The sequence below is a fragment of the Pyrus communis genome, chromosome 4 (assembly GCF_963583255.1).
Source record: "Pyrus communis chromosome 4, drPyrComm1.1, whole genome shotgun sequence".
In the NCBI taxonomy this organism is placed as follows: Eukaryota; Viridiplantae; Streptophyta; class Magnoliopsida; order Rosales; family Rosaceae; genus Pyrus; species Pyrus communis.
The window spans coordinates 2,744,051-2,880,236 of record NC_084806.1 but is presented as its reverse complement, the minus strand read 5'-3'; the positions used below and the strand labels follow the sequence as shown (position 1 = coordinate 2,880,236).

At 37.3% G+C, this 136,186-nt stretch overlaps 13 protein-coding genes across 20 annotated transcripts in view; 9 read left to right on the top strand and 4 right to left on the bottom strand.

The window, feature by feature from the left end:
* Nucleotides 1-17,185: 17,185 nt before the first annotated feature.
* LOC137732418 (phosphoenolpyruvate carboxylase 4-like) lies at nt 17,186-24,237 on the bottom strand. 2 transcript variants are annotated; one of them, XM_068471727.1, is made up of 20 exons: nt 23,784-24,237; nt 23,373-23,536; nt 22,999-23,122; nt 22,693-22,770; nt 22,549-22,617; nt 22,398-22,476; nt 22,216-22,292; nt 22,006-22,101; nt 21,641-21,782; nt 21,031-21,153; nt 20,696-20,748; nt 20,316-20,558; nt 20,015-20,140; nt 19,796-19,897; nt 19,575-19,721; nt 19,276-19,374; nt 19,011-19,099; nt 18,807-18,933; nt 18,517-18,723; nt 17,186-18,221 (listed from the first exon to the last, which is right to left on the bottom strand). In XM_068471727.1, the coding sequence occupies exons 1-20, from the start codon at nt 23,937-23,939 to the stop codon at nt 17,397-17,399; spliced, it is 3,126 nt and encodes a 1,041-aa protein (XP_068327828.1). In that variant the 5' UTR covers nt 23,940-24,237; the 3' UTR covers nt 17,186-17,396. The 2 variants fall into 2 exon arrangements, with proteins under 2 accessions (XP_068327828.1, XP_068327829.1); XM_068471728.1 differs by lacking the exons at nt 22,999-23,122; nt 23,373-23,536; nt 23,784-24,237 and adding an exon at nt 22,873-22,953.
* Nucleotides 24,238-27,430: 3,193 nt separating this feature from the next.
* On the top strand, nt 27,431-28,215 carry LOC137730614 (geranyl diphosphate phosphohydrolase-like). The gene is made up of 2 exons (XM_068469596.1): nt 27,431-27,587; nt 27,814-28,215. The coding sequence occupies exons 1-2, from the start codon at nt 27,431-27,433 to the stop codon at nt 28,107-28,109; spliced, it is 453 nt and encodes a 150-aa protein (XP_068325697.1). The 3' UTR covers nt 28,110-28,215.
* An 8,320-nt stretch (nt 28,216-36,535) lies between these two features.
* LOC137731296 (geranyl diphosphate phosphohydrolase-like) lies at nt 36,536-37,141 on the top strand. Its single transcript, XM_068470392.1, has 2 exons — nt 36,536-36,680; nt 36,846-37,141. The coding sequence occupies exons 1-2, from the start codon at nt 36,536-36,538 to the stop codon at nt 37,139-37,141; spliced, it is 441 nt and encodes a 146-aa protein (XP_068326493.1).
* A 6,696-nt stretch (nt 37,142-43,837) lies between these two features.
* Nucleotides 43,838-45,013, top strand: LOC137733034 (protein MIZU-KUSSEI 1-like). Its single transcript, XM_068472260.1, has one exon. It carries the CDS (start codon nt 43,960-43,962, stop codon nt 44,755-44,757), a length of 798 nt encoding a protein of 265 aa, XP_068328361.1. The 5' UTR covers nt 43,838-43,959; the 3' UTR covers nt 44,758-45,013.
* A 14,479-nt stretch (nt 45,014-59,492) lies between these two features.
* LOC137730458 (piriformospora indica-insensitive protein 2-like) lies at nt 59,493-61,771 on the bottom strand. Its single transcript, XM_068469447.1, has 2 exons — nt 61,256-61,771; nt 59,493-60,858 (listed from the first exon to the last, which is right to left on the bottom strand). The coding sequence occupies exons 1-2, from the start codon at nt 61,463-61,465 to the stop codon at nt 59,632-59,634; spliced, it is 1,437 nt and encodes a 478-aa protein (XP_068325548.1). The 5' UTR covers nt 61,466-61,771; the 3' UTR covers nt 59,493-59,631.
* A 2,550-nt stretch (nt 61,772-64,321) lies between these two features.
* On the bottom strand, nt 64,322-70,430 carry LOC137731558 (nuclear matrix constituent protein 1-like). 5 transcript variants are annotated; one of them, XM_068470692.1, is made up of 8 exons: nt 70,054-70,430; nt 69,708-69,917; nt 69,372-69,625; nt 68,931-69,201; nt 68,753-68,836; nt 66,153-68,293; nt 64,861-65,065; nt 64,322-64,751 (listed from the first exon to the last, which is right to left on the bottom strand). In XM_068470692.1, exons 1-8 carry the CDS (start codon nt 70,348-70,350, stop codon nt 64,530-64,532), a joined length of 3,684 nt encoding a protein of 1,227 aa, XP_068326793.1. In that variant the 5' UTR covers nt 70,351-70,430; the 3' UTR covers nt 64,322-64,529. The 5 variants fall into 5 exon arrangements, 4 of the variants coding, with proteins under 4 accessions (XP_068326793.1, XP_068326795.1, XP_068326797.1 ...); XR_011068274.1 differs by having other exon boundaries at nt 64,702-64,751; nt 64,861-65,060; XM_068470694.1 differs by lacking the exon at nt 64,322-64,751 and having other exon boundaries at nt 64,905-65,065; nt 66,139-68,293.
* Nucleotides 70,431-71,496: 1,066 nt separating this feature from the next.
* Nucleotides 71,497-76,641, top strand: LOC137731542 (protein decapping 5-like). Of its 2 annotated transcripts, none has more exons than XM_068470668.1 (8): nt 71,497-71,786; nt 72,696-72,796; nt 73,189-73,260; nt 73,435-74,394; nt 74,885-74,980; nt 75,247-75,426; nt 75,548-75,655; nt 75,744-76,641. In XM_068470668.1, exons 1-8 carry the CDS (start codon nt 71,639-71,641, stop codon nt 75,930-75,932), a joined length of 1,854 nt encoding a protein of 617 aa, XP_068326769.1. In that variant the 5' UTR covers nt 71,497-71,638; the 3' UTR covers nt 75,933-76,641. The 2 variants fall into 2 exon arrangements, with proteins under 2 accessions (XP_068326769.1, XP_068326768.1); XM_068470667.1 differs by having other exon boundaries at nt 75,247-75,438.
* A 1,051-nt stretch (nt 76,642-77,692) lies between these two features.
* Nucleotides 77,693-81,694, top strand: LOC137731541 (uncharacterized). The gene is made up of 11 exons (XM_068470666.1): nt 77,693-78,109; nt 78,196-78,282; nt 78,474-78,638; nt 78,751-78,839; nt 79,267-79,355; nt 79,454-79,557; nt 79,648-79,747; nt 79,828-79,903; nt 80,005-80,122; nt 80,526-81,057; nt 81,332-81,694. The coding sequence occupies exons 1-11, from the start codon at nt 77,857-77,859 to the stop codon at nt 81,426-81,428; spliced, it is 1,710 nt and encodes a 569-aa protein (XP_068326767.1). The 5' UTR covers nt 77,693-77,856; the 3' UTR covers nt 81,429-81,694.
* An 891-nt stretch (nt 81,695-82,585) lies between these two features.
* On the top strand, nt 82,586-89,321 carry LOC137731540 (protein CHUP1, chloroplastic-like). 2 transcript variants are annotated; one of them, XM_068470663.1, is made up of 12 exons: nt 82,586-82,722; nt 84,006-84,167; nt 84,261-84,397; nt 84,585-84,844; nt 85,018-85,106; nt 85,276-86,046; nt 86,403-87,770; nt 87,880-88,011; nt 88,191-88,372; nt 88,470-88,581; nt 88,701-88,844; nt 88,990-89,321. In XM_068470663.1, the coding sequence occupies exons 4-12, from the start codon at nt 84,736-84,738 to the stop codon at nt 89,083-89,085; spliced, it is 3,003 nt and encodes a 1,000-aa protein (XP_068326764.1). In that variant the 5' UTR covers nt 82,586-82,722; nt 84,006-84,167; nt 84,261-84,397; nt 84,585-84,735; the 3' UTR covers nt 89,086-89,321. The 2 variants fall into 2 exon arrangements, with proteins under 2 accessions (XP_068326764.1, XP_068326765.1); XM_068470664.1 differs by having other exon boundaries at nt 84,261-84,844.
* An 8,705-nt stretch (nt 89,322-98,026) lies between these two features.
* On the top strand, nt 98,027-101,785 carry LOC137731539 (uncharacterized). The gene is made up of 7 exons (XM_068470662.1): nt 98,027-98,192; nt 98,949-99,011; nt 99,095-99,174; nt 99,868-99,976; nt 100,195-100,354; nt 100,639-100,802; nt 101,165-101,785. Exons 1-7 carry the CDS (start codon nt 98,190-98,192, stop codon nt 101,525-101,527), a joined length of 942 nt encoding a protein of 313 aa, XP_068326763.1. The 5' UTR covers nt 98,027-98,189; the 3' UTR covers nt 101,528-101,785.
* A 4,579-nt stretch (nt 101,786-106,364) lies between these two features.
* Nucleotides 106,365-107,747, bottom strand: LOC137731295 (transcription factor TCP18-like). The gene has a single exon (XM_068470391.1). The coding sequence runs from the start codon at nt 107,745-107,747 to the stop codon at nt 106,365-106,367; it is 1,383 nt and encodes a 460-aa protein (XP_068326492.1).
* Nucleotides 107,748-119,841: 12,094 nt separating this feature from the next.
* On the top strand, nt 119,842-121,598 carry LOC137732211 (aspartyl protease family protein 2). The gene has a single exon (XM_068471510.1). The coding sequence runs from the start codon at nt 120,069-120,071 to the stop codon at nt 121,428-121,430; it is 1,362 nt and encodes a 453-aa protein (XP_068327611.1). The 5' UTR covers nt 119,842-120,068; the 3' UTR covers nt 121,431-121,598.
* A 12,169-nt stretch (nt 121,599-133,767) lies between these two features.
* The window catches only part of LOC137732994 (transcription factor bHLH30-like), a 3,042-nt gene continuing 623 nt past the window's right edge, over nt 133,768-136,186 (top strand). The window contains exons 1-2 of the mRNA XM_068472220.1: nt 133,768-134,538; nt 135,526-136,186. The exon at nt 135,526-136,186 is cut by the window's right edge and continues 623 nt beyond it. Of these exons, the coding sequence (XP_068328321.1) occupies nt 133,972-134,538; nt 135,526-136,014 (1,056 nt within the window). The 5' untranslated portion in view covers nt 133,768-133,971 and the 3' untranslated portion in view covers nt 136,015-136,186. The remainder of the gene's footprint in view (nt 134,539-135,525) is intronic.

Sequence of the window (136,186 nt, the reverse complement as noted above, 5' to 3'; positions counted from 1 at the left end):
GTTCTTCTCAAGAATTAGATATAATTGCAGGCGTACATGGAATCGTGTTAGGAATCTTACTAGGATCATGCATGAATATCGGTCAGTCCATTTTGGAAAGAGAGAGTGAGGAAAGTGAAGGAGAGTGAGGAATTTCTGATGAATATTTCATGAGAAAACATTTACAAGACTCAAACATATATAGAAGGAAGGAGAGAAAAGAAGAAACATGCTTCAAAATCACTCCTTCAATAACTCCTTAAATCACGCTCAATTTATTTATTTACAATAACAAGAAAGGGAAATGTTATTAGCACTTTAAAAATCTCATTCTACACTCCTCACAAGTGTATTTTTCTTTCTAATTATAGAAAGTTTGGAGTGTGAAATGAAATTTTTTGAGTGCTAATAACAATTCCCAACAAGAAAAACATCTTCATCTTCGAGGTCACCATGTGAGAAGGCATTCTTCACATCTATTTGATATAGAGGCCAACAATGGTTAATGGCAACATATAGCAACATTCTCATTGTGTTCACTTTAGCAACTGGTGCAAAATTTTCTTTTTAATCAACTTCATATGTTTGAGTAAAGTCATGAGCCACCAAACGAGCCTTGTGTCTCTCACAGTCCCATCAGAATTGAACTTGGTCTTATATACCCAACGACTGCCCATTGTCTTCTTTCCTTTGAGAATCTTGACAACACTCCATGTGCCTTGTTCATGGAAAGTTTGAAGTTCTTCTGCCATGGCATTCTTCCATACTTCATGAAGGTTTGCCTCTTGAAAACTTTGGAGTTCATGAGTACTATCTAGATTACTAAGAAACGCAGCATGAGATGGTGAGAATTTTTGTAAGTGATGATATCTCTTAGAGGATACTTGGCAGTGTAAGTGACATAATCAACAAGTATGGATGGAGGGTGACGATCTCTTGCAGGATTTCTTCGAATTGTAACCTTAGTTTTGGGCGGTGACTCATGAGCTTGGGATGAAGACTCATGAGGCTCATGATGTGTGTCTGGATCAACAGTCATCTTTTGGTTGCCTTGGGGTGAGGGAGGACTAGGCATAGAAAACAAATCATGTAAGAACTCCCCTGAATCTCACTATCTATGTTCTTGCGAAATAAGGAGTTGTTTATCAAAGCTCACATCCCTTCATATTATGAGTTTTCTAGTAGCTGGATTGTAACACATATATCCCTTTTAGGTGGATGAATAACCCATAAGCACACACTTAGTAGCCCTAGGTCTAGTTTGTCATAATGAGGAGATTGAATGTTGACAAAACATGTGCAATCAAAGACTTTCCAGTGGGATAAATTGATTTTTCGATCCTTCAACACTTCATAGGGTGATTTAAATCCTAGCACTCTACTAGGCAGCCTATTAATGAAATAGGCTGCGATAAGACTTTCTTGTGACTAAAACTTCTTAATGTACATTGAAAGGTGGTTTCTGTATATAGTTCAATTTTCCTTTCCTATTTTCTCACTTCTTTTTTAAGGAGCTTTAATTAAGCTTTTGGACCAATGATTGTCTTAACTTTAATATTGTATTGCTATAGTTCAATTGGTTGAATATTGTAGATGCTTCTCTAGAATGCTATGATCCCCAAGCACTTCTAATTTTTTCTTGTCAAACACAACCAAAGGGCAACATTTCCAGAAGTAATCTCAAACAGACCCTTCATAATAATTTAGATGTTCAAATAAAAAATAGTGATATATAACTACTGAGAACATATTCAGTGAACAATTAAGATTGTAAATTAAATTTAAGAACTTAAACAAATAAATTAACCACACTATGCTTTCTCTCTGCAACTGAAATTATTATGATTAAAATAATCTACAATAAATCTGGTTGCTCAGTAAAATGAAAAGATTTGGGTCATTGAATTTCCTTTTCAGTTCCTATCCCACGTCTCCATGTTTACATTATCGGTGTGAATTCTTATTTCTATGTTTTTCTATAAATAAAACTTGGAATTTTATAGCAAAGATATGGTAGAGATGTACAAAGTGAGGAATTCATTTTCCTTGTGTTCTCCTCTAGCCGTTAGCAACTTAGCATCCCAAGTGTAAACATGGAGACAACAATTAAGTTGATTCTAAGCTATTGTTGGCCGCTTCGCAACAGAAAGTTGTGGCGAAGGAAGCTTGGTTATTGAGTGTGAAGCTGCTAATAGAGTTAACGGAGAATTAACAAAAAATTGTTTTTTTATTTTTTTTTTGGCTTAAATCCTAATGGATTTCATCACAAGAGTTTAATTCAATTTTTTCTACCATGAGGGTTACCTATTACCACGAGGACTATATATCCAATTAGATCTTAAATTAAATAGGAGGTGTGATTATGGAATCTCTTGGTATGCGCTAATTATGATTACTTTAAATTGGAATCCTTGAAGGCCACCGCATGCAATGATAAGCAATTAATCTCAAGAAAAATTGCATGAATGGCACAAAATTATTATCCTTAAATTCCAAAAAATTAATCTTTAAAAGGCATTAAAGTTACTATATACACACCAACACATGCGTGCCACTTTCCATTAGGGAACTTCGTTCTGGCTAGCTCCAGCATAATCCTTTAGTTTATCTTTATACATGCCATGGTCAAGGGTCTGGATTTCGACATTTAGAAGGTGTAGTTAGGCCGAAGTGCATGTGGAATCCTGATCATTCAGTTTAAGTAGATATAACATTAATACAACACATGTCATTAAGTTAAGTAAAATAGGGCCTTAGCAGTAAGCACCGCATATTGGGATTTGACCATTTTAAAAAACTATATATTTTAAATGGCGAAATTGATGGCTGCCCTTAGTCCACCCGGATAGTATTTGATATGTTGTAGCTTTCCAGGCATAACCAAACGAATGTTGCCAGACGCATATCCGCTGTAGACTGTAGAGTTATGGCATCTACAGTTTCTTATCCAAAGCTTTAATCCATGTACATATGCTCAATGCTTAATGGTGCTTTACTTTAATTATTCTCTGTTTACAATTGGTTTAAACGATTAAGAGAGAGAGAGCACACTCAGTACCTATGTCCGTGTATGGTGATGAACTGATGATTGCAGTTGCTTTAGAAATTAGAACACTGCAGTTTATTAATTTTAATGCGAGATAAGAGGTGGCCAGCTGGTGGCCAGTGACAGGTGTTGTTGTGCGTACTTAGTGAAATTAATGGATTAATGCTCACCATAGTGCATCAATTAAATTTTTAATTAGTCAAGCGCACAAAACAAGACAGAAAAATCTCGATCGAACAAGTATATATACCACCATAATCCTTATTTGCATAGCACCATAAACTAAGAATCGATGTTGGATTGAAAGGCAATATAAATTCTGGAAGTTTTCAGCTCCCACTTAGACAAAAAGAAAAGAGGAAGAAATAGTAACAGTAAAATTCAATCAGAACATAGAAGGAAGGATATGTATGTATGTCAGCAAGCATTTTCGTTACCATATGTATTACACCATTGACTCAGGTGGTTTCTGTGGCCCAAGTAGCTAGCAAGGGCCACTGCACTGATTTGGTTTAGATTTTCTTATCAACTGATAGGTAAGCAGGTAAAAATTAATCCACTGCTTATATTGACATAAAGGGCTGTCCCAGATGATGGTAACACGCACTGTCAAGGATGCAGAGGGATATGTTACGAGCCCAGTCTTTTACATTGTTATCTTATCATCTGCATAACACGACAAGTGTTAAGGTTCTGTTTCTCACAAAAATCTCGATGATATAAGAAATGTAACAATTTATTATATATTCATTTTATTCTATCATTTTTTTGATATGAAGTTATTATATTCTTGAACACTGCGGTCATTTGTCACACATGAATTAATGAAAAAAATATAATGGAATTGGTGGCAATCCAACAAATTATATATCGATCATTGTCTGGAATCTAAGATTAAAACAAAAACACACACTGTTTTAATGGGGAGAAGTGGATATTCAAGGTTGACACGGATGTCACTGGCAAAGAATTTGAAGACCAAAAGCCAAATGCACCCCCCACATCAGTGTCAATTCCATACACAACTTGCGTTACGTACGGCAGCATTACCAAGTTGAAAAAACTAGGTTTGAGAATTTAAACATTTTCTTATAATTACAGTATGGTCCCTTTAAATCTTAATTCGATAGGGCTGCAGATTTGTTCAACTTGTAGTCGTTGGCATACCTTCACTCGAAAAAAAAACGTTTTATTTGACTTCTATGGAAGCTTTTCGATCGATCGTCTCAATGATCGAAATGGAAATGGAAATTGGTAGAATTAACCTAGTAGTAGAAAAGGGGTTGATTATTTAGTACTAATGCTGCAGCTTTGAGCAATAATACTGGTGCTCCCGGAATTTTTTTTTTCTTTCTATGTCGTTGAAAATGACTGAAATCCTAGCTAGAACTCTTTAGATTAGCAAGGGCATCCGAGCAAGCTCTGCACTGCATTGGATTTGCGTTATTGAGTGGGAGACATAAGGCAGATGAGCCTTCAGGATTGTACTAAACTAGTCGGTGCATTGATTTAGAACAAATAACTTAAAAGATTGAAGAACGATTGAAAATGCATAAGTCAATTGTAAGATCCAAGCATTGCATATTTATTAAGCTTCGGTGTTCGATTTGGACCCATTGACCCTCCGTGGAAAAGAACCTCGCTAACAAGCCTAGGCGATTTACCTTGATATATGAGCATTTTGGCCGAATTCTGTTGTCTACTATCTGAAATGAGATTTTAAGATATTTTCGGTATCTCTTTATTTCTTTAATTCGTCCTATTTGTACTTGTACAAAGTCTAGCGCTAAGATGCACTATATAAGCGACATTTACGGTGCTAGGGTTGCGACCTCTTGATATTATTCCATCAACAAATTTGATATTTTCTCAATTTTTACTATTAAATTCTAACTTAGGAAATTTTTGTCGTGCATGATTGGTCGCACAAAGCTCGTTACAATTGGGTTTGCTCGCGCAAAGTTTTCGGTTTTTTATTTTTTATTTAATTAAATTAATTTAATATTTTGCATGGCGAAATTAATTGTTTTTGAGATGAGATATTTTGTTGTGCAAGGTATTTTATTTTTGGTTTATTATTTCTCTTATTTTAATTTAATTATAATAATTGTTTGCGCAATGAAATATTTGGTATTGCAAGATTTTTCGAATTTTTACTTTTTTAATTTAATTCTAATTTTTTTAATTTAATAAAACTTACTCAATCCTATTTTCATTTTAAAATTGGATTTGAAAGGGGACAGAAAAGTATGGAATTTAATTGTATCTTTATTTTTTAATTACTTTAATTTAAATTGACATATGAAAAATAAAATTATATATGAAAATAGTGATCAAATTATCAATTAACAAAGTACAATAATAAAATCCTAATACAAGTCTATTGTAGAGGTAGTGGCGGGGGATATGGTCTGATAACATCCTAATCCTTAATTTTCACGGTCAAAGTCTCAACGATTCCCTACAAACAAAACAAATATGTTCAAATAACCAAAAAAACAACATAAAATAATACCAAAAAATCTGCATAATCTCCCCTAAAATTGGCATATCCCAAACTCCATCCCACACCAAACCCAATTAATTAACTCCAAAAACACATATTAATGAAAAAAAATTAAAATTTGGGGAGAAAATACCTTTTGGCAAGATTGAGAGTGAGTGAGAATGCGAGAGAGGAGTGAGAGTGAGAGAGTTAGAGGAGATAGTGAGAGAGAGAGAGAGATGAGAGAGTGAGAGTGAGAGATAGAGAAGAGAGAGATTAAGTGAGAGGAGTGAGTGAGAGAGAGGGTCGGATTTGGGGAGAGGGAAATAGAAGAGAGGTAAGAAAACAGAGAAAGACATTGAGAAAATTGTGTGACACACCCCAACCGAGATCAGGGCGTGCTGGCCGCCACGCGGAGGTGACGTAACCATGTGCACGTGCGGAAGCTAATAAAATAGTAATACAAATAGTACGAATAAATAAAAACTAGCAACATAAAGTAATAAAACAAGTGCTAGTGTAAGTGAGACACAAGTTCAGAGCATAAGCCTACAGCAGACCAAAAGAAAATGGTACGACAATAGTACACCCAAAGGTGACCCTACTCTGGTGATCGTCTGTCAGAAATGTCGGGAAAGCCCTCTGGGAGACCACCGAACCTGCTAGACAACTAGAACCTGGATGGGCACAAAACAAAAGCGTGAGTGGGCAAAAACAAAGCTTTTCGAAAACCATTTAATAAATACTTTCTAACCCCTCGCCGTAAAACCTGTATACTTCCCAGAAAGTAGATATATATACGTATGTATATAGATATGCCAATCATGCTCAAGAATATGCCATGTCGAAGCCTCATAATGAAATGCAAGTGCTCAGGTATAAATCATATCAATAACATATAGTCTGGCAGCCGGAGTCACCTAACGTGACCTGTACGGCTGCATCTAGAGCTCAAATCTCAATCTCAATAGCTAAACCTGCCCACGAGTCGGAACCACCTAAAGTGGTCTGTACGACAGGCCTGGGTGTAAAACATATAAACGCTCTAGTGCTACGATCACGTGAAGGCTGTGCGAATAATCGCAGGTCACCTACGAGTCGGAACCACCTAATGTGGTCTGTACGACAGGACTGTGCACCTAACTTGGATCCAAGCTGAGCGTGTGGTGCGGGAGGTGAACATCACGTGAAGGACTGTGCCCTACTCTGGGCGGGAGCACTAACACCGGGGGTGCAGGTTATGAGCTCTCTAAGCATCTCGAATCGCTACTGAATATAAACATGAATAACACTTACCTGGCACTTACTTGGGCGTCCACAGCACCAAATATGCATATGTATATGTATGCAACTAATAATGTGACTAATGGTGCATAAACAACGATAATAAAATGCATGGCATACGGCAAATAACAATTCAAATCAATTTCTGGGAAAATATAAGTATATAGGTATATACGAAAAACCAAAAGCCCACTAACTGGTATGTGGAAGGGTCGTAGCCCCCCTGCCTCGAGTGACCACGCTCATCCTCGGGAAACGTATCACCTATATGCGAAACAACTACAAAAACGTTAATTTTAAAGCACATAACCAACTTCTCGTAATAACTTCTCATACATTGCTCAAATTGGGCAAATGAATATACCAACGTGCTCTACACAACCTCAGGAACACACCCAAATTTTTAGAAAAAATTTTCACCGCCGCACGTGCTTGGCACGCTGACGGCGTCTACTGACGCCGTAGGGAATATTCCGTCAGTTTTGACAGATTCCGTCAACGGCGTCAGGAATATTCCGTCTCCTTCTCCGGCGAGCCTCCGGCGCCGTCGCCGGCACCGGAAAACTGGAAAATTTTCAAACTTCAATATCTTGTTCGTTTTTCACCCAAATTTGACAAACTTGGTACCAAATTGAAGCTTAGGACTAGAAGAACACAATTATACTACTTTCAAGGGTTAAAAACCACAAAATCTCACCTGTCAAAACAACTCAACTCCGACCAACTTTGAATACAGTGATCCCGACGTCCAATTCCTTCAAACGAACTACTCCGAGCCCCCTTGGGACCTCACCAAGCTACCTACGAGCTTCAAATTTCCTAAAACGTGAGAAATCACGTTTGCATGAATAGTACCCCAAATCGGACTTCGTGGAATCGACGTGAAAACGTTGATATTCTTACCTGAAAATGGTACGGTTGGGCTCCTACAAGCTTCACGAGTTCGAATATGGGTTTAGTTTCTTCGATATGTGGGGGTTTAGTGTGCTTGTGTGTGTGTCCGTACGTTTTCGAAGGAAGAGGAAAAGAATGGGGCTTGGGACAGGTGCAGAGAAACAGGGAGAAAGGTGGTGGTGTGTGGGAAGATGTGTGTGGCTCCAAACATGCCACCCAAACTCAAAAACAACAAATGAACGTAAAGAAATCAAACTGGGGGCAATTTCATCATTTCACACGTACGTTAAAAATGTTTCTGGGACGGGCTGTCACAACCTACCCACCTTATTAGAATTTCGTCCCGAAATTCAAAACAACCAAATAACAACCTCTAGTGGTCAAAGAACAACCGAGGATACAAATCCCTTATTCGATCTTCTGTTTCCCACGTAGCTTCCTCGACTGAATGATTCCTCCACAAAACTTTCACTAACATCACCGTCTTGTTCCTCAGAACTTTTTCCTTCCAATCGATGATCGTCACCGGTTCCTCGTCATAAGTCAAATCTGGATTAATTTCCAACGGTTGAGGAGGTATCACGTGAGACGGATCAGCCACATAATGTCGAAGCATAGACACGTGAAAAACGTTATGCACTCTAGCCAACTCCGGAGGCAACTCCAACCTGTAAGCTACCTCACCAATTCGCTCTGTGACCATGTATGGTCCGATGTACCTGGGACTCAACTTACCCTTCTTTCCAAACCGCACGACACCTCTCCACGGTGAAAGCTTCAGAAATACCCAATCTCCGACCTCATACGTTCTGTTCGTAGCATGCCGATCCGCTAGACTCTTCTGCTTGTCCTGGGCTACTTTCAGGTTAGACTTAATCACCTGAACATTCTGAGTAGTCTCCTCAACAATCTCCGGACCTACTAAGACTTTTTCTCCAACCTCTGACCAACACAACGGTGTGCGACAAGATCTACCATACAATGCCTCAAATGGCGCCATGCCGATACTTGAATGAAAGCTGTTGTTGTAAGCAAATTCCATCAAATCCAACCGCTGGTGCCAAGCATCACCAAACTGTAACACCGAAGCTCGCAACATATCCTCCAAAGTCTGAATGGTTCTCTTTGACTATCCGTCCGTCTGAGGATGATACGCCGTACTGTAAAGTAGTCTCGTGCCCAAAGCTTCCTGAAAAGCCACCCAAAACTTAGATGTAAATCGTGGATCACGATCCGAGACAATACTCACAGGGACACCATGGTACTTCACAATCTTCGAGATAAACAGCTCCGCTAAACGGCCCAAAGAATACTTCTCCCTCACTGGAATAAAATGTGCCAACTTAGTGAGCCGATCAACGATCACCCAAATGCCGTCAAAACCATTATGTGTACGCGGAAGCTTGTACACAAAATCCATAGTGATATTTTCCCATTTCCACTCTGGAACGGGAAGCGGCTGCAACAACCCAAACGGCTTCTTCCTTTTCGCTTTGACCTACTGACAAACAGCACACCTACTCACATACTCAGCTATCTCCCTCTTCATACCCGGCCAATAATAAAATGGACGAATGGTATGATACATTTTAGTAGCTCCTGGATGCATGGCGTAAGCCGAGATATGTGCTTCATCGAAAATTTCTTTCTTCAACTCCAAATTATTAGGCACGAACATTCTACCCTCTTGCATCAACATGCCATCCGAATCACGAACTTTGAGGTCTCTCCTCCTTCCTCGATCTCAAGCTTGCATTAGTTCTTGAGTCTCCCTATCAGCTACCTGAACTTCAAGCACCCGATCAACTAGAATTGGTCTAACTTGGAAATTAGCAAGTAACGCCACTTCTCGATCTTCTGCTTCTAACCTCACTCCTGTAGCACGTAAGTCTGCCAAAAGAGGAATACGACTAGCGTACAACACATTGATACGGCCCTGAGACTTCCTGCTAAGTGCATCAGCCACTACGTTTGCACGACCAGGATGATAATCAATCGTACAGTCGTAATCGCTGAGCAACTCCATCCATCTTCGTTGACGAAGATTAAGCTCCTTCTGAGTAAAAAGATACTGAAGACTCTTGTGATCTGTAAAGATCCTACATTTCTCCCCATAAAGATAGTGTCTCCACAACTTCAACGCAAAGATAATAGCGGCCAACTCCAAATCATGTGTAGGGTAATTCAACTCATGAGGTTTCAACTGTCGTGAAGCATAAGCAATCACCCTACCATGCTGCATCAACATACATCCCAGACCATTCAAGGAAGCATCGCTATAAACCTCGAAATCACCACTATCGTCCGGGAGTGCCAAAACAGGTGCATGAGTGAGACAATGCTTCAACTGCTGGAAACTCTGCTCACACTTATCATCCCACTCAAATTTAACATCTTTCCTCGTTAACCTCGTCAGTGGTACAGCAATCGCAGAGAAATCCTTAACAAATCTCCGATAATACCCCGCCAAACCAAGGAAACTCCTCACCTCAGTGACGGTTCGCGGTTGCTCCCAACTCTCCACAGCTGCGACCTTCTGAGGGTCCACCAGAATACCCTGAGCTGAAATGATGTGCCCCAAAAATGCAACTTGGTCTAACCAAAATTGGCACTTGCTAAACTTAGCATACAATTGGTGTTCCCTCAACCTTTTCAACACCAAAGTAAGATGTCGAACATGCTCCGCTTTAGACTTCAAATACACCAAAATGTCGTCGATGAAAACAATAACAAACCTATCCAAATACGGCTGGAACACCCGGTTCATTAAATCCATAAAAGCAGCTGGTGCATTCGTCAACCCAAATGGCATAACCAGAAACTCGTAATGACCGTAACGAGTCCTGAACGCCGTCTTAGGAACGTCATCCCTACTAATCTTCAGCTGATAATATCCAAATCTCAAATCAATCTTAGAGAATACACAAGCGCCTCGAAGTTGATCAAACAAATCATCGATACGAGGCAATGGATAACGGTTTTTAATCGTCACCCGATTCAATTGCCTGTAATCAATACACAGCCTCAAAGTTCCGTCTTTCTTTCTCACAAACAATACTGGAGCTCCCCACGGTGAAGTACTAGGTTGAATGAAACCCTTATCCACCAATTCTTGTAACTGAACTTTCAATTCCCTTAACTTAGCGGGAGTCATACGATAAGGAGTCAAAGAAATAGGATTAGTACCTGGAAGCAACTCAATAGTGAACTCCACGTCTCGATCTGGGGGTAAACCAGGTAAATCCTCGGGGAAAACATCGGGAAGTGTCTGACTACTCTCACATCCTCAACTCTACCAGGAACGGCCTCATCCAACACCACATGAGCTAAATACCCCTGGCAACCCTTAGACAACAACCTTTTTGCTCGCAAAGCCGAAATAACGCCATGTCTCACCCCACTCTGCTCACCCACAAAAGTAACCACAGGTAGTCCAGGACGGTGAAACGTAACTATTTTCCCGTAACAATCAATATTGGCATGATAGAAATGCAACCAATCTGTGCCCAGAATCACATCAAAGTCAATAATATCCAACGGGATAAGATCAGCTGGCAAAACGACACCCTCAACTATCACTGGACATCCTGGGTACACACGATCTACAATACATCTCTCTCCTCTAGGCATAGCGAACTCTAAATTGTACACTAGAGGTGTGGGGCAAGGTTGCGTTACTTGAGCAAATGTATGAGAAATCACAGAATGTGTAGCTCCACAATCAATTAATATTCTAGCAAAATAACCAAGGATGTTTAACGTACCCATAATCAAATCCGGATTGTTCTGAGCATCATGCAGAGAAATATTATGAATACGCCCCTGGGTCTGCTGTCGTCCGCCGCGACCTCTGCTCGCCTGACCACCGCGACTCTGAGTACCACGCCCCTGACTGGGCTGACCAAACCGTCTCGAAGACCCTGCACTACTAGTAGCAATCTCTCCTGGCTGAAACTGTCCTCCCTGAAACCACTAAGAACCACCTGCAGAAGCTGGAAGATACGGCATATAGCTGCCAGGATACGGAGGATAACCACCCTGAGAATACGGGTCCTGGGGATACTGATACTGTCCCGGGGCATAAGGAACAACATCACCCTGGTAGTGGTAGGCACCACCTCGACCTACCTGTCCATAACTACTCGGACCCTGAATCTGCTGAATTGGTGCAGGTGGTGGCATGAAAGTCAGCTGCGGCTTCTGCTGCTGACTCTGGGGACAATTCGCAGCCCGATGTCCCATCTGCCCACATGTGAAGCAACCACTGCTGCCACGCCTGCACTCACCAAAATGCCGATTATTACATCTGCGGCAAACTAGAGCTCTGCCTCTACCACCATCACCCTGTCTCTGGCCTCGAGCACCACCAGTAAATCTACCTCCACGTCCCTGACCAATGGTGCTGACACCACCGCTCGAAGAGCTAGAACTAGAGCCACCCCTCTTGAAGTTCTGTGTCATACGAGGCCCGAGCGACGCTTGACCTTTACCCTTGTCATCTTTCTTCTGATTACCATCTTTTTCTTCTTCCTCACTCTCGCTCGGCATGTTCTCTGAGTCCTCAATCCTCAACAATATCTCGTAGAAGTCCTGGTAGGTATCACAGTGGGTAGTAGTCGCCATCGAACGCCACTTCTTCTTAGTACCTAGGCGGAAACGACGAAGCATCTCCGCCGGATTACCAACGACGTCTGGATGGTAGCGAGACAGATCAGTGAACCTGCGATAGTACTCATTAGTCGTCATCTTCCCCTGTCTCAGCTCGGTGAACTCCTGCTTCTTACGATCAACATACTCAGGAGGCACAAACCTCCTCTTGAACAACTCTTTGAAAACGTCCCAATCAGTCCTCTCAACTGAAGTCAAGCGACGAAGTTCCTGCTCCCACCAGGCTGCAGACTCCGTACCCAGAAACCATGAGGTCATCTCGACCCACCTCTTAACAGGAAGGTTCCCTTGATTGTGCAACACACGGAAAGTCTTCTCGATGTGCTCTAACCATCGCTCTGCGCCCTCATGACCCTCATTACCTTCGAACTTATCCAATTTCAGATTATACATAGTCTCCAGAGGAGTCTTCTGGGGAGGGCGGATCGCCGACTGAATGGCGGTAGCAATAGCTTCCCCCAACTGAGCAATATCGGGGAAACTAGGCTCATCAGAGCGACGTGGTTCCCGACGAGGCGGCATAATTCTGACAGAAGACACCAAAACCATTAGAATACTCACAAAGACACAGGACTGCCAAACCTAGCCTCTGATACCAAACTGACACACCCCGACCGAGATCAGGGCGTGCTGGCCGCCACGCAGAGTGACGTAACCATGTGCACGTGCGGAAGCTAATAAAATAGTAATACAAATAGTACGAATAAATAAAAACTAGCAACATAAAGTAATAAAACAAGTGCTAGTGTAAGTGAGACACAAGTTCAGAGCATAAGCCTACAGCAGACCAAAAGAAAATGGTACAACAACAGTACACCCAAAGGTGACCCTACTCTGGTGATCGTCTGTCAGAAATGTCGGGAAAGCCCTCTGGGAGACCACCGAACCTGCTAGACAACTAGAACCTGGAGGGGCGCAAAACAAAAGCGTGAGTGGGCAAAAACAAAGCTTTTCGAAAACCATTTAATAAATACTTTCTAACCCCTCGCCGTAAAACCTGTATACTTCCCAGAAAGTAGATATATATACGTATGTATATAGATATGCCAATCATGCTCAAGAATATGCCATGTCGAAGCCTCATAATGAAATGCAAGTGCTCAGGTATAAATCATATCAATAACATATAGTCTGACAGCCGAAGTCACCTAACGTGACCTGTACGGCTGCATCTAGAGCTCAAATCTCAATCTCAATAGCTAAACCTGCCCACGAGTCGGAACCACCTAAAGTGGTCTGTACGACAGGCCTGGGTGTAAAACATATAAACGCTCTAGTGCTACGATCACGTGAAGGCTGTGCGAATAATCGCGGGTCACCTACGAGTCGGAACCACCTAATGTGGTCTGTACGACAGGACTATGCACCTAACTTGGATCCAAGCTGAGCGTGTGGTGCGGGAGGTGAACATCACGTGAAGGACTGTGCCCTACTCTGGGCGGGAGCACTAACACCGGGGGTGCAGGTTATGAGCTCTCTAAGCATCTCGAATCGCTACTGAATATAAACATGAATAACACTTACCTGGCACTTACCTGGGCGTCCACAGCACCAAATATGCATATGTATATGTATGCAACTAATAATGTGACTAATGGTGCATAAACAACGATAATAAAATGCATGGCATACGACAAATAACAATTCAAATCAATTTCTGGGAAAATATAAGTATATAGGTATATACGGAAAACCAAAAGCCCACTCACTGGTATGTGGAAGGGTCGTAGCCCCCCTGCCTCGAGTGACCACGCTCGTCCTCGGGAAACGTATCACCTATATGCGAAACAACTACAAAAACGTTAATTTTAAAGCACATAACCAACTTCTCGTAATAACTTCTCATACATTGCTCAAATTGGGCAAATGAATATACCAACGTGCTCTACACAACCTCAGGAACACACCCAAATTTTTAGAAAAAAATTTCACCGCCGCACGCGCCCCCACGCGCAGGCACGTGCCTGGCACGCTGACGGCGTCAACTGACGCCGTAGGGAATATTCCGTCAGTTTTGACAGATTCCGTCAACGGCGTCAGGAATATTCCGTCAGACTTGACGGAATATTCCGTCTCCTTCTCCGGCGAGCCTCCGGCGCCGTTGCCGGCGCCGGAAAACTGGAAAATTTTCAAACTTCAATATCTCGTTCGTTTGTCACCCAAATTTGACAAACTTGGTACCAAATTGAAGCTTAGGACTAGAGGAACACAATTATACTACTTTCAAGGGTTAAAAACCACAAAATCTCACATGTCAAAACAACTCAACTCCGGCCAACTTCGAATACAGTGATCCCGACGTCCAATTCCTTCAAACGAACTACTTCGAGCCCCCTTGGGACCTCACCAAGCTACCTACGAGCTTCAAATTTCCTAAAACGTGAGAAATCACGTTTGCATGAATAGTACCCCAAATCGGACTTCGTGGAATCGACGTGAAAACGTTGATATTCTTACCTGAAAATGGTACGGTTGGGCTCCTACAAGCTTCACGAGTTCGAATATGGGTTTAGTTTCTTCGATCTGTGGGGGTTTAGTGTGCTTGTGTGTGTGTTCGTACGTTTTCGAAGGAAGAGGAAAGGAATAGGGCTCAGGACAGGTGCAGAGAAACAGGGAGAAAGGTGGTGGTGTGTGAGAAGATGTGTGTGGCTCCAAACATGCCACCCAAACTCAAAAACAACAAATGAACGTAAAGAAATCAAACTGGGGGCAATTTCGTCATTTCACACGTACGTTAAAAATGTTTCTGGGACGGGCTATCACATTGTGGATGTGTTATTTTGGTTTTAAAAACCGTATCACTTTGCGCGATGAAAGATACAAGTTTGCGCGACGAAATATTGGTCACGCAAAGTCTTAAAAAAAAATTTTAAAATAAAATTTCCCATGTCCCATTTTTTGCGCCCGCCCAAATTTTTAGAGTTTTTTGCGCAATGAAGTGTTGGTTGCGCAAAGTTTTGCACGACGAAGGATTTGTCACGCAAAGTCTTAAAATAAATTCAAAAAAAATTCTCGTGTCCCATTTTTGGCGTCCGTCCAAATTTAATGATTTTGCGCGACAAAATATATGTTTGTCGCACAAAATTTAAAAAAAAATTATTTTACATTTTAAAATATAAATAAATTAAAATAAATGGGGTTTAGGCAACAAAATGTTGATTCATCGTGTAAAGAAAATAATTTAGTTTAACAATATAAAATATAAAATATAAAATTAAATAAAAAACAAGTAAATAGGGTTTAGGCGACGAAATATGATATTCGTCAGGCAAAGTTTTAAAAAAAAAATAAAACTTATGAAAATAACTATACTTTAAAATTTATAATATAAAATTAAATAAAAAAATAAAATAAATTGGTTTAGGTGATGAAATATTTGGAATTCATCGCGCAAAGGTTTTTAAAAAATAATTTTTTATTTTTGTAAATACTTTACGCGACGAAGTTTAAAATTGCGTCACGCAAAATAACTTTGAGCGATAATGTTTGTTTCGTCTTGCGCAATGAAGATCAAAATTTCATCACACAAAGTGACTATACGCGACAATGTGTGTTTGCAAGGTTTTTTTTTTACTAGTGAAAGCTGTTTGGTCACCAAAAGTACTGAAATATTGCAAACACTTCACTTTTATCTTTTCAGATGCTAGCTGAGAATTTTAACACCTATAGCTTACTGTTAGAAAAAAAACCCACCAGTAAGCTTAATTTGACGCTACATTCTCATAAGTCGCTGTAGTGATTATGTTCCACATTGGACATGGCTAGCAGCTGGTTTGCGTTGAGTAGCTTCCCAAATGAAGAAATCGTTCTCATCAAAAGAACATGTTCCTCAAATTTCCACCCTATTTTTTCACGATGCAAGATTGCTAGCTAGCACTAGCAGCACCGAAGCAAACTGGAACCTAGCTAGCTTTAATTGAAATATTTTAGTTTGGCCGGTTCGCACGGCACCAGGTGTCTGTGTGATGGACATCTTCAATCATGCAGTTGCACCTAAAATTATTGAATCTTATTGTATGGCGTGGTGAAATTTATCATGGAAGTCAGAATCCAAGAAAGAAATGAAATGACTTCCCACTCAAACAAAAATGCACGATACAAGACAGCCTGGTGCAATGCTGCATAATTGTGGCACTACGAGGGCTTTGAGATCAGTAGTTTAGATTCAAAATTGGGTGTACAGCACTACGATACCGACATCGACATCCAAAAAGAATGAATTTGTGGTTGTTCCAGGAAGCTTCAACTAGATTGTGTTTTTGGAGGTGTTGACTGAACTCGCTCACTTCCACAGCTGCAGCAGGTATGGGTATCTTCTTTAGACAACATTGAGCATCTTGTAAATTAAAAAGAAAAGTTTGTGAAGACGACAAGAGCTTGTGGATTTTGGAAATCAGGTTCTATTTTTAGTGGGAAGTACACAAAATCTACTTTCCAGAGAAGGTTGTAACTCAAGCAAACGTATCTGGCAGGCTGCTTTCTATGTGTTTGTACTGGCCCTTTTGTTTTAGTTATTAAAATCTGATCAGCGGTAACCACAATAACCACAAAAAGACAACATTGCTCCAATGGCTTCCATTAGGAAATTCACTAGGATTTAGCAAAGATTTTGCCCAAGTGGCATCAGATGGCGTGGGGTGAGAATGTTAATAGGGCTTTGGTTCCTATGGCTTCAGTCTCGGACTGGAGTTTGGGGCCTCTAGTTCTCAAGGAAAACTTTCTTTCAGATTTGTTTTTCATGTTTTGCCGTCGGCAATGAGATGATACAAATATGACGGTATGTAGTTACCGTGAGGAACCGAAAAGAAAATATTGTAGGCGTATCCAGGTGCAAATTAAAAGCAATTCTACATTTCACCGTTGTAGTAGTACTATGTGTGTAATACGTCCATGAAACCGACTGATCGATGCATACACCGTTTCTCAGACTTAGCCTCCGAATTACAGCAACCCTTACAAGAAGCAAGACAGGAAACAAAATAAAGCAAATGTGGAAATCCTCAGTAAAATAGTTACATCCAAGAGATTGGATGACTTCACTCAGCCTGTGTTTCTCATCCCTGCGGCGATCCCATTTATTGTTATGAGCAATGCATCTCGAAGTTTATTGTTATCGTCATCGCGTCTCAGTCTCTTGAGTACCTCAACCTGTAACATGTTCATAGGATTGAGAAAGGGGAGCCTGCTTTCAATAAGCTTCCTCAAGCTCCGATTATTCTCGGATAGTTTCTCGTGCCCGCTAACCACCAGTACATACTTCTCTGTAGTCAAGAGCTCCCTTCGCAGCTCAGAACCAAGATGTCGCCTGCTTTCTGAGACAAGGACTTCGTCGTACTGTTTGGCTATATGAGTGTCTGCCTTCCCCAAAACCATCTCTATAAGGTCAAGGGTACACTGAAAGAAGGGCCATTCTTTGTACATAGCTTTCAAGTCGTTGGTGTGTCCCTTCTCGCAAACCCCCCTTAAGCCTGCTCCAACTCCGAGCCATGATGGAAGAACAAATCTGGTCTGGGTCCATGCAAACACCCATGGAATTGCACGAAGATGTCCAATTCCTGTGGAGGTCTTTCTTCTTGTGGGGCGGCTTCCAATGTTGAGGAAGCCAAGCTCAGCCTGGGGTGTAGCCTCATGGAAGTAGTCAAGGAATTCTGGATTTTCGTAGACTACACTCCGGTAGTTCTGACAACTGATTTTTGAGATCTCCTCCATGAGGTTACGCCACTTTTCTTCGCGAGGTGAGAGTGGAGGTTTTATAGTTGCAAGCAGCACAGCTGTCGTGTATATTTCTAGCTGCCTGACAGCAGTTTGTGGCAGCCCAAATTTTGCCTGAACCATCTCTCCTTGCTCAGTTGATCGTAGGGTACCCTAACGATTATGTAAACCATCAGGCATAAGGTTATACAAATTATGGAACCCCAGAAAAAATGTACACCACAGAATCCAACATAGACAGACATGGTCAAGAACACGAAGATATCAAGTTATCGATGTTGTCCAAGTTCCAAACATAAGTAAAAGTGTGAACTGAAGTAACTTTACAGATTGGGATAAGCCTTTGTTTAAAGCAGATCACAATCGAACATCTATCCTTTCAAACATTTTAAAGCTAGAATGTAATCAAGATACAGAAGACTAATGAATGAAAAACAAGAACAATTACCATTACAGAGCCCGGAGGTTGAGATTGAATGGCAAGATATGTAGGACCACCTCCACGACCGATACTTCCCCCTCGCCCATGGAACAGGGTAACCTTAATGCCAAATTCATTGCATGCGGCCACAACATCCTCTTGCGCTTTGTAAAGTTCCCATGCCGCAGTGAAACGCCCAGCATCTTTACCAGAATCCGAATATCCAACCATCACCTGCTCAATATAACTTCGTAAGCTCCACGAGATTCATGGGGCCCTACCAAAGTTTATTCGAAACTGCTTCTTGATATAATTACCTCTTGAAGACCATTGTGGTTCTTGGTTATGTGCTCCCTGTACCAATCAATGGATAATAATTTTCTGATCGCTGAGCCAGCTTCTCTCAAGTCGCTCACAGTTTCAAACAAAGGAACCACCCGCAGCCTATACCAAAACATATGAAATCCAGTTGTGATATTCATTCTATCTAGCAGTATCAACATAGAGGTGTGCAAACTTACGTTCCACCAGGACATGGCCTTCCTAGCCCCCCACTAACAGCAAGTCGTGCATCTTTCTGCAAAAGCTCGACCGCGAGGACATCACTTGCCTGCCAATTTTGAATTGCATGGCAACTGTTGTCAATTCTATCACCCCAAACATATTTATGGAAACACCACTCTTGGAAAGAAAAAAGAAAAAATCTCTTAATTTTAATGTGCACAAGTTCTGCCTTATAGTGCACAACTTCAATTATGAATCCGTTATGGAAGTGGTATGACATACGTTTGACGCCATAGAAATCACATAGGCTCCAAGTGAATCACTCCCCAGCTCAGCAGCAACGCGGAAGGTATCAAGTACTTCCTTAACATCAGGACCAACCTGAAAAGATTTTCACGAGAGAAGACAAGTCTCACAGTGAAGCACGAGTTCAGCAAATTGACTAGTAAAGAGTAAATTAGAGCCTTGATGCTGCTAACACGAAAGTTCAGGTTCGAGGTCTGCATGCCCATTGTTTCGAAGAATACATTCTCATCCCTTGGAATGAAATTTTGAATTGAACTAATTAGGTTAGCTATTACCTCCATGCTTTTTGGGACTAGTGGTCTTTTCCCTTTGAGCTCTTTAGTAAGAAATTCGAGTTTCTTTTCTTCATCCCACTCACTGTACGTACCCATATCCAAATATTTGGTAACAGCATCAAGCGTTTCAGCATGTCTCCCAGATTCCTGCCTCATTTAAATCTTCAGTTAAAATATGTTACCAAAGCAAGACAAAAATTATATGCCCAAATAAAGCACACCTGACGCAAATCGAGCTTCATTAGTACCATCCCAAATGTAGCAACTCTTCGGATCAGATCAGTAAGCCGACCGTCAGCTAGCACCCCAGATCCACATGATTGCTGCCAAAAATGATGGTTGTCGATATTGGATAGAAGTTTGTACAAATGCAGATGTTCTGCGATCGTGTGTGCTCACACAGGTGCATGTAAGAGTAGAGCGTAAAGAAAGAGAATTACCAAAGACTCGTAGCATAGGAGCAGCGGTTCTAAAAGTTGATCTGAAGTGTCATAGCAATCCCAAGGGTCATACTCACAAGGAAGATCTTCAAGGAGAAGCTCCAAACGTCTTTGTGCCTTCATAAGCTGAACCCGCGGAACACATACAAACATTAGTAATGGCCAGAACATATAATGGCCCAATAGTCCATCCTTTTTAATAAAGCCTAAACCAACGGCAGAAGAACATAAATAGGAACTTCTCTGTGCAGCCAACAACTACATACTTGACATAATTGAAAAATGAGTTGATAAACAATACCTTGTCCTTTACATTACCAAGAACCACTCTATAAGGAGCAATTCCAGATCTCTGAGGAGGCCTTGGCTCTAAAAGCTTTTGGAAACTGGACCTTCCAATCTGGGACTCTGCAAACATTTTCCTTTGATTAAGCAGTCGACTTGAATTAGAAGAGGGAGACCCTGAAGATCCATTTGGTATCGTATGCCCGTTGAGAAAGGGACTCTGGGAGGAAGGACTTGACATTGGAGGGTCCTGACCATCCTGTCATAAGAGAGAGATAAAACAAAGAGACTACTTATAGGTAACTACAAGCTCTGATGGAATTTGTAGATGCCAAACCAATTAAGAATCAAAACCAATGCTAGACTCAAATGCCAGCATCATAGAACTTGCTTCACCTGATGTTTCGGCAGGTAATCAGCCCTCATAATTTGAATTCGGGGAATGCATTCTACATAAAGTTGTACATCCAAAAGAATTCAGAAACCATGAATAAAATCAGTCATCAAATACATTACGGAAGGTTAGATGAATGAAGAGAAAAGCAAGAATCACTAGTATGAAGTACAGGTGAGAGGAAATAGTTAGCTTGTTATATTACAGTGGGATTATTTCATAAGCATTGCAATGATGAAGTATTACTTTGGGAATTGATATGGGTTCTCACATGCATGACGTATTGTATGATGCAGAACTAAACAACTGCAGTTTTAAGAGGATAATTAGAGGTCACCTGTGCACGAGGGTTGATCAGCTCTGGCTGGAAGTTGTGATGGAAGGGCCGCACCTTGTTGCTTCGACTGATGTCTACCAAGCCACTGATGCCAATTCTCATGCCGATCCTTGGATGAAGTTTCTGGAGAGAAATTTTGATTGCCATAATAGTTCAAAGTGAATCACAAATATTGTGAACATATATAAAAAAAAAAGAAAATGAATCCTCAAGCATTCCAAACGAGATGACCAGTGGGCAGTACACAATTTCAAATTAGAAGGCTTGGGATAAGCAGGTCAGATTACGTATAGGTTATGCAACATACAGAATATTGTAAACAAAAGAGAAAAGACCACAATTCATCAATTTAGTTACTTTCAAATGAGAAACAATGCGGTCTATCGCTGACATAGTAGAAACTAAAGTAAGCGTTTATTGGCATTATCAATGTCTAGCAACATTTTCACTTCTGCGTGACTATCTAGAGATTTACAATTATCGATCAGAACCTTAAACTAACTCAATCCCACGAAACACTGTTACCCCCTCCCCCCTAAATAAATAAATTATTGACATAAACTGGTAAGCAGTGAATGTATCAATGCAGAAGAACTGCAACATGCCAAACCTTGCTCTAGAATTTCATCTGCCAGCCTCGACAGTCTGTCACTGCAACGGTTCATGGATAGCTCAAATTTGAGGTTATCAAGTTCTCGAACGTAGAGATCAATGGCCATCCACCTAGATAAAAGTGAGACATCTTTTGTGACCTGATACAATAAAAAGAGTGAGCAGATCAGCAGTCGTCCTCCTAAACGAAAAATAACAGAGCACCACACAAACAATTATAAAAGAATGAATTGGGCTACCTTACCAAATTTTCGTAGGAATAACATATTTATTGACAGAATAGACTCTTGTTGATTTCAAAGGAACAAATATTAAAGTAGAGAAAATTTACAAATCAGAAAACATTAGGACCTAGAATATAACCTTTGCTGTTACATTAGGATTTCCATCTCTGTCACCCCCCATCCAAGACCCAAATTTGATTGGTGTGCAAGTTAATGGAAGTGGTTTTCCGGTATGCTGACAAATAAATCAGAGGAAATCTTAGGAGAGAAACTGTAGAAAGACGGAAGACAGTCTATGCATGTAGAAAATAGTAATAAGTTAATAACAGAACATCAATTGAAGATGAACCTTCTTTAAAGCATTGCTAACTCGCCGAAGATAATGAGGTACAGCTTTCCAAAGGGACTGCTCCACAATGTTCAAACCTGCGGTAATCACGTATAAGATTGTTTTGGTTTGATACACACAAGTTTCCAAAGATCCAAAGCATTTGATTATAATTAGATTCAAATATAATTAAACTATTTTACCTGCCCTAGCTTCATCGACCGGTGTAGGTTTATGGCGCCTAAGCTCATCTGTCTGCCATATCGAGGTAATCTCTCTCACCTTCAAAAGAAATTATAAAACTTAAGCCAAGGGGAAAATTTGAAGAAGACAATAAGGCTGGAAAAACAATACCAGATCTTCAATCAGCATTTCTTTGTCTTCGTTACCAATATCAGGCCTGTCCTTGTAGTCTAAAAGATGCTGCGGGAAAAATTAAATCATTCAAAAGAAATGTTCAACATGTGTAAGATTAAGCAAGAACTGCCAACAACTTACAGCAATTCTTATATGCTTGTATTGTAAGGTACGACGATTAATTTGCGTAGGATGTGCAGTAAGAACAATTTCAACCTCCTGCAGCAAGAAAATTTGAGATTGGGAATTAAAAGACGGATAACTCTTAGCTTCTTACCACAGAAACAATTAAAATGCACACACAATGAAGAAGATTAATACATGACTATGCCTTAATTGAACGAGTTCAACGTTCAGTAACCCAATCGAACTATATACGCTCCCCATTTCTCAACCCGGCATACAAGCAAGACAAACAAACTAGAAGCAAAAGAACCAAGAAGGAACCTGCTTGCAAACAGTATTATAAAGCTCATCAGGAGAAACACCACCATGCACAAGCTGATTAAAAATATCGTCGCAAGATTTCGACAGAGATGCCTCATTCGAGTCATTTCGTTGCTTGCGAACCCTGCAAAAAGGAACAAACTTCAATACCAATAACCAGAAAGCTAATAAAATTTAGAAATGCAAGAAATCAAAGCAGTTCTCTTTTCTCCATGTCAACATTCTCTTGTTAGAACCAAATTGAAAGGTCTCATTTTCCCTGTTTTATTTCCAAACAAATACAAAGATACATATACAGAGACATTGCAAAAGCGGGACCTCGAGTGCAAGGGTGAACAAAACAGCGGAGGATTCCGAGAAGGCGAAGAGATTACCTGTGATGGGTTTCGGCGACGCCCATCAAATTGAGGTAATGGCTGAAAGCACGAGCGAGGATCAGAGCCTCCTCCAAGCTCATCTTTGATATTTCTGATGCCAGCTGCTTCTCCAGCACCTCGGCAACGTCCTCTATCCCCGCATTCCTCATAGTACAAGCACTCTGAAAACACACATACTCACACATTATATGTTAGGGGATTTCAGATCATCTTTACCCTCTGTTTGGATGCTAAGATAATCCTGGAAATGCAGGGAAAATTATCAACACACTCTACTCTCATCGCCACCTTTTGTTTTCTTTCCTTTCCTCTGTTTTTCCCGGCAACCAAACAAGGTTTAGGAGATTCCGAAATGCAGTGGGAAGGAAGGGGAGAGAGAGAGAGAGAGAGAGAGAGAGAGTGAATTACCTGAGCGAGGATTCGGGTCCTTTCGACTTTCTCCGTGATTTGGCTTCGGACCTCTCGCTGCAGCACCTCCTGGAGAAGGCTGCCGAGCATTCTGCAGTCGTCTTCAAAGCTCTGGAAGGAGATTTCCTCCGCTATGTCGTCCGTGGTGTCCGTCATTGTTGCAGGGTATGGAGTTCTAGAGAGAGAAGGTGTGGTTGTGTGAGTGTTTCTGTATGTGTTATAGAGAGAGAAAGTGGAAGCGGAAAGGCGTAGGAGGAGGAGGAGGAGCAGGAGGAGGAGAGGAAGATGGTAATGGTGGAAGTAGTAGCGGTGGCAGGAAAGCAGAGAGAGGAAGGGAGACAGTCTCCGCGTACGGATACTCGGGATGATTTTCGGACCCACTTTTACCGAATGGATTGCCAAGGATTGCTCCCAAGTGGCACTCTCCCCGTTCCTTAAGGGCAGCTCTGTGACTCTGACCACCTGATTCGGGCGAATGTTTTTACATTTTTCCAACCATGTATTTACACCGTAATTATTTACGAAAATCGAATTTTAACCTTTATTAAAAGAATGATTAAAACCTATCAAGGTCAAGAAATAAAGTGCGTATCACTCTCTTAATAAAACAATGACGTACCATGTATTGAACAAAATTTGTAAGCATGTAACAATATCATATATTATCGATTGACATCATATAAACACTCACCTATTAGTTTAATTAATTAATCAAAGTCTATTATAATCCATGATTTGTGAACTGTCTAAAAATACATACTCAGTTGAAAATGAATAATCGAACCACTAATGCAACTCAACACTTGCAAAGTTGGAAGGGTTTTTATTTTCATTTTATACATTTTGCTCGAATATTATTGTGAGTGAAAAAAATTGATTAAAAGAAGAGGTGAAGGGGGTAGTCGTGACGTATTGGTTAGAAGGACCTGCTCAATTATTATTTTTCAACGGCCAAAATAACGACGCGATCATCTTATTAGATATTTACTTGTGGGATGCAGACACTTGGCAAGATCTTTCTCGATCGAAGGCGACTGTTTCTGATAACTATTTGGACGGGAGTTGTTTTTTATTCTTTAGCTTAAATGGGGCTGCAGGCCCAACAAGCAAAAAATTGCTTGATCAGGAATGGCCCTTTAGCAGTTGGTTTCTTCAACCACTGGCCAGACTGGAGGAAAGGGGGTTTAACCCAAGTTTACGTACTCCCCATTACTCCTAAACAAAATATTAATTGATTAGAAATGAAATAAATCAGAGAAGACGGTTTCATGTATCCCTTCCATCTGCAAAACCCAGTCGTGTTCATCGTGTATCTCAATAGAATTCAACTTGAATGAAACAGAGCAAAGACAACTCAACAAATCCAATTGCATAAAACCCTAATAAGTTTACAAACCCAATTTCATCCGATCTTTTTTTTTTCTTCAAAATCTATCCAATTCAATTGAGAGGAGATCTTAATTAATACTTAGATGGAAACCGATAACGGAACTACAGTTAGACTAAGGTGGACTATAGCGTAGAGGAAGAGTTTGGAAAATTACAATTTAATACCTATTTCTAGACCTCCTAACTAAGCATTCGGTATGAATTAGACCAACCTACTAATTCCTATTTCTGTCCTCTGTGGAAACTATCTACTTCCATCTGAGTTAGGAAAAACAGATGTAAGTGCAAAGTTTAATGTTACAAACATGTCAATGTTCTATGTTAATTATTGAAAAATGCAAGTGATCCTCTATCACAATGATTGAGATGTGTGTTACTTTTGCATCACGATGTGGATTCAAACTCAGACGGCCTAATTTAACATTTAATCTAACCAATCTATTGTTTTCACAAAAAAAAAAAAAAAATAATAATAATAATAAAATATCGAAAATTGATTTTTGAACACCTTTTTCTTCTTTTTGATCACTGTTCATTGTCGATTCTACGTAGGATGCGTGCCCAGGCTGATCAGATTAGCTATTATTGTGGCAGTTACACTGGTTTGACCACATTTTATCCAACTCCAACTTTCTCGACGCCTTTAAGATATTCATCTTTGGGAAGTTCTGAAAATTTCATATATGCTAGTTGCTCGTCTCATAAATGCACACCCGTGTAATTCCAAACGTGTCTCTGTATTTTTCAAGTTGGGGAGGGGGTTGGGTTTGCTTACCAATCTCAAACATTCCTCAGTCTCCTGACATGATTAGTAAAACCGGCAAATAATCAGGCATAGTATATCAACTATAAGCCAATTCTTAATTATATATAACTTAAAAAATTTCTCCATAAAAATTTATTTGAACCAGAAACTGTTTAGTCATCTATATGTATCAGATAAATGGATGATACTAACATTGTCAATTTGCTTAATACATTGGAATGAGAATTATTAAGATACATGGGTACTATTACGGATTGTACTGTTAAAATACGTTGGTTGCTAGGGATAAACAAGGTGATGCACCTCATGGAGTAAATGTAAGTATTTTCCTAAAATTAACAAGAATTATTTGGAAATTACACGGTGTTAGTTATGAAATTTGTCCAATTTTTTATTTTATCATCAACGAATTGAAATTGCCTATATTATTATTATTGAGAATAAGTATCGAAGAAAAGACCTTGCATGAGTTTATAAGTAAGTTTTGTTACTTCTCATATTGCAAATTGGTTTTATGGTGGAACTCAAAATTCCTTCAATTATGACAGCCCAACACTGATTCGGAGCAGACTCTCTAACATGAGATCTGGATATCATCTTTATTCACGTATACATAGATTAATTAGTTCTTTTTTTGCTAAGAGAATTAAATCCGGCCTGGAGTAATTAGGCCATGGACGGAAAGGATATTTATCCAGCCTGCACCGCCTTCTCCAAAGGCCAAAAGATTGGTTTAGGGAGATTGTCCCACTCATACCAATCCCAACCATCGCACATGTTTGGCTCCATATTCTGGGGCTCTTGATCTTCATCTGCCAACACTGCTATGGTCACAATCTTCATCTAACTACTAACGTGTATAAATTATAAAAAATTTAACTAGAGGAAGGGTTAAGGGTTTAATACAATTTAATAGAAACACATGACATATGGATGTGGTTTAACAAAAGTTTATTGAGCAACAGTTTAGACTTTTTCCTGAGTTCATACTATGCAAGCCAATCATGCAACAACAATAATGCCATTGCAAATAATATTCAGTAGTGCTGATATTGATAACACAAGGACTACAATAATATCTTAGTCTTTTAGAGGTGGAGGTGGAGGTGAAGGTGCCTAGTATGCAATTTAATCTATAACACGATGCCTCCATATCACCATTTAATTTGTTTTTTTGAGTGACATCTAATTTATATATTATTACTAATCTAGCATGTTTTAAATATAAGTTATCATTATTTGTTCATTCATCGATATTCCGTCGGATCTCGTTTTCTACCCAGCTATCAACTCAGATATCATAATATTAAGTAAGACCATGTGGAAAAAGTGTTAAAAAAATAAGTACTGAAATGGCATATAGACGTGGTTTTGGACCAAGTTTTCCTCTTTGGGGTAGTTTGACTGACTCATTTAGCAATGAGCAGTCCACTATAAGTGGAAGGTGAGGCAGGCAGGCTACGACATTCAGTGCAAATTAAGACACAGATATATGGTTGAGCAAACACTAAACATGCCAAACGGGATTGTGGCCCCGAGAGTTGTGGTGGTAGTGTGCCTGTTGAAAGGGAAGAAGGTGCTGTTAGGACGCCGTCGTTCCTCCATTGGCGACTCCAAGTTTTCCCTTCCTAGCGGCCACCTCGAGTTTGGTAAATCATTTTTTTCATTTGAATACCTCCACAACACCACAACAGTATTGTGTCACAGTTTGCATCTGCCACTTGCACAACACGATATGTGTGGTGATAGTATTAGAAATGACTATTTGTTGTATATTGTAGTTTATTCTGTCAATTGTTTGATGTGAATTCGTGTATCTTCAACATCTACTGCTTTAATGTGGGATATTCAATTTTGGTTTATGGTTTTGTGTAGGTGAGAGCTTTGAGGAGTGTGCAGCAAGAGAACTGAAGGAAGAAACTGATTTGGACATCAAGAATATAGAGCTGCTGACTGTCACAAACCATGTGTTCCTCGAGGAAGCGAAGCCGTGCCAGTACGTGGCGATTGTGACCAGAGCAGTGTTGGCAGATGAAGATCAAGAGCCCCAGAATATGGAGCCCAACATGTGCGATGGTTGGGATTGGTATGAGTGGGACAATCTTCCTAAACCACTTTTTTGGCCTTTGGAGAAGGCGGTGCAGGCTGGATTTAATCCCTTCCGTCCATGATCTAATTCCTCCAGGGCGTTTTAATTCTGTTAAAGAGAAAAGAACTAATTAATCTATGTATGCGTGAATAAATATGCTATCCAAATCTCATGTTAGAGAGGCTGCTCCGAATTAGTATTGGGATGTTATTATATAATTGAAGGAAGTTGAGGGTTTTACTGTAAAATCAATTAGTAAGGCCTCGTTTGGTACTAAGGTGATTCTGAAAAAAAACTAGTATAAAAAAAAACTTGGAGCTGTTTTTGTGTTTGGTAAACATTCAGCTTTAGTTTTTTTTCATAGTTTTGGGTGAAAGAAAGCCAAAAACAAGAAGCTGCAAAACTCAGCTTCGAAAAACCGGCTTTTTTTCACATCTGTTTTACATAAAAGTTTACCAAACACTATAATATTGCTTTTTTTTTTTTTTTCAAAAGCACTTTTACAAAAAAGTTTACCAAACACTCTGCTGCTTTATTTCACAGCTATTTATTCTCACAGCACAGTAGAAAGTAGTTTTTTTTCAAAGCACAGTAATACCAAACCAGCCCTAATTAATATGAACGTAGCCCAACTTACTTACAAGCTCACGTAAGGTTCGTTAGACAATTTGTACTGTTGATATTGGTTTCTTGATTAAATGGTAATTAATAATTCTCGAAAGTATGTTTTTACTTAAAGAAAATTGGAATTGATTATGGGGCTTTGGAAAAATTCATTGATGATCAAGAAAAACTGGGATAAATTTTATAATTAGAATAGTGTATTTTCCAAATAATCCTCATTAACTTTAGGAAATGCTTTCATTTCCTCCATGAGGTGCATCACCTGGTTTAACACTCCAACGAAAAATTCGTCATGGAAGCTGTGTATCTTATCAATTCTCATTTAGATGTATTGGGCAGATTGATGATGTTGGTATCAAGTAATTCATGATGAGCTATCCATTCATTTGGTACATATAACTGATTAAACTATTTAGGGTTCAAATGAATTTTTGTAATTTTTTTTAATGATAATGAAGAAAATTAATTGGCTTACCGTTGATACACAAATCCTGATTATTTGGCGGTTTTACTTATCTTGTCAAGAGACTAAGGGATGTTTGAGTTTGGTAAGCAAACCCAACCCCCTCCCCAACTTGAAAAAGACACACACGTTTGGAAGTACAAGGGTGTGATGTGATATGTCATTGCCATGTAATTCAGACGTTGTGAGATGAGCAACTAGCCAATATTGAAATTTTCAGAACTCTCCAAAGATTTGAATATCGTAAAGGCTTCGATAAAGTTTGATTTGGATAAAATGTGGCCAAACTAAAGCTAATGCCACAATAATTTGACTTTATCTGGAACTCATACGATGAAAGCCATCATGCAACAATAATAGCTAATGTTATTAGCCTGGCCATGCATGCATCCTAATTCCTACGTATGTATGTTAAAAAATATATATCTTATAGTTATCGACAATGAACATAATGTGCAAAAAGAAGAAAAAAATGTGTTCAGAATTCATTTTTCAATAATTAATATAGAACATTACATATTTGTAACGTTAAACTTTGCACTTACATCTTTGTTTTTTTCTAGCTCAGATAGTAGCAAGTTTCCAACGAGGGCATAACTAGGTATTTTTTAAGAGTGGGCTAATATTTTTCCTTTCCTGCAAGGGTATATGTTTGTTCTCTTCTTTTCTTTTTGAGTAAATTGTAGCAATGATCCATTAACTTTAACTCAATTGGAGCAATAGTCCATCAACTAAAAATTCCTTATCATTGGTCCCTCAACTCATCAAAACGTGCAGCTATGATCACTCAACTAAAAATTCATTACCATTAGTCTCTTAACTTTAATCCAACTGGAGAAATTGTCCCTCAACTTTAACCCAATTGTAGCAATGGTCATTCCAACATAACTCATTTTAATAAAATTTTGACGAAGTTGATGAAAATGATCATAGCTACACGTTTTAATGAGTTAAGAGACCCCATTTGTAATAATGGTCCTTCCAACATAACTTATTTTGATAAAATTCTGACAAAGTTGATAAAAAGGACCATAGCTACACATTTTGATGAGTTAAGGGACCAATGGTAATGAATTTTTAGTTGAGAGACCATTGCTACAATTTACTCTTTCTTTTTAACAAGAAAGCTTCAATGTGTTAGCCATGGAGGAGGTTGACTAGCTTCCATTTTCGGAGAATTTTGAGTAGAGGGGTAGGCTAATTCCTGCAAAATGGTTAGGGCGTGTAGAACTTAGTATTAACTTCTTAATTTTCCAAACTTCTCCCCAGGCCTATGTACAGTCCGCCTTAGTCTGACTGTAGTTCCGCCTTTGGTTTCGACCTAAGTATTAATTAACTAAGATCTCTTCTCTCAGTCAATCATATCAACCCATTAAATCATATCAACATGATTTCGATATTCAAAAATGTAAACGGTCTTATACTTCTACCTAAAATGCAAAGGAGGATTATCTCAGTCTTAATTTGTGCCCTCCAGAATTGACCCCGATTGGCGCTGGTCCAGTCTTTTGGTTATAGGGGCTGCCCAACTCCAACATGCATGGAGATTTTATTTTATTTATTATTTTTTTTTTTATGCATGAAGACTTGAGGCGTTAACCATTAAATGTCTATTCATGTCCAAGTCCATAGCCCTCCAATTAGTATTTTTCATAAATATACATACGACTTTCTATATTTTTGTTTCATTGACTTAACCGACGTCGAAGATATATTGATAGTTTTACTAAATTTTTTTCTCATTTATATAAATGTAAATATTGTATTTTAATCTCATTTTACTCCAAGTTGAACTTAACTAATGTGAAGGCAAGGACGGAGCTAGGTAAGGGGCTACACTTGGCTCTAGCTTAGGAGAGTTTTATACTCTAATTCATTTGGATAATACTAGGGAGATCAAAATTTTAAACGAAATTTGCAAATCAAATGATATGTCACCAATAAAAAATAAGCACATTAATCAACACTTAATTAATAATCCAATCATCAACATCCACATTATTTGATTTACAAATTTTGATTTAAAAATTTGATATCTCTAACATTTTCCAATTCATTTTATCTCACATAACTTTTCAATTTTTTGACAAATTAATTCAGTTTAGCCACCGCTAGTGTTCACATTGAAAAGCTCAATGCCATTAATAATACAACAAACTCCCTTGATCCGTTTGAGTCCAATGTTATATTTTTCGGTCTTTACCATCATAAGTTGGTCCAATACCGTTATATTTTTTTCCTTTTTGTACAACAATATTATCTTGTTTGGTCATTGGAGTCTTCTCATGGACGGATAACTTATGCAGTATAAATAAATAAAAATATTAGCCCACATTACCAAAAAAAGAAAATTCTGGCTTCATTTTATGTAAAAGATGTGTTGACAACTTTATTAAAGTTTCTCTCATATATACACGCAAATATTTTTTTTAAATAAAAATACTTGCATGTATACAACTCTATTAAAATTTCTCTCATATATACAAGAAAATATCTCAATCGAATAGATATTATTGTAGTCCTTCTGCTATCAATGATTCAATATCACTATACTCTTGCTCAATATTGTTTGGATTGGCATTATTGTTGCATGATTGGTTTGCACAGTATGAACTCAGGAAAAAAGTCAAAACTCTTGCTCAATAAACTTCCGTTAAACCACATCCTTATGTCATGTGTTTCTATTTAACTTGAACTAAACCTTCTCAAATCCTTCATGTGGAAACTATTCACCCCTTCTAAGTTAAACTATTTAAAATATTAATAATTTATACGCATTAGTAGTTAGAATGTTAGTATCCAATTCGAAACAAATCAATAGAAAATAGGTGAAGAGGTATAAGAATTTCACGAAGCACGTATGCAAGCCTTACAGCATGGATCTACTTAATTACATAACATTGCCATTTTAGCTTAGATACTGTCTCAGTTTCTCTGCAAAGATGAAATCCACTCAAAGAGTTGAGAGTACAAATAATGTTTTCCATCAAATGTGTACAAAGACAACAAGTATTATTATTGAGTTTGTGCATCACTATGAGAAAAAGCTAGAAGACATGGGTTTGACAAAGTTGTAAGAAGATTTTCGCTGCAAACAAGGTATGCCTCGTCTCAAAGTAATTAGTGAAATTTTATGTCATGTAGTTGAGGTGTACACCAATAAACTATTCAAGTTCTTTGAAATTGAGTATATGAGTTGTTTGATAGTAAGGTTAAGAGAAGTTAGTAATGAAGGAGTTACTATCTATGAAGCAACCGAAGAAAGTCATAAAAGAGTGAACACAATTGAGTTTATCTCTCATACCTCCATGGTTTCCTGCTCATGTAAAATGATTATAAGAATTTTAAATATAAAAGAATGAGAAAAGATTATATTTAAGACTTGCCACGTGGCGAGTTTTGAGTGGATTGTAGTGTCACTCAACGAAATCCAATGGAAAGCCAAGCCCCACACAAGTTTTTCTCCAATTCATTACTGATTTTTGCTTTACCACATTGTATATAACACTTCTCCACATGTGAATTGACTAAATATGAATGCTAAGCAATATCTAGGGTCACTATTTTCTTTGTCCCTATTTAATCTTAATTACATGGTCTTATTTAATATCATGATATCTGAGTTGATAGCTGGGTAGAAAACGAGATCCGACAGAAAATCTAAGAAACTATATTTAAGACTGCCAGATTAGTAATAATTTATAAATTAGATTTCACTCAAATAACAAATTAAATGGTGATATGGAGGCATGGTGTTATAAATTAAACTGTATACCACACCGGGCTCCTCGTTTACGTTTAAAAGACTAAGGGTTAGTTTGGAAGTATATTTAAAATGAGTAAAAGTATTTTTAGTGGAAATGTTTTTAAAACCAAATGTAAGCACTTTGATGATTCTCTAAAGTGCTTTCAAGTATTTTAAAAATACTTTCAAACTCAAAAATTATTTGCCATGACAATATTGTTGTTGCATTATTGACTTGCATAGTATGAACTCAGGAAAAAGGTCAAAACTGTTGCTCAATAGACTTTTGTTAAACCACATCCATATTTCATTATGTCATGGTCCAAGCTATGACGACGTGTTTGCATTATCATATACAATATTGATATACATGGAACATGTATCACAACAGGGGCAAACTGAAACACCATGTGATAGTGTGTCAAACATGTATTAGAAGTTAATGGTAGATCCTAACCATTAACTTCTAATACATGTATGACACACTATCACGTGGTGTTTCAGTTTACTCGTGTTGTAATACATGTTTTATGTATCAATATTGTATCTGATAATGCAAACTCGTCGTTAAAGCTTGGACCATATCCATAGAAAGGAACAACACATCAGATAAATAGGGAAACTTCATCTTGTTTTCGTTACCAATTTTAGTTTTCAGTTTTCTTAAAAAACTGTGTTACATTTCTTTTCTTTTTTTTTTTCTTTTTTTTTTTTTTTTTTGTAAATTTGATACAAGTAATTGATGATAAAGTTGAACTATCCAGCCCGCCAAGAGGAAATTCAAACATTTCATCTTCCAAACAGTTTCCGCAAGAATCTCTTGACTCCTTCAAAGATGCCGTTTAACCCTAGCTTTTCTATTGTCTGAATTTTGTAAGTTTGTATTGATGTATTTATCACTTGTATTATCAATTTGTTATACAAGAGTTTGTTCTACATCAAAACTCTTCTTTGAATATACGGAAGGAAACTTCACCGAGCAATATGATACTCCATTTTCTATCGAGCAACATCATACTCAATCTTCATTTTCTATCTATTGAACTAGTATTGTTGAGAGTATATCCAACATTGAAATTGGAAACCTTGCATAAGTGCTTCATGAAATTCTTGTACCTCTCCACCGATTTTCAATTGATTTGTTTCGAATTGGATACTTACATTCTAACCATTAATGTGTATATTTTATTAAAATTTTAACTAGTACAGGAAGGGTTCGAGAGTTTAATTCAATTTAAATAGAAACAGGTGACATATGGATGCGATTTAACAAAAGTTTATTGAGCAACAGTTCGACTTTTTTCCTGTGTTCATACTATGCAAGCCACTAATGCAACAACAGTGCCATTGCGTGCTGATATTGATAACAGAAGAACTACAATAATATCTTAGTCTAGAGGTGGAGGTGAGTATATATGTAGTTTAATTTATAACACTATGCCTCCATATATCACCACTTAATTTGTTATTTGAATGAAATCTAATTTCTAAATTAATGCTAATATGACAGTTTCTATTGTTGATATTTGTTCCTTAGCTACTCAAAGATGAGTAAGAACTCCTACTTAAAATTTCTCAAAATTGTTCGTTGTCAATTTATAGAACTTCGTGTTTATAATCAGAACCGTTCATATTATAAATCACCCTATAAAGATCGTATTTGCAAAAAATCAATGAAAAATAAAGTCATTTAGTCATCAAACTATTTAAAAACAAATTAACGGTATTGGTAAAAACATTACGAATAGTCTATATATTTGCTACAATAGATTGACTAAACAACCTTAGTTTTAATTTATTTTTTGCAAAGATGATCTTTACAGTATGATTTATAGTATGAACGGTTCTAATCATAAGCACAAAGCTCTGTGATTAAAACACTAAAAATTTCAAGTAAGAGTTTCTACTCATCTTTGAGTAGCTAAATTTTGTTCTTAAGAAAATGAACTGGCTTATAGTTGATATACAATTCCTGACTATTTGGTGGTTACTGTTCATGTCAGACTGAGGGAAGTTTGAGTTTGGTGAGTAAACCCAACCCCTCCCCAACTTGAAAAATACGCACACGTTTGGAAGTACAACTGTACAAGGGTGTGATATGTCATTGCCATGTAATTCGGAAGTCATGAGATGAGCAACTAGCATATATTGACATTTCTAGCACTTTGCAAAGATTTGAATGTCGTAAAGGCTTCGAGAAAGTTGGAGTTGGAAAAAATGTGGTCAAACCAAAGTTAATGCCACAATAATTTTGACTTTATCTGGAACTCATACGACGAAAGCCATCATGCAACAATAATAGCTAATGTTATTAGCCTGGGCATGCATCCAACGGATATATGTATAAGAGCCGATAGCTACAACATCAATTTATAATTATCAATATTATAAAATATTGTATCAAAAATATGAAGTAACAGAGAATTTATGAAGAATCTCATTTTTAAAAGAGTCCGCACTTCTCAAACTCTTCTCATGACCTAGGGTCCTTCTGAGTAGATAACTACAACATCCATTTATAATTATCAACATTATAAAACGTTGTATAAAAAACAGGAAGTGGCAGAGAATTTATGAAGAGTCTTATTTTTAAAAGAGTCCACACTTCTCAAACTTTTCTCCTGACCTAGGGTCCGTCTGAGTCAATAACTACAACATCCATTTATAATTATCAACATTATAAAACATTGTATAAAAAATATGAAGTAACAGAGAGTTTATCAAGAGTCTTATTTTTAAAAGAGTCCGCACTTCTCAAACTTTTCTCCCAACCTAGGGTCCGTCTTAGTCTGATTGTAGTTCCGTCATTGATCTCCAGCCCATAAGAGTTTTATACTCTAATTCATTTTATCTCATATAACTTTTAGTTTTTTGACAAATTAATTCAGTTTAGCCGTTGCTAGCTCATCCGTGTTGACATTGAAATGTTCAAGCCACTAATCACGCAACAAAATTCCTTGATCCATATGAGTCCAATGTTATAAATATATAATATATTTTACCATCACAATTTGGTCCAATACTGTTAATTTTTCCTTTTGTAGAACAATATTGTCTTGTTTGGTCATTCATTGCAGTCTTCTAATGGAAGTTAACTTATGCAGTAAAAACAAATAAAAATGTTAGCCCACCTGACTAAAAATTCTTGACTCCGCTCTTGTGTAAAAGATATGTTGACAGCTTTATTAAAGTTCCTCTCATTTATCTATATATATATATATATATATATGTCAAAGTTCCTCTCATATATACACGCAAGTATTTTTTGGGATAATTACAGTGCAGTAAGATTGGAGTACCTATCTACGTCTTACGTCATTTACAACATAGATCTACGTAAATAACATTGCTATTTTAGTTCACACGTGAGAAATAAGGACATTTTAAAGGATTATTGTCGAGATAGAAAGTAATAATACAAATGATAATGGTCAAAAACTCAAAGGTAAATGTAACGGTAACGGTCAAGTCAAAAGTCATTGTCGAGATAGAAAATAATAATACAAATGATAATCGCCTGGTGTTTTGAACAAAAAAGTCCATTTTCAAAGTTCAACTTGTTAATTGGCCGGAGAGAGTGGTTGAACATGAGCACTCCGTCTATCTATATATAAGGGTTGGCAGTGAGGCTACATCCACCACAAACTATAACACAAATTAAGTTTGAGATCAAAACATGGTTAACGGAACAATACAGGGAGCGGTGCCGAAAGTGGCAGTGGTGGTGTGTTTGTTGAAAGGGAAGACGGTGATGTTGGGGCGCCGCCGTTCCTCTCTTGGCGACTCCACCTTTTCCTTCCCTGGTGGCCACCTCGAATTCGGTAAATACGTGTTGGATAGGGTTTTATTTTCTTTATCTTAGTTTATCCGTAAATATTTAAGTTACTTAGGCACACAAAATCAAATATCAAATTACAAACGAACCCTCTAATGGATGTACACCCAAACTGACAAGTCCAATTATTTGTATTTTTGTGTTTGCGTAGGAGAGAGCTTTGGGGAGTGTGCTGCAAGAGAAGTGAAGGAAGAAACTGGGCTGGACATCGAGAAGATAGAGGTGCTGAAGGTCACAAACAACATATTCGAAGACAAAGGCAAGCCGTACCACTACGTAGGGATTTATGTGCGAGCAATGTTGGCAAGTCCCGATCAAGAGCCCGAGAATGTGGAGCCAGACATGTGCGATGGTTGGGATTGGTATGAGTGGGATAATCTACCCAAACCACTCTTTCGCCCTTTGCAGAATGCTGTAGATTCCGGATTTAATCCTTTTGATGCATGAGCACTGGTCGTTCTGCATGCATGCATGCATTATAAGTACTTTGTCCCCAAAATTTATACCATTAATTTGATTACCTCAATAAAAATGCTTTCTCATGTTTGAGAATTGAGAATGCTGCAGGTTCTAATTAACTTGCATGTGGTGTTGATATTCGTTTCTCTTAAAATAGTATGGTAAATGATAAAATAATTAGCAAAATTTGGAAATAGATCACACACACATGTATGTGTGTGTGTGTGTATATATATTAATGAATTGGGACCCTAGGTAGTTAACCAAGTCCTTCTATTCTCCAAAGTACTTACATTTTACAGAGAATTTGATTTAGATAAAAAAATATGTGGTTGACCAAACGTAATATTTGCGGCTGTGCCGACGTGTTTAGCCAGGTTTGACTTCTTCCATAAAGTACGAACATGCATGGCAATCATAAGCAAATGGAAAAACAAGTACCGTTGGTATCAGGACCTCATGTTGACGTAGGATGGAAATTTGTCAACTGCAAACAAATATATGGTAAGTTGAAATGGTAATGTTAGAGAGATTATGTTTTTGTACCAATTTTATTACTATATGATTTTTTTTCTTTTTAAATGCTTGTAAGATTTTAAATTACTTTGACTTATCGAGGTGAATTTAAACTTGAGTGCAAAAAAATTATACTCTAGCCAAATAATGATTAGATAGACTAATACCGTAACTACACAATGATTTAATAAGTAATGTGTAAGGCATTTTTTAAAATTTTAAAAAAAAAAAAAAAAAACCCACGCACACACAATTTTGGTCTTATTTAAAAATAAGGGTAAATTACACAGAACTACCTCAACTATTAGGTCATTAACAGTTTTATACCTCGTCTTTAAAAAGTTTCAATGTCATACCGTATCTTCGAATTTGTTGCAATGTCATACTTTTCGTCAGTTGTCTGTCAATTCCTCTGTTAAATGATGACGTGACTTATGACGTAGCACACTTTCTATTAAAAAAACTAATAAAATATTATTAAAAACTACAAAAAAATCATGTAATATTTTTAAATATTAAAATAATAATTAATTAAATAAAAGTTATTTATTTAAAAAAAAAACCCCAAGTTCGTCTTTGCCCCCGCCCCCACCCCCTTCAACCCAGAAAGAAAGAAGGGAAAAAAAAAAAAACCCATCCTCATCTTCCCCAACCCTCCTTTCCTTGCAACCCACCCCTTTCTTCCTCCTCCCGTCTTCCCCTTCCCTCCTCCTCCGTACCCACTACCTGCAACCCAGAAAAATTAAAAAAAAAAAACCATCTTTATCTTCCCCGACCCCACTTTTCCATGCAACCCAAATCCCGTTTTCCGCCGATTCCGCGGGTGGAGAAATTGGGCACGGAGAAAATGGGGGGAATGGGTGTGGATTTAAGGGGTGGGGTGTGTAGAGGAGGGTGCAAGGGTGGGTGCAGAGGAGGAGGGACATGGAAGATGAGAGGGGGAAGAAAGGGGTGGGTTGGGGAAGATGAAGATGATTTTTTTTTGTCTTTTTTTTTTGCTCTTCATTCTTTCTGGGTTGCAGGGGTGGGGGGAAGACGAACTTGGGGTTTTTTGTTTTTTGTTTTTTTTATATAAATAACTTTTCTTTAATTAATTATTATTTTAATATTTAAAAAATATTAAATGATTTTTTTATTTTAGTTTTTAATAATATTTTATTAGTTTTTTAATAGAAAGTGTGACACGTCACAAGCCACGTCAGCATTTAACAGATGAATTGATAGACAACTGACGAAATGTATGACATTGCAACAATTTTGAAAATACGGTATGATATTGAAACTTTTTAAAGACGAGGTATGAAATTGTTAATGATCAATAGTTAAGGTAATTCTGTGTAATTTACCCTAAAAAAAAAAAAATCAAACCACACTCCTCTTTTGCTTGCTGTTGTATTTCCATTTCTTTTTCGGTCGTGTCCGTGTTATTTCCTTTTTCATATATATCCCTGGGTCGTATCCTACTCAAGTCTTTGTTTGTTTGGGCCTTAGGCCTTTTGTAGCCCAAAGCACCAGCCCCATATCCTACCCTAATTTAGAGGAGTCCTCGTAGTACAAGTAAAACCTCTTTCCTTTCCTAGCGAAGTTCAAATCCGAAACCAAGTTGGATTTAGGTCTAACCCCTACAGTAGTAAATTTTTCTTGTAAATTTTTTCTTTCTCTTGTAAATTTTTCTTTCCCCACCGACTGTGATATGGAGGTTGGTGAGCCAGTGCTTCCAAGCTACATCGTATGCAATCACGTACTCCCCAGGCTACCAATTAAGTCACCGATGATCCGCTTTAAGTGCGTATGCAAGTCTTGGTTTTCCCACATCCGAAACCCTTCCTTTGCGACCACTCACTGGAACTTTCACTACGACAACAAAAGAAAACACTACCAACCTCTTCTTCTATAAATGTAGGCCGCTGGCGCGGAAGTACTTCTCCTAAAAGATAGATGAAACAAAGCATGAATCCAGTACCTGTCACCCCACTTGCAGACATTATTCCATATGCTGGATATGTTGGAAAATTAGTTATTATTTTATTATTGTTTATGATTTTCTTGTGGCCAAAGGATATTAGACTTTCTTACCCGTTAAGGATTAGAGTTTTACTTTAGTTTTCACTATATATAGTAGTGCTTGTATTAGTTAATTTCAATAAGTCAGTCAAGATATATCTCTTCGGTTCATGTAGCCTTCTTCGCAATTCCATTTAATAAAGTTTTATATTCAGTTAGTTCGTTTGTTTGTTGCGTACTCTGATATTCAACTAGATACTCTTTCTTTGACGTGAGTATCCACGGCTTGTTCTGCTCTTCTTCTAAGGATGCTGTTATATTTAATCTAAGCACTAGAGAGTGTACTTCCAGTACTGCAACAAGCGTGTACAAGGTTATCGAAGTTGTGTATCATTCCAAGCTCGAAGATAGGTTAATATTAAGTATTTTCACATTGGGCAGGAATCCATCATGCAGGGCAGCCCATTGCACGTTAACCTTGACATTCTAGATATTGCCCGTTTGAGAAAAGTGTGTAGTGCCTCCACGGTGCCATGCATAAGAAGAAAAACATTATAGTGGCGTTTGGTGTTGAAGATGAGAAATTCAGAGTGATCCCCTTGCCAGATCGTTGCATTGGATCTCCTAAATTCCTAATTGCTTTACCGCTAAGGGCGTAGGTGATGTGGGAGGATGTGACGTGTGGCGGTGTACGGAAATAAGCCGTTTGAACAGGAGAGGTTTAGACATGAGAGGTCATTTGAGTTGTGGATTTTGAAGGACTACGACAACCGTGTGTGGGTTAAGGACACTATTCCCTTAGTTATACACTGCGCTGATGATTATGAATGGCACGTTCATGATAAAACCACCTTTGTACTCTACCAGGTATGACTTCTGTTGGATAACATATCAACGGATATTTCGATTTCTTATTTTTCCTCAAACCCTCCCATATATATGCTTCACAAAAAAAACCAGATAGAAGATCATTTGAAGATGTCTCATGTGCTTCTCCAACAAAATTACTTAAAATGACTTTATAAATAAGCACATAATAGTTGCTTCTTCTCGTAAGTGATTTTGATCATCCTATTATCAGTTTTAAACAATACCTTGGTCTTATATTGTGGATTATGATGAAGTTTGTTTTTGTTTGGTTAACAATATTGCATTTCGAGTTCTTCTTGTGTTACCTTTCTCAATGTAACAGAATGTTTTACTTTTAAGTACAGATTGTTTGGACATCCATATATTGTACTATTAAACATATAATTTTTCATAGATTATGCTAATAGCATGATGCCTTTTTTATTTTTTGGGTCAAGTAATAGATTTGTTAGATTATATGTTAAATTAGGAAGCCAACAAGATTCGAATACACGGCGTGATGTAAGGGAATACTCTTATCCACCACTGTAATAGAGAGACACTTGCATAGTATGATGACGAGCTAACAAAAATATTAACTATGTAAGCAGTGGTTATATCTAAAATACTAAATCTGTTATTGTTTAACTTCAAGTTGTTGGTGCGGATCATTGTTAGGTTATCCGTGACAATATTTGGTCGGTCAATTTATAAAATTTCTGTGGATTGGTGGCCTTTAGGATGCTGCCCCAGAGTTCAACCAGTTCTGACCTAAATAATAGACAGTCCAACTTCACATGTTCATGGTGTGTGACAAAATTCTAAGTTGGCCTCTTACCTAGGGATCTTCCAAATTAAAACTATTCAACCAAATTAGGTAGTTGTTAATGATGGTAATAAGTAGCCAATCTAGCATATTGTTTGGCAGAAAGAAGTTTATTGGCTCAATGTGATTAGCCATCATGATTGGATAATTAGGCCTAGTGCTCTAGTGTGAAATAGTATATACTCAAATGTGGACTTCTGTCAAGTTATAGAGAAGGGTATGCTAAGGGGAGGAGGATGGGTATGCTAAGGGGAGGAGGATTCTTTACCCTTCTAATTTCTCTATTCTTTTATATCTTCCTATTTGAACGGTCACGGTTAAGCCACATCAACATTTTATATTGATTTTTTTTGTAGAGATAATAAGACAAAAAGTAATGTGTGAGAGGAGGGGATGGAAGGGAATGTGAATAGAAGGGTAGAGAATCTCCTCCATGCTAAGGGGCTCTCTGAAAGTGAAACTCTTTATAGATTCTTTGTCAACTCATAATTTAACGTCAATTTTCATGCTAATGGTGTAAAACTTTGTATCAAAAATATGAGATGATAAAGAATCCATAAAGATTTCACTTTTAAGAGAATCCTCTTGACATTTCTAAGTTTTAACAAACCCTATAAGATGATGCATAAGAGAGTCCCCCTTATGCATGAGCAATAATGCTTAATGCTTAAAAGAATAATGCTCCTTCAAATTTGAGGATTAACGGAAGGTGAAAGATAATCCAAAATTTGAAGATGGCAAAAAACTAGCAGCTTTTGAATCTAATAAAACTACTGCTTTTGCACAATATTTGCAACTATCAGACCAATCATTTAATTGAACAAGGGATAAACGAAAGGTTAATGTTAAAGAGATCAAATTTGTAAATAAATGATGTGCTATCAATAGAAAATAAGTATGTGAATCAACACTTAAGTAATAATTCAATCATTAATAACCATATCATTTACTTTACAAAAATTGATTTAAAGTTTTAGTCTCCCTTGCAGTATCCTAAACTAAAACAAATTCAGATGCAAACCATAAAAATAAAGGAAAATGGTAGATAACAAATTGGAACAGAGGTCTGCCCTCCCATTTTTATACTCTCTCTCATGCCCTTCTATTTGTGTGGTCACGGTTAAACCACGTTAATATTTTATATTCTTATTACTTTTGTTTTATAATTTATATAAAAAATTAATATAAAATGTTGATGTGAATTAACCGTGACCACACATAATAGAATAGTATGAAAAAAGTATAGAAATGAGAAGCCAAACAATCCACCACCGATTGGAACACTAAAGATTACGGTGGCTAAGGGTGGCTCCTGGGTCCATGTGCAGCTGTGCTGTTGCATTGTTGCTTGTTGTAGGGACGTGAAAGGACTAAAAGGCATGTGGCTTTAATTTATTTACCGTTTCCAATGAGAGTCAGTCAAGCCTCCCTTTCCATGTCTACCCATGCCACGCACGTACATTCACACACCCCTTATTTCATGGGAACAACTTTTGCTGCATAACCTGTTGGATGAATTTCGATTTAACAGAAACGATATGGAACTTTCTAAAAGTGAAATATTTTATAAACTCGTTTTATAAAGTAACAGATAATCTATAGAGAGTTTTCATAGTTGTCTTCGCATTTCTCTCTATTTATTTGTTATACGAATTTTGAAACTTAATTTCATCTAACAATAATTAATAAGGTGATGAGTAAAAATGCACTTGATTTTATGCACAATGTAGGCGTTGTAGAGCATTTGCAGTTTAAAACGTGTGTAGAAACCTTTTTATTTTTTAATATAACAATATACTTTATATATCTAAGTGCTAAATTAAGATCTGCATGTGACAAGTAATGATAATATTTCATAAGAATTGTGCAAATTTGATTGTCAAATAGGTTTAAGACAGCTTAAGCTTGATTCTTGTGACACTAATTTATAAGAATCAAACTCACAAAATTCATAAATCACACTTAAAAACTGAAAATTTTCACATAAAACTCAAATTTTACATTATATTCTCTTAATTTGATATCAAACTTTAAATTTCCAACCCACTCAAACACGAATTAGCACAAGGCTTTGTCTCCTCCGCTTCCCCCATCAAATTAAATAAAAAGAAAACTAATGAAAATGGTTTGAAAATGTTGAGTTTTAAATGATAAAGACAAAATAAATGGTAAAATGAATAGTATTAGGATTGACTTTTTAGTGTAAAAATATGATTTTTCGTTAAAATGAATAGTACCGTGAGTTTTTCGTTAAAACACTCTTAAATCAATCATCTTTTCATCAATTGTCTATTTCCATCCCTCTCCAAATTCACTTTTCACCAGTTCTTCTCTCTCTCTCTCTCTCTCTCTCTCTCTCTCTCTCATATTTCCTTCCAGTTGTAGTAGGTAGGGGCTGCTCACCTTCTTTTTGTCAGGATTTTCTAAAGTTAGCCGAAGATTATGACAAAAGGTGTTAAGAGCAAACAATAAAAACACACACAACACAATCAAAATCTTCCATCTTTTTTACTCTCCTCTTCTCTCCCATCACTCCCTCTGAGTTCTGAGTCAAACCAACCCAATTTATCAGTGTTCCCCTGTTTCTCTACTCTCTTCCAAAACTTCCCAGATGAGGACAATCATGGCAACAAAGACTCCTCACGACTCATCTTTCTCTTTCTCCAGGAGGTACTTCCACTGGAAAAAGAAATCCGAGGACGAGGAGGAAGACGACCAGGGAATACTAAACTTCAGCTACTCACATTTCTCCGAGGAATCATCGGAGAAAGATGATCACGAGGAGCTCAGAATCCCAGTCATCCCGGCAGAAATTGCAGTAATCCCACCAAAGAAACACTCTTTGATGTCTGTCTCTAAGCTCCGCTCAGCTCTCACGGTGTTTGGGAAGAGCCACCGCTCTCACCACCCCGTCCTCGGCCGCAGAGTGATGGGCACTCTGTTCGGCTACCGCCGCGGACATGTTCATTTGGCATTTCAAGACGAACCCAAGTCGCCGCCAGCCTTCCTGATCGAGCTGGCGACGCCGACGAGCGTTCTGGTGCGAGAAATGGCATCTGGGTTGGTGCGGGTGGCGCTGGAGACGGAGAAGAAAGCGGAGAAGAAGGGTTTGAAGTTGCTGGAGGAGCCGCTGTGGAGGACTTACTGCAACGGGAAGAAATGCGGCTTTGCTATGAAGCGGGAGTGCGGCGGTGAGGAGTGGAAGGTGCTGAAAGCTCTGGAGGCAATTTCAATGGGGGCGGGAGTTCTGCCGGCGAGTGACGACGGCGTTGGGGCGGAGGGGGAGCTCATGTACATGAGAGCAAAGTTTGAGAGGGTTGCGGGGTCCAAGGACTCTGAGGCATTTTACATGATGAACCCTGATGGCTCTGGATGTCCTGAGCTTAGCATTTATTTGCTCAGAGTTTAGCTTAATTAATTAGGCTTGATTAATCCATATTCTGCTTAATTATGTGATTGAGTCATGAAAATTTGGAGGTTGGGTGGGTGGTTTTTCTCCATGTATCTCTCTTTTTTGTTCAAATTTTGGAGCTAATTAAGAATGTGGGATTTTATGCTTCAAAATTTTAGGTAGTGTGGGTTTTTGTGTATAGGTGTTTTTTCCTCGTATTTCAACTGGGATGTTGGAAAACGAGATGCTTTATTACTTATGAGAAAGAAGCTTGTGGTCGTTCAAGTTTGAAACTTTTTGTTCTCCAAAATCCAAAACCTAATCTTTGAGAATTTCTTCTAGACAAAATTCATCTAAATTACGAGGCGAAACTTGAATTCAGGTCGAGTTGAAAGCATACTAGCCTATTTGATTAAGTTCGGACACGCTATAATTTGAGTGTTAAAATTTTTTGACAATTGGATCATGTTAATGTTGGAAATCCCATTGCAAATTTGCAGGTTAATTACCACTGTGTAGTCTATTTGTTACGTGAAAGCTCTCTCAATGTGAAGTGATACAAAGGAAAGAGACTTTTGCCGTTTTGGCATGTTTATGCAGCTATGAGAAGACTTTCAAAAAAGTGTTGAGCTTTTACTTTTTACCTCTTTGATAGCGCATGAGGGAGAGATCAGATGATCATGGGATCTTTTTGTAATTATATGAATGGAAAGTTTTCCTTTGCAGTTCGTATCATGAAATCCAGAATAATCATGGGATTTTGAAGCAAAAAAACTAGTTTTGTGATTTAATTTTCACTCGAATTATGCGCATACTTAGTTTCTTTTTATGCACTTTTTCTCTTTATTCGTCTATTAATTCTTTGTTTTATTCAATCATTCGGCTAGAAAAGAAAAAAAAATTGAAAGAATGAGGTAAGTACAAAAATGATGTAGAATAAATGGGGAAATGGATTGAAGACAAAAAAGAGCGAATGAAAACAAAGGTACGTAGTAGAGATTTCAAGATTTAGTGTTTAGGCTCCGGTTTTGACCTATGACATATGTTCGGAAAAAGAATGATGTCTTGGTTCAAACTCACCACTTTGCTGTGAAGTACAAGGAATTTTAGTTATTCGAAGCAATTTAGGCTTCCAAAAACGCATTTAAATTCTGCAATAAAAATTGAACTTTTCGTTTCACGTCTGATTATTGTCATTGTTTGTTTCAAAGACTCCTGAGCCTTTTCAAGGCTAAGTTTATGTCTGTATAAGCGTCGGCTCTCAATGTAAACGACAACTTCCAAATTTCAATCAATAATCTAACTTTTGGGATTTCTCTCAAATTCTATGGGCTCCAAAACCTGTTCTTCAATGACTTACGCTTATAATTCTTATTGGTTTTGTGTTGCGTAAAAAACTCAGTTTATAAGATATAAGTTATCACTAACCATTATAACAAGGAGAGATGGAAAATTACTCCCGAATGCTATTTACAATAACTGCATCAAGGATTATGAACCTAATTAAAAACCAAATGATTGATTAAGTCATTGGATTAAGTTAATTATGTTCACACTCAATGACAATGTGAAGAAGAGTGACCAACTATTCTTTAGTTATTCCATTTTTTAATTGGTTACAATATTAATATAGGTACTAATTAGGTTAACAAACTCTGTCACAGTCCGAGTCTGTCTCTCTATCTCATTGGAAATTTAGAAATAAAAAGGAGAAGGTATTTTTTCAGAGGTTGTTGGTTACAGGCAGGGCAATCAAATTCATCGGGATTGCCCTCGGCCAGCCTAATTGGTTAGGGACTGTTTGGTTGAAACTCAATTATTTCCTAAAGATACTGCTGTTTGTCTCATGCTGAAAAAACTGTCATCTATGTCTTTCACTTTATTGTCACCCTGCATGCCTACTTAGTTCTTGATTTGTGAAGCAGCAGCGGCGTAACCTAAATAAGCTCTTTTCTCTCAGTTTCAACATAGGTAGGTGGCATTTTTCAAATAATATATAGACGTACCAAATGCATCAGTGTTTTAACAATTAGATTGAAATTGTTAAAAAATTTCCATACAAATCTAACTAGACTCATGCATTATTCTTTGTCATATTTACAATGTCGGTGTATGAGATACACAGTTGTTTAAACGGCTAGATTAAGATTATCAAAACCTGTCCTTAGCAATCCAGCTAGACCATGCATTGTCATTTGTCATATCTACAAGTTGTTTTTTTTCATGGAAGAAGAAAAACACAAAAGCGTGTTTCGAATATCTCTGTTGCTACTTCCACAAAGCTAAACCAGATAAACAGACAGATGGGGAGGTAGAAATTATTATTTTTTGGTTTGGAACTTTTGTTTTTAATATGCATGTGCACTTGGTTTTATGTTTTTACTGGTTTTTGTCCAAATCGATAATTTAAACGTCAAAAAGAAAATCGTTGGAATCTCGGACGTTCAAACTTGTCCGCTAATCTTTGTTCCATATTATATCTGGAAGATCGAACCGTTTAGAATTCCCGAAGATTCCCTTAAGATAGTTGAAGCTCGGGAACAAATTTTATTGCATAAAGCCAATGATTAGAGGCATTGAAGGCGTGCAACGCCCTCAACATATTATCAAATTTTAAATAGGTAGGGTGACGCATCGATGTGGCTGCTTCGTTGAGCCGCACCACAAAATCGAGAGCTTCAAGTGGGCAATTTTGGTAAGCAGAATTGGTCATGCAAGATTAATTGAAAGCCGAATTACGGTGCCAAACTGCATGCTAATCTAAAACCCACAAAGGGTGTTGGCGACATTAGTGATGTGGTGGACTTGGACAAATAAAAACCCTCCCAAATCATATGTCGGTTTTGTTGGTCTTTACTAATGAATTTCAATCCATTCGAAATAAGGACTGCGGGCTGCTGAACCAATTCGACCCAAGTTAGAAGTCTGACGGGCCTGCCCCAACCTACTATGTGTGCAGGTTATGGTTGGTGAACCAACCCATTTTTATTTTCGATTGGGTCAAATTTGAGCATGGGTTTCTGAGCTTTAATCTAATGGTCAGTATGTATAATCTGATTAGAACTTTTGTCTCTTATTTATCTTTTAAAATCCATTGCCCTATGTTGTGACAAGTTTAAAGAATGATCACTAAAGCGGTGTATGAACCGACAGTTCGACGCCAAAGCACGAAGCCTAATCTTTATGCATACCTTTAATGATATTAGAATAAATGTTAACCGCAAAATATTGTTGCAGATAATGAATTGAGGAAAAATGCAATAACTAAGTATAAGTATAAGGCACCACAGACAACAACCTATCACACCAGTGAATTAAAATTGTGACCATTTGCCTTTTGTTTTGGCATTTATCAAACGGCACCAGCAGCATGCCATTTATTTTTTAAGAATAGCCAACTTACCCACCTCATTCCCGATTTGCTCTCCCTACATTTGATGAGATAGCAGCTGGCTCCTGCATCTTCAATGGAAGTGTCAAAACTCCAAGACAACATACAAATCGTTTACACCCCAAAATCCCACTACTTTTAGGGAACATACTTGGCTTGGAATCTTACGGAAGTAGTCGTCAGTTTGACGTGTGTTTTGACATTTTTATGTGGTTTTGAATGAGTAATTCATGTCTCAAACTGTAATTTGCGAAAAGAAGTCGGTGTTTGTGATTTCACTTCTATTTGAGCCATCTGCACACACTTGACTTTGTCCTTGTTGATAACAGACACTTGACTTTCGCATTCTCCTTAAACACAATCTTCTCTCTTTTATTTTATTCCTTAGTTTTTAAATGATAAGTAAACAATGAGGTTGGTGTACATGTTTCAAACTTTGATGATCTGCAAGTAAATGATAAATAGTTAACTTTCTCTAATAAAAGCAAATGGTGATGGACTCAAAGCTCGTGCTTGTTGTGTTGAATATTATTCTCAGGCCGAACGCGCATGTATTTCAAGTATTTAAATACATCACATACGTAAGAAATTGAGACCAAATAATTAAAAGAAAAAATTTCCAATAAAAAAACAATGTGTTCATACATCGGGTATATTTCCTGTCTTTCCAAGTGTAGACTTTCCATGCAGCCCCCGGATGATTATAAACTTAATAGACAAAAAATGATGCACTCATTATTCAGATCAAAAGTCGGGGCATGCAGTTGCATTTGTATTAAAAATAAAAATGATATTATACATTGGAGAAATTAATTTCCATCCTTTGTATAAACAGAAACGCCTTGCTGTCCTTAAGCTTGTCGGTGGTATGATAATATCATTATTCATCTGAAGCCCATGTCCTCAAAGTCAAAAGGGGACACTTCATCTTTTAAGACAGTGTGAAATCACAATAACAAGAACAAATTAGAATTATGAATAGAATGAATCGAATCATCATAAAATAGAGACAGAATTTATTTTTAGAATACGAAAAAAAGGTTGGTGGTGAAGAACTCAGAATTGCCTTACCCTCTGTAATCTAAATGATTTTGCTAGTGAATAGGGTTTAGCAATGAAATAAATAGTGTATTGTAAGAGCAGGGACAATCCTTGTATAGTTGTTAGGATGTCTCTCAATCAAGCATATTATTAAATCAGAGATACTCATAGTCACAATTATATATTTTATGTCTTATCATAATAAGTCTTACCAAATAGTGATTACGTAATTGGTTAATCAAAGTTTAGACTATTATTCTAGTCATGTTTGAGTTGCTAGATCACTCGAATATCAAGTCACTTAAATAATAAATTATTCGAAAATCAAATGATCTAATTGACAAGTCATTTATACTCACAGTAACTTTTACATCACATCTCAAAAGAAAAGGGAAAAAAGCATTGAAATTTATACAAATACATGCAAATTTGCACAATATAAAAAGATACTATCAACTGTCCAATGTAACTTTAAATTAATCTGCTTAAACTTTGTGTTTTTTTCCCACTTTAACTTAACTTTCTTGCATTTGAAATGTTATAACCTAATCATGCGTTATTATAAAAAATATTATAGTTAATTTGAGATACGGTTAGAATAACATCTCAAGGAAAGTTCCTCAACTTTTTACGGTCCAACTTGCATGAAACCTCTCCTTTTACTACCATTTTCATTATCATGAGTGTGAATGTCAATGGATTTGAGGCCCTTTTACTTTTCCAACTCTCCAAACTTCCTCGTGGTTAGTATGGAAAGGAAATTAAGAAAAGAAAAAAAATCCGTACAACAAGCCCCATCTGAGGTGGGAAGCCAGGAACCAAATCCCTACGAGTTTATGAATTTTCGCAGCAGATTTTGATATCAATTGCTCCTCAAGAAAACACTGATCATGAAAACCGTCAATGACAATAGTTTTGCTGGAATTTAGTTTCCACATTGAAGTTCTTGAGATTTGGATTTCACATCTAAATTGGAGAATGGTGAGGAATGCACACCTTTCCAAGCTTATTTTGCCAATCACAAATTAAGGAACTAATACTCTTTGATTAATGTTCGCAATACAACGAGAAATTTTTAGTTGTGACGAGAATACAAGTGGTATACCACGTGTTTTAATAGGAGTGGTGAGAAATTTTATTTTTTAAGTTATTAACTTTTTAGCACACATATCTCACTATTTGTATAATGACATATGATGTACCATCTCATATACCGGTCTTATTTATGAATTAAAAATATAAAAACTGTCTCTCGTAATAAGTAAGAATATAATACATACGACAAACGAACATTATTTAAGTTTTGATATGCACTGTGAATTATTGATTATAAACACGAAGTTGCCCAATTCAGTGCCTATTGCTTTCATTAGGCAGGCCAAAAAAATATGTTGGGATACATTTAAGAAGTGGTCTTTAATTTCCATTTAAAGTTCAACAAAGCCTACGCAGCTTCAAGCTCATCATGTCCAAATTAAGCACATTGGTAACCCAGTTTAGGGAACGAAAAGGAAAGCATATCTTGTTTTCCATCAAGATAATCAAATTGGTCTCCAATAATGCACAAGTCATGACATTCCGTACAAGGATTGATTTTATTTTATTTATCTTCTTTTTTATCAAAGACTTCCTCCATTTCGTATATTGTTTAATATATTTTCTTCATTTGATCATGGACCTCATGATCAAGGTGACAAGCATGGAAATGGCTTAAAATATTCTCCTAATTTAAGTGATCAAGTATCGAGAATTATAAGTAATTGCTCATTTTTCACGCTGGATATTTGGTAGGTTTAATAAGCAAAAGTTTGTCGGTATAAAATGGGTTGGTCTACGTAGAATTAGGGTAGTTTTGGTATCATGTTGGGCTATTTAGTAAACCTAACATTTTTCAATTGAAGTTTATGCATCTCTTTGAGGAGAGATTTTTCAGTGTGCTGGAAACACGGCTATTACATTAAGTATAATAATACAATTAATATAAAAAAAATCCAACAAATTGTATTGTTATACTTAGTGTGCCTAACAGTGTTTCAAAAATTTTCTCAAAGACTACGCGCGTGCACAAAATTAAATTTCCACACATTGTAGGCCTTTTTCAAGACCAAACTTTATCAAAATATGAGAAAATGACACCATAAGAAAAGACACTTGAGCTAATATTGAACTCAACATTGCCAATTTGTTATTCCGGATATAAGCCACGGTCTAAACCTCTATTTTATCGGGATAAAATGTAAAATTTGGTGTAAGAGAACATGAACACACTGTCTTCATTAACTAACCGAATATATCTGTTTCATTAACCTTTGATCAATTTTTAATAAAACATGTCATTTGACATATTCCATGAAAATAAAATTCATCTAATGAATGGTGGAAGGCTAAAAAGTGGTGGCCCAATCGAAAAGGCAACTGTGTGGTATGGATTTTTGGGGAACCAATATTATTGGCCATTCTTCTCAATCAACCAAAAGCATGGCGAAGATATATCCAAATGCTGATGCATGATACATCACAAGACGTCAAAACCAGGAAAAAGATGAAACCTACTCACTTCAGAATCTGAGAGATCTAACCGTTAAAACCTCAAAATATAAATACTACGAATCACCGTATAATTTTCCCGGAACTTGTTCCACATAGGATGTGAGTAGTGAATACAATATCAGATCACATCGGAAAAAAAAAAAAGTAGCCGCATTAATATGAAAGGTAATTGCAACTTTCTTTCTATTGAATTGAATATAACATGTCAACAAATAAAGGTTTTTTCTGTACAGTATACTGGGAATTATCACAAAGCTAGAAAGAAAAAAAGAAGAAGAAAAAGAAGAATTTCATCTCTTTCTGATCTGATCCCACCTTTGAGGTTCAAATCCGATTCGGAAAAAACTTTGAAACCCTAATAAATTCAATTCAACAAGAATGATAAAAGCTACAAAAAACAGAGGAAGTGTTTGTAGAAACTTAATTTCTAGGTGTAGAGTCCACCACTGAGTTGTGCCTCTTGGAAGGACCAGAAGGAGGGATGATAGTCCCTTTGGGGAAGTAGCTGAATATCTGACCTTTGTATCGAAAACCTGTCTCGTGTTTTCGGGGATTAAACGTTGTTGTGTGATCCAGATTCATCAAAGCCTTCCCGTCCAGACTCACAACCAGAGTCTTCCCCAGCCTTGTAGCAGTGCAGCACCCCATAAGAAGATTGAGAACGAGAAGAACAACGAACACAGTATTTTTGCACGACAAAAAGTGTTTCGATTTCAAAGAGGAAGTCGAAGCCATTGCGGAGTTTGCAGTGTAGACAACAATCTTTGAATTTTTGATGTAGTTGTGCAGGGTTTAAGGAATGATATGAAATGAAGAAGTTTTATGGATTTTTTTTTTTTTGTTTACTGAGGAGGGAGAGAGGGGGGTTTGGTGTTATATACATACACATCTGCATGGGAAACAGGAAAATGTTTGGCATTTGGCGTTGTAAATGACTAGGAAAGAGAAGGAGGGGAAGGAGGAGTGAAATGCACGCTAATGACTAATGGGATTTTGAATGTCAACTCTTTAGAAAATAATATATTGGCACACAAAGTAAATATTTGGTGCCGGCTTAAGACTTGGCCTTTGGCCTTGATTTTCTTTATTTATGAATTAAAATTGTCAAAGTTTTAAGAGAAATGAAGCAACGGTTCAATACTATTCATATTAACACTGTCCTCGATTTACATATAATCACATGCATAACACAACATATGTATAGTTTTATCAGGTCGCAATGAGGCTTGTAATCATTCACAATGTATTGTATTTTACTTTGTCAATTTTATGATGTAGGACTTTTTACGTTCTTCAACAAAAATTTGGTCCACTTTGCTTGGATATGCAGAATAAGTGAGAAGAATAAAGGAAACTTTAAGAAAAAGCTTCTGGTACTGTTCACTTTAATGAAAATTATATTTTTACATTAAAAAGTCAATCATGGTACTATTCACTTTACTCTTTATTTTGTCCTTATCATTAAAATTTAAAGTTTTCAAATCATTTTTATTAGTTTTCCTAAAAATAAATGTGTTGTGGTGCACTTGCTTAAGCCGCGGTTTGGTCAAGGCTGTTTGTTTGTGTGTTGTAGCTTCTCAGCTCTGAACCAAATTAAGATAATAGTAGCTTTGGGCTGCTTTAAATAATGGAATTCCTTTCCATTTTTCTAATTTTTGGGAACAGAAAGTTATCTTGTCTCACACGCAGCTAAAAATGGACTTCAGAGACGGCAAGTTAGCATACCAGTAGTATCTGTACAAGATGATCAACTTATATAATTAAATTAAGTTATTAACCTCCATGTTGGACCTCTAATTAATCACTTGATCACATTTTCTACAGAATTAATGAAACAAACCTTAAGTTTATGACGACTTAATTATTTAACGTACGTAGATGGTATAGTCTAGTCCAAGTCCCTCAGCTTTGGTGTATACGTATAGTTCATCATTTAATTATGATTGTAATGTCCATAATTATGGCTTAAATTATTATCAGGCATTTCTAATAACATTTATGAAAATTCTTTTACAGAACGATGAGTCATGAGGATGAGATGATCTGTTGCGTGCGAAAGTCTGATAAGGAAAAAGACTTTAATGGGTCCACTAACTTCTTTGTTTAATTTTCATGCGTATGACTTTTGATGGACACCTGTTTTTGCTACGTGATCTCATTTGTGAGTTGTGATATCAGTACATGCGTTAATAAAGAAAATGATTGAGATATATGCTTTCTTATGAACTCGACTCTTGTTTTTATTGTTGATATGATCGTTGATAAGTTGATAAAATATGTAGATAAAACTTTAAGTCTATAATATCAAAGTATTTTAATGTATAATCGATACAAATTTGACATTACTAATACGTAATTCCGTCGTTAATTTACATATATTTCATACGCATGTGCGTATACATTTTGAAAATAGATTCAATAATATATACCCAAGGGATGTGTTTTGAAATAAAAATCCAAGTAGTACACCTTAATTGACTGATAATGTTATATCTAGCTGAGTATTATTTTCAAGAAATAATGTAAGACTCATGGACTACTGATGTAAACAAGTCAGGTAAATGGGTTGAAATCACTCAGTCAGACTTGGCAAGGAGAGTTTGCGTGTTGAACGCGTGACAAATGCCATCTCGGTTGGACCGGTTGGTACTTGGTACTTGGTAGTGCAATTTAAGATTAATGAAAAAAATTCCATGTCAAACGTCAATGTGATGTGCAAGCTGCTGCTGCTGCATGTATAAATTAGCATTTTAATTAGCCAGTGTTTAGCCACCGCATTAGGATTAAGGTTTAATTAAATCCAAAATCAAAGAAAAATTAGACAAATGGAAAACAATGTAACATATATAGTTATATACCTTACCTGTTGAGACCGACATGCGGAGCAAGTAGACGCAACTGCAGGCCAAAACCGGGGCGGGGATTATGGCAACTGGGTTTTGTTGACAATTGACAATAATATTCAGAGTCATCGAATAAATAGCGTAAGTTTTGTTGCAAAACCCTTACGTTGCCAAAATTCTGAAGTCGAAGAAGATTCATACTAGTTCAAATTAGGGTTTTGGGGACCAGTCGTACCAGTGGAAATGGGCGTGAAACATACCATTTGGTGATGGCTCTTCCCATGTGACAGATTGTGGCACCAATAAATTGGTTGCGTGCATAGTGACCAGAGATTTAAAAAAAAAAAAAAAAAAAAACCCCAAATCCTATGGCCATCAATGTGGTAGTTCGCTCATTGATACATAATATTACAAATGCATTCACGCGTATATTTATCTATGTTACTATAACCTAATTCCATGATATATTGATCATGTCGTCTACAAATATTTTATAACAAATGAATTAGTAACATTACATGACAGTTTGATAATGAAAATATTCCTACTCTTGGTCTTAATTGGATGCATGCATGTTTAATAATTAGGAGGTATTCTATTTCTGCTAATTATTCGTTTAAAACATGTTATGAGTCAATGATCCAAAAATTAGGTTTGCTTTTTTGTTTCCCGTAGAAGTTTCATTTCTCACTAAAACTGAAAAAATAAAATAAAAAAAGAGCTACCCACGGGGGGTTTCACTTTTTCTAATATGGAAAATCATTAGTCACAAATCAATTAGAAATATGGTGGCAAGTAGCTAGAGTATATTTGCCATTTTGTTTATGGTATTAACGTTGCTAGTCAATTACTAGCTACAGACTGAGAGGAACACCACCACCAGTACCACCAGTACTCATACACATCATGATCATATGAGTTTATTATGAAGGGACTTTGTTTGGCTTTCTTTCTTTCCTTTTTTCTATCCTTTAGAAAAGGGACTTTGAGGTTTGGATTAATGCGATTCTCCGCACTAAAACAAGCAAACAAATGCATATGGGAAGTGTGGTCCTTTAGAACTTTATTTTGATGACGATGGATTAAAAATGAGAGCTATTATTAATACTCTAAAAAAATGATCGTGCAACTTAAGTACGTAGAAATATAAGAAACAATATGCTCATCATAGGAGTGGAGAAAAGCTTTAATTTTGAAGTATTAATAAAAGCTCTCAGCTCAACATATAAACTTCTATCATATATCTCACATATCGTACATATAGTAGCGTTCAAACCTTAACCAATTATAATAAGTTAAAACGACTTTAGCTACTTGTTTGAAAACCTCTTGTTAATTCGAGACTAAACCCTACTATCCTATCGCGTAATGCTGGTCTAAATCAGTGTTCCAATATAGTTATGCGGCAGAAAAGAGCATTTTCAGCTGGCCTGGTGGTGGTATGTGGCGGAAATATGATAACAACAGTCGTGTTAATCTTTATGTGTGAATCACGGGTTTGTATTGTTGTTTAGAATGCCACGACTCACAATGTCACATCTCCCAACTTTTGCTAATAATTTACATCAGCCTCAAATTTGGACCTGGCATTACTGCGGCAACTCACAACAAACTAAATGGATAAAATTGGGCTGAATGCATAGTGAAGCCCAACAAGGCCCAACAGAAAAGAGTCTTAAAAAGCTTTTTGTCTTCCCCAGTAGTGCACTGTTGAGTGGTTGACGGTATAATTTTCCAGTTCTGCATCAAACAGAGTTTCAGTACTTCAGAGATTGACCAAAACCCAAAACCCTATACTCTTAACACTAAACCTAAACCCTAAATTCTGTTATATTTATTATAAGACATACCTAATAAAATTAACGAATTTCAGATTACCGTCACGTTCCTAAGAATCGTTGCACGAATCACGAACAAGAGCGTAAAGAAAGATTCTATTGCATCTAGTACAGCTAGATTACCTATGTACCTTGTGCCAGTGCACAATGATCAAACAACCGTAGTTATTAGTAGCCTCCTAATTCTAGGGCAAATTGATACCCTAGAGGCTAAACTAAGAGAGAACGAGATTAATGAAAGTGCGGAGATATTTTCCTCTCAACTGCGAGTTAAGAGAATTGTTTCTCTTGATGTGTAAAGACGAAAATGACTTACCATCATATGCAACATTTTCTTCGTATGCTATTATATTATTGAATCAAAACGCTACTATGTGATTAGAAGTGCAAGAGTCAACAATATACAATGCATTGTTCTACCAAAACACGAAACCATTACATGACTAGCAACTGCCAATCAGTCACCACATTATCTAAGTTAAGGTGCAAAAGGAAAGTGTGGCTCCTTTAATAATATTTAATATTTCCAATTGGAAACATAGCCTTTTAAGGGGCTTGTATGATGATAAGGAATCAAAACTTTATGGAAAGCCACATCAATAGGCTTTAATAACATCGACGTTTTACCTAATCACACTCACATTTCCTCATATTTTGTCTCTTCGGTTGAATGAATCAAATAAGATACAATGAAAATAAACGATGAAAATAGTGTCGGAGAAAAGTACGGGAGCGTAAACATCACTCCGCTGCCATGTAATCTTTTGCAGTTAGAATACTTTGGCTACATGACATGTTAACTGAACCATATGAACTCTTGTATATAAATGGTGATCTTGTTTAACAAAAATACATTCAATTCTTGCGGCAAAAGCATCAGAAAAGCATTACGTAGTATTAGGGCAAACAGAAGAAAGAGGAATTGAAGAAAGCTGAGGTTCCACCATAACATCAATTGGTTTTATGGTGAAACTTCAATTTTCTCCATGGTATCAGAGCAGACTGGTCTACGTGTGAAGCCCAACAGTCACACATGCTCAACATCACTCTGTTTGTGTTGTCCCCATAACATCAATTGGTTTTATGGTGGAACTCCAATTTTCTCCATGGTATCAGAGCAGATTGGTCCACGTGTGAAGCCCAACAGCCATACATGCTCCACATCACTCCGTTTGTGTTGTCCATGTGTTAGGCTTGAAAATTCGTCATGCGTGAGTGAACATGTGAGAATGTGAGGACAAAGTCCCACATTGGTGAGGGACCAAACCTGCAAGGGCTTATAAGAGGTTGGATTTGTCACATCCCCCGCCTGGGCCCCTACCACATCTCGGGCTCGACTCCATGGTAGCACGATATTGTCCGTTTTGGGTCCCGACCACGCCCTCATGGTTTTGTTTCTTGGAACTCAGACAAGAACTTCCCAGTGGGTCACCCATCCTGAGATTGCTCTCGCGCGAACTCGCTTAACTTCAGAGTACCTACGGAACCTGAAGCCAGTGAGCTCCCAAAAGGCCTCGTGCTAGGTAAAGATGAGAATATACATATAAGGCTTACAAGATTCACTCCCCTGGACGATGTGGGATGTTACAATCCACCCCTTTTAGGGGCCCGACGTCCTCGTCGGCACAATTCCGGCTAGGGATTGGCTCTGATACCAAATTGTCACATCTCGCCCCGGGCCCCCACCACATCCTGGGCTTGACTCTATTATAGCACGATATTGTCCATTTTGGGCCCCTACCACACCCTCACAGTTTTGTTTTTGGGAACTCACAACTTCCCAGTGGGTCACCCATCCTGGGATTGCTCTCGCGCAAACTCGCTTAACTTCGAAGTTCCTACGGAACCCGAAGCCAATGAGCTCCCAAAAGGCCTCGTGCTAGGTAGAGATGAGAATATACATATAAGGCTTATAGGATCCACTCCCCTGGACGATGTGGGATGTTACAGGGTTACTCCCCATATTGTGAAGAAAGTTGGGGTTTTACTATAAAACCAATTGGCAATATGGAGAGTAGTCTAACCTCTTACAAGCAAATTCAAATTCTATCATTTATCAAATGTGAGATTGATACTTTCAACTGTGATAACAACATTTGAAACAACAAGATTCTTACCTATCAAATGTCGTATATGCTCGCAAATGAGAGATATTCTTAGCTATCAGAAGTTGTATACGCTCACAAACGAGAGATAAACTCAAGGGTGTATACAATGACTTGGAATCATGCAAACCACATCTTTTCCCAAACGGAATATTCAGAAGCCAATCAATCAAACCCAAGAAAATTAAAGAAACTGACACAGGTCCTAGAACAGAGACACTCCTCCACATTGGTGGACACAGCATTTACCTTCAATTGGATCTGGAATTGTATTTAGGGGTCCAACCTAATCATCCTTCATACTAGTCTTCTTTAAAACACGAGCTCCACCTAGCAATAGTGACCCAAATTTCACTTTCAATGTATTAAAGTCAAGCCATTATTTGCAGCTTTTTTCCCTTTGAAAAAAGCAATAAAAGGATCGCACTCTTACCCAAATTCCATTGAAGTCACTTCCCACTGCTTGCAAAAATTCCCAGCATTTATACTTAGTTGGGGTTGCTCTGTTTAGCAAGAAACCCAAATGAATTTTGCTAGCTGTACATTGGTTTGTAAAGCAACTGCCCAAACCTATGTTCTTATTTTCTATGGTACCATTATTATACATGTCACATGTGCAGCAGAGTTGCGGTCCACTTCGTATGTAAAAGATGACCACAATTCAGTTTGGATTAGTTTCACCACCAAATCACGACCAAATCTACTAACTATTAAGCAAAACGGTTGGTTCGGTCAAAAAATACACATTTTTATGTTAAAATCAAGTCAAACCCGTCAGAGTGGTTTGATTCGATTGGTTTAGTGTCTATCCCCAAGTTTGGCCGATTTTTTGACCAGATTTACTAACAGTGAAGCAATGCGGTTTGCTTTGTTTCAAGATTAAACATTTCAATATTAAAAGCAAACCAAACCACTTAGAGTGGTCTGATTCGGTCGGCTTTGTGTCCACCCCTAAATTTGATTGATTGAGAAAAGGAAAGCATATATATTGAGTTGATTCATGTTAAGAGGCAAAAGAAGGCAAAAGAAAGCATAACAAAGTAAGCAATAACATTCTAAGTTACAATTGCTTCTAACTAGAGAAGTTATGTTGTAAGGTTCTAAAACGAAGGGATCTTTAGGGATCAAGTCAATAACAGAAACATCAGTAATTGCAGAAATCCACTAAGCCACCAGAACCCATCAATGCCGAAGCTTGAAATTCCCAAAGAAGTAGCGTAATGTGAATTCTCATTCAAAATCTCATCACCCAACTCTGTTTTTGAATTGGGTTTGTCAACCAATGTGACCTCCTCCTCCCCCTGCTGACATGGCCTCACCCCAAATGGGACATGGCCTGCTGGCACCATTCCACTGACGTAACAGAGATTAGGGTTGTTCCAAGCTCCAAAACGACTCCCCATTTTGTGATAAAACGACTCAGAGAATTTAAGCTCCCCTGTGAGGTTGTTGCCATGGAGGTAGAGTGCACTGAGGCAGGGCAAAGTTGCAATCTTTGGCAAGAGGTTGCCCGTGAGCTTGTTTTCACTCAGACCCAAAAATCTCAATTTTTTTAGGTTTGAAATTGAATCCGGAATCTCACCAATTAGACCTAATCCAGAGAGGTCTAAAATTACCAATCTCTCCATGTTTTGCCACTCTAGGGTTTTCATGTCTCCACCAATTGGGTTTTTGGACAAGACCAACTCTTCCAAGGAATGCATTTCTTCAAGTGATTTGGTCAACCCACCTGAGAAATTGTTGCTCCTGAGGTCCAATAAAGTCAACATCTTTAGATTACCAAACCCCAAAGGTAGCTGCCCTTCCAGTTGATTGCTGCTCAAGTCAAGCTTCAGGAGTGAAGTCAAACTTCCAATGGTGATTGGCAAAGGCCCGGATAGTGAGTTCCTACTTAAATCAAGGATTAACAGCTGATTCAATCCACCAAACCCACCGGGGATTTGGCCCGTAAACCAGTTTCCGGCTAGAACTAGCCGCTTCAATCGGACTAATTCACCGATATTTGTTGGTATTCCACCACTTAATCCATTCTCTACTAGCACTAATGATTGGAGCTTTCTGAGGCTGCCAAAGGTTGCAGGAATTTGTCCAGTGAGGCCCGGATTCGATCGAAACTCTAGCGATTCTAAGCTGCCAGCAAGGTTCCACCAGTTTTCTGAGGGGATTGGAACTGGATGTTTGTGGGGTGAGAGGAAGCAATTGAAAATGGATAGGGATTTTAGGTGCTTCAAATCAAACAGTTGTGGTCTAAATTTTGCACTTGGGGAACAATTTAGGGAGTTGTCAAGAACAGGTCCAATATTCATAGAGGTCACATACCAAACCCCATCATACAAATCACAAGACACCCCCTGCAGTAGAAATTGAAAAACTCGTATCAAACGCTAGAAAGGTTACAACTTTTGACCTATTACGAACACGCAAAATGTTAACTCACTGAACCCTAACATAAAAAATACACATCGACTTCAAAGGAAAAACCCGTGTAAATAATTGGGACTTGTTCAAGAGTCTTTCTACTATACTATACATTGTTATTTAAGTGACTCGGATTCACCCGTTAAATTTCTCGAAACTCTAGTGATTCTAAGCTGCCAGCAAGGGTTAAGCACAACATTGGCATTTAACCTCTTGTCGAGTACAAGTAAAAACCAAAAAGGAATATAAAGTTGGTAACTTTGGATTTAAGCAATGTTGCAGAGAGACAGTACAGAAAGTGGTGGGTGTAAAAAAAGAAAAGAAAAGTACCTGTATAGGAGTCCACCCACAAGGATCCGGATAGAGGTCTGAACCATTCCACCATTTACCCACAAAGCCTTGTACTGCAGAGTACAGAGCTTCCTGCTCTGTTTTCTCCATCGGAGCTACGCCTTCATCTGCTTCCTCAGAACTCCAAACACCCACAGAGAACAGAAAGATTACCGAAATCACAAGACTGATGGGAGTAAAACCCTTCATGGATTTGAAGTAAAAGTCAATAAATTCAGAGGGGAATTTGATTAGGACAGAGTTAAAAAAAAGGAGTTGAGAGATGGAGTTTATGGGAAGAAGAAAACCATGAGAAACTGACCCAAAAGAGAAATGGATTTAGGAAGCAGAAACTACAATCATGGATGTGATATTCATGAGAAATATCGACATGGGTCCCTTGTATATATATCTATATATATATGTTCATATGAGGCAAATCACGAGTGGTTTGGGGCCCAAGCAGAATTTGAGAAAGATCCAAACGTGTTAGAAGGAAAAAGGGAAGAAGAGAAGAGGAAAAATACAGAAGCAGAAGCAAGAAAGCTGAGCTCTCTGGTCTACTTGTTACGCTTATGGAAAAGCTAAGAAAATATATAGAGCAGACAGAGAGACGGAGAGAGAGAGAGAGGTTCAAAAGCACAGTTCTCGAAGAGCAACAAAGAAATAACAATTATTATTAAGATCAGAATAGAGTAGTAACTATAAGGACTAGAGGGTGAAGGCGAAAGGATTCGGCGCTGCTTTCAATCTCCTAACAGTCTTATCAAACTTTTAATTTATTATTATTGATTATCATTCTCAGTTAATTTGAACGACATTCTAATATGATGTAAATAAAATTACAAAAAATCGGGTTTAAACTTGAGTTTAGAGAGAGAACACTAGTTTAGTCAGCTTGATGCACTTTTAAGTCTGCTCGAATAATTTAGCTACAGGACTAAATTTGCATTGATTTTACGTATGTGGGTGAGACGCTCGTTTTATTGTCTTTAAATTCGAAGTTATGTCTAGTCAAAACAAAAGTAGTTGCCTTGTATCATCATTATGTTCATTAAAAATGGTTACTTTAGTCAGTTAAAAGGCTCTGGTAGTTGGAGGTGGGTTGTTAAGATTGTGAGATTAGTTATGGTAAAGGGATAAGGATTTCTAGGGTTTTGCAGGATTTGGGGCAGAGGGAATAGGGGACCATTGTCCATGCAAAAACAGAGAGAGAGAGAGAGAGAGAGAAGAGGGGGTGCATGCAAGTACATGCAAGACAAAAAGATGTGTTTTTATCTCTCAATGCTGCCTTCTTCTCTACGTTGGGGGCCTTGGGGCTTTTCTGCTTTTGGGTTTTTAAGTGCTTTCTGAAACATGGAGAGGAACAAGACAAAAACTGCATTGAATCTCCAAAAAAAAAAAAAAAAAAAGGACTGTATGGCTCCAGACGGGTTTGAGAAATATGCTTCAAGTTCACTGTTATGGTGTATCTTGGAATTGAACCATAGTTACCAAATACCAATTGTTCCGCCTATTCCTTTCTTCATGACCAAGAGCAATAAAACAACATCCTTCCTTTGTTTGAAAGATGTAATTATACACAAAATATGAGAAAAATGAAACTGTAATGAAATTTCAAACTAAACAGACATTGTTACACTTATTAACTTTCTAGTATAGCAGTTGATAATTGATTTAAAATACCGTCAATGCTCAGTATTTTCCATACCAAAATAGAAATTAATTTGACTTTCCTTCATGGAATTATACGAAATCAATTTGTATGGACATTTTTGTGTTTTTAGGGGAGAAGGATTTTTATTGTGAGTTTTGTTAAAAGTTTACTCTCTCGTATAATGGAGATTAATGGTTGAGTGACATTTTGGTTCTTTACATTGAGCGACGGCTAGAAGTGTATTTTTAGCAAGGAAAAGCACTCATGTTTAAGTTGATAGAAAACTGGATTATCTTTCGAATAAGTCATAACTCCAAGACTTATAAGGATCTGATTGTATCAAATCTCAATAATTGAAATGATCACTTTTCATACTTTTACCTATTTTGATAACATTATAATGAGACGTTTGTGGGATAAAACTCGTCATAGACAATTGGTGTTTGTATTTTACGTGTTTCGTGAATCATGAATGATAATAGTATCATTAAATTTTGACATATGTTTTGTCTAACAATAAAAAAAGGAATATTTTACATGATTTTTTCTTTTTGCAAACTTTTTATAAATTCGCCATTGAATACAACTACAGTGGCATCGCATGTTTAAATTGTCCTCATACTACTAAACATATACCTGTCAACATAACCGAATTTGGACAACTCCTAGCTCACCATTCTCATTTGCCCTAAAAAAATGAGCGTAGTAGCGTTTTAAGATTCATAGCCGACTTTACTTAATAGGATAAAACTTGATTATTGTTGTTAGTTGCTTATGGCCTTAATTTTTGTGGACAGGATTAAGGCCATCATTGAATCTACAGTCTAATAATTAAGTAGGGAAGATAATAAAAGACAGGACAAAGTAATGGTCCAATCCAACCTTCCAAGATGTTCTCTCTCTCTCTCTCTCTCTCTCTCTCTCTAATAAGGTTGGGAAGAAAGTTATGTCCACAGGATGAAGGAAAGAAAGGTGAAGAAGCAGAAGCAGCTGTGGAAAAATCAAACAAATAAAAGCACTTTTGGAGTTTTTGATGGGGAGGACGGAGGAAGAGGACCACAGTGTCTCAGTGGAGGCTGGAGATATGGGAGGGAGAGAGATGGAGGGCTATCAGAAGGCATAGCCCCAGCTCTACTTAATTGTTTTCTGGGCAGGCCTAGTACAGTAGGATGATAAGTCCTTTTCTACACAAGCTTCTGTAGCCAACTGTGAACAGCTGAAAATCAGTTGAAAGATATGGGTCTTAAGTTTGCAGTTTCATGTTTTCAATGATCTCATTGAGTAGAGACTCCATGGTTGTGGCTTCGATGATACTTAGCACTCATTGCTAAGAGTGTTTTAACCGTTAGATTAGATTTCTACAACCATTAGAAATTTTAGTTTTAATCTAAACCATTCATTTTGCGCAGCGTTTAATGCTAAGTAACATTTAATCTCAAATTTAAGAAAATTCTAAGAGTGCTTCAATATATATGACAATCTAAAAAGACTAAGAGAGCGACGAAATCGCCATTTCGACATTCGAGTTACAAAATGAGAACGAAAAACAGCTAAGAAATCACACTGAAGCTAGTCATTACAAGGTTTACAAGCTGGTAATGAGAGTGGTTTTCGCCATCACGTTGTCAAGAAAGTCCAGATCTTCTTTCCTATTGACTTCTCGCCCGGACGCTCTTCAACGTCCTCGTCATCATAATCATCGTCGCTCTCGCCACTTGTATTGTTGCCGCCACCAGATTCCGGTGTACCATTATCTTCTGCACTCAACTCTGTATTTTCAACTGATTTTGCTGCATCAGCTTCAGCATTGTCATCAACGGTTCCTTTTGGTGTTCTAAACTGCAGTACATGAAACACAGGTTACCAGACTTTATCCACATAGTTCTACACGTTTCGGCTAAAACCGTCACAGATTACAAAACACTGAAAAAGGTAAGAGGGACATTACCCTCACAACCCGCTCCTGTGAGAATTCCACACTTTTCAATGTGGTGACCTGCATCAACTGTGTAGTCCGCCCATTCTCACCAGCTGTCCCCAACGACGATACAGAAACAGATTCAGGAATTGGTTCTACACCACCACCTCCAGTTTCTTCCTTATTTATCGTCTTCAGGTCAGCCGCGGCTGGTGCTGCTGTGACTGATCCTGTACTGATCAACGTTCATAGGCCAATTTAAAAATTAAAAAAAAAAAAAAAAAAAAAAAAACCCCCAAACATTTCCTCACATGGTAGAGCATAGAAAATGCCAACACTCAACACCTCATGCAAGGTCACTTAATTTGGACAGTGTATGACAGATGAGGTCATATGTAAAACCGTAAAAATTCACGTCTTCCAATATAGATACTTCGTTAATTCAATTATTAACTACATAAGTTTATCCCTGTTTATCATATAATCTTCCTATATTTGTTTTTTGATGTTTACATTTTCCCAAACCATCAGAAAGAACCAAATTATTCTCCATAGCAGTAACAATTTAGTAACAAGTAACTTAATAAGCAATTTCTCTTCTTAGACAGAACATACCGAATGCTTTAATTGATCAAGGAGCAATATTTCAGAACAACGGTCGGTAAACGTGTCACTCCAGGACTAATCCGAAGCTGGTTAGGAATTTATTTGTCCGGCACCTAGTGGAAGACTATGGAATAGATTATTCAGGGTTCTAACAAACATTCTATTTCATGCATTGACTGAAAGGACCTGGACAAATTAAATGCTCAGTTAATATTCCATTGCAAGAACAGAAATGGGTCAAAGAATGGTTCTTCTCAGCCCAAAAAGGAAAAAGAATCAAATGGACTACAGTGATAAGATTAAGCATAAGTTTGACATTCAAATCCGTACTTGGTGTATGCATCAGAATATCACTAATCTCAAAACTAAAATTGATAAGGGAAAAAAAGGGCCCAACAATTTTATATAAACATAACTACTGAAAGCAAAAAGATACACGCAGAGTTCAACCAGAAATTAATAAACAATCCAAAATTAATACCATGTTGAAATCCAATTGTCCTTGAAGCTTAAGTTGATTGGAGACAAATGTAACAATGCATGAAGAATAACAGACCGACAAGAAGTCTATTTAGAAATTTAGATAGACACCCTTGACGCAAGTTGGCCCTAATATCATGATCACGCCATAGAAACTGCAAACATTAATTTGTTATTTACTTCCATATTAGCTTCCACTGCGCCGTATAAATTCATACTCACATTAAGCAACTTACGTCTTGCGATGTCTGAGATTATATCGCTGCTCTCCAGGTGTTTGCATGGAGGAAGCAATGGGTTGTCGCCTCTTCCTGCGCCCACCAGCTGTCGTGACACTGCCAGAACATCCTTCGCTGTCACAATTATCTTGCTCACTTTTGGTAATCCTAGAGCTCTGAGCACGCATTCGTTTCCTCCCAATGCTACTATTAGCTTTCTCAGCAAAACTGGAATCACCCCGACTTTCTTCATGATTGTAACTACTATCATTAGGCAGCATACTTGCATTTGATGGTTCTTCTGGAGTATCTCCTATTGCATTTGATGGTTCTTCTGGAGTATCTCCTAGAAATTTCTTTGCCTCTTCAACTGTTGCCTTCACGGTGCGTGTCCTAGACAGTCTGGACTTACGTCCCCTAGCCGGTATTTGCCGACCACTCTTCAGCTCGGATTGCTCGGAATCATCAGGAACATCTTTCACCTTACTGTCAATGAAGCTATGATCATCAATTGATGGAGCATACCCATCATCCACTTCCATGGTGGTGTTATCAGATGGTAGTGGTTGAGCACTAGAGTCATTAGGCATCCTAAAGGATGCCCCAGCTTCATCTTCATGACCGATGTGCCCTCTTGCTCCCTCATTGATAAGCATATTAGACTCGTTTCTTTTCTCTTCAGTATTAACTTGAATAGTTGATAGTGGGGGCAACTCTGAAGACCCTGCATCAGTAATATGCTCCATTTTTTTAATTGGAGATACTTTAGAAACAATTGACTTGCATTTGCGCAGCAAAGATGTTCCCCATCCTGATTCTGTGTATTCCAAATCAGGAACACCTGAATCAGCTGGAGAGTTCTTTAAAAAATCAACATTGACCCTCGGCAGAGAAACAGCCTCAACTTGGAACACTGCTGGTACCTGGAGATCAGAAAGTACAAATTCCCTTGTCATTTCTCCACAGTCCTTGCAACTTTTCAGCTTCTCAACACAAGAAAGGAAGTGTCGTCTTTCCTCAATAAGTTGTTCCCGCTGCTGCTTGATCTCCTTGCTAAGCATATCAAGCTGACCAATGTCTTTGCGCATTTCAAGTTGGATAACTTCTTGCTGCTTCTTGTTCAGAGGAAGTTCATCCCTTTCCCTTTCCATTCTATGCCTTTCAGATCTTAATTCTTCCATTTGCTCATTAGTGACTCTCTTCAAGTAATTAATATTAGCATGTTCTCTATCCTTCTCCTCCTCAAATGCTCTCTCCATTTCCAGCAGGCCTTTCTTCATTTCCTGCTCCCTATTCTGCATATCAGCCTCAAGATCTCTATTCCGTGACTCAAAATCTTGAACCATTTGACTATGCTCGAATTGGGCCTTTTCAGCTAAGGCTAACTGCTCATTTCTCATCTTAGACGCAAATGATTCTTTCTCAAGCTTGAGACTGTCCTGCTCCCTCTGTATGTAATCTTGCAATGCATGTTTCTCATTTTTCAGCCTTTCTTCCTCCATGCCTTGTATTTTTTCTAAATTTTCTTTCTCTTCAACAATTTTCTCAAGATCTCTGCTAATTTCAGCTTTTCTCTCATCCAATTCCTCCCACTCTTCCTCAAACTTTTCCCTCTGCTGCTTCAAATCTTCAGTTTCCTTCAAAAGCAACTCATTTTGAAGTCTATAAGTCTTTAATTCCTGCTGCAATTCCGACAGCAAACGGAGGTGCTCTGACCTCTCTTCCTGAGTAATTACCTGCTTCTCTCTCCCTTCATGAATCTGGAGCTCCAGTTGAAGGTTTTCATCCTTTATCTTCTGAATTTCATCTCTAAGATTCTGAAGATACTCTATATCAGCAAGTAATTGTTGCTTTTCCACCTCTAACATTTTCTCATTAACTTTGATGGCTTTCTCGTTCTCCTTCGAAGTTTTCAGCTTTGTTTCAAGTTCATTATTTTTCTCATTCAACCTCTCTGATTTCTCATGCAGCGCTTGTTCCCTCTTCAACAACTTTTCTTCCCTGTGGCTGATTTCCAATTCCTTCTGTTCCACCCCATCAACCTTGCTCCTAAGTTCCTTGTTCAGAGTCTCCCTCCTTTCTTCCATTTCCAACTCAAACTCCTGCATTTCCGTATTGAGAATAGCTCTGTGCTTGTCAAGCACCTCTTGAATCTCCACCTGAACAGACCATATCAGACTTCTAGACAAGTTGTATGAATACAAACATTCGAGCCCTTATAAAACAGAAAATTGCACCACATAAAGTTTTGCAATCCATCTTCTTTTTGTACTTTTAGTTTGAGATTAAAAGCAAAAGATATGCATCAGCTCTTATTTTGTTCCTCACCTTTCCTTTATTATATGCTAATCTGTTAATGCTTCGAATACCAACACCTTCGAGAAACATGACTTCTAATTTTCAGTTAGCCAACATTTACATTGGCGTACATCCAATACATTTTACAAAAATGTGCTCCTTCAGTAAAAAAAAACACAAATGTACCCCTTTGGAAAACAAAAATATAACCCAAACACCAATGTACCCATTTAGAAAACACAAATATAACATTTTAGAAAACAGATGATACAATTTTAAGGGTCATAAGTTACATAGCTTAAATATCAGTTGGGACTCACATTTTCTCGCAAACTTAGTTTTTGCTCAAATTCCTGTAAATCCTTCTCCTTCAACTCTAAGACGTTCCTCACAGAATTAGCTTCCTGCAACCAAATTGACATCATTCAAATGGACAAAAGTGCAATTATACTTTTCTAGAAAAAGAACAAGATAAACTAATCTACACTAGTGACACACCTTTTCCTTTGATACTAAGTCATCTAGCCGTTTATTCACATCAGCTTCCATTTCTTTCAACATAGTGTTCGAAGCTTCAATCTTCCTTTGTGCTTCTTCAATGTTTTTCTCTCTTTGCTTCATAATCATATCATTTTGATTTGACTTTTCCTCCTTCTCATTTAAAGTTCTCCGAAGCTTGCACAACCTCTCTTCCCCTTCTTCTAACTTCCTCTCCCATTCTTTCAATTCTTCCCTTTGTTTGTAAAAAGTTGTCTTGTGAGCCTCTTGCCTAATAAGATTAAGAACAAGTCAGGTTTAATTTAAAAGTCGAATGATCCAAAAAACACAGACTACATCATAAATGACAAGATGTCGATTCAGCAAAGAACAGAGGAGCTATATATATATATTAGGAGAATGCATATCCTAAATGCAAGTGTCATGGTTGTAAAAGCATACTCCGCACTTAAGGAAAATTGCTCTCTTCGAAGCACACTTTCACGTGCCTCCACCTCTTGCAATCTCATGTCCAACTCTGAACTCTTTCTGTTGACCTCACCGAGCTTGGCATAAGCAGCATACAACTTTGCATCTGTCTCCAAAGACTTTTCTTCAATTCCCACAACTAATGAACTTGCATCAGCCATCTTTGCTTCAGCCTCGCGCCTTATTTGGGCATGCTCCTCGTGCATTTCCCGCAAAGCCTTTTCGAGCTGCAGTAACAAAAAATATTTTACAAAATTGACAAAGCAAAATTTAATTACACAAATTCACAAACAACAAAAGGCAGTATACCTGAGCTACACACTGCTTCTCAGCGACCAAGACTCTCCGTAAATTCTCCTCCCGTTTCTCAACCTCAGATATTGCAATCAAGTGCGCAGACTTTTCACGGTTAAGAATCTCTTGGGTTTCAATCAAAGCTTCGGTCAATTGTTCGTGCTTCGAAGCCCACTCTTTCTTCTCAATCAGAAGAAGCCCCATATTATACTGGTAACTAAAAAGCTGCCCAACAACAAATACTTCAGAATTTATTCAGAAAGTTTAAATATTTGTTCTGTAATCGATAACAATTCTCTTAATCATTTTTTATAAAACCAAAAATTAACAATGTTAATATAATCAAAATCTAGTAGCTGACCTCTGTTTCAAGCTTAGAGACCTTCTCGGCGAGAGCTTGGCGGTCCTTGCGCTCCATGGCCGCCTCATCAAGTAACCCGGCCTCCTTGAACGCCCTCCAATCGTCCATGTCACCGCTATCAAATCCCGCAGTCGTATAAGGTCCGCTCTCACTCAGCAAGCCCAATGGCGGAGGCGGACCGTCCACAAGTACCACCGCTTTACCATTCTCAGTATTCCTAGGGTTCGAAACAACGCCGCCGCTCCTCGGCGTCAGCGACAGAGCCGCCGTCGACGCCTTCCTCTGTGGCGTAAACATCGTACGCCCCAACGAAACCCAAACTCCGTATCACTAATAATCGAGTTACAGTGGGTTGCACTTGCAATACAAGAAATTGAATTGGGTGAATTCTTGAAAACCCTAATTTGGAATGTCCGTACCAACATCTTGTCAATTGGTGGGCCCACGGCAAAGATAATGTACAATTATGCATACCAAACACTATGTATTCAATTGAGATTTTAAAGGATTTTAATTCTTTTAATGAATTTATAGATATTCAATTAGGATTTTAAGTGATTTTTTAAAATTTAATGTGTACTCAATCAGGATTTTAAGATAGTTTATTAAAATTCTTAGAAATCCGGATGTATTCAATTATAATTTTAAAGAAGTTTATAACATTTAAGGTACATTAAAATAGAATTTGAATTTTAAGAATTTGAGAAAGTTGAGAAATTAGAGGGAATTAGAGGGATTTTGTAACTATTTTAAGAATCCACAAATCTTATCTCTCTCTATGAGATTTCAAGGGGATTGAATTAAAATTTTACCTAGAATCTCTATAAATCAATTAAACTCCATAAAAATTCATGGATTTAAAAATCCATTAAAATTTCTCAAATTCTCAATGGAATACACCCCCATAAAACCGAGAACAACATTTTAGGCAAACCGATGAACTTACCACATCATTGTCATAGACTTTATTCTCATTTGCCAAACTTCCATGGGCATAACCGTCATTTCGAATTCGAGACGATTCTCACCCCGCGGGTGCCAACACGGCACCAGCCAATTTTTGACGCAAATAAATCGTACAATGATAGAAGAAAAAAAATTGAAATGCCTTTATAAATTTTAAAATAAATAATATCAAGATTGATCTTTTTAATGTAAAGATATAATTTTTCGTTAATATAAATAATAATGAAAACTTTTTATTAAAATTCCATCCTTTTTTCTGAGCAAGCAAAAATAAAAATCACTGCCACTTCCTCGTTTACCGGACTCTGTACCCATTGAACCGACTTCTCCTCAGATTCCAACGAAAAAGATCGAATGGTCCCAAACCCCCACGTGTCGCATTCTCATTGGCCAACCTGTCATTATCGTCAAATTACCTAAATCGCAAAAAATCACAGGGGTTAAATAGGCATACAGATCTCTCCCTTTCCCCACGAATCCCTCTCTCCCACGGACAGAGAGAGAACCAGATAATCTCAAAAGCCACCCCCAAAACCAAAACCCTACTCTCTCTCTCCCTCCCTCTCCCCTCTGTCTTCCTCTCTCCTCCCTCTCGCGCTAGGGTTTCGAAATCGGAGCCATGGCTACGGAGACTGCTGCGAGATCGAGCTCGGCGGCCGATTCGTACATAGGGAGCTTGATTAGTTTGACTTCCAAGAGTGAGATCAGATACGAAGGCGTGCTCTATAACATCAACACCGAAGAGTCCAGTATTGGACTCAGAAACGGTACCGTTTAACTCATTTGAGTTTAATTTTGATTTTTTGTTCTCTGGGTTCCGTTTAGGTCTTGTTACCTAGGTCTAATTTGATTTGATTTAATTGATTTGTTAGTTTATTACTAGTTAATTCGTGGAGATTGGCATTTTTAGGGTTTAATTATTATTGATTTCCGATTTTTTGAATTTTCGGCAACTGTGAATTTGCTATTAAAACTGACTGTCAGTGGCTCAAGGTGCATCTTTGTATTCTATTGCAAAATTTTGTGACTCCTGTTAAAATGTAGACCTTTGTGATTCTAAATAGTTTATCTTTTCTATATTGGTTTTTGTTTTTGTGAAATTGTTTCGTTTGATTGAATCATTCATTTTTCTCTATGTACCATTTGATTAAATTGAATTGATTTATTAGTTTATTACTAGTTCAGTCGTCTAGATTGGTATTTTGGTTTAATTATTCTTGATTTTAATTCCGGATTTTTGAAATTTTACTCAATTCTGAATTGGGAAACATGCATGTGTGCGTGGATGTGTAAAGTATAAGATTCGGCAAGTAGCGTGTTCTTTGAATTGAGTTAGAAAGTACGATATTGCGATGAATTGGTGTGGCTTAATGGCTTAACACACTTCTATGTATATATTGCATAACTCCTCGAGCTTTGGGGTGTAAAAAAAGTACAATCTTTGATTCTACGTATTTAGAAGGGTTACATGGTTTTCTTCATAAGATAGTTTCACTTTGATTTTTTTTTAATTTTTTTTAAAAAAGCATTGCTTCACAGGGTTATGGAATAGTTGTATGAACTGTTTGTCTCATGGATCATAATATATGTATATGCATTGTATCATTAAGTGTTATTGTTGAAATATGGGTACATGAATTGATGTTAATTTGTTACTTTTTTCATGGCACTGGCAGTACGATCTTTTGGAACAGAAGGAAGGAAAAAGGATGGACCACAAATCCCACCGGGAGACAAAGTCTATGAGTATATTTTATTCCGCGGGAGTGATATCAAGGTTGGTACTGAGATGCCTGAGATAGTAGGACTGCACAACAAGTGTTCTATATTTATATCCGATAGTTTACAAAAATAAAAACCCCAAAATCTCTTGACTTTATGAGTTTAAATTACTCCGCAATGGCAGTTTTCTTCAATTGTAGCAGACTTTAGTTGTTTAGTAATAGTAAAGATAGATTCTGTAATGTTGAAGTTGTTGACTACTCTGTTATGCAAAAACTGAAGCTTAAACATGGTAACTGTTGAAGTAAATGATGATAATGATTTTTGATGAAACTGTAACTTTAATGTGGTGACCAGTTTTGAACTATGTAGCCTGGATTCACTACTGGTTATATTTTCATGTAAATTTGCAGACCCTAAGTCTTCCATTATTTTTTTTGTTTCCAGGATTTACAGGTTAAGTCTTCTCCACCTGTTCAGCCAACACCACCTATAAACAATGATCCAGCTATTATCCAGGTAAGAGAAGGAATTTTAACTTTTGCATCTAGCTAACCTCTACTAATTTATTATCTCTCTCTCTCTCTCTCTCTCTCTCTCTCTCTCTCTCTCTCTCTCTCTCTCTCTCTCTCTCTCTCTCTCTCTCTCTCTCTCTCTCTCTCTCTCTCTCTAACTCTCTTTCCTCTCTTGCAGTCTCATTATTCCCGCCCAGCTCCTTCAACATCGAGCTTGCCTGCTCCAGCTAGTGGATCTTTGACGGATATTAATTCCCATGCTCCACAGATGGGACTCCCTGGTCCAAACTTCCAAGGTAGTTTGCCATTATATCAACCCGGAGGCAATTTAGCATCATGGGGGGCTACACCTCCTCCTCCAGGTGCAAATGGTGGCGCACTTATGCCAATGTATTGGCAAGGATACTATGGCCCTCCAAATGGGCTACCACATTTACACCAGCAGCACCAGCAGTCATTGCTTCGACCTCCACCCGGGCTGTCAATGCCTTCTTCACTGCAGCAGCCACTGCAGTACCCCAATTTTAATCCCTCCCTACCTACCGGAGCTTCAAACTTGCCTGAAGTTCCAGCGCCTTTGCTTCCTGCTGCTAGTATTAGTTCCTCTAGTTTGACTGCTACTTCTTTATCCCCGTCAACATTGCCAACAAATCTGCCACCAGTGCCTTCAACAACACTATCTCTTGAAACTCTGCCAAGCTCAATGCCTAACAAGGCACCTAGTTCTGCCCCCTCTGCACCTTCTGCAGCCATGCTTGGTGCAAGTTTGCCAGCACTTTCTTCTCTAGCTACTTCAAGCCCAGATATAAGTACTGTTGTGCCACCAATCTCTAACAAACCTCATGCAATTTCTGGTCCCACCTTGCCTTATCCAAGCGTATCTCAGACTACTTCTGTTGCTGGGACATCTAATTCTTTACGCTCGGAAACACTAGTGCCTTCTTTGGTAACCCCAGGCCAGCTGTTGCAGTTTGGATCTACAGTCCCTTCATCTCAATCTTTGCAAACACCTCACAAGGATGTGGAGGTTGTTCAAGTTTCACCACCAACCTCATCAGAGCCATCGGTCCCAGTTTCTGCAGAACCGCAGCCACCAATACTGCCACTACCTCAACAACCTGCACGGGCTGGTCAAAAGGTTGTTTTGTCATGCATGCATGTGTTACACGTGCACACACACAGAAATGCTTGCATGCTCCTGGACTATTCTGTTTTATTGTGATTCATGCTTGTATGTCTGTTCATATGTGGGTGGGTGCACCAAAAAAAAAAAAAAAAAGGATTGTTATTCAATGGGGCGATTTTCGATTCGTCAACAGGCTTATTAGATTGAGTTGCTATTAGTCAGGATTAGATGGTGTTGGTTACCACTCCCCATGAGAATCTGAATTGCAGGCCAACCTCTTTGTTTGAGTTTCTTTTTGTTACATTTTTTTGTTTGATTCAGGTTTTTAAATCACTGAATTGTTAGAAATTTTTGGCTTGATGGTTTCTCTTATTCCTACCAACTCAGTTTTGTCTAGTGGTCAGGGTTTAGGACTAAAGTTCCTGTTTTGAATTTTATTATGTGTTCTCTGGTCCGGTTGGAAGGAGTTCTGACATTGGCTTCTCCCTCTTTCTGTAAATAGGAATATGTGCGTTCTCAGCCAAATGGAGCTCAATACCAAAATCAAAATCGCCAGGGTTATACTTATAGAGAGCGTGAAAGAGGACAAGGAACTGGGGTAAGGAAGTTCTTTTCCCTCACAATTCTAAAAATTTTGAATTTTGTTGGATACATATGGTGTGTTAAATGCAAACTAAAATGGAAACTTCTTGATTGGAAGTGTTTAGCCGGGAGAAGTGTTTTTATTCTCTTGACTACTTTTAATCTATAGCAATTGGAAAAATGTGAATTAAATTTACTCTTACGAATTAATTTGTTGCAATATTATTTTGCTCAGCATCACTGACACTGGCAGTGCCAAATAATTAACATTTTGGTATGCAGAGTTCACGTCCCATAACAAAATTCACTGAAGAATTTGATTTCACGGCAATGAATGAGAAGTTCAACAAGGATGAGGTTTGGGGTCATCTTGGTAAGAGTAACAAACCTCACAAAGAGGGTGATGGAAATGACACTGATGAAGATGATATTGAAGATGAAGACGAGGCTGAGTTATCGAAGGTTGAGATCAAGGTGGCATGGGCTATCTTGTTTATCATTGTAGTTAGATGAGTTCTAATGTTAGTAATAATCTTATTACTTCTATCACCTGATTTTGTTTAATTTTGTTTTTGTGCCACAGCCCGTCTACAATAAGGATGATTTCTTTGATACCATCTCGTGCAATTCTATGAGTCATGACCAGAATGGAAGGACTAGATACTCCGAGCAAATAAAGATAGATACGGAGGTAGTGTCCTTTTTGTTTTTGGCATCTTAGTTTTGGGAAGAATTTTTTTAATTTTTTTAATAATGCGGATGCTTGTTTTTGGGTGCAGACTTTCGGCACTTTTTCTAGGTATCGGGGTGGAAGAGGCGGCCGTGGTCCTGGGCGTGGTGGTCGTGGTCGTGGTGGCTACTATGGAAGGGGTTATGGAGGTGGTGGTGGTGGCTATGGAGGCGGCGGCGGCTATGTCCCAAGGGGCCGTGGCAGGGCCATGCCCACTCGTGCTAACTATGAGAGTTAATATTGGTAAAATCTAAAGCCTCATCTGCCCTTCAGAACAGCAAACAGAAATAGGGCTATGCTAGTGTCGTGTTTTTTCCCTCCTTATTTATGCTTGTCCAGAAAATAAAAAGAAGTAAATGCCTTTTTCAGTATCGAATTGCCCGTCGGTCTGTATGTGTTTCTTCCCTGACTTTTAACATTCCTTTTTATTGACCTAATCAAGAAGCACCGAGTTTAGTGAAAGAAACTTTCTGTTTAATTTCTTCTTGATGGATTCATGGCGCCCGTGGGCATTCGGGTTTTAGAACTGACCGCCTTACCGGCTTTCTTTCCGACTGAAGTCGTGATAATTTTTGCCATGGGGATGTGGATGGCCAGCTGATATCGTTGTGGTTATGGTTAAAGTCATATTCCGACTGACTGTCGATTGTCGGATGTTTGTGCATGTAGTGTTCGTCCATTAGTTTACGGCATGATTGAGTCGGACGGGATACCCCTCTCTTCCTCGTCTAGGAAACTAGACAATTCATTTAACATACGGTTGAGGTATTACATATCAAAAATATTTCCGAATCAAAACAAAGAATTAGTAAAGACGCTTCTTGCGTTATATGTAAGAAATTGTCTCTCTTTATCTGTAAATAACAATGTAACAAATACACAAATGTAGTTTGTTAAATTCACAAAAACAGAAGTCTCAAACTCTGTGATTTTGCTCTGTGTTTTCATTTTTGTGTCTCGTGTTATTCGATTTCGTCAAGTTGGTCATAAAACTATTAATTTGACATCGTTAACTTGGTTGATATGGAACTGCCGGCTTACTCAAAACTTGGCATTTTCTTTGTTGTGGCTCAAATTCCGCAACAATCAAGTTACCAGATCTTTCTTTTTTCAATTAACTTGACGAAATGGAATAAGCTTAAGCTACAATTAATTAGCTTAAGCCAAAAACGTTTTCAGTAAAAGTGCTTTATGGTGGTGCTACATTAGAAAGAACTTGAATTTTCAATAGTAATTTCCGACACGCTTATGGGCATAAGTGTTTCTTATAGAAGTCGCAAACTGCCCTCCCTCAACCTTATTAGATTTCCGATTTGCAGTGATTGATGGGATTCCTGAGCTTCTGGCATCGAGGGGAAGTTCACGCGGTGAGGGTAAGGGTGTTGCCGTGGCACTTCTTCGTCGGACTCTACACATACAGTTTGGCGGTGGCAACGGCAGAAACGGGGGGCCTTTGGAGAAGTTGACATTCTTACAAACAAAGAGGAATGTGTCTAAACAATTTTTCTGATTTTTTACTCATCTAGTCATATTTGTAAGAATGCAATTTAGTCATTGTCAACTCCGTAAAACTTTCCGGCAAATGAGTCATGTGCCACGCAGATTAAATCAAGGGGGCATGTCTTCCTATTCTTAATCAAATTTTGTTCTATTTTTTACGCATCTAGTCATCTTTGTAAGAAAGCAATATAGCCATCGTCAACCCTGTCAAATGAGTCACGTACCTTGCACGTGAGATTGAATTAAAGGACAAATATGAAAAATGAAATAAGAAAATTGTGATCACTCAACTTTAACCTGATTGTAGCAATGGTTCTTCCATGTGTAATTTTGACAAAGGTTCTGACCGAGTTAACGAAAATGATTATAAATGCAAGTTTTGATAACTTAAGAGATCAATGATAATAAATTTTTAATTGACGAACTATTATTCTAATTAAGTTAAAAGTTAAATAACGTGATGGATATTTCATTTTTTGTGACCAAACAGATGCCATTGCCACCCGCTACTTCCCACCTCCCAGTCCCCGACCCTAAAACCCTCTCCCTCTCTCTCTCTCTCGGCAATTACAAATTTCGGCATTTCTCACGTTCCCAGTTCCCACCGTAAATCCAAAGCCCTAATCCCCAAATCTCGTTCAAATAAAAAGTAATCAATAATCATGTGCTCATCTTGTGCGCCACCTTCTTCCTCCCTTTTCCTTCCCACATACACTTCCTTCCTCCTACGACGCCGCACTCTCTCCCCGAACTTAATTCTCCTGAAACCCAAATCCACAAGGCCCAGACCGCGCTTCTCTGCTTCGCTCGCCCAGCGAAACCTCGACATTTCATGGTTCCCCTCGGACCAATCAGCCAACGGCGACTATGGCGGTTGGGCAATCGTCGATTCTCCGGTTCCCCGTAAAAACCCAGGTCTTGATTACTCATAAATTTAATTACTTTTGCAAAATTGAACATAAAGATTGAGACTTTTGTTTTAATTTGTTGCGTTGTGGCAGGGTTGCCTAAATTTGTAATTGGGGGCATTGGGGCTTCACTGGCGATAGTAGTCGCCGCCATTGCTTACTTCTCGCTGTCTAAGAAAGGTCTGCGTTTTCATGTATTGGTTCTTTTGATGAGTTACTAGTGATATTAAGTTTCCATTTAGTGAAGTATTGTTCAATCAGGTTAATTTGGTTACTTGATGTTAGGGTAACAGCTCTAGTAGTTTTGAATGATCAGGCATTTGCTAAATTGTGTGTTGGGTTGGGCATACTACATTGTTCTCCTTTTGTAGGTTTTAAGTTTCAAATTACGAGTCCGTTGCATGCTTTTCACGGGATATTGAGTCGGGACTCTGATACTGAAACTGCAAACCAAGGAGCATTGGATGAGTATGCCATGGTCCCTGAGGCAAGTCCACAGACTGTTCCTATAGCTGATAGCGGAAATGTTACTTCAGGTACATCAAATTGAACGTTTCTTTAGCAGTTCAACTTCCTTTTCAATATCTGAATTATCTTTATATTGATGAATTCCGGGAGATTTTCTTACTTGTCTTTTGTCTAATTCAGCATCCGTGAAGAAGCTTGAACGCATTATAATCCCAGTTGCTGTGGATTCTACTCAACAGGAAGCTCTGGCAGTTTTGAAGAAATTGAAGGTGTGCTTCTTTATTGAGCGCTGTCAAGTCTGGACTGAGTCTCTCTGCTTTTTCTTCTTAGCTTTTGTCCATTTCAATGCCTAAGTGCATCTAAGTAGGGCCTTTAAGGTGCTGATATTTCTTAGTCTTGTCTGCATTTTTGAAGTAAAGACCAAGGAACAGAAGCTTAAAAACCAAAACGGTGCTGAGATATGAGTGGCATAGTCACTGATAACAAGTTTATTGGAACAGTGTTTAAATAATAATTTTGAATACCCATGGAACTTACAATTGTTATTTGTAAAGGAGGATTATTTTACTTTTCACTATCAGTGACGTTTTTATGTTCTTCAAATTTTGGACCTGTCTTGTCCTTAATGTTCTATATCACTGAGGCTTTGGGTCGAGTTCTGAGCATGATTTTGTCAACTGTAATTAAGGTACACAGATTATTGAAGATGATGTCAAGGCTGATGAATTGTGTACTAGAAGGGAATATGCAAGATGGCTAGTTCAATTAAGCTCATCACTTGAAAGGTATTAATTTATACATACACTCCTTGAAATATATTTTATTTGTTTTGATGAGATCTTTAGGGTGGTCTTTCCTTAGATATTTTTTATTTACTTTGTAGGAATGCAAAGCACCGGCTTGTCCCATCAGTTTCACTTGCTGGATCCATAGTTTCTGCATTTGATGATGTGAATATCGAAGACCCAGATTTTGGGTCCATTCAAGGTAAGGATTGATTCATTTACCTGCAATTGATAGGTCTTTGTTCTATAGAGATTGAAGTTCGAAACTTTGCTTCTGCATCGTGTCCCTAAGCCCTGGCGGAGGCTGGTGTCATCCCTAGCAAGTTATCACAGAAGAGCTCCAGTAATGATGGTCTAAATGGCCATGGAAACATCAATTTTTCACCTGAGAGGTAGAAAGTATTCTTGATTTTTGTTTAATATTTTGAGTTTCCTTTTATAATCTATACTAAAACAATACATTGTGCTGCAGGTTTATCTCTCGACAAGACCTAATTGATTGGAAGGCCCATTTAGAGTATGACTTTTTGCCCGGAGTAATACAGAAGGTAAAGAAGGCATCGAACATTATCATCAATGGGTGATTTTTCCCCCAAGAGTAAAGTATGCCTCTTCATAGGTTTTAAAACCTGACTTATTTACAGTCCAGATATCAACCACAGCAACAGTAGGTTTTATGGATGTGAAAGAGATCAGTTCAGATGCACCAGCAGGACTATATAGAGACATGCTGACAGAGGAAAATAGCATACTCAGAAAAGTTTTTGGTATTTCCCAGTTTCTTTGTCTATAAATTAATTTAACAATTTCAAGCATGCACACATCGCACACGAATAAAGAAATATGCATAAAATTAAACACGCATATATCATGTGTTTGAGTTGTTATTCGTACATTTTGGTGAGCTTTTGCTACTGCTGTCATTTGAAGTACAATCTAAGGAAGTTAGGTTGCTTTAGTCTTTAAAGATAGAAGAAAAGCAAGTGTGAGGATTTGATAAAAGGCACTAAACTGAGAGAAGGAAGATCTGTTAGATGCTATCGAACTTGATGAATTACTTACGTTTACTTTTGAAAACTAACAAGCAGATATATAGGATCACATGAATGTTATTGTTTCTCTGTATGTACGAGGTCTATTCTAAGAACCCCATGACATATTATCTTGCAGGACAGTGCAAGCGGCTTCAGCCAAACAAACCTTCAACAAAAGCACAAGCAGCAGTGGCGTTGACAAGTGGCAGGATCGTGGAATCAATTTCTTGTGAGTTGTTGAGAATAAAGGCTGAAAATTCTGCAAGGAAGGCTGAGATGGAAGTTATCAGGTCCGAATTGCTTGATAGGGAAGAGATACAAAAGTTTTGGGATGAGAAAATGAATGCAGAGAAAACCCGTGGTCTTGAGGTGGAGAAGGCTTATCTTGCTGCCCTTAGTGATTTGGAACAGGAGAAGATTATCCAAGAAAAGAATTTTTCCGAGATTTTAAAGGAGAAGGCAGCTATGGACTGCCAGAGGCAATTACTTCTCAGTCTCAAGAAAGAGGTCAATGAGATGTCTGAAAAGCTCGCATCTGAGAGGTCTACTTACGTTGCTGAGAATTGTGATTTGCAGAATACGCTCAACGATTTAGAGACAAAGCAGGAAAGTATGCTTGATAGGAAATCCATACTTGAAGCTGAGATAGAAGCTATTCGGATCCTTAGGTATCACCCATCTCTGCAGCTATTCATAATAATGCATAGACACATATTTTACTCGAGAGCGTGATAAATTGTAGTCATAATTAGGAACATTTCGAGTTTAGGTTTGGTTATTGCTCTCGATTTTTACTTTCTAAAGCACGTTTTGCATCTAGTAGCTTCAACTTTTCTGTAACATACAACAGGAAATTGTTATGAAGCTTCATCAAAAACCGAAAACTTTAATCATGGCATGTATATGATATACAATTCCTCATAATTTTACAAAATGATGCAGATCGTGGGTAGAGGATGAAGCAAGAAGAAGCCAAGCTCGTGCCAAGGTACTTGAGGAGGTAGGACGAAGGTGGAAATGGGATGACCAGGCCCCTTGACGGGATGTAGAGATATTTAATCCTCGTTTTTTTTTAAGATCACGAGTTGAGCAATTCACAAGGAAGATCTGATTATTTTCCGGTGGAGGTTTGTACAATTTCGAATGCAGAATGCCATTGGCATTAGCAATCTGAATGATTTGTCCATTGTATGTATCCAGAAAAATCAATCAGGAAAATCAATCGGGAAAATAATGTGATATTGTTATGACGGTTATACTTTTGAGTAACGCAGTTGAAATGTGATATCTGAAGCTTTTGTTGATGTTTCATAAAACTTTTTGAGTGTAAAGTTTTTGACCAAACAATCAATCCCAATATGCCATAATCTCTCACGGATTTATTGGCGCTGCGTTTTATTTCTTGGCCATAACGAGTTAGGATAGAATCCGTCTTGTTTATCTTGACGTAATTGGATGGAATGACTATCGCAATTTCAAAAATATTTATGACTTTTAGTATTTTATCAATGGCTTCTCTTGCATTACTGAGCATGAGCAGTTCTGTTGCCGAATTGTTAGTTTTTTTTGGAGTACTTACTAGTCAAAAATATCTTTTAATGACAATAATATTAACTACTTTCGGATGGGAGAGATTTTGAGATGTCACATGTTGTACACAATTATGTGTTTAATTTTCATATCACATGACACGATGACATAGAATTAGCAATGAGACAAAGATTCATTCAAAGAAAATCACATCATTCACCACTACAGGAAATGACTTTTTAGCCAAAATAATCATTAAAATTGATATCTCTTTATTTTGATCCTTAAGCTTTAAAATCGATAGAAGTGGTCCTTGTGTTTGTCCACCGTCAACTATTTGGGTCATTTCGTGAAAAATTTTCGTTGAATTGAGGATATTTTTGTCAAATCAACCCCTCGACTTCTGTGAAAAATGCTTTCAATTCAATGGAGATTTTTCACAAAAAGAGCAAAATAATTGTTGATAGACAAACTTAAGGATCACTTATATTGATTTTAAATCTAAAAAACTACACTAAGAAGTTATACTAATATCAGGAATGTTTCGGCTAAAAAGCCAAAAAAGAAAAATCACATCCGAGATGGGGTAAAAGGGTAACTTCATACGCGTCGCGGTCAAAATTCAGTCAGCCGTTTTCCGTGACAAAAATAGGAACGCAAGGCGGTGAGAAAGTTATGCCCGCTCAGTTGTTCACTTCCTCCCGTTTACTGCACTTGCTCTGTCTCTCCGGTCAAAAATCCCAGCTCTGGCCACAAGCAGCTGTATTTTCGCCCGCTGTTACAGTCTCTCAGAAGCCCAGATGGTATGCATTTTCACCCACCTCCAAATTTACGTACTTTTTCCTTTTCATCTTGTTTCTTATCAACTGGATAATCCGAAAGTGACCACAGTTTGTTTCATCTGGTGAAAACGCATATTGTAGTTGTATGTTGTAAAATTTTCTTGTATGCACCGGAGTTTTTGGCCGTTAAATTCTTCGTCATTGATCCATTGACCAACATTAAACGGCCAAAAATCGTGGTGCATAGAAATACACCGGAGCATAGTAGAATTTTCGCGTATGTTGCAGCTTCCTCTTCTCTGAGGGCCAGCATACGGAGAAACCGCAGCCCCAAAAATCCATGTTTAGATGATGGGAGTTTGGCTCCTGCTGTGGATTGTGGGGCCCACATGATTAATAACCCAGAAAACGATTTTCCTTGTAATCTTCCCTCCCCGGCTTTGCATTTGCACATCTGCAATTTTCTTCTCAAACATTATGTCCTCTTTTGACAGGTTCAAATCACAAATTCCTCCGCCAAACAACTCGGTTTCAATTCTAAGGATGATTCTTTGTTATGTTATGGCCTTATGGGTCATTTGCTGGCCGCACTTCCCACCACAAATCTCAGTTTCCAAAATCTCATCCATAAGTTTTTGTGGGAATGCTGTCATAATTTTACACTTTGGGGGTAAATTTCGGTCTCAAAGTTTGGAGTGGGAGTAAGGGCTCGTTCGGGATTGCTTTTGTAGGATGCACTTTTGTTCAAAAGCCTTTATGCCAAAAGTTCTTTTATTAGAAACACATCGGAATGTTTGTTGATAATTCAAGTGCTTCGTGCTTCTTGGAGAAGCATCCGACAAGTGTTTTTTCAGAAAGCGTTCTATGGGGCTCAGAAGCACTTCTAATGTTTTCTGTCAAACGCAGTCAGAAGAAATGTTTTTAGCCTTTTCAGAAGCAAATCCCGAACATTCCATGTGAACATTCCATGTTTTTAGACTTCTATGTGAACAGACTTATTGGTAAAATCATGTCTTGCATGCTCAACCCATCATATGCAACACTTGCTTAACGATTACACAAAAAACCAACCACAAAGATACAAGCTTTTAGGGAAATGCCAAAAGGGGAAGCAAGTGGGTTTGCAGGTCAATCACCCCCAAAAGTTGGGTTTATTTTGCATTGTGTTTAGCTACCTCTGAGGATTAAAATTTCAGCCAAACAAAACATTGCTTACTTGAAATAGGAGTCCTTTCATTTGGGATTCTGGACCCACCTTATATCAGATTGATTTCTTACCATTTATCTATGTTTGATTTCTGCAGATACCAAGTTTGTCAAATGGATCAGAGGGCAATGATTGGCCATGTTTTGTCTTTCGAGCTTCTGATCAACCTAAGGCTTGATTGATTGGGCCATGTCATTGGGCACTTGAGACAAATATGACCACCCAAATTAAAATGGTATCTTGAGTTTACCTAAAACAAGTAAGGAATGCATGTAACTGCAGTTAAAATTTACGTTTTCTAACATATCAGCTTTGGTTGTTTAACTGCTAATGTTCCTTAAAATCTTTACAGTGACATGTTTGGACCCACCAATTGTGAACTTTCAATCCTTTTGGAGAAGATTGGCCACTAGTTATTGGTGGTTGCTGTAGCTCTTAGCATTAAGAGTTGTGCTGGATTGTTTACTTATCAGGAACTTCCTGGCCCAAGTAAGCATTCTTTAATGTTTGGTCTACAAACCTCAGAAGGTGATAGCTGATGGTGTCAGCAATGTTTATACTTCATAATTAGATTTGGCTACTAATATACTTATATATGCAAATGGTCTGGGATGTGTACAGTTGGATATGGATATAGGAAAGGGATTGTTTTCTTAATCTCTCTTGGGAATTACAGATTCTGGGTTGCTGTTTCTGCATTTCCGGGGCCTTAAAGGTTTAAATTAGCAGCTATGTGTTGGGGGAAAAGCTGGCAGTGCGGTGTTTTGGAAGTTGGTTATCCTTATAGATGAGTGAGAGCTTGAGCCTTCCCCATTTGCAATACCTTCATGATAGTCAGGTTAAGCCTCTTGGTTGCTGCTACCATTGCAGCGATTGCAGCAAGGCAGCACAGCATAAAAAACTCAGGTTCATCAGCCTCAACAGGCAGGCATTCAGGTATTCATCTCCATGAGTTCCATAAATGTCACTTCTTTATTAATTTATTGGAAAAAAAAAATTATATTATGTAAATATTGTTTCAGAGACGAGCTATGTTTTACTTCCCATTCTTTTTGCAAATTTTTAATAATCTTAATTCTTATAATTCTTATGGTCATATTGTAACTTAGAAAATGGTGAAGCAAACAGTAACCATCAAAGCGAGAAGGAAGACAAAGAGCGACTTACATATTCTAATGATAGCCTCAGAGAAAAGCATGTACGTACATAACAAACTTTTATCAAAGTCCCATCTCTTTTGCAACATCATAACATTGGCAGTAAATTTTATGTTCCCTTCCTTTACCTGTAGGTTTCGGAATTTTTTTTACTTCGAAAAAAAAAAAAAAAATCTGTTTTTAGTTAACTAAGAGTGGTACATATTGCAGAAAGAAGAAGAGGAGGAGGAGGAGGAGGAGGAAGATGAGGAAGAGGTTAAGTTGATTAGCAGTGTTTTTAACCATGCTAGTGATATTTCACCTGGTGATATCCAAGATGAAGATATTTTACCTGAATTTGAAGATCTTTTATCTGGGGAGATTGAAATCCCATTACTTGTTAACAAGACAGATACAAAAGAGAAAGACATATATGAAACTGAGATGGCAAACAATGCAAGTGAGCTGGAACATTTGCGTAATCTGGTAAAGGAATTGGAGGAAAGAGAAGTAAAGCTTGAAGGTGAATTACTTGAGTACTATGGATTGAAGGAACAAGAATCAGACGTTGATGAATTACAACGACAACTCAAGATTAAGACAGTGGAGATTGGCATGCTCAATATTACTATTAACTCGCTGCAGGAGGAGAGGAAGAAGCTTCAAGAAGAGCTTACACAGGGAGCTTCCACCAAGAAGGAGCTAGAGGCAGCTCGGTACAAAATCAAGGAGTTGCAGAGGCAGATTCAGCTTGATGCTAACCAGACAAAAGGCCAATTACTGTTGCTCAAACAACAAGTAACTAATTTGCAGGCAAAAGAAGAAGAAGCGGTAAAAAAAGATGCTGAAATTGAAAAGAAGCTGAAAGCTGTGAATCAATTAGAGGTGGAAGTTGTGGAGCTTAAGAGAAAGAACAAAGAACTTCAAATCGAAAAGAGAGAACTAACCATCAAGTTGGATGCTGCTGAAGCAAGAGTAGCAATGCTCTCCAACATGACGGAGGTTAGTCTTACTGCTTTCTTGCATTGCATTATGTGCACGTCTTTCTTTTCTGTTCTTTTTTTTTTTTTTTTTTTTTTTTTTTGGTATATGAGACAAAGAGAGAAGATTTAAAACATTGGCATGTAAGTTTTTCGTTTTTTTCTTGTCCAGATATGTAGTTTTTCTTTTTGCTTCGGCTATTTTGGTTTAGGCTATAGCCCCTGACTGTTACGGGTTGATACTTGAGACTAGAAAGATTGAATGATTTCTTTGTTTATCGAAAATAATTCAGCAAGCTGGTGGAAAATGCACAGGCTGTTTAACAAGTATTGTGAATGAAACAATACTTACACTAGTTTTTCTTACACTTTCTTCAGACTGAAATGGTTGCTAATGTAAGAGAGGAGGTCAATAATTTAAAGCATGCGAATGAGGACCTATCAAAGCAAGTGGAAGGTCTTCAGATGAACAGGTTCAGTGAAGTTGAAGAACTAGTGTACCTTCGTTGGGTGAATGCATGCTTGAGGTATGAGCTCCGGAACTATCAGACACCTCAAGGAAAGGTATCAGCTCGTGATCTAAACAAGAATCTGAGCCCCAAATCGTGGGAGAAGGCCAAACAACTGATGTTGGAGTATGCAGGATCAGAACGTGGGCAAGGGGATACAGATCTTGAGAGCAACTTCTCTCATCCATCCTCCCCTGGAAGTGAGGATTTTGACAATGTTTCTATTGATAGTTCTACGAGTCGATATAGTAGTCTCAGCAAGAAACCTAGTTTAATGCAAAAGCTGAAAAGGTGGGGAAAAAGCAAAGATGATTCTAGCGTTCTTTCATCACCAGCTAGATCTCTCTCTGGAGGCTCTCCAAGCAGACCAAGTATGAGCGTTCGACCAAGGGGCCCACTGGAATCCTTGATGATAAGGAATGCAAGTGATGGTGTGGCCATCACTACATTTGGGAAGATGGATCCGGAACTTAATGACTCCCCTCAAACTCCCACTCTTCCGAACATTAGAACACAAATATCTTCCAGCGACTCACCTAATTCTGTGGCATCATCTTTCCAGTTGATGTCAAAGTCAGTTGAAGGAGTTCTAGATGAGAAGTATCCTGCTTACAAAGACCGGCATAAGTTGGCCTTAGAGAGAGAGAAGCAAATTAAGGAAAGGGCAGAGCAAGCAAGAGTAGAGAAGTTTGGTGACAAATCAAGTGTAAATTTGAGCTACAAGCCTAGAGCCAAGGCTGAAAAGGAGAGATCAGTAGCTTTACCACCAAAACTTGCCCATATCAAGGAGAAGGCAGTTATTTCCAGCGATTCAAGCAACCAAACTAATGATGGTAACGCTGTTGATCCTCAATCAATAACCAAGATGAAACTTGCCCAAATTGAGAAGAGGCCTCCTAGGGTACCTCGCCCGCCTCCTAAAGCATCTGGAGGTACCCCTGTTGGTATAACTTCCGGTCCCCCAAGTGGAGTACCACCTCCTTCACCTGGTGGCCCACCACCACCACCACCTGGTGGACCACCTCGTCCACCGCCTCCGCCAGGAAGCCTGCCTAAGGGGGGAAGCAGTGGTGATAAAGTACACCGTGCTCCTGAGCTGGTTGAATTCTATCAGTCATTGATGAAACGTGAAGCAAAGAAGGATACATCGTCTTTAATATCTTCATCATCTAATGTATCTGATGCAAGGAGCAATATGATTGGGGAGATTGAGAACAAATCATCATTCCTTTTAGCTGTGAGTAGAACTTTGTTTTGTATTTCATTTATCTTGTTATATGAGGCATGAACTATGGGGCCCAGTACCCAAATGTTTCAAAGATTGAAACTTTATGTGTTGGATACAGGTGAAAGCTGATGTAGAAGCACAAGGTGATTTTGTCATGTCGTTGGCAGCTGAAGTTCGAGCAGCTTCCTTCACAAACATAGAAGATCTTGTAGCATTTGTGAACTGGCTAGATGAAGAGCTCTCCTTTTTGGTATGCCATTACATATCCACTGGATTATATATTGCACTCAAATGTTCCTCAGATGGCTAGCAGACTCAACTGCTAAACCATTAAATCTGAACTCCCTTTGTATTGCATGCTTTTCGGTATTATATACTCACAAACCCTCCTAGCAGACTCACTTCGCTATCTCTTGCTGCCTTTGGTAGGTTGATGAAAGGGCTGTCCTCAAGCACTTTGATTGGCCTGAAGGAAAAGTGGATGCACTAAGAGAAGCAGCTTTTGAATACCAAGACTTGATGAAATTGGAGAAACGAGTCTCCACTTTTGTTGATGATCCCAAACTCCCATGTGAAGCTGCTCTGAAGAAGATGTATTCGTTGCTCGAGAAGTATGAACTTTCTTTTCATGCATTGAAGTGCTGGTTAGAGGAAATGCTTTTTCGAATTTTTTCTTTATTCTTAAGTGTTCTGTTAATATGCTTCCAGGGTGGAACAGAGTGTATATGCTCTCTTGCGTACAAGGGACATGGCTATTTCTCGGTGCAAGGAGTTTGGAATTCCAGTTGATTGGTTATTGGATTCAGGGGTTGTCGGCAAGGTATGCTTCAAAACTCAGAACAAAAAATTTATTGTGCTTAGTTGCTGTTAATATTTTGTATGATTATGTTATGCATTGTCTGGCAAAATTGAGCTCACGTAAGAGTTTTACCATTGCAGATCAAGCTCTCATCTGTGCAATTGGCAAGAAAGTACATGAAACGTGTAGCTTCGGAACTTGATGCATTGAGTGGACCTGAGAAGGAACCAAACAGAGAGTTTATACTACTTCAAGGCGTACGTTTTGCTTTCCGAGTTCATCAGGTATAACTGATTTTTTCTCATTCTTTATGTAAAAATAGACAGTAGAAGTAGAAATTCCCATTACTCAGAGTTTTCAAATGTGAAGGATTTGAAATCTTAGAGAAAAATGCATAGAACTGGAATGCTAAATTGGAACTGTTTCCAGTTTGCTGGAGGCTTTGATGCAGAGAGCATGAAGGCGTTCGAAGAGCTAAGGGGACGTGTCCATGGACAAACAGAAGAAACTAATCAGGAATCATGATTTATTTGAAATTTTTTCTTTTTCTGTTCTCTTGTCTCTATTTTCTGCTGTAAATTTCATCTTTGCCGCTTAATGTCAAAAAATGTTAATACGTATCGAGCTTGTATTACAATCAACACTCCATTTCAAGCCAAAAGGAAATTAAGTTAGATCATTCACACGAAGTGTTATTTCTGGAAGTTGTGTGAGCTTTATTTCATATGCTTAGTAAAATACATTGTCAAAACCTGACATGAAAAGGGTTACTGATTTTCTCGCTGCATCGAACTTTACTGAGGATGTTAGGCTGCTGATGCCACTTGCTGGCAAAGAAAGCAGATTTCGAGCACTTTCACTGAAGCAAAAGCCAAGGAAAGATGTGGAATGGAAGCAAAAGCCAGGGGTGAAAAGTTTTTCTCGAGTGTTTCTCCGATTCTGTGTTTTTATGCAACCCCAATAGCTTAATGCAGCATGAACAGATGCTGACTTGTTGTCTGGAAGCAGTCAAATTTTCATCTGCTTCACACACCAAGGTTTTAAATGCAGGCTCCGTTTAGCGTTTTTTAAATTTTAATTTAATTTATTATATATACATAAATAAATGTCTATTTATAATATAAAAAATACATAATAATTGTATTGAGATACATAAGTTGTAAAATACAATGTAATATAAATTATAAAGTATTAGAACGTATTGAAAACATTAGGAACAAACGTATAATGAATGTTCATTTAAATATTAAGTAAGTCTCTTGCAATTTATTAAAACAATAAAATGCAAAATGAAGTTTTTTTATTTTCTGTCTAAGTGAGAGTCGCGAACTAGGTGGGTCTAGGCAGGTCTAGCCGCATTTTCCTAACTTAAAACGCCTAAAAATTAATGGGGGTTGTGGCCAGTCGTCTGGCGCCCAAGCGAGATCCTTAGGTGGAAATTTTGAGAACAATGGTCACACGTATTAACAATTGCAGGATCATTGGATTCACAAACTGTAGTCGCAGGAAGTTGGAATGAAACTTACCTCCAACATTTGCTCCAGACTGTCCCATATTTCTGCACTCATTTTCCCATTGAGGTGGGGTGTACTGCTGCTTATACTCGTGGCTTCGTCCACAAGTCTCAGAACTGAAGGGCCGGCAAACCTCCCAATGCCGGTTTTCTCAGCCACGTTCCGCAGATATTTCAAGTACAACCTATGCAGAGATCGTGTGATTCATGTCAATATATGATGTGTGTAAGTAAGCCCTCATATTTTACGGCCCTTTAAGTATGCAAGGGTGGGGGATGGTTTTTATTATTAAACTCATCATACAGTTATTTCCTTTACATAACTGACAAATAATCCGGTGATGTTAAGTTTTTTTTTGCTATTGGGTTAATTAGCTTTTGGGAAGTAATTTTCACATTTAGCTTCTCACACTTTGTTTTTATTTCTAGACATCTGATTAAGTAAATCAAAAGAATCAACGCACATGATTAAACATAAGTGTATAAAAGACTAAAAAGAACGACTTTGCTCCTTTGGGCACGTGTATCCCACATGAACTTTTAGTTTCACCAATTTAGTGTCATGATCTTACGAAATTTGCTCAATTAGGTGGAGCAGTTAATTTGTCTGTCATTGTATGGCCGTTTATTTTCATGATGTGGCACACGCAGGGCTTAATTTTTAGGGTTTTTTTTTTTTTTTTTTTGAAAGGTATTTTTTCCACTTTCTCCTCAAACTTCTCTGAAAAAGTTTGAATTGATTTATTTGGAGTGTGAATAGGAACTTTCATTTAAAATTAAAAATAAAATAAAATATTTTTACTATAATAAGTGGTTTTATTACATGTCATAGCAGTTCGATATTGTCGATATCAAACCGATATGAAATAGTCCACATGTTAACTAAAGGGCCAAGGTCTAAACTAGTAGTTCACAACTTGACGTCAGAATGTGCAAATATGAAGTTGATGAACCCACTGACTTGGCTGTTGGAATTGGACAAAGATTGTCTGTTCTCTCATTTTCAGTGTCATTTCATGTTTTTCTGTTTTGTGTGGTCACGGTTAAGTCACGTTAACATTTTATATTGTTTTTTTATAGAAATAATAAGACAAAAATGAATAGTAATATAAAATGTTGACGTAGCTTAATCGTGATCACACAAACAGAAGGGCACCGAAAGTGAGAGGGAAGACAATCCTTGTCCGTTGGAATTTGCATAAAGTCATAATCTAAAGCATCGATCTCATGCATATAAATTGATCACCTAGCTAGCTAGCAAGGTTGCGTATCTCTAGCCGCAGGAGAGAAAAAGCTTGGCAAGGGACTGGCGACCCTAGGCGACCTTGGTGGCAGCTCAGAAAGTTGTTTCCCACATTCATCATAATATATCACACCTGAAAATTCAGGTGGCTGGCACTTCCTCACCCATCAAAATTGACCTCTGCCATACCCATCCTTCTCCAAACCCTTCTTCAACTTCAATTCCTTGCAATTTATTTTTATAGACGAAAGTAATTGCCTTGTTGCTGAGGCTGCCCACAAGATAGTTAATGTCATCTGTGTACTGAATCGTTGAGATGAATACCTTTAGAATAATTTTCTGAGTGATGGAAGGATGAGTAGCATCATCGATATCATCTATCTGACGAACTGTTTATTTATATGAATTTATATGGTATTTTGTCATGTGTTTCGGACACACTAAAAAATCTCTCAATTGTTTGACAGTTGAAAACTATTATAATTAGGGCAACATTGAAAAATGAAGTTGAGAAAATAGGTAAAGAAATGCAAGCAAAATTCGGCAAACCCTTTGAATTGGGACGCCTAAGACGTGGGGAGGCCGATATTGCATTGCATGCATGGTTTTAATGGAAAACATTATTGCGCGACAATATTCATAAGTTGGCACATGGCATTTTTAGTTGCAGCCCTGTAGGTGCGAGGATTGAAAATATATACCTAGCTATAGGCTGGCACGAAAGAAGTATAATTTAATATCACATATTGCTTTTCTTATGTATCTCGAGTGTTCGAAATTTTTCTCTCTCCTTAATAATTTTTTTTCAAATAATAATGGCAAATAGGAGTTTTGATGGCATGAAAGATTAATTGTTCTTTTACCCCAACACATATAAAAGTGGATTCTTCAAACCATTTGATGATGAACTTAACGTCAAATTTTAATATATATCTTTGGTGGGCTCTTTAAATGATATTTTAACTAAATTTTAGGGAGAAATTGATCTTCATTTACACTCCCTATCTTTTCTTCTTCTTCTTCTTTTTTTTTTTTTTTTTTGTTTTTTTTGTTTTTTTTTTTTTGAGTGGAATACGACAGCTTTTATTTCATAAACTCAAAGGGGTAACATATCTTGGTTGAGTATGTCCTGCATAGCTAGCATCTGGTTTTTTTTTTTTTTTTTTTTTTTTGTTGAGAAAAAGCGATAGATTTCAGTTCATAGAAAGATAGCATTACAAAAGATGAGCGAAAGCTCAGTCCATTACAATGAAAGACATCCTCCTGAATAGCTAGCATCTGGGTTTTTTTTTTTTTTTTTTTTTTAGAAAAAGCGATAGATGTCATTTCATAGAAAGATAGCATTACAAAAGACGAGCAAAAGACATCCTCCAAGAGCACATCGGCAATAAGCTCTGGAGGATAGCATTTGGGGGTTTCTCAAACCAAACTACATAAGAGCCAAAACTTAAACTTAACTTGGCGAGGCATTATGCCACTCCATTACAAGAACGAGGAACATACGAAATTGAACACCCACAGGGAGGAAGTCCGAAGGACTCCTAATAGTAATTACTAGTATGTTTTTGTAGCTAGTCAAATGACTCAAATATTAATTTAGATAGCCACCACTTTCAACAATACTAACTATTTTAGCTTAAGTTAAAATTTTTTTTTTTATTTTTCTTAAATTTAACAACTCAAGTCACTTTTTCAACAAAATTTAACTTTTTCTATACTCCTAGCGAAATTTAGCTAAATACTATTCACAAAATTAAGATAGCTAGTCATTTAACTAGTATGTTGGAGCTCAATTTTTATTGCATTTTTTGTTTAAGTAGCCAAAAAAACCTCATTTAGATAGACTGTTGGACCAATCATGCTCTCTATCAAGTTAAAATTTAATTAAAGAGTCATAAGTTATCTTAGAAGCTCCTACACAAATTCTACTTTGAATCAATAAAAAAAGTTGACGACAAATGTTAAGAAGACTCTCTCAAAAGCGAGATTTTCTATGGATCATCTCCCACCTCATTTTTTGGTACCATATTTTATAATGTTAGCTTGAAAATTAACGTAATCGTGAGATAACAAATAATTTATAAAAAATCTCACTTTAAAAGAGTCTCCTTAACATTTTCTCAAAACTGAATATATTCAGTATTCCTGACGATATTGATGTATTGTGATGAATCGGTTCATCCAAATTCCAAAAGAGGTGGTGAATTAAGTGGCACCAAACCCATCACATGTTGTCGACCTACAATACAGAGCTTAATCAATCTGCAATGCAAAGAAAGAAAAGGCTTTTACTCTAACCAACCTCATTTATTAATTAATTTATATCTTAATTTATGGTTATGAAAGCGGATCAAATTTTCAGGACATATTTGTGTGTGGCTTTTTTATGGTCTCTATCATTAAAATGATATGTGTTAATAAACTTAACTTTTTTAACTTTGTTACCATAAACTTAACACATGTGAATCAATAATAGAGATCACATAAAGACAACACACAAAATAAATATTGAAGATTTGATCTCATGGAAAGGCTAGTAAAAAATCTTCTCAAAGTCTGCCGTGCCGTCACAGCTACTCATGTTTCCTTGCAATCGATCATTTACCAAAAATTGTAATAACGTTTATGTAGATATCATAGTAATCATACCTTGGAACCTAAAAGTTGGAGTGTTAATTAATTCTTCTTTTTCATTATGAAAACAATTATAAAGTCGATAGATTTTTAGTGTACCGAGAATACGGCCAACACATCATGTCATAATACAAGTGATTGAAATACGGCCAACACATCATGTCATAATACAAGTGATTGAAAACTTTAAGAAAAAATTTCAATCATTTATATTATGACACTTAGTGTAACAGATCGTGTTACGAACATAATGAAAAACTCTATATAATGTTGACCATCGAGCATCCCTTCATGCAACACCCCTCAAAAACTTGATGGATATATTTTTTAAAAATTGCATAAAAAATCTATAAATTTTTAGGTACTATAATCTAAATAAAATAATAACATCACTTGACCATATTACCAAAAAAAATTACTTCTCAAACTCCTAGATGATGTTTTTATCAACAAGAAAAGAAAAAATAATTAAAAAGTTGGAATAACAACAGATGTAGGTGATAATTAACGTTCTAATAACATTAATATACATATATATATATATATATATTTTTTTTTTCTCTATTTATCTTTTCTTCACTTCATACGTAGTACTTGATCACCTGAGAAATGAATGCTGGTATGATCAATGGTGCAAAGGGTTTGGACCGGTGGGAACACGTCGCTTTTCAACACCGTAACGTGGATCAATCTCCGTCGGATCATCGCTTGGGGCATTCGATTGTGCTTGCATGTGATGGTGATCATCCGGTGAAGTTTTTGATGACCTTTGGCGTTGTTGGTGAGGATGTACAAATGAAGTGAAGTCAAATTTGCTTGCCAACACTTTTCTGCTGATCCTATTAAGGCGACGCTGATCATGATGAGAAAACGATGACGACGAATAAGACCTTATGCTTTGTTTGTGAATATTAATGGTGGAAATCTTGGAGTAGTTGTGGAAATATTCATGAAACAAGATCAAGCAGAGGAGAGAGAGGCAAAGAAAGGTGGAAAGGAGAAGATGATGAGAAATTCTCAAGGGCATGGTGGAATAAGAGGAGGAGATAGAGGAGAAGGGTGAGAAGGGGAAGCATGGATCAGTTAAATGAGAAGAAACCCAATAGAGATAAAGATTTCCCAATTTTTCTTGACAGCTTAAGTTGATCAAATTTAATCTGCTAAAGATATATATTTTATATATAGACATATATATATATATATATATATATTTAGGAGAGGAGAGAGAGAAAAATAAAATTTATGTACTTGAAATACATATTATGTGGTATATCATTTTACGTGTTATAATATGAGTAAATAATATAATTAACATGTTCGATTTCTTAGATATCTTAATAAAAAAATTCGCACATGTTATAAGTTTAATAGAATAATATATCATGTAACAGTGTTTCGGTTACACAAAAAATTTCTAGAAAATTATTGAGTCTGATTCTAAAGTGCAGTCGATATACTTGGTGAGTTAGCTTGTGATCCTCTGCACCCTCTCCTTAACTTGGTAGCTTCTTGTAATCTTTAATGTGGTGGCAAATGTAGAATTCAACACACTTACAAGGAAGAAAACTATGTTGCGCATAAATTAGCAGGAATTGGTCCTTCTTTGGAGTATGACTGTCATATTTTTGTGGCTCCTCACAATAGAGTTGTTAGATTAGTTCAGAAAGATTTATGGGAGTCGCTAGAGTAAGATTTATTTAGTTGTTTTAAAAAAATTTAAAAAAAAAAAAAAGAGTGTTTGAAAATGCTGGGTCTCCTGCCTTTCAAGTGAAACTTGCCACTTTTTATGCTAATTTAATGTTGAGGAGGAGAGAAGAAAAGGAGAGGGCTGGCGGTAGACCCTTTTCCCAAATAAAGTTCCTTAGAAATAAAGGCAAAAAAAAGGTTATAATATCTATTTGTCAAACCCTAAATCATATGTTAAATTATTATTTAAGCTTAAATTTTGTTTCTAGAATATACTTGATGCATAGGCAGAATATGCAATTAGTGTGGGGATTACTGTCAACTTCTCTCAATTAATGGTTGCAAAGTAAAACTCCGTAGGTTAATTAGTTGAGTGGATTGCAACTAAGTAAAAGAGTGGGGGATATGCAATCCACATTATCTACTGACAAAGCAATGTGGGAACTACTGTTTAGAAAAAGTGAGGGACAAAACATTGTTTCCTGAACTGCTACACAAAGTGGGACGTGGAAAAGGCAATACTTTACAAATTTTGATCTGATTTTTTCATGTACCAAAAAGAGTTTGGAACTGCCCTGCTTAGTTAACAAATAACGAGTTTTGAGTCGTCGGGGCAGCGGTACTCTTTCCATCCACAGATTACTGTCTTGAATTAATTCTTTTTTCGTTCTTCTGCTACCTCAAAAGAGGAAATTTCATGTTCAAAATCAAGATGAAGTAGGAAACCTCATGAAGAGCGGAAAGAAATGCTTTGTCGGTTAAAGGTGCTCTATAAGTTTTTGATAACATCACAATTTATTTTAAAAAAAAAAAACACTTTAAACTCTTTACTTTAGAAATAATTCGCTAATTAAATAATCATATGTGAGGCCGCGACAAGGATAGTTTAGGGATGGTAACATTTAGTTTTTGAATTTGTAATTTAACATCAAAAATTACATTTAAAATAAATTGAACTCATCATTAACAGACACAACTTTTCATTGATTTTGACTGTTTATATAAGGGATTCGCAATTATGTAAAACTATAATTTCTTGTAAAAAATCATCATGGAGTTTGTTGACCCTCGGCCAACTGATTAATATGTGCATCACGCTTTTGGGCATTTAGCCTAACTATAATAATTAGCTGCAGGGTGAAAAATGTTAACTATAAGTAAGGATTTCATAGCATATCGATGTCAAAATGTCCAAATCAGTATTAATAGTAAAAAAAAAAATAGTAACAACGTTTTCCAATAAAAAAAGTCAAATATAATATGATAGGACATGGATTGGCAGCCTTCACCCTTGTGGCCAAAATTGTCGGTAGTTCCAATTTCTTTAATTAATTATCAAATGCATTTTATTAATTTTTTTTAAAAACATTTATTATAATAGTTTAATGTAATAAATTAATAGTTTAATTTAACATATTTGGTGGAGAGCAAAACCTTGAAAGATATCAAAGTGTCACATAGGCTGTCAAAATTATATTTTATGTTTACAATTTAACATCTCATTTGGAGATGCTTTAGAAGTCATCTAATTTTGACATGCAACCGTTGATCACTCAAACAAGTAAATATCCACCCGCTTTGAATTTGCATATATATGACAAATGCCCTAGATAATACCATGCCATTTCTTTAAATAAAATGTTACGAGTTTAAATCATATCATCCTTACCTATTACTTATCTTTTCTAAGAAAAAAATTCATCATGAAATATATGATCCATGCACATGCCACTCAAACGTACCTTCTCTCCATTGTGTATATGAAGTGATTTTCCACAGTTATAATGTTAATTTCAAATTAACGAATTAGCTCTTAATCCATTAATTAATTTATTTGACTCTTTCTTTCTATTGGAAAAAAAAAGTTTTAAAAAGTTTTAAGTTCAAATTTTCTCTCCCCATTTCAACATCTATTTTTCTTTGTAAAAACTGAGAAAAAAAATGAAAGGGGAGTATTTTATATTTAATTTATTAGTGAGTATTTTATATTTAATTTATGTTTAATATGTAACATAACACACTCGTAGATACTAATAAGTAAAAAGTCTTAAATTCAACTGATATAAATGTTGAGTGTGATAATTATACGACTAACTCAAATTGTTTGACGATCTTTTTAGGGTAGTGCGATTCACAGACTCTTTTTACCTTCCATACATTCTTGTTAACTTTTATTCATTGATCTTAATTCGTTAGTGTCAGAAATTAAAAGAGATGTGTGAGAAGTAAAAATAGGTGTGTGAATAACATTATCTTATTTCCTTTTCGTCTTAAACCTTAGCACAGATCTAAGTTACGAGCCCCTTATAACGATCAACTTGTTTTTTATTGGTTTGAGCCTTTAGGACAATAGGTTTCCATATTGTTGAAGGATTGTCAAAAAAATAAAAGGCCGGGCCAGCCGGCCAGGGCCCGTATTATGTCCAACAGGAAAAAATTGAGAACCGACCAGGAAAGGGGGCATAAGAAAATTTCAGGAACCAAAACTTCAACGGAGCGATTGAATCGAGCGGAACCACTCCGGCGACCGAGTAGCAATTCAGGAAAGAGAAAATGGTATGCAAAGTTCATCTCTTTTCTCCAATCTCTATTAAATTAGGGTTTTTTATTCGTTATTGAAGCTATTGCAATATTAGGTTTTGGTGTCGGATCAAATTCAGACTCGTTTTCTCGGGGTTTCCTTTCGAGTTAATTAATCTGAATTTTGTTAACTTACTGTCAAACGAAGCTTTCAATGTAAGATAAAGTTTGATTTTTCACATTGAATATATCCAATTTTTGGAGTGTTTGGATTTTAATTTTTAATTGTGCACAAATTTGATTCTGCTTTCGATTGTGATTATTTGAGAACCTACGATCGCATTGATTCATTACTGATAGTTTAAAATTAATCTACAATGTTGCTCCTCTAAGATTTTAGGTGACCCAATGAGCTCAAGAGGATTTTGTGGCGATGCTATTTCGATTTTTAAATGTATAGGATATATATAAAACATATGGTTCTTCAGGAAAGAAAAATTGGGATGTTATTTTTTCTAATGTATGTGATCGTTATGAAATGACGGATACAAATACTTGGGCTTGTGATGAATCTTTTGTAATTTGGCAATTTATATTAGGAAAGAAAAATTGGGATGTTATTTTTTCTAATGTATGTGATCGTTATCAAATGACAGATAGAAATACTTGGGCTTGTGATGAATCTTTTGTATTTTGGCAATTTGTATTTTTGTAATATTTAGGATTTTTTTTTTTTTTTTTCTGCTTGTTGATTTGTTCAATCTGCTAAATGTTTTACCTGGTTCTTTGCAGTCTACACTTGCAGCTGCTAGGGCAGACAACTTTTATTATCCCCCAGAATGGTCGCCAAAGAAGGTATGCTTCTGTTGTACTCCTGTTAGAGTATGCCATGGTGGGGTTGTTGGTATATGCAGTTCTAATGTTGCTTTTTGCTTCAGGGTTCCTTGAACAAGTTCAATGGTCAACATGCTCTGAGGGAGAGAGCAAGGAAATTGGACCAGGGGATTTTGATTATAAGGTAACAATTCAAGCTCATATGTTCGCTGTTTGTTAGATAGTCTAAATGTGTCTCAAGAAGCGTTTTTTAATGGAAAGTTTTAATGTGGTTGAGTGACTTCCTCGTAATAGCTAATAACGAGAGATGAGATCAATTTTCGTTTCTTTGTTATTATCTTACTAAACCGTTCCCCAGTGAGAAGATTCTATGCGATACCTTTTGTGAAATTAAAGCCTTTTTGACAAACTGAATTCTTCTTTCCTTCTTGTTTTAGTTTCATAAGTGATTCGTTTAGTGTGATGATAGTTTCACTTATGTGATTTTCCAATTTATGTCTCTGATAAGCTCTAAATGGAACATGGAAACTTAGTTACTTCGTTTTACTGATAACATTAGTTAGGATTTGTTTGAACTATTAATTACTTCTGCTGGTATATTATACTCTGTAGGAATTAATCTATTTGGAATAGTTTTTTTTTTTTTTCCCCCTTTTTTGTATAGTGCCTACTGTGTCACTGTTTGTAATATGTACAGACACTTGTATGTGAAATCTGTGGTTTGTACTGTACTCTACTGTAAGCATTTGCAGTTATGTGCTTTTTCGTGCAAACTGGGTTGAATGATATTCAGTAGTTTGGGTGGAAAATGGGAAATTTAATGAAATCTTGGCTAACATATGTGTGTCATTCTGATAATTGATTGTCATGCGTTCAGGTTCGAGATGCCTTACCATATATGGTGCGGTGGTTGCAATTCTATGATTGCAAAGGGTGTTCGTTTTAATGCAGAAAAAAAGCAAGTTGGAAATTACTATTCTACAAAGGTATATATTCCATCCAACTGGTGCCGATCCTTCTGACTTTTTCATTCAGAATTTACTTGGCTATGAATAGTTTTGCTACCCTTTGATCAATGGAAACCCATGTATTCATTATTTTAACGCACATAATGTGTTTTCTTACGCTTGCCTTTCTTCTTCTTTCTTTCTTTCCGGTTTTAGTTAAATGCATTTATTAACGATCAGGGTTTACTTCCTGCCAGATATGGAGCTTTACCATGAAGTCTCCATGCTGCAAACAAGAGATTGTTATTCAGACAGATCCAAAGAATTGCAAATATGTGATTATTAGTGGGGCCACACAGAAGAATGAGGAATTTGACGTTGAGGATGCGGAAACCTTTGAACTTCCTGCTGATGAAGGTTGGTTTAGAAGTCGATGCAAATAGTGTTTTCTTTGGTGACTTTTATAATGGCTTATTGAAATAGATTGAGCTTATTGTTCTCTAATTAACTTAACTTGAACTCAACCAAAAAAGGAAGTAAAAGAAAGGGAGTGAATGGAGTACATTCACCGCTCTTTGTTAATGTCAGTTGGGTGATCAAAAGGGTTCAATTATTCTTCTAGAGATGTTGGACCACTTGCTGCATTCTTTTGATGTTTCCTTTTTTGCTCTCTTAACAAAAGTTATTTTTTTGTTTTCCAGAAAGAGGAAAGCTTGCGGATCCATTTTATCGACTTGAACATCAAGAAGAGGATTTGCAAAAGAAGAAAGAAGCCGAGCCAGTACTCGTTCGCCTACAGCGAATTTCTGATGACAGGCATTTAGATGACTATTCCCTCAACAAGGCCCTCAGAGCCAAACTTAGAGTATGTCACCTGATCATATTTAGTTCTTCACTTAAATGTTTTTCTCACACAGCATACATTGGTTGATATTAAAAAAGTCAAAATTATTACGTTTTACTTCACCTTTATGATTTATATAACAGAGAGATGAAAATTGAATACATGGAGAGATGATTAGAAGTTTTTAGTCTGCCCTACCCATATTTCCTTATAAAGTATTTAGATCTAAATAATATGATTAGAAATCTCTCTTCTTCTGTACGTGTTTGTGTGTGTGTGCGCCTTTTCTGCCTCACAAGTGAAGTGAGGATGAACTGAACTTGAGTGTTGAATTTGGCATTGCATAAAGGGTTTCCTCACTATTTACTATTGTTTTATTTCAGTCTCAAAAGAAAAGAGTTGCCGAAGAAGAGGCTACGTCAAGGAAGATGGGTCTCGGTATACGACTGCTTCCGGTGGCAGAGGAGGATGCTGCTGCTGCATCACGTGTGAAGTTCGTTTCCAAGTTTGAAAAAAATAGGAAGAATAAGCAAGCACTAATCAACGCTGCTTCAATTTTTCCTGGCTCATCTGGGAGTTCTATGTCGAATAAGAAGAGTTTGGAACTACAATCTAAGAGAAGAAGAATAAGTGCTGCTGCTGCGTCCAACTTACTTACAGGCGGGTTCAAGCCATCATCATGGTCTCAGAATACGGTTTCTTCAGGCAGGCTAAATGGAACGGCAGTCAAAGTGAAACGCTTCTAGTCATCGAACACCATATGTGATTTCTACTTTTGGTTTGCCTCGTTGATATGGGCAATGGGGCATGTAAAATATGAACGTCCTTGTCTTTTCAGATTCTTTTGTTTTGGTTTTGCTTGTTACCATGTCCCTGGCCTTCGTTCTTCTCCTCTGTGCAGGAGATCTGGCTCAGCTTCGATAGTGTATGTGTGTATATGGTGTTGTAAATGATCATATTTTAAGTAATGAAGTGAAACGGCTGCTAGGATGCATTTTCTCCTACTGACAGTGATTTGTTAAAGATGGCCTTTATATCTCGGGTAAAATAACTAATTAAACCAAGCATACCTTTTCTTTTGAGGAATTTGGTTGATAATTTTCATACGAGAGGCGCCTCTTATGTGTTTCTTTTTGGAAATTTGATTCCGAACCCTCCTGTAATCACTTACAAACGGAATGTTGCCTTAGCTTAAACTAGGACAGAATATTCGGTGTAAATGTAGTATTGAAAATCTGTTTGCTAAACTTAGCATATATTTTGATAACCGGGCTCGAAAAGTCTCACTAATTATGTGAGAGCTTAACCTAGAAGACCCTTTGAAAGTTAAGCGACCGATCATCGATCGAGGTGTTCATGCATGCATTGTTGTTCATTGTTCAGTTGACATAAGCTGCAGTTCCTGTACAGGAATCGTTTGTAAAAAGGCAAATGACTTTAATCATCGTGAGCTAAGGTAACTTTAATTTGCTTACATTAAGAAATGTGCACAAGAAATTAAAAGCATTTTCTGCTTCTGTAATTTGTAGTAAAAGAGAAACACAAGCATGGTTTGGTGTAGTACAACTGTGTGGCAGAGTAAGTTGTATATATATGCAGAAAGAAAGAAGAAACCAATAATACGGTATGATTAAATGTGTATCTAACTGTCACTGTGTGTAGTTGGTAATGCCAAGATCTTGTTTGGATTCCCAAGACTCACTCCTCTTTTTCATGGGCACGCCATTTTTCTACTCCTATCTTTTGAGAATATCTTTGTAAACATCGAAATTTCGATGAAATAAATATTCTTCCAACTCATTAAAGTTTCGACATGTCAAGACATATGTGGCATGTGCCATGTGTCGCACAAATTGTACAAATAGTGTGTGACTCAACAAAATCAAATGAGTCATCAAGAAAGACACGCGTCAACATTTGACGGAAATAAATTATTTAATTTTAATTTAATTAAATCAAATGTTAATTGATGGAGTCAAATCAAGTCTTGGTTCTTTTATCAATTAATCAAGCCCACAATCAAGGCCGAATCCATCTGTAGTCAAGGTTGTGAAAGTCTATAAATAAAAGGCTCCAAGACAAAGAAAATGATACAAAAAATCATTCACACTCAGACGCTGAAGCTTTGAAACTCTGCAATTCTCAAGCACTCAAACCCCTTAATCACTCAAACACTCAAGAAGACTCGGAAAATTCTTTGTGTTCTTTGTCAAATCCTGTGAAGAACCACCAAGTACCCCTACATGTGCTGGTTCCTCCATTGCTAAGAGCCAAAACCTTGCAGCATTCGTTCATCCAAGATTAAGTCACCGCTATCCTTGGATCAACAACACTATACATCTACAAATTTCAGAGATCGAATCAAAGGATCAAGTTGTAAAGAGATTGTAACCCTACAAATTCATTAATACAAACATTTACATTGTACACGTATTCTTGTCTTATTTATCACAGGATTTTCGTGTTTACAATATTTTCTTGTTTATCCCAAGTCTATCAATGTATAGTATGTTAACTTAAATCCTCTTGCATTTTTCAGTGAATATCCAACCGTTAAATTCAACTAACTATTTTATACACCGACATACAATAGAAGTTTCGGAGTCCTCTCCTCTGAGTCTGGCCATTGATGGACAACTGTTTAATCTAAAACAACTACGAACGTAGAGCCTACACGGGCCTAAGTCCACCAAACACTGCCATAAAATCACGCAAACTGATGAGTTTTCGGTGAAACCAAATCTAATCCAAGATACAATAAAATAAACCCTATATATGCAGAAAAAGAGAGACAGGAGTGGCAGCTCTCTATTACCACAAAGCCATCTTTTAGGGTTCTTCTCTCTCTCTCTCTCTCTCTCACTCTCTCTCACACACACACACACACTTTGTGCAGAAGTGCAGCTAGATAATTACAAGTACATACAGTCTCTTTCACTGTGCCCATTTTTTGTTTTATGCTCATGGCGTTTGCTTGATTAGTTGGAGATGGAGGAACTGCCTGGTTTGGATCAGGCAAAGAGATCATTGCAAGTTTTGTAGCTAGGTCAGTGTACTAGAACCCTAATCATCCTGCAGACTGTCTTTCTTGGATGTTAATGCTTTAGCTCATTCTATATGCTGCGCCCCCCTAAAATTTAATTATTGAGTGTATATTTTCGTCATTACCTTTATTACAACCCGATATACTGTTTGTATTGTTATGCATTCAATCGTACGTTTCTTTTGTCTTGTTTGAAAAATAGATTTAGCAATAGATATGCATGTGATAAATTAAGAATGGGAATTTGCTTCAAATCCCAATTGCTGGACTAGTGAAGGCTAATATGCATGCAGATGCAGTAGTAGTTCTGGATGAAAGTAGTATTAGTCAAGGCAGCTGGGTTTGAATGAATTGAACGAAAAAGCAGTCAAAACTGGAGCCAATTAACATGTTGGCTTAGAGGGTAAAATTCTTATCTCCTGATCCAGACCGTATATATATAGCAGGTAGTATATAGCTAGGGGGAGTCTAAGCAGCAGAACTAACCACCCACCCATAAACACTCAATATTGTCACAAGAATACAAATTAATTGTTAGGATGAATGTATATAATAAGGGAAGTGATTTCTGTACACATTTTAATTCTCCTTTAGTTTCTTCAATCTGAAGATCAGAAATAAAGAAAGGTGTGTGGGAGGAGAAAAATGGTGTGAAATTCACTTTTCATGTAACAAAGAAAGATGAAAAGTAACATATACGATCTTAGAGGTTCTCAATAAGCTTAGCTTTGGTGGAGAGGCAAGTTTAATTAATGGCTAGGTCAGGAATCTGAAAGCTAAATTATCACAAGAAAGATCAAGATCCAAAATGAAGATCAGCTAGAAAAAGGAGGTGAGAGAGAAAAAAATAAGATAGTATATGCTAACCCCTCCCTTTACATTCATTTCTTTGGGGTACATGATGTACTGAAAGTTAAGAATATTGTAAAATTCAAGCTCACCAGAAAAAGAGAAAATGACTCCCAAAGTGGAAAACACAAGCATACATGAAATTCCACAGAATAGTGGATCATCTCAAGAGAATTTAGCTTCAATGCTCTGTGTGGAAAGAACAATTATCTTAGGACTCTTCCAGAGATACAAAAGCACACAGAAATCATGTCAATATAGTGATCGTTTGTTGAAAAATGAACGATCTAAACTCAACTGCGCAAATAAGTTCCAGCGTAAAAATATAAAGGTTCCAAGAAGAAATGATACTAAAAAATTTTACTGTGCTCTTCATCAAGGGCCGAAAATAGTAATATGCAGACTTCTTCACTGATTGATGGTGAGATAGTTTCTTTCACCTCAACCAGTATCCACTAAAAAATTAATTTGTAGGAGATATAGCATACCACAATTTGTATAGCAGTCTAAATATTCCTAGAATAGCTAGGTTATGAAAATGCTGAAACAAAATTTATACTTTGTGAAAGCTTAAAAACACAAACAAAAGAAATATATGGGTAGCTAGGCACATTTAATTCATAGTACTTAATAAAATATGTACATATATAATGCTTTTCAATCTAGATAGGCTACCCAGCAAACAAGAATAAGTTAGCATAGACAGAACATTATACTGGATTCCTTTGAATTTGCAGCACTGTAATTAAACATTTGCAACCAAAGTTAGGCTGGCAAAACATAATAACGTTTAGACCTTAAACTTGATAAAATAGGGCGATAAACTATATTACTGAAACCTAGCTACTAGAACAAATGAATATCTAATCAAGCTGTTTTCATGACTTCCGTGTATGCAAGAAAAACCATCATCATGGCGTGGCGTCCATCCAAGCGGAGAGCACTCATCAACCTGTGATTTATAAATTCTCTCCGAGAAGCTTATGGTTTTCGTTGCAGTATCCGTGGGTGGGTAGGTTATATATTGCATAGGAGATCAATGAGCTGGGAAAGGAATAAATGCCTATTATCATCCTAATGATTGTTATTTGCTGCAGGTTTGCCATACATAGAGAAATACATATCCAATGCAAAATAATATTTGAAATGTGGCATGCATATAGTACAGTTTACTCTTGTTTGTCTTTCTTTGCAATTTTAGGAAAAACTGAATTGTTGCAACACTATTTTCCAGTGATTGGATACTTGTATGTAAATGATCAATGAATATGTACTATATATGCTAGCATAATAATTCAGGAGAATTTATATTACGGAAAATCAAGGTGATGGTCAGAATATAAAATCACAACGATGCTAGGCATAATATAAAATCTCCAACCAAATTATTATAGTACCTGACACTGGATTGCACTGATTTTTTTATAATTTCAAGAAAATCACGACATCTCCACATTACATTTGCCAACAATGCATTTGAATAAAGTTTAAAGGAACTCCTGACATCATTTTTCTCGCACTTTCAAAGATACTAATACACTACTTCAATACAAATTACCAGTGAATTCGGATACTGAGCTTGATTAGCTATATATAGCAGGAGGAACAGGAGGAGGTGCAAGAAGATTCGTTCCATTAAACTGGGGCTGCAGAGTAATTGAATTGATCTCGAAATTGAATAGGTAGTGGAGTTATGGGTCTTGAGCCTTGATAAAGGTGGTGAGAAAAATTGAATTAGGGTTTTGCTCTTGGGTACCGGTCCCAAAAATTGATCTAGGGTTCTGTTGTTTTGGGTATGAGGTAGGGTTTTGCTCTACTTGCAGCACGTTACCTGTAATAATATTCTTGGTGTAGTTGATTGCTCCCCAATTCCCTGGAAAACCACAATCCTCGGAATTTGCTCCACTTGCCTCTGAAACATGTCGCCAAAAATCAAAATTCAAAAACGATCTTTGGACACCACCACAACTACTACTTGTTCTGCCCACAATTTTCTGACCATCGTTGCAACAATTAGTGCTCATCATCGCGGAGTTCATCATTCCAGCTGTTTCAAACAATTCATTAGGGTTTTGATGTTCATGATGGTTAGGACTTTGCTTTGTTAAATGCTGATGATCTTGATCAAACCCTCTGATCCTCATCATCTTCTCCCTTGTTCTCTCCCTTGCCCTTGCTCTTGCCTCGACCCTTGATTCCCTCGCAACTACGCACAGCTTCCTGTTCCTTTTCTCTCTACCGAACCCAACGGAAATGTCACCGTTTGCAGCACTACTACTAGGCTCCATAATTCTCGATGTGACTTCACCGGTAGTATTCTCAGATGAATTCACCTTTGCAGTTGCACCACCATTTGTGCTGCTGTAATCTTCCTTGGGTGAGACGAGGAGGTGCTGCTTGAGGTCCTTGATGGCGCTCTTGGACTTTGTGAAAAGCCACTCAATTGTTTTGCTGGCTTTGTCAAATCCCAACGTGTCTTGAAGATCAAAGAACTTACGGGCAATTTGGACGGACAGCCTCATTCGCCGGTCTCTCGGGCCTTGAGCTGTGCAGATCTTGCTGTGTCTGTCTTTTTTCCCACTCGCTCTCTTTCGAGCAACCTTTGCCTTTTTCTCTCCTCCTCCTCCTCCATTAGTCTTCACATTATTTTTCTTAATCTTTGAAGCTGCAGCCGTGTTAACGGTGAGCTCATTGCGACCATCATCATCGTCACGATTGATAACCTCCATTGCTTTGTTTGAATTTGAAGCCGCGATGCTAATTTCAGTGCTCTCGTGAGCTCGAGTGTGGTTGTTATCAGTCGCTACATTAGTAGTAGTACCGGAGTTGCCAAGCAAGAGCTGCTGTTGAGATAGCAAGTAGCTCAAGAGCATTCCATCATGCTCAAGAAAATCAGGTGCCTGCTGCTGCTGATCTTCAGAGTAGTAGTACTGTGAATAGTATTGATGATGGCCACCATGTGATAATATTGAATTAGGGTTTTGATGAAAATCATCAATAATAGCATTTGTCTGGTTGTCATCACATAGAAAAGGTAGCTGGAAATTACTAGTAGTGCTGCTAGAAGGAAACATGGATATAATTGGATATGACAACTCTTTAGCTCCACAAAACCCTAAAGATTGTGATGATGCATGACAAGTCTCATTTAATTCGGTGCTGCTTTGACCGCCGGAAAAACAAGACAAACAGTAGTAGTAAAGAGAAAGGGCAAGAAATCAATCGACTACTGTGCGGAAGCCCTGGAGGGTTACTGTTCTTCTACATGTACATCAAGAGAGCCTAAAAGGAAATGACGCAGCTAGATATGAAAAGCCATAGAGAAAAACACAAGGTGCACAACCTGATGAGAGCGATGGTGGTGTTTTGTTGTTGGTTTAGAGCTAAAACAAGACCTGGAAACTGGTATTTGCTTCACCATTAATTACTACATATTCAACCAACAGATGGTGACCTCCTCAACAGTAGAAGCACTGGGTTGAGAAAGAAAGAAAGTGAGTGAGTGGAAACGAAATACGGAAAGAAGACGAGGGACAGAGGATAGCTAGGTAAAGCTACATATACACACAGACACATACATATAAGGTAGACATCTAGCTAGTAGTGCAACTGATGATATCTCTTGAGTCTTAATTTGAACATGTACGTGAACGGTGACACATCACGTGGGTGAGTGCAGGGGTGGGAGCAAGAAAGCGACCTAACCTAGCCATCCTTTTTCAGAATGCTCTGTGTTTGTGTCTATATAATTGTATGGTATTCGATGAGAAAGATATAAAAAGAAATTAACTTTTAATCCCATGGCACAGGAGTTGTTAAATACGTTTTATGTAAGTTGTTCTCATGATTTTGATATTCTTGAAAAACTTATTCATAACTCATGCGAATTTTTAGAGGGCTATGTATAGGTGCCCTAGAAAGAGAGAAAAAGAGAGAGATCGATGGAGAAGAGGACAATTCTGATGAATGTAACAGTAAACACAGAGAGGCTATAGGCTAATAGGCTACAGGTATTGTACCATATTTAGAGCCAGCTTCTTTTAATTACCACCATGGAAGGCAACTCTTGCCTTGACTGGCTTACCAAATGTCCCTATCATTATCTGACTCGATTTAACATCTATATACAATGTTTTAACAACCAAATCTATATACAATGTTCTTTCAATGTTAAAACAATAGGATTAATTGCATTTTACACCATAATGTTTGGAGATTATTTGTCAAATGAATCATGAGCCTTCAATTTATGTGTTTTACACCACTTAGTTTTTTAATTGCACTAATTTAACATTTTCATCAATTTCATTGTCTAATTAGACAGTTAGTGCTGAAGTAGTATATACATGACCCATATTTTAAGTACTCGTTGATCGTCAATTTGAATGTTTAGCACTTTACTCTTTCAATTCTGTTTAGACATTAATATTAACGTGTGCTTGCCATTCAGTACTGTGGACTGATGGTATTCCTCTTCACTTGGAAATGAGAGGTCTTAGGTTTGAATCTTGTAGATGGCGAATTCGATACCAAATTAGGCTACCCATTGTGTAGTTTTGCCAAACTTCTACTCCCCTTAGTGTAAAAATATCGATGTACTCAAAAAATATATATATTAACGTGTGCTTAAAAGGTGAGCCCAATCTATGTCACATAAGCACTTAACGTCTAATTAGACGATTAAATTTACAAAGAGGTTAAATTGATGCAATTTAGAAACCACATGGTGTAATACAAAAATTGAAACATCATGACTAATTTTTCAAATGACCTCCAAACTTTGTGGTGTAACATATTAAACCATAATTTTCTTTCCATTTTCAATAAACAAAAAAATCACTTGTTACTACTCGTATTAATCTTCTTCACATCACGTAAATAAAAGAACAGCTTTTTATTTCTGTCTATTTTTTCACTGAAAATCAAAGTTGAATAACAAGTTTTTGCAACCCTTGTTCTTTTAGAAAACACCTTCGTGGTCTTGTTATCCCTAAAATTTGTGTTAGGAGCGTGCATGTAGCTTAAAGCAATCTTTTCATCTTACATTGTTTTGCATTTCTTTTTCAAGTTAACTAACTAAACCCCAAACCATTATCTTCTTTTTATTTCTATCATGAGTACTTTTCTAAGATCCCACATCGCCTGGGAGAAAGGAGGTGATTTGCCTTATACGTACATACCCACCTCTTTATAGTGAGACTCGTTTTGGGTGGAAACCCAAGAACAAATCCATGAGGGCGTAGCCCAAAGCGGACAATATCTTACTATGCAGACTGGGATGTGACAATTGGTATCAAAGCCACTCTCAGGCCGGAAGTGTGCCGACGAGGACGTCGGGCCCCTAAGAGGGGTAGATTGTAAATCCCACATTGGCCTAGGGAGAGGAAATGATGTGCTTTATATGTACATGCCCACCTTCCTATAGTGAGACGTGTTTTGGGTGGAAACCCAAGAACAAATCCGTGAGGGCGTGGCCCAAAGCAGATAATATCTTACTATGCGGACTGGGATGTGACAACTATCATAAAAAAACAATCGAGAGAATATCAATAATTTAAAGTTATCTCTTCTAGTTATTGTATTTGTTAATGTTGGGCATTTTTAGGCGCACATAAAGGTGATGGCCTGGAAAGAAGCCACGAAGAGCCCAAAGCAAAGTCAAAGCTTAGGAGATACAAAAGGCCAAAGTCCAAGGGGCTTAGAAAAGAATACGTCTGAACGTTGAAAGTAAATTGCCTGGCAAACACCGACTAACCAGGGTATATGAATGGCTTGTTGACTACCAAAAGCACGTGGGCAGATTGACAACTTTATGGCACAAGTCTCTAAAAAAGATCTACTCAGACGTCAATCAAGCCACTTGGCGACCCAAAGTTAGCAATAGGGACCTAGGATAAGGACATAAAGTGAGCCGAACACACTCGGAGAGACTGGGTTCAATAACCGAGGCCGACTGTGAAGTTTTCACTGGGAATGCGTGCTATCTTCATTGGACACCCATCACTTCATTGTGAATGTTTGGTTGGCAAGTGAAAGGTCAGTAAGCTAGTCTACGTATAGAGGCGGCATATTGAATGGTGACCCAAGGCTCAGGGATTCACCAAGGGCCTATATAAAGGGGTGAAACCCTCTAACATGAGGGTTAGACAAAAAAAAAAAAAAAAAAAAAAGGGTGGGAGAATTAATGTATTAGCCGAGCATGATTTTAGTTTTGCAATTAATAGAATTTGTGCAACACTGTGGATGTAGCCCAGTTTTGAGAAGTGAACCACTTAAATCTTTATGTCCATTTCATTACAGTTCACATCTCAAGCCCATCAAAGATTTAGTATTCTAGTTTGTTAACCTGCAAATTTTGAGCGTTCACAGTATCTTTATTAAAAATGAATAATAATTTGAGGATCACAAGTCACATACAATATCAAATAGAACTAAGAATTTTCAAGGGCTAGTAAAAAATTATATGGAAGCTATGTACTAATACAAGGTTTCCGAGAAATTATGTGGAAGCTTAATTATTACTGGTATCAAGAAACTGAATTGTTATTAGCACTTCAAAATCTCATTATGCACTAATACAATGTTTTGAACTCCTTTCACGCATTCTTAATTTTTCAAACTCGGGATTTTTTAATTTCTTTTTATAAAAGAAAGGGACAGGCGAGTCATTGTCACAATTTAATAGCAATGGCCTATTAATTGCATTAGAGCATTTCCACCTCTAAAAAGCCTCGGGCAATAGCCAATTCAATCCCCCCAAGTGAATAGTAACGACTTTTAGTGAACAGTAACTACCCAAGTTGTGACGATCCGTCCTTAATTTTCTATATAATTTTCTCCCTATGTATGTGAATTGACATTTATGCCCAACATGGACGTGGTTTTTCGGCTTTAAATTATTTTTCTCGTTATCGTAATTAAATAGTACTCGTTGTTACGAACGCTTGGACACGAGTTAGGCTTGAATCGGACTTATAACGAAAAAGTTACGTTATGTTAAAGTGTGTTGACAACGGGTAAATTTGTACACATGAGTACTAATATTCCAGTGTTGGAAACACTGTTTTCGATAGGGTACGTTAGATTTTGTCTAACTTCATTTTTACAAAATTATATCATTTTTCTTCTTTAAAATTGGAACCATGACTTGTTGTGCACCCACCAATCAAATCCATCCTTCGCATCTCTCTACCAATCAGACTCACCCTCTCTTCCTTTTTCCACCAATCAGAAGACATTAACTCATTCTCTCTCATATTTTCCTTCTCTCTCTATCCCGAGACTCTCTCTTCTCCGCAACACCAAGGATCATCATTAAAACCTCACAGATCAAGCATAAAACCACCACAATCGTGATCCTCTCATCCTCACGAACCCAACCATACAAACCGATTCTCAAATGGTTAAGTTTTGATTCGTTAACTCGGAAGCTTCGACTCAGACGAGTTTACTCCGACGTGATCCCGGCTGAGTTAAGAAGTTTTGAAGGTTGTGGAAGCATCCACACAACTTCCTGAAGTCCCTAGGCTAAGTTTGGTGCGGAGACCACGTCGAAACACACGATTTTGAGGAGTTGAGTTTTAGGCCAAGACTTTCGAGGCATTTTCAGGCCTCTTCCCTTCCATTTCTGGACTTCCAAAGGCATAAACTTGTTCTACACCTCAAAAGTTTCATTTCCATATAATTTTCATAAAAAATGGTTAAGAAATGAGCAAGTTATAAAGATTTTAATTTTTCCCTAGAAACCGGCGAAGTTTTCCAGTTCCCGGCGAAACCAAATGGCGGCGACCGATGAAAGTCCATCAAAGAAGACGACGAATATTCCGTCAAAGTTGACGGAATATTCTAACGGCGTCAGGTAACGCCGGTAAACTTTGTTAACTGTTTAATGGAATATTCCTTCAAGTCTGACGAAATATTCCTAACGTCTGTTAGCCACTGATATGCGTGTGGGGGCACGTGTGGCAATGGACTAGTTGGCGTGTGAGAGCGCGTTCAGCCACCGGTTGATAAGTGCTTGACAGTTGACATATATGGCTTCGTGACGTTGAGTATAGTGTTTTCATACATTTAAACCTTCTATTTAAGCAAACTATAGGGACTTTTTCCTAGCTTTTATTGTATGTGTTAATTAATTATTATTAGTTGTTTCGCATACAGGGGAGAGTTATCCTAAGGATGTACGAGGACAAGCGAGGCTAGGGGGCTACGATCCATCGACGTATCAGTGAGTGGACATTTGTTTTCACAAATGCTTTTGAATTGATTTATGCATATCGTGCCATGATTACATAATGTTATAAGAAATGTTGCACTGTTGTGAAATACCAAAATGATCCTACGAGATGCACAAGTAAGTTTATTTTTTTTTATTAGAATTATTGCATCATTATGGTCTACTTATATTCATGTAGTTGCTCATCATTGTTGCACCCCGGTGTTAGTGCTAGCCCAGGACCGAGGCCAGTCTTTCACGTGTTGTTCACCTCCGCATCACACGCTCGCCTTAGATCCAAGTAGATGCTAGTCCTGTCATACAGGTCGCATTAGGCGACTCCGACTCATGTGCTAACATAGTTGGATGAGCATTAGGCCAGTGGTACATATAGCATTAGGCGACTCCGACTTGTGTGCTAGTATAGATTAATTGAAAACCTGATTTTATTTATATTACTGTTGAGATATTGTGACGTGGCATACTTTTGGATTTACTGTTGATATGCATTTGATTTCATACCTATACGTAGTATGTTTTTCTGGAAACTATACAAGTTTTACAGCGAGGGGTTAGTATGTTCAGAAAATAAATGGTTTTTATAAACTTTTGTTTTTGCCCACTCACCCTTCTGTTTTTCGCCCCTCCAGGTCTTAGATAACTGAATTAGTCTATTGCGTATGAGGATTAGCCGACGATTCTGACATATCCCCATTTAAATGTAGGGACTGTTTCCTTTGTGTATTAAGTACTTAACTAGTTTCGACTGCATTATTTGTCATCTATACTCTGAACATTTGTATTCTATGGGTTCCACCCACTAATGCGCACTCACTTTATTAGTTTAAATAAGTTCTAGTTTCGGTTTTAATTTATTTACATTTTTACATCATTCACACTGTGGTTACGTCACCTTCGGTTGACGGCTGGCATGCCTTGACTCTGGTCGGAGTGTGTCACAAGTGCATCTCCATCCTAAACTGAATAGCCTAGATAATTTATATTAAAATATAATAATTTTTTTTATAGAATAATAAAAGATCATTTTATTTTTAATTTCAGATGATAATAAAAATTGGTTGAAAGTATTGAAAATATTTGAAAATATTAAATTACGGTGTAAGGTGGAAGAACATGGTTATGTATTAAAAAAATAAAAATAAAAACTTTTTTTTTATATTGTTTGTATTTTTAATTAATTTTTATGATTTTTTTATACATTTTTGTATTTTTAATTAATTTTTTATAATTTTTTATTTTTGCTGACATCAGCTTATGTCACATGACCTAAGGGCTAGGTTAGTCGATTTTAGTATGGGTGAGCAACTAAGCTTCCCCAAAGTCCAATGGATTGGAATGGAGTGAAGGAGTTTTGGAGGGGGGGGGGAGGAAATAATCCACCATCCACTAAGAGATTTGAGAGCAGTGGAAGTGCTCTTATGATGAAGTGGGTCAAGTTTAATTCAAACAACAAACAATTAGTTTTACACAATGGATTAATTAACGGTCACATGTGAAACTGTTTCCCAAAAGCTGAACATAGAGATGGTGCAGCTAGCATAAAGAGAAAATTGGGTGCTTACCATGTACCTCATTGTGATCATTGCGAGCCTATAAGTCATGCAATCTATCATATAACGTATTAAACTTCAAACAATATTCAACATAAATATATGATTCGATGAGTACATAATTAACACGACTAATGTACCAAACACGCGTCAGTGCATAAATTATAGAATAATATTTGGATATTTAAAGATAAGTAGAAACTTCTACTTTAAACTCTTAGTGTTTTAATCATAGAGTTTTGTGTTTATGATCAGAACCGTTCATATTATGAATCACATTGTAAAGATCATCTTTGCAAAAAATAAATTAAAACTAAGGTCGTTTAGTCAGTCTATTGTAGCAAATACATAGACGGTTTGTAGTGCTTTTACCAATACCGTTCATTGTTTTTAAACAGTTTGATGACTAAACGACATTAGTTTTAATTGATTTTTTGCAAAAGCGATCTTTATAGGATGATTTATAATATGAACGGTTCTAATTATAAACACGATGTTCTATAAATTCACAACGAACAATTTCGAGAAATTTTGAGTATGAGTTCTTACTCTTCTTTGAATAACCAAGTATTGTTCTAAATTATATTAATAAAAATGATTTATCTCCCTTTTTTTTATGAATTATTGTATTATTATTTATATTAACTTTCATATTGATCAACAGGTGAGCCGATAGGAATACACATATCAAACTTTTTGAAAAGTTGATTTAGCTCACTTCTGTTTTTCTTTGGTCATATGGTTTGGTCCACTTCACTTGGATCACTTAGCTAGTGCCAATTATTGGTCCTTTTTTTTTCTTTTTTTAAACGAAGTGCTTTTATTAAATAGCAAGAAAATGTGTACATCCTTAGGAAGGGATTTAAAAAGCCATTCGGGGAAAAGCATACCATTTATAAGGAATCTTTATTCTTAAATACGAACAAATGAGGACCAAGTACGCTATTCTGTTGCAATGTTGTGAAGCATAAGTAAACTCAATTGACTCCAATTGCTTGGCAAGTTGCTTCACGTCAACCAGGATTCCTTCTATTGTTGCAGCAGCATCAATCTCCTCCCGCAACATCTTAACAAGGTTAGCAGCATTTGTTTCCACAATCACTTTCTGGTAGCCCTTCTCAACACAAGCAGCCATGCCTTCCCTTATGGCCTCTCTGCCTCCATCATTAAGCTTGACGCAGCCACCAAACCACTACGGCCCCTCCTTTAGCTGCTGCATGGCGGAGGTTGTATCGTTCACTCCTTGTCTGTCAGCCTCCACGTACTCAGTCCATTGGTTTTTCTCATTATCAAAGCCTCCATTGGTGGTATTAAGCCTTCATTAATCACAGCTTCATTTCTGCACTTCCATATTCTCCAAACACAAGAATTTGCTCAAATAACTCTTGACAGCCAGAAAATTTAACTCCTCTCTTTCTCTTTGATATGATCAGATAGGGGTTATTAATTATATCACCAAATTAGTAGTTATTGACCAATTGGAGAACTTCAAAGCCAAAGGCTAAGCTCAAACAATATTGATTGGGTCCACTACAGTACATTTGTAACCTCTTCTTATGCACCACGAGGATATTGACGCAGCACGAGCATAAAAGGATTACAAGCGAAATTTTTCGAAGAACAAAGTTTTGGAATCCACCATTTTATTTTCTTTATCTTTCTTCGTAAGAATTGACTCATATCTTGTCCTACATCATTTTCTTTCCTTTTTGTTGTTCTAATGCGTTTGTAACATTAGCAAATTAGCAGGACTGCAGTTGTTACTTCATTATTTAACGGTTTGACTAACTTATATACATGAAATTGCAAGCAAAACATAAGTTTGTATATGACATTAGAATGTTTTTAAGATGATGTATAAAATTGCAATTATACCTAAATTTAACGGTGCAAAATATAAATAACCCAAAAAATAGCACGAAATTGTACAATGGAATTAAGATGCCAGGACCTCTATATACAAACTTGTTTGGGCCAATTGGAGCAGTTAGAGATCATGAGTAAATAGTAATAGCAACGGCCTTTTGAAGATGGGGACATTAAAGTAAATGTCTGTGCGAATAAGCTGTTAGTAAAAGTAGAGCTAGACAAAGAAAGGAGTAATAAGGACTATTCGTGTATCAAAATCATCATTTAATTAACTAATTTTTCTTAAGGGTAAATTACATTTTCATACCTCAGGTTTGTGATCTATTTCAATTACTTACAACATCTTCAAAACATTTCACTTTCATACCTTAAGTGCTATTTTATTTCAAAATAATACCTCTGTTACATTTTTCATTTATTGATCCGTTAAGTCCTAATGTGGCTGCCACATATATGCCACGTGGCAAAAATAATAATTTAAAAAAAAAAATTTAAACCTGATTTTTCTCAAAAATAAAAATAATAATAAAAAATAAAAAATCTAAAACCTGTCTTCTCCCCGCAACCCCCAAACCCATCTCCCCCATCTTCATCTTTTCTTCCCTGCAACCCAGAAAGAAGAAGAAGGAGAAAAAAAAAAAAAAAAAAAAACCCGTCTTCCCCCCCTCTTCCCCTCTCTTCTCCCCCATCTTCATCTTCTTCCCCCGACCCCTACCTGCAACCCACAAAAAAAAAAAAAAAAAAAACCTAACTAAAACATGTCTTCTCCCCACAACCCCAAAACCCATCTCCCCATCTTCATCTTCTTCCCTGCAACCCATAAAGAAGAAGAAAAAAAAAACCGTCTTTCCCCCCCCCCTTCCTCTATCTCCTCCCCCATCTTCATCTTCTTCCCCCAACCCTCTACCTCCAACCCAAAAAAAAAAAAAAAAAAAAACCCAGATCCCGTCTCACCAGGTTCGTGGAATGGATGTGGATTTAAGGGGGGAGGGTGTAGAGGAGAGTTGGGGGTGTGCAGAGAAGGAAAGATGATGGGTGCGGCGGGAGGGAGGGTCGCGGGTTGGGGGTGGGGTGCACAGGGAGGGTTGTGGGTGGGGGAGATGTGGGCGGCGGAGGGGAGGATCCGGGTGGCGTGGGGTGGGGGGGATTATTCTGGGTTTTTGGTTTTGAGGGGACAACGGGGAATGGGGGGATGACGGGAAGGTCAACTTTAGTTTTTTTTTTTTTTTTTTAAATTAATATATTTAGAAGATTTAAGGTTTTTTATAAAAAAAAATTAAAAATTTGTTTTTTTTTGCCACAGGGCACACATTTGGTAGCCACGTGGTTGCCACGTCAGCGCTTAACGGATCAATGAATGGAAAATATAACGGATGTATTATTTTAAAATAAAATAGTACTTAAGGTATGAAAGTGAAAGATTTTGAAGATGTTGTAAGGAATTGAAATAGACCCCCAACATGAAGTATGAAAGTGTAATTTACCCTTTTCTTAATTATTAGTTTATTAAATAATGACTAAATTAAAAAAATCTGATTAATTCAAATAATATGGCTGTCCACATCAAATGCCACATAAGGTAATTGTATGAAAATATGGTACAAAAACATGATATGAATAATATTACTCCTCAATAAATGAAGACTACCCACAAAATAATCGAACAAATGAAAGACGAACTTAAAATCTCCTGCTCTCAAAAGTTGAATAGAATAAGAGATGAATTTAAAATCTTTCACTCTCAAGAATAAAAATAAACATCAAAACTACGATCAATACCATGAATTAATGGAATCTGAGTTTGTCTTCGTGCAAACTCGCGACAAGAGTCTCAGTCTTTTGGGTTTTTATTTTGTATTTTTCTATAAAGCCATAACAAAATTAGGTAACGCCCTACCTGTGCATGGGCATGTGCCACCGGCGCCGAATCTATCATTATTTATATTTAAATCAAATTAATTAATTAATTAAGTAGGGTTAGTGAAATAGTAACACACAGACAAAAATCGCGCTTAAAACACGTACCATTAATGGAGCAGATCCAACTTACGTACGAAGTTTAATTTTTCGTTTTTTTATTTATTTTACTCTGTCCAAAATCCAGCTATTATTATAAATATTATTTTTTTAGCTGCGTTGGAAATTTGAATTTATTTCCCCACCTGCTTGCTTGTCTTTGAAAATTAAAATTTACGAGTCCCACCAACATACTTGCACATTCAACTCTGTCCATCCCCTCAACTGCCTTCACTCTATGCTTTGATTTAATTATATATATTTTTTACATACGAGCGATATTAAGAACTTATCAATTCACCAAATATATGATCTCAAATTTAAAATAAATACTTTTAACTGGATTATTTACGTAAACTTCACTTATCATAATTAAACAGAATCTTAATTTTGTTTTTGTTGATTAAATTTGATTGCATGACAAGAGCATTAGTGGCCAATCTGTACCTGTCACATCCTGGCCCTGGCCCTCATTACATTCCGGACTCAACTTCATCGTAGCACGATATTGTCCGTTTTGAGCCCCGACCACGTCTTTACGGTTTTGTTTCTAGAAACTCACACGAGAACTTCTCAGTGGATCACCCATCATGGGATTGCTCTCGCGCGCTACTCACTTAACTTCGGAGTTCCGATGGAACCCAAAGCCAGTGAGCTCCCAAAAGGCCTCGTGCTAGGTAAAGATGAAAATATACATATAAGGCTTACAAAATCTACTCTTCTGAACGATATGGGATGTTACATAACCTCTACCCAATGCACAGTCCTTTCCATCTGTCTCCGAAAAAAGGCCCAAATGATTCGGTCCTAGACAATTTCCGTGCCATTCGGTTTGCTGATCGACCCAAATTCAAAAGCCGACCGATATAATTCAACGTAAATTACCTACCATTACCCAAAAAAAAAAAAAAAAGTCAATGTAAATTACCTACCATTACCAAAAAAAAGAAAAAGAAAAAGGTCAATGTAAATTACCTACCATTACCAAAAAAAAAAATGGTCAGTGTAAATTACCCACCATTACAAAAAAAATAAAAAATAAAAGGGTCAATGTAAATTACCTACCATTACAAAAAAAAAAAAAAAAAAGGTCAATGTAAATTACCTAGCACCATGCATTTTAATTTTTCTACACGTCAATTTATGATTGACTTGAAATATTATCGTGCAAGTATTCCTAGAATTATTGAGTAATTTGTAGTATCAGCAAGACTTGTTAAGAATAAATCATATTTTAATGAGAATAGAACATTGCATGAGTTTATAAGTAAGTAAGACTACTTCTCATATTATCAATTGATTTAATGGTGAAATCTTAATTTTCTTCAAAGTAACAAAGCAAATTGTTCTATATGTGAAGTTTAACGGTACCCAATTTATGTCCTCCACGCGAGAGAACGTGATAAGAGTGAATCTCACATTGGGTAAAGAAGAAATCATGCAATTTTGGTTTCTTTTATGATGTAATCTCAAACTTTTTTCGAAAATAAGCTGCTTTAACAAAACAATGCGTTGGCAATTTGGCATACGAAAACGAAGACACAGACGAAAAATTATAAAATGTTTCACGTACAGAAATACGTTATACAGTATACATATCGTACGACCTCGAGAACCACAAAAACGCGTCACTCCCCTGTCCTGTCCGGCTTCCTGTCCTTACTCACTCTAATTGATCACAATCACTATCTCATCTCTCACTCCCCTTTTCTACCGCCACAACAATGGCGTCCGTGTCACTCTCTCCACTCTTTCTCTCCTTCTTCTTCTTCTTCTCCTCCTTCAACAACTTTTGCAACTCCCAACAATCCACCACCGCCCAGGACTACCTCCAGCTCCCCCTCCTCCACAAACAGCCCTTCTCCCCGTCCCAAACCCTTTCTCACGACACCCACCGCCTCTCCCTCCTCCACTCCCGCCGCCGCGACATCACCTTACCCGTCGTATCCGGCGCCTCCTCCGGTTCCGGACAGTACTTCGTCGATCTCCGCATTGGCACCCCTCCGCAGCGCCTCCTTCTCGTCGCCGATACCGGCAGCGATCTCGTATGGCTCACCTGCTCCGCCTGCACAGACTGCTCCAACCGGGGACCCGGTTCAGCTTTCCTCGCCCGCCACTCCTCTACATTCTCGCCCTACCACTGCTACAACTCTGCCTGCAAGCTTGTCCCCCCACCCGACCCGAACCCATGTAACCACACCCGACTCCACAGCCCGTGTCGCTACGAGTACTCCTACTCCGACGGGTCACTAACCGCCGGGTTCTTCTCCAAAGAAACGACGACATTGAACACCAGCTCCGGGACGCACACAGAGCTCCCGCACTTATCCTTCGGGTGCGCGTTTCGGGTCGAAGGTCCGAGTATCACGGGTCCGAGTTTCAATGGGGCCCAAGGAGTCATGGGCCTGGGAAGAGGGCCCATCTCGTTTTCCTCGCAACTGGGTCGCCGGTTTGGGAACAAATTCTCATACTGTCTCATGGACTACACTCTCTCCCCGTCGCCGACGAGTTACCTCAGAATCGGCGGCGCCTCTCCGAGCCGCGTCGTTTCGAATAAGAAATTCAGCTTCACCCCGTTGCAAGTGAACAATTTCGCTCCCACATTTTACTACATTGGGATTAAGTCCGTCTCCGTCCACGGCGCTAAATTACCGATTCGCCCCTCCGTCTGGGCCCTCGACTCGTCCGGTAACGGCGGCACCGTCATCGACTCGGGAACCACGCTGTCGTTTTTACCCGAGCCGGCTTACCGTCTAATTTTAGCAGCGTTTAAGCGGAATATTCGGCTGGCGAGCCCAGCTAATCCGACACCCGGCTTCGATCTTTGCGTAAACGTGTCAGGGGCGTCGAGGCCAAGGCTGCCCAGGATGAGTTTTAAACTCGCTGGGAACTCGGTGTTTGCGCCGCCGCCGAGTAGCTACTTCATTGACACAGCGGACCGGATAAAGTGCCTGGCGATCCAACCCGTGGAATCTGGGTCGGGTTTCGGAGTGATAGGGAATCTAATGCAACAAGGGTTCTTGTTCGAGTTCGACAGGGACAGGTCGCTACTGGGGTTTTCGCGCCATGGCTGCGCGCTACCGTGACAGCGAAACGAGTCCCCGACATTGACTCGGCGCTGAGTTTTGAATTTTATTTTATTTTTTCTTTCAATTAATAATTAATTGTTTTCCATTCCATATATATATATATGAGCAAAATTATTTTCGGACACTGTTTTGTTGCTTGTCTTTTTATTATTGTTTTTGTTTTTTATTATAATTTATTTTCCCGAATCCCGAAGCACTTTTGAATTATGTATTTTTATTTCAAAATTTACGGAAATAAGTAAAAAGTGAGCATCCCTCCATAACAAGACGGTAGTGGGGTCGTTTTAGTCGTAGATGCGGTCTAGAAATGATGGATGGTGCCATGCGATGTAGGGAACTTGTGTTGGGCATAGGTAAATTTTTGGGTAACTATATTTTACACTTTGAGGTGATTTTAAATTAGGCCATTTAAGTTTCAATTTTTTCACGTCTTCGTATAAAGTTTTGAAATCGTATCAGTTATGTTTTTTGTGTATTTGCATGTTTAATTGGTCATTAAAGTTGAATTTTAGGTTATGTGGTGCAAATGTGACTTACATGTTGTCTCTAATCATAGATTTCATGTTTACCACGTCATTAATTTAGTGAACATTCAAATTATTCAATAGATTTTGACAAAAACTAAATAATAATTCAATAGACAAATGTGTAAATTAATATAATTCTATAACCTTTGGGTTGCACAAGTTAGGGAGGTAATTTCCACCCACTATTTTTAAATTTTGTCGAAGAATAAAGTCTCACATCGAAAATATAAAAAAAAAAATTATACAGTTTATATGTGAGATATTCACTTTTAATATCATCAAAGTTCACTTAATAATATTTAATTAAGTTATGACAATATCTGTGACATTGAGAGTTAGACCCTGCTCAACTTGAAGTGTCAAATTGAATAATCAACCAATAAGAACGAATAAGATTAAATAAACCTTTTTTTTTTTAAATAATTGATGAAGCTCTCCTCTCCCTAACATCTAAGAGTACATTTATACAATAATAATAATATTGTTGCTCACGTACTCATTTTTATCTTCTACACACATTTATTAATTTTTTACTATTTTTTTTTTTTTTTAATTTATTCGAACGACAGTCAAACACTAAAAGAGTGAGTGTGTATATGGATAACGCTAATAATAATAATTTTATTATAATTATAATTATAATAAATAAAGAAAATTGGATACCATTGGGGCTGTGACTGTTTATTGTGGACCTGCGGTCCAGAGCCGAGTCATTCGTGGGCCGTGTCTTGTCAAATTTATGTGCTTTTTGGAGCAACATTCTCTTGTCACGTCAATGTTAATTGACCAAAACATCCTTCACTACCAATTTCCTGTGTTCTGTACTGCCTGTCGTGACTCGTGGGGTGGTCCCTTTGGGACAATGATTTCCTTTCTTTTTATTTCTAATCCTTTTTTTTGTTTTTCAGTGAATGACAAATGATAACGCTTTCTCAAGGCAATTGCAATGCAAAGGTTGAAATAAATTTACGCCTATATTTCACATTGTTCACAATGGACCAGTACAAACATGTGATAGCTGCCCAAAATAACTGATTAGCAATAATGTATGTAACTATGTATACGTTGCACTAGTGCAATCTCTATATAGATTGGCGAATGATAGCAATGTTCTCGTTTGAATGTTCTCACTTTTCCTTCTCATATCTAACAATGTTATCCGATTCTAAACTGTTATTTTTTTAGAAATGAACTCGACTAAAATCAACCGTGTCTCAATCCAGCTTATAATGACTACTTTTCTACACCGACTGGGGCAGCATACAGTTGAGGGGTAGCCCATAACTGAGTTTCTGCTCTATATCATTGATTTGGGAAAGAGCAAAGCTTTCTAACTCGGCAAACTAGTATCCTTTGGATTATTGGGACAGTTGAGGCCCTGTTAGTAGCGGTGAGCGAAAACAGATTGGGCGTTTGAAGAAAATCAAATGCAAAGCTTCGTTCCTCTTTGAAGTCGTTTACACATTTAACCGTTAATTCAGTAAATAGACAAATTATGTTATTCAGTTAAACACTAAAGTTTTGACAATGTTAATCAAATGGTTAAAGAATATTTAACTTCGTTGTTTTGGATAATTGCTCTTTAAGTAATGAACTAATAAGTAGACAATTCTGAATCATGCTAAATTTCAAGATGAGAAAAAGAGTCTGAAAGTCCGACTAAGCGCTGGTTTGGTATTGCTGTGCTTTGAAAAAAAACTGTTTATGTTGTGCTGTGAGAATAAACATATTTTTACTACTTCACGTTTTCAATTTTTTTTTTCACCAAAAACTATGAAGATAAGCTGTTTTTAAGTGTTTACTAAACACCTTTTTGAGCTCAGCTTTTTTTTTATATTCATTTTTTATAAAAACACCTCAGTACCAAACCAGTACTTAGCATATGTAAATAGATTAGCGCTACTAAAATTTTAAATAAGTTAAAGAGGATGCAACATATTTGTGACAGTGGAGAAAGATAGAGACTTTTCATTATATATATATATATATATATATATATATATATGCACGACATGCATGTGACTGTGTGAGGCCCAAACTCTCTGATGCCATCTAATTCACAGCTGGCCGTGCATGTATCCCCGCAGTCTGTAGTGGCTAGCTTAGCTAGCGACGGAGCTCATCAGCTCCCATGAGTCCATGACTGCTCTCTCTCTCTCTCTCTCTCTCTAAACTCTTGTGCTCTCTCCGTCTGGGGTTCACGCCCTCCTCCTTGTCGAGAGTTGTCCCACATAGGGGTAAGGTTTGCTACATGCTTATATGATCTTGGACTACTTCTTATATTGCCAATTGATTTTATAGTGGAACATCAATTCCGTTATGGTATCAGAGCGGGTTGTCCTCGTGTGAAGCCAAACGACCACACGCGCTCCACGTCACCTAGTTATTGTCCACGTGTAGGCTTGAAAACCCGCCACACGTGCGAGAGTGTGTTGAGAGTTGTCCCACATCGGTGAGGGATAAAGTTTGCTATGTGCTTATATGATCTTGGGCTACTCCCAATATTACCAATTGGTTTTATGATGGAACCTCAATTTCATCACTCTTTACATTTACTTTTGCTTCTGTTTCTGTTGTGGAGATGAACATTTAATAAAATTGTATATGCGTATACAGATATGGACGTTATCCGTCTCTTTCTGTTTGTCTCGGTGCCCTCTCTCCCTTACAAAATGCAGAACATCATTATTGTCAACTGTCATTTGCATATGTTTGCATTCTACATTTTTTTCGAGAAAAACTTACATGCAACTGAAAGGTTACCGTGACGACATCTCAACTCTATCGTATTGTGCAAGGTTTTTAACTTTCCTACCATATAAATACAAAACAGTGCACCAAAATTTAACTCAAACATCTGGAATGGGTGCAACTGGTAAACCCACCGAAGCACTGCGTCCAATTATATGCCAAGGCTCAAGCGCATCGTTTTTGGGTCAACATGAGCTTCTAGTCAAGCCCTCTGATTAAGATAGGCCCTTCAGCCCATTGGATCGGCCCTGTCCTGCAAAAATTACAATCCAGGCGAAATAAAGTAAAAAAATAGGGGGTTTTAACATTCAGGTCCCTTCCTATTTAAATATACATCAACTTCAAATAGTTCTGAAATGAATAAGATTATTGTCGACCCCAAAAAACAATTGATCACAAACGTTCACATTTTTGTCCTCCGATTGAACGAAACCGATCGTATGGAAATGTCACATTCTTTTTATTTAATCACAGATGATATTATACACTAACCTACATTAAAACCATCTCCAACCCTCGGAGATAAAACTTAAAAATTGAAGTCAGAAAATTTTAAACCATATCCCAGAAACTGCTTTTCTTTTTCAACTCTTATGGCTAAAATTTTAGTTCGAAATTATTAAATAATGATTTTAGCCTAATTTTTTCTTTTCGGTAACTTTTTTGAAAGTAAAATAATTGTAGATTATCTTAATTTATTTTTATAAACATTTTAATCTTAAAATGTTTAAATTCCGATAAGTAATTAAAAATCATACAAATACATAGGTATTTATAAATTTTTAAGTTAAATTTGATTTAAATAATTTTCTTAAATTATTTTAAACGTTAGATTTAATTTGGGGCCATCAAATCTTTTTTTTTTACCATTAGATTTGATCATAATGGTTAGATTATAAGTAACAAACAAAAAATGAGTTGAAATATGACAGTTTGGTGGGTCAAGAATAATTTAGCTCAGAGATATATTTTCTCACCAGGGCTTATTTTAGTCCAATAGTTGGAGATGGTTTGGGGAGATTTTAAAGCTTATATTTTAAGCTGTATTCCATGGGTTGGAGATGGTTTAAGAAGAGGGAGATAATTTAAATCCAAAATGCAGTGGATTAAAGAGGATGACACTAAAAATACGTTAAAAGCATTTCCCACGCTTAAGGGCTCATTTGGATGTGCTTTTCAAGTAACTAAAAGCACTTTTAGAGAAAATGTTTTTGGGTTCCAAAAGCACTTAAAGTGCTTTCTACAAGAAGCACCTATCGCCTATTATATGCTTATCCAAGATTTACTTGCATATTTACTAAAGATTGATTCTAAAAACATTTTCACCAAAAACGATTTCAGTCATTTTAAAAGCACATCTAAACGAGCCATAAGATTAAGGTGATGCAAAAGCCCTTAATCTGGCAGGTAATACATGTTAAACTCTATAAAGACAGTATATAGTATATACTGCTGCCATGCATGCATTTTCAGCTCCTCTGATTCAGAGAGACATGCACTAGTTTAGGACTCAACTTTCGGCTGGAGAAATGAAATTTCTTGTGGAATTAACAAGGACGTATGAACTGGTGGAGGGTATGATTGGATGCAGCTAGGGCACTGTCCCACCAAGCCACCCCACCCCCCCCCCCCCTCCCCCCTCCCCCCCTCCCCGTCCTACAAACTAGGATATCAACAACTGGCCGGGTACAAATCAAATAATCAAATATTCTTGTTCTTCCATGATTGGGACACCTACCAGCTCTGTCTATCTACAGGGCTGCAAATTACGAGAACATATATATGCCCAGTCAAGAACCATCGACTGCTTTATTGGGAAATTGAAGTTTTGTGGAATTTGGCTCAAAGTAGAGATTTATCTTGGGCCCACTCGGAGATCTTATAGATCATCACAAATTAGCTATAACTATAAAACCTCAATTTCACGTTGCCTTTTGGTTATGGAGCTGATATTAGTCTAGGGCTCCGGGAATTGAAGGCCTAGGAAGAAGGACATACAAAATGGAAGGGAATCTTTAACACTTCCGTACCTGGAGATTGAAATGTTGATTGATGATTGATCAATCTGCATCACAAAAACAGGTAATTAAACAGCCTCAACTAAGAGAAAATTTGGTATATCATCGGTTGTACAAAAGTTCCAGTAAAGTTAGAATATTATAAATTGATATGAACATCAAGGAATTGTCTCAAAGCAAATATAGTTGTTGATGATAGTACTCTCTTCGTGCTAGGTTGCTTCTTCTTATTCTTTTTCATAACTGAAGCTCATACAACCATGTGTCTATCTTTATTGTCATATCATATGGCTAGCCACGACTTAAAAAAAATAAACACGTAATTGCATACAACTGGCGAGACACAAAACCCTCTCATCAGTAGATTACTTAAACAGTTAACTAAATTAGAGATAATGCCTCGTTGGGAATATTAGGTATATGCTTCAATATGAACTTGCATATGGTGAATCTGAAGTGTTGGCTTCTTCTCCAAAAGTAGGATCCAATTAAGTTGATGGTTTGGTAGGTTTCAAGGTTCGGTTGGACTTCAAGTACAAACTTTTGAGAGAAAAATATAATTGATCATATGACTAAATGGGAATATTACGTATGTTAGAAAAGCTGCTGCATTTAAATTCATATATAAACACAGAGAAACAAATGGGATCCTGTTACTTTTCTAATATGTGACAAAAGGATAAAATTATTTAAATGTTCAGTGCCTAATCTCTTGTAGTCTTCTGATAATCTGTTTTATTTATAACAAAGGGCAAAAGGGCAAAGGGTGATTAATTTATATAATTAAGCAGGGACGCTTTAAGTAAACACCGTCTTTTGGACTTAAGTACTACTACTAGTCTTTGCAACTTGCAAACCAGACTCACCTTTGGCAAAAAGTGTTTTTTAATTAGAAGCACTTCAATGAAAACAATTATTCTTCCGTACGATCTTTACACATATCCTACTATATTTTGTGGCCATCTACATGGACCACATCTTGTATATCAAAAAATATATTGAATATGTTGTATATTAATGTACAGATTGCTCCAACAGTTCAACTATAATGCAGATGTTTCAGATCGGAGAATTCAACATATAACATTCCCCCTAGAGTAGTGGTTAATTCAAATAATAGTGATTGTATAATAGTCATTTATGTTGGTACATAGGTAAAGAGTGTTTCACATCGGAAAGTTAAGAAATCTTGAATCGGTTTATATAAAAATGAGCTCTGTTCCTGATACTACCAACTGATTTTGAGAAAATCCTCAACTTCCGAACGATAACTGTGGGAATTATTTTCATTCAAAAATATTGAAATAAGCAAGTTGAAATGATCAATATTTTGATCAGCTACAATATTAATTAGTTTGGGAAAAAGGAAATTTTAATTTGCAAGTGGATACTATTATAATTTCGAAAACTCCAGAAGAAATGTGTGGCCACTTACTCACTTAGGAAACAATCTGGTCACAGTCGAAATATGAAATAGGAAGCTGAGATTATTTGCGTGCATGATAAAACTTGGGTTTTAGGCAAGACTAACTACAGTTACTGAGCACTGGGGTTTGTAAGTGGGTTGCTAGAAATCTTTAGAAGGCCAACGTCTAAATGAGTGAAACGGGAAAAAAATTGTAGGCCAAGTACTGTCACTGAGCATCAATTATGAAAGTAGAACATTCCTTTCTTAACAAGCTCTGTCCATATTTGTAAACCTCTGAACTTAACCAAAACAAGCTATGCCTTTCTTATGAAGGCATTGTTTTTTCATTCATCGTAGAAAAGCATTAAGCGAGATTAGTTCCTCGGTATAAGTGGACAACAGGTGCAAAACACTTCCTGTCTCCGAAGTCCGAATAGAGGAGACCAATGTTTCCGATGATGGCATTTTTTTCTAATTAAACCTTAACCTTTACAAATTTAATGGTAGGTGGTAACTGTCACAACTAGCAAGAGTATGAATTCATATATCTTCCAGTGGAGGAAGGATATGCATGTCAGTGGATACCTTACAAAATGTGTACAGTATGCATGCATGGTTGGTCCACTAATTAAAGTTTGCTTGTGAAGGCAACTTAGGGCTTTTGCACAAGAGATCCATAATGCGTGTACTTAACCCCTTGTTTTCATGATGGCATCGAACTGTGGGGTTTTTCTTGCTTGTGCTAAAATCTAAATATTATATTCTTAAACTCCTTGAAGACGAGTTCAATTAAGTAACATTAGAGGCCATTTGCTCCTTGAAATCGGAAAGAACTGAACCATTCTTATTTGTAAGAACACTCGGACGGGTTTGTTTTAAATTTTAGTTATCTAGCTCCCCCCCCCTATGATATTTAGTTTTGGGTAGGCTTTTATACTCTTTTAAAGTATGGTCATGTACTCTTTACTCGAATAATGTTTTTGTAATGTAATTACGTTCATACATAACATCCTAGAATGATCCTACTTTAACAATATATTTGACGTCTATAACATAAGACCAATGAAATGACTTAACCTATGTTCTTATATTTGGGTCTCAAAAAGGTTGTGGATTTATGTAATTTGGTTTTTTCTCCAATTCAAAGACTCAAATCTTAAAAATTAGTCTTATTAATATTTGATCCTTTGCATTGGAAGAGAAAGCATTGGACTCGAAACTCATACTTGAGTTTTAACAATTTGGTTATGTGCAATAGAGATGATGAGACTCAAAACTGAATTTTTTTTTTTTTTTTTTTGTTGATCTAACATTTTTTCTAGTTGGCATAAACTCCATTTTGGACTCAATCTCATATTGAAATTAACCCAAACTTGGTCTCAACTTCGCCATAGACTTCTATATGAGTTTTAATCTCAGATGCATTGGAGAACCTTAGGCTCATATTTAGACTCAAATATAAGATTTGAGTCCAAAGTTTTTGGTTTATTGGAGATGCTCTTACAATAATACATTGTCTTCTGCAATAACCTTACCATTATTAAGTAACTTTGGACGGTAAACTTTGACGATTTCATACAAAGTAATAACAATAGATTTTGTGTAATTCAGACATTGAATGTTAATGAAATGTTGTGACACCATTAAATTTGAAGGAATTGAGCTCAAACGTAAATAATAATAATAATAATAATAATTATTATTATTATTATTATTATAATGGATAATTATAATAATTATGGATAATTATGGCGTAGACTAATGAAAACTTATGAGTGTAACAAGATGTCTATGGTGTAACAATCAAAGTTGCTAATTAATCTAGTAAACAATATATCATTTTATAACTCCACTATTATTAATATTATGTAACATTAGACATATTATTAAAGGTATGGTATAACTTACTAATAAACGTTTTATGATTATAAATTTAAATTTATTAAAGGTATGGTATAATTTCCATTTGTTTTTAGTTTTACCATTGATATATTGTATGTTTTGATTATTTGTTTTGAAGTCATAGTTTCTTGGAATGGGGAGGAGTAGTCAAGAAGCATGAAAATTTGTCCAAAGGAAAAGCCAGAAAAAGCATATGAACATTGGTTAAAAAAGATGTGAAGGGAAGTCAAAGAACACTCATCATATAAACCAACACACAGACACAGCTGGTAATGAAGTTGGAAGCTTAATTGGCGATGCCTGCAGGAGAGAGGGAGGCATTAAGCAGCAATAAGCACGAATAGTGGTGAGAGGGAACAACCGTCATGACAGGGTGGGACTGATGTCATCATCAACCCCACATAAAGCCTTCTCATGCGTTTTGTTAGTGGTGCTGCAGCTATCATCAAATGTTTGAATCAGCATGCTGTAATATATATATATATATATATATATTTATGTATGTATGTATGTATGTATGTATATATATATAAGCACCTATATATAAAACCCAAAATAATGTGTATAACAAAAATAATATTAAGAAGCTACCGAAAAGATAGGAAGAAAGGTATAATTAAAAAGTTAATTTGCGACCAAACTAGCCATGCGTGTGACCAGTGACCACAAAGTCTCTCCAAAGGTAAACCCCCCATAGTCTCCGAGCCCTAGAAAAATTGTTTAAAAACAAATAAATGATGTGTGTATATGATATAAAAATACACATAACATCTATAAAGCTACAAAGCTTCCAGGTTGCAGAAGAAAATAGTAACAGTGCCTTGTGACTGACCCAATTTAAAGAGAAGAGTAGAACCGTCCCAAAATGTTGGGATAGGAGGTGCACTAGAGGAGACAATATTGGAATGAACTTGTTTGTACTTGTTACTTGATGGGTTTAATTCATCATTTTAAAGATAAACAATTCAGTTAGCTATAGCCAAAGCTTGGCTTTAGGTCAAGGGTAATGATAGGAAGACTAAATTTGTAGATAAAATTTGAAAATTAAATGATTTGTTGTCAATATGAATGAGCACATTTATCAACGCTTAAGTAATAATATAATCATCAATTTCCATATCATTTAATTTACAAAATTTTGTCTACATATTTAATCTCCCTATCATTACCCTTAGTCAAAACCCTTGTTGGCTAAAGCCACTTTAGATCAAAGCCCTTGTTGTCTTTAGCTTAAGTGGCGACAATGGCGAGTGAGGGCGGGATATTAAGGATTAGGTTATACAGAGATTTTTCAATGTGTTTGAAACACAGTCCAGTACACTAAGTATCATAATACAAGTGGTTGGATACTTGAAGAAAAAGTTTCCAACCACTGTAGTATGACACTTAGTGTATTGAGCTGTGTTCCCCTTAAAATTTTCTCAGAATTAGGGTTTAGAAGTTAATTTCCTTCAATGTAACAAAAAGATAGAGTAATGTTAGGTAGATTAAATTTGCAAACCAAATGATGTGTCGCCAATAAAAAAATAAGCACGTTAATCAATATTTAAGTAATAATTTAATTATCAACTTTCATGTCATTTAGTTTATAAAATTAGTCAACCTAGCATTATCCCGAAAAAGATAAGTCATTTTCAATTAAAAGTATTTATCAAAAGAATTAAGACAAAAAATGGGGATCACTCTCTCACTAAAAAAAAATCATTATTGTGTTGGAAAGGGAAATAAGTAAAAGGTTATTAGTGTTAGTGATTTTTGGCTACCCATGCTGCTGCTATAAATATATACACATATTCAAGTTAACTGTGGGATTACCCAGAAGGCATTGACAGCAAATAGCTTTAAGGCATGTTAATATTCTTGTATCTTGCTTTTACCACAAAGGCATGATAAGTACAAAAGAAGATGTTTACTCTCTTGCCAACCAGCAACCAAATTAACCAATAGGGGCAGGGAACTAGGACTCCTGGTACAAGATTAGGAGAACGACAACATTTACAAGAGTGGAGGGAGGGGCCTGGAATGGCGTGCCCAGTTGCCACACAACAAAGTGTTTTGGAAACATCAATTATTCCCCTTCCTCCCTCCCCTTGAATTGGATCCTCTCTTGAGTTTGAGTTTAGAATCCTCTTGACCGATACACAAGGGTCGTTAGATTTTGATCCAACAACTACAATTATTGTAACTTTTAAAGAGCCCTCTGTTTGTAGCCGTTGGATCAAAATTCAACCGCCCTTATATGTCGATCAGGAGGATCCTGAACCCAAGCTTGGGAGAGGATCCAATTCCCTTCCCCTTGGTGTTATTGTTGCTGTGGCCTTTCAAGTTTTAGTGGGAAATCTTACCAACTACCAAATGATATACACTTTTTCATATTTTCCCTATGTATTCATCATTTTGACCTTGTTGGAATGTGACCAAAAAATAAACTACAACAATTATAATTAATGACATATAAGGGGTTATGAATAAGAAATTATATTATATTGAAAACGTTAGTATAGTGATGCATCAATCTAACAATTTAGTGTTATATTGTTTACTTTTTCACCCTGTAATTGAGTCTAGCGGAGGAGTATGAAAGATGCCTTTGAAATTGAACTTGCTTCTTCACCCAAATATCTCATGATAATGGAATTGTACAACGTTCCAAACTCAAAAGGACCGGAAAGAAGCATAAGCAATATGCAATTGTACCCCATGTATTTGTAGAGACATGAGACTGGTAGCCAAGGTATAATACTGAGAGAGAGAGAGAGAGAGAGAGAGAGAGAGAGAGAGAGAGAGAGAGAGAAGGGGGTGGAGTGTGCTCCAAGACACAATGATTACATAGTCTTGGGGAAGCAGAAAGGGTGGCATGGAAATAGCCAAGAGTATGGAAGAACGTGGGGACTTGACCGAGGTATAAATTAAGGAAGGGAAAGGCCAATTCTTAAATCATGAAAATAAATTGAATAATATATAACAATGTATAAAATGAAATAAAAAAATTAGAAAATCAAAAAGAGAAAGGGTTTGGCTAAGCCTTTATCATGATGATACTTCTCAGCCTTTTTGGTCTTTTGTTGGTCGACAATCTGTGTGTTGTGTGTTCAGTCTGTTTAATTGTGCTGCCTGCTTGTGTTTCCCATCCCTAGCTACCTCTCCGCCTTCCACTCAATCCTCTCCCTCCCTCCCTCTCTCTCAGTAGTACTACTGCACTCCCAGAGAGTAATTATTTGCTTTGAACCAATCAAAAAGCAACAAAGAAATTGCTACTTTATTTACATGGAGATTATGCTTTTTTGGGTTTAAATTATGTATAATGTGTATTAAAAATGAAAATATTGGAAAGGGAAAAATGAATAAAGTAGAGAAGGGATCCATCCCCACCCTGAAAGCTACAGGAATGGAATGGATAGAGAATGCCGTAAGAAGAAAGGAAAGGAGACTAGCAGTAATCAACAGACTATGTATTTAGAGTAGTGGAAAGGGTGGAGAGAGAGAGAGTCACAGGATTAGAGAGAGAAAAGAGTTGAGAGAGGGGAGAGTGCAAAAAAAAAAAAAAAAAACAAAAAGAAAAAAGAAAAAAGAATACAAAGGAAGCAAAAAGATACCAACAAAGCACAAAGGAAAAGGAAAGCTCAGTTGAAAACCAAGGATAAAAAGGGTCGTCACCCCCACAAACATAAAGCCCACAAAGGCGTGGCAGATCAAAAAACCTACCCGAGTGATAGAGATAGAGAGAGAACAACAAAAACCACAAGAGAGAGATAGAAGAACATCGATCATCCATAAACACCAAAACCCTCCATATACATATACATATATATATTTATATTCCTTTGATTCCCCTTCATCCTTATCTTCAATTCCGTGGCTTTTACAATCATTAGTTTCATCGTTTTATGAAACCCTAGCTAGAAGCCGTGAAATATACGCGAGAAGGGAAGATGATGTGTGGGAAGGAAGAAGATCAAGGGGAGTGCTCTCAGTCAGTCCAAAACCTACAAGCTTTTCAAGAACACTTGTTTCTCCAACAACAACAGCATCATCAGATGCAACAGCACCAACAAGGTGGTTTGATTTTTCCACATGATCATCAACCTCCTCCTCCAACTCCAATCTTGCAGCCATGGACTCTCCCACCGATCTACAACCCAACCGCCCACGATCCTTTTCTCCTCCCAACTCCTCCCCAAATTCCGTCGTCATCATCCTACGCTTCTTTCTTCAACCGAAGACCTCCTTCTCTCCAGTTCACATACGACGGTTCAGCGTCTGACCACCACCACCACCACCACCTCAGAATCTTGTCTGAGACGCTTGGACCGATGGTTCAACCGGGTTCGGGCGCTTTCGGTCTTCAGGCCGAATTAGGTAAGTTGACTGCCCAAGAAATCATGGACGCCAAGGCACTCGCCGCTTCTAAGAGTCACAGCGAGGCTGAGAGGAGACGAAGAGAGAGAATCAACAATCATCTCGCCAAGTTGCGCAGCTTATTGCCCAGCACCACCAAAGTAAGTATATACTGAAAATAATAAGGAAACGACCAAAAAAAAAAAACACCTCTCATCCATATATTGGTGATATATCATGCGTTTACAACATAATTTCTTTTTTGTTACATCAGAAGATTGAACGCTGAACCTAGCCCCTCTTAACCATCACCTACCCACCATCTCCAGCGAGCTGCAACATTTTGTATTTTATATAGGGGACATTATTCTCTTTTTCCTACGCTTTTTCGATTTCTCTTGTTTTGTTTGAAATGAGCTAGCTTTTATATTTCAATCCAAGATCTCTGTGGATCTTAAGATTCTAGTAGGCTTTAAGATTATGCACGCTTCCATCAAGAGTCAAGACCTAGCTACCGTTCATTAGAAATGAGGTTACATTTTATGAATAAGCTTCTCCATCTTTTTCTTGTTTCTTTTGGGTTCTTCTTTCTGAGTCGTGTGGTAGTTCCGAGGTGAGAAAGGAAAAAGGAAAAAAACCAATGAAAAAGGAAGAGTAAGCGTCATGTCGAAGGGTTGATATGATAAAGAGGAACCATGGAGCAGTTAAAAAGCTTCCCATGGAAATTTCTTGCCGGAAATATCATATATATCGCCCATCAGTCAAACCATGTTCGAGAAATCAAGAACTTAAAGTCCAGACAAAGTAGCACCCTTGTCAGTCACTATATGCGCCCATCCCATGCTCTTCCTTCAAAAACCCCGCCATTCATCAAAATAACATTTTTTTTTTCTTTTTGTCAACCAATCAATTTGTTAGATTAAATGTTAAATTAGGGAGCTGACAATGTTCAAACTAACGATGTGGTGCAAAGATAACACTCATCTCCACCACTGTGATAGAATGTCACTTGCTCAAAATAACATCAATTAATTAACCTAATTTTTTTAGTGGTGGAATGCAATATTAATCCAGCATTAAACCAATTAAATAGGGTTTGGATACAGGCGGTGTTTTTGTTAAGTCTCTTTTTGGTTTTTGTGATATAGACGGACAAAGCGTCATTGCTAGCAGAAGTGATACAACACGTGAAAGAGCTGAAACGCCAAACTTCCCTGATCGCTGAGACGAGTCCAGTACCGACCGAAACCGACGAACTACTATTAGACGATGCATCGGACGAGGATGGTAAGTTTGTGATAAAGGCCTCGCTTTGCTGTGAGGACCGGTCGGATCTCCTGCCTGACCTAATCAAGACTTTGAAATCCTTGCGCTTGAGAACGCTCAAAGCCGAGATCACCACACTCGGCGGACGTGTGAAGAACGTGTTGTTCATCACCGGAGAAGAAGACTGGAGTAGTAGCGGGGGAGAGCAAGTACAAATGCAGCATCAACAGTATTGTAAAAGTTCGATTCAAGAAGCGCTGAAGGCTGTCATGGAGAAGACCGGCTGCGGCGATCAGGATCAATCTTCCACAGGGAGTGCTAAGAGACAAAGGACTAATAACATCAATATCCTTGAACACAGGTCCCTCTGACTAATTAAGGTCATGCCTAGGGTTTACTAGTTTTAATTAAACTTCTTTTATTTCTCTTGGTGGTTTTTGTTCTTTTGTTTCGTTTGGCGTGTTTGTTGTGGTGTATTTCCGTGAGTGCACAAATGGGTAATGATGGTGAGGTTTGTGTACCACCTGCATTACTCCAAAAAAT

Excerpts from the sequence above, each read along its gene's own strand:
- LOC137731539 (XM_068470662.1), top strand. Across the intron at positions 99,012-99,094 it reads CAGAATGGTCGCCAAAGAAG|GGTTCCTTGAACAAGTTCAA; the intron begins GTATGCTTCTGT and ends TTTTTGCTTCAG. Across the intron at positions 100,355-100,638 it reads TGAACTTCCTGCTGATGAAG|AAAGAGGAAAGCTTGCGGAT; the intron begins GTTGGTTTAGAA and ends TTTGTTTTCCAG.
- LOC137731542 (XM_068470667.1), top strand. The coding sequence starts at position 71,639 with ATGGCTACGGAGACTGCTGCGAGATCGAGCTCGGCGGCCGATTCGTAC. Across the intron at positions 71,787-72,695 it reads CAGTATTGGACTCAGAAACG|TACGATCTTTTGGAACAGAA; the intron begins GTACCGTTTAAC and ends TGGCACTGGCAG. Across the intron at positions 74,981-75,246 it reads AAAGAGGACAAGGAACTGGG|AGTTCACGTCCCATAACAAA; the intron begins GTAAGGAAGTTC and ends TTTGGTATGCAG.
- LOC137731540 (XM_068470663.1), top strand. The coding sequence starts at position 84,736 with ATGATAGTCAGGTTAAGCCTCTTGGTTGCTGCTACCATTGCAGCGATT. Across the intron at positions 85,107-85,275 it reads ATAGCCTCAGAGAAAAGCAT|AAAGAAGAAGAGGAGGAGGA; the intron begins GTACGTACATAA and ends TACATATTGCAG. Across the intron at positions 86,047-86,402 it reads TGCTCTCCAACATGACGGAG|ACTGAAATGGTTGCTAATGT; the intron begins GTTAGTCTTACT and ends CACTTTCTTCAG.
- LOC137731541 (XM_068470666.1), top strand. The coding sequence starts at position 77,857 with ATGTGCTCATCTTGTGCGCCACCTTCTTCCTCCCTTTTCCTTCCCACA. Across the intron at positions 78,840-79,266 it reads CAGTTTTGAAGAAATTGAAG|ATTATTGAAGATGATGTCAA; the intron begins GTGTGCTTCTTT and ends TAAGGTACACAG. Across the intron at positions 79,356-79,453 it reads TTAAGCTCATCACTTGAAAG|GAATGCAAAGCACCGGCTTG; the intron begins GTATTAATTTAT and ends TTTACTTTGTAG.
- LOC137730614 (XM_068469596.1), top strand. The coding sequence starts at position 27,431 with ATGGTTGAGCAAACACTAAACATGCCAAACGGGATTGTGGCCCCGAGA. Across the intron at positions 27,588-27,813 it reads TAGCGGCCACCTCGAGTTTG|GTGAGAGCTTTGAGGAGTGT; the intron begins GTAAATCATTTT and ends GGTTTTGTGTAG.
- LOC137731558 (XM_068470692.1), bottom strand. The coding sequence starts at position 70,350 with ATGTTTACGCCACAGAGGAAGGCGTCGACGGCGGCTCTGTCGCTGACG. Across the intron at positions 69,626-69,707 it reads AGAAGCAGTGTGTAGCTCAG|CTCGAAAAGGCTTTGCGGGA; the intron begins GTATACTGCCTT and ends TTGTTACTGCAG. Across the intron at positions 69,202-69,371 it reads CAATTTTCCTTAAGTGCGGA|GCAAGAGGCTCACAAGACAA; the intron begins GTATGCTTTTAC and ends TAATCTTATTAG.
- LOC137732211 (XM_068471510.1), top strand. The coding sequence starts at position 120,069 with ATGGCGTCCGTGTCACTCTCTCCACTCTTTCTCTCCTTCTTCTTCTTC.
- LOC137732418 (XM_068471727.1), bottom strand. The coding sequence starts at position 23,939 with ATGACGGACACCACGGACGACATAGCGGAGGAAATCTCCTTCCAGAGC. Across the intron at positions 22,771-22,998 it reads ATAATACTGTTTGCAAGCAG|GAGGTTGAAATTGTTCTTAC; the intron begins GTTCCTTCTTGG and ends TTCTTGCTGCAG. Across the intron at positions 22,102-22,215 it reads TTAGCAATGCTTTAAAGAAG|CATACCGGAAAACCACTTCC; the intron begins GTTCATCTTCAA and ends TTTATTTGTCAG.
- LOC137730458 (XM_068469447.1), bottom strand. The coding sequence starts at position 61,465 with ATGAAGGGTTTTACTCCCATCAGTCTTGTGATTTCGGTAATCTTTCTG. Across the intron at positions 60,859-61,255 it reads GTGGGTGGACTCCTATACAG|GGGGTGTCTTGTGATTTGTA; the intron begins GTACTTTTCTTT and ends TTTCTACTGCAG.
- LOC137731295 (XM_068470391.1), bottom strand. The coding sequence starts at position 107,747 with ATGTTTCCTTCTAGCAGCACTACTAGTAATTTCCAGCTACCTTTTCTA.
- LOC137733034 (XM_068472260.1), top strand. The coding sequence starts at position 43,960 with ATGAGGACAATCATGGCAACAAAGACTCCTCACGACTCATCTTTCTCT.
- LOC137731296 (XM_068470392.1), top strand. The coding sequence starts at position 36,536 with ATGGTTAACGGAACAATACAGGGAGCGGTGCCGAAAGTGGCAGTGGTG. Across the intron at positions 36,681-36,845 it reads TGGTGGCCACCTCGAATTCG|GAGAGAGCTTTGGGGAGTGT; the intron begins GTAAATACGTGT and ends GTGTTTGCGTAG.